This window comes from Macaca fascicularis, chromosome 5 (assembly GCF_037993035.2).
Source record: "Macaca fascicularis isolate 582-1 chromosome 5, T2T-MFA8v1.1".
NCBI lineage: Eukaryota > Metazoa > Chordata > Mammalia > Primates > Cercopithecidae > Macaca > Macaca fascicularis.
The window spans coordinates 65,639,855-65,761,750 of record NC_088379.1 but is presented as its reverse complement, the minus strand read 5'-3'; the positions used below and the strand labels follow the sequence as shown (position 1 = coordinate 65,761,750).

Here is a 121,896-nt window from a genome sequence, read left to right as displayed (position 1 = left end):
TAAAGATGAAACTGAAACTAGCTCTTTCTCACCGAATCATTGCCTCTTTTCCTTTCAACTTAAAAATGCCAAGAAAGGTTGCCTTTAATTTATGAGTATATAAAAGCATTTTTACATAGTTCAGAGCAGAATCCTGTACAAAGCAATCTTGACAGTTCTCTTGACAGGGATTTATTGATTGCTCCAAAATAAACATCAATGTAATTGTTTAAAGAGACTAAAATCTACATCATTGAGTGTAAATATAAATGTCAATCTTTTTCAAGTTTCTAAGGAAGTTAAATGCACTTCTGAGGGCAAAGGGGAATGGATTCACAGTAGTGCCATCTCTTAAGCCCTAGTTTCATGCCTAGTGTCCCTTCCATCATTTGTGTTAACAATGGTGAAAATTAATAACCTTGACTTATCTAGTTCAGCGAACCCACACATTCTTAATGAGGAATATTTGACAAGAGAGACTAAAGCTGTGGAGCCATCAGGTACGGGAGATATGCTGTTTCAGTGAAAAAGTAGAGCATGCTTAGCCAATTGGTACTTATCTGATTCAACTGCCGGCTCACTCTGAAAGGAATATTGTATGTCTTAGAAGAAGAAAAATGAACAAATCAGAGACACTTAGCAGCAATGGTAGATCTTTGTGTAGCTGAAATATCTTCTGTGCCCATGGGAGAAAAACACTTCAGATGATGTGAAGGAAAGCCTGCCTTCTCCGTGTTTAAGGGGAAAGTCATTAGATCACACTTTTTTGGATTTTGAACTCGAAGATAATACACATGGCGACACACACTAAACACAATTTTCTAGAGACCACACATGACATTTATAGTTTGGATTTGAGATGATGGTTGCATTAGATGTTAGTTTTAGATTTAATCCAGTCTCGATAATGAGTCACTTTGGTATAGAGTCCCGGCTTGTTTTCTTTTCCAGTCTATCCCCCAGCTTACTATTCCAACGAGGTACCAGGCGTTTCTATCACGTGCAATAACCAGAGGACCTCCAGAATCACGCTGGAAAAGAACAATATGATCAATTTGATAAATAAAGGGATGTCAGAAATGGGTTAATTGGCATCTGGATGTCTAATAAACTAACACCTTGGATCAAAATATGTAAAATCATTGTATTTTACTTACCATTAGTATTAATATGATAATTGAGCTTATTACTTACTCCCTGTTTATGCCTTCAGGTACAAGGTAATGTGAATAAAGCTAAGATTTCAGTTTTACCCTTGTACAATTTTTAGTTTTGCTGTCTAAAATTTTTAGTTTTAGTTTAGACAGAGCAAAACGAAATTCTATGACACTAGGCATGAGACTAGGAAGGCTTAACTAAGACACAGGACTGTGTTCTTCTATGTCTTACATAAATGATAACCTCAAGACTCAATAAACAAGTCACCTTGTCCATAAGCCTCTCCCAGGTTCATGCCTAGTGTCTCTTCCATCATTGTTTCTGTTAACTAGAAGGAGTCTCTGGCTGTGAATTTGAATCTCATCTTATTCCACTCACATTAACTGACAGGAAAATGTCCTGGATATCATATCACTATGTCTTAGTAGGTTTGAGAGGAGCAACATATGCAAGGGGCACTCCATGCAAATGTGCGCTATTTCTTGCTGAAAATATTCTGCTCCCAAACTAAGGTGGAATCCCTAGCTCTAGTGGACTGGTCTAAAGTTATGAGGACTTCCCTCTTATCTTTAAACCTTGGTATAGACAAATGATTTTAAATTGATCTTTTAACAATGTACCTATTCATTCAAAAGAACACTATGTGGAAGCCCATTATAGAGTTTTTAAACAAGAGGAAAAATCCTGTTTGAAGAAGACATGGGTTTCTAGAGTCTTGTGCTTTTAACTCCCTTCCCTTCCATTTTCTTCACATACTTCTTGACCTCCTTCAGAGTCTGTGGACAGAGTGTGAAAACCTTGGTCTACCAAAAGAACTCCTCCTTAGCTCCTTTTCCTTAGGCCCACATCCTAACTTAGGTCCTTGGTATTTCACTATGCTAGCAGTGAAAGGAAGCAAGGGTATATGAACCAGTGGAAAGAGAGATCTGCTTTTACATAGATTTATTTGGGTTTCTCTTTTAAGCCATGTGATCTAGTTATATCTCGGACCACCCACATTGCTTCTCCTTCCCCTCATGATGGAAAGTGAGTGGAGGGAGACCCTGTATTCTAGAATATGTAGCCAAGCCCTCGCCTTTCATTTATTTGAATTATTTGTGTGCTATATTTTTAGATTGTAAATTCATTGTGGATTCATTGTGATTTTAACAAATACTTATGCTTCCTTCAGTAACTGCTACAGTATCTCGCGGTTGACAAAAAATGGAATGAATAAGTGAATATGTTTATTACCATCACATGACAGACAGCCAATGGCAGATCAACAGCGGCACCTTTGCATATAAGAAAAGTGCACATATATATCAAATTCTCAAAGCCATTCTTAATTCTTCAAAAAATCATTAAACTGTTCCAGTTTCAAATGCTACAAATTCAAACTTTTATTATTTTATTTGCTTATTTTTATTCTTTTACATAGCCAGAATTTAAAACTTATATTCTCCTAAAATGTTTAATGATTATATTATTTATTGAATTGGTTTCTAAATGTGATCTGTGAGGTAACACTTTACCCTGAACAAATGTAGATAAATATGTACTTTTTTGTTTTGTTTCTAATAGCATAATTATGTCTATTAGAAGTATGGAAGTATGTTGTTTAAAGTCAATGGCTTAGGTACCTGTGGGACCTGTGGGATGCTACTTTACTAGCCATAGATGTAGATGCAGGTCCCATCTTGCAGTGCCTTGCAATTAGTGGGGATTAGATACCTAACTACTGGTTATGATTGTGGCTTGAAGCAATTATTGTATGGCTTACTGACTTGGTTTCTACTATCTGCTTTCAGTATGTTTCTCTAATGAGAGCGCTATTTGCAGCTGGTGACCACGTTTTAGGGATAGTTCTCCTCAATAGGGTGTTAAATGGGAATTACGTCTTATGATTATTCCACTCCCTCATTTTACACTCTCCTCCACAGGTTAATTTCATGCAGTCATGTGAAATGATATTGTTCTATGGTCAGTAAGGCCATTCCTACTAAACAGTCATTTTTGTGGATTTGGATCTATTCTTACCTTACAGGCATCTAGTTTTCCTGACAAGAATCCAGCATATATCATTCCTGATGATACAGCACCACCATACACATGAACTTGATTACATGTGTCATTACTTATGATCTCTACCTCAACTTCTCGCAGCATGTTGGGAAAGGGACCTGAAAGAAAGAAAAAATAAATAGATGAAGAACTTCTGCATTGCTGCCATGATAGTTAATTGTGTCTTACAAAGAATGGACCAGTGATAAAACCTTAATCTTGAAGTTGTAAGATTCTGGAGAATGACAGTGCTCAGAATCAAGTTACATTTATAGGGTGGCTTCTATTCACTAGGCGCCATATTTGGCTTGTTTACTCCTGCTACCTTATTTAATCCTTGCAGCAGCCACCAAACAAAGATATAAATATTCTCTTTTTCAGTTGAGGAGACCAAAGCTTACCTGGTTAGGAGTCTTGTCATGATCACACAGTTAAGGAATAATGTTAGAAGCTTTTTAATTGAGGTGATCTTTTTAAAACCAGAGTATTTCGTATCACCTGGGAGAATATGCTACAGCTTACCTTAACCTTACTCGGAAATCTTCTTCATTACTTTACAAAGGACATAGCTATTTTGGGAACTGTGAATCTTGAGGAAAAGCAGCACAGAACACTACTGTACTACCAGATTTAACTTTAATATGGATGGAATGCTATTGCTTCGTAGGAAAACCATGCTTACTCTGATAATAGCTTAACTTGCTATCCAAAACAAATACCAGAGTAAGTAACACATACCAAGAAAAGACACAGCTTATATTTTATTAACCACACACTTATTGATTGCATGTAATATTGTTTTAACTATTATATTCTTCTCATTTCTTTAAAATAGGAGCAACTTCTATTTTAAAGACTGTACTAATCTTTCATATAAAGATGGATGATTTGTTTACAACAGGGTCAAAGACAACTGAGAGGATGAGGGAGGGCAGTAGTATTGATTTGAACAATGAATTAGCATAATTATGTGCTTAAGGGCCTTGAACTTAGAAGGAGCAGATATAAGTTTGAGCACTATTTGCACAATTTACAAGCTATGTGACTTTGGGAAAGTTACTAAGCATCATTTAACTCACCTGTGAAAAGGAGAAAATAATGCCTTGCTCAGACGTTTATAAGTTAAAAAACAATGAATATAATCAGTTATGACAGTACCTTGCATCATATTCATTTAGTAATAAAAGGATGCTATTAGAGTGAATTGTAGAGATTAGGGTATATACTTAAGATCCTCAGGGTCTTAAAGCTGCACTTTAAGGTTTATGTTGGATGGAGAGAAAGTTAGCGCTTTTATAAGGAGAGATCTAGGTTTCTAGGGATTTGGCCATTTGCTGTCAAGAAAACTAATTGTTTTAAAATGAGTAAATTTACTCACCTAAGATTGCCAGTCTTGCTGAGAAACTAAGTCCAGATTCTCTACAGTCATTAAAGATTTTGTAGGGTCTTGTGAATCTCTCCACCTCAGTCATCATCTTTAAAAGGGTCATTGTATGGCCATTTTCTCTTCTAGCTCTCATTCTGCTTGAAATGTTCCCAGTGAGGCAGTCTGCTCACCAACTGCTCTTTATATAGACTTTATGCAATCTATTTATTTGTGTCAATGCCTTAGCAATATTCAATACTATCTATTTTGTTGTGTATAGTGTCATTAAAATGTTTAAGGTATTCTCAAGTTTTAATCAATTGTATTCTATTTGTAATTTCTGTGTGCGAATATTTATTTTAGCTAACTGGTCTAAAATGCTCAGTCTCAATTTTCAAATGCTTATAATCTTAATCTCAGCTTAAAAAATAAATTCAAGTGCTCGACAATATGACAAACTACTTTACATCACCAATTATTTAAAGAAGAAACTATCCAGAGAGTAGAATGTTTCTGTTTTGCAAGCTGTCTGGTAACAAGATTTCTTTTCTTTTAAAAAAATTATTTTAGATTCAGGGGTAAACTAGTGTCTTGGGGGTTTGTTGTATAGGTTATTTCATCACTCAAGTACTAAGGCTAGTACCCAATAGTTGTTTTTTTTGTTTGTTTGTTTGTTTGTTTGTTTTTTAATGCTCCTCTCCCTCCTCCCATTCTTCACCCTCAATTAGGCCCCAGTGTCTGTTGTTCCCTTCTTTGTGTTAATAAGATTTCTAATTAGATATGATTGGCTAAATCTTGGGAGGCAGGAGAAGAGAACCTGAGTAGGTCCTTATCTCCGTTTCAAAGTGCAGGAAAATAAAAATACACAATCAAATATCCATTAATTTGGTTTGATGCCTTACAAATCCATAATGTTATTGTGAAATGTATTCAACTTATGAGAGTAGATAGCTCATTGCACAGTAATCTGCACACTATTGGGCTTTGAATGATTCATGATGAAGTACCAGATCACTCCCAAACTCTGGGAGTAGGAGGTGTTAAGTTTAGTTAGATTATAGAAGTAAGCGTAATGGTGTTACTCAAGTAGTAGATGTTTTCCTTTTCTACTTTTATCAGGAAGTGGCTTTAAGTCTTAAAAGATTTAATTCCCCTTCATACTCATCACCATTTCCTAGAGAACAATGCAGATCACTCAGAGATTAGGAAAATTTGATTACATAGTCTGAGATTATAATGATAGTGTATCAACCTAGACTCAACATCAGAATTTTAGAGCGTATATCGGAGGGAAGCCGACTTCTATAAAAATTAACCGATTAGACTCACATGACTTCATAACAAGAGCCCGAAACAAAAATTAGAAATTTGAGAGCAGATTAAACCCTCATATGTAAAAGTCAAGCAGTAGACATAAAAATGGGAAAGTCATATCAGGATCTAAACATCTATGTTTGCAGTTTATTGTCAAATTTATAGTTTCAGGTTGAAGAACAGCTCCACAGATACATGGACCAGAGGGACCCATTTAATATTTAGGGCCAGGTAAAGAGTAGTCATTCAGTTTATTCACTTAAGGCTGTTTCTGTTTAGCTGCATGATGCATTGCAAAAGCTTATCATTACTAGTGCTTGCAAATTATATACTTTATGAATCAAGCAGTCATAGCAGAAACTACACATATGAAAGATAGCATTTGAAAGAAAAAAGGATGTAAAAATATGCTTTAATAAATTTGGAAAACAAAGCTCTAACCAGTTTCCAAACAGTCCATATAAAGACAATAAACATAGGTACTGTGTAATAGTAATGGTGCTAACATTTTTGAAATTCACCACATCTGTTTCTTATTTGTTTGTTTTTGCCATATTTATCATGGGACATCTGATTTCATCTCTTATTTATTTTGATTTTGTATTTTATTTCATATCCCTGTTCAAATGAAGGATAGGTTTATATTTTTTGCTTTGTTGTTTTACTGAGATACTCACCATCTAATTTAAGTGCACCCCATCCAGTGACAAACACTTTACTCTTAAGCAAGGCTTCAAAAGTAGCTTCTGGAAGACAGACTCTGTGCACCTCATTGGAAAATATGATGGGGGTGAAGAGCTTCACTACAGCGATATCATCATCGTGTTTATGGGCGGCATAGTTCTCATGAATAATAATTGACTCCATCTTTCTTCTCATTAGTGAGGGACTCAGGGTTATTCCAAAACTAGCCATCTACAGTTTGGAATTTTTCTCACCGATCACAGAGTAAAAGGAGTACAGTTGGTTCATTTCTAATTTAAATTTGCCCAGGACTCTGGATGGGCAGAGGATATAAATGTGGGAGAGGGGCAAATTTTTTAAGGCAATAATTGATTGGAACCATCTCACCTTCTTATCTGAGGCTTCTCTCCTACGACTGCTTTGCTTTCATCTACTTGATAACAAACCTCCATTCCAAGGCAGCTTAAATTACTCTCCTTGAAGGAAGCTTGTATTTGTATATTATTCTACATTATTCTATATTATTGCCATTTTTGATTATATAAATAACACAAATTAATTTAAGAAAATATAATTATTAAGTAGACATATACACACACAGATTCACGTATACACTCATATCAAGGCACGATCATATAAATGTATGTATAGTTATAAAGAGAAAGAGAGGTAAAATTGGAGTGATATTTTATATATTTATATTGTTTCCTCATGCTTTCTTTTTATTTAACATCTTACCCAGAATATTCTCCCATTTTATATAAATTTTACTAGGGCTACTGTATCTCTGTATTATTTCCAAGTGTTCTATATGTTAAATTGTCAAAAAACATACAAAGAATAAAAGCACATCACCAAAGATATTCATGTGGGATCATCAGCTATAACCTATAGTTCAGGAAACTATTAACAGAGTTTTTGTTTGTTTGTTTGTTTGTTTGTTTTATCTAAAATATCTCTCAGGAGAACAGGTGAGTGTGCATAATCTTTGACAGTGCTGGCTTGTTCCTAGTTAAAATTGAGATTGTTGGAGAGTATATTTTCAGTTGGAACTGAAGATATTCTCTCTAATTTTTTCTACTATTCTTCAGTTAACTGTCATTTATTCCTAAGCCTGCAGGACAATCATAAGTGGCACTGGGAGGTCTAAGATGTTTTCTTTTTTGGGTGTTTGTTTGTTTTTTGAGACGGAGTCTCACTCTGTCACTCAGGCTGAAATGCGCTGGTGTGATCTCAGCTCACGGCAACTCCTGCCTCCTGGGTTCAAGCGATTCTCCTGCCTCAGCCTCATGAGTAGGTGGGACTACAGGCACATGCCACCATGTCCAGCTAATTTTTGTATTTTTAGTAGAGACGGGTGTCACTATGCTGACCAGGCTGCAGCCTAAGATGTTTATAAAGGAAATGTAAAAGAGAGAACTATCGGATGTGAAGAGATGAAAAAGAGGCAAAGCTAGTGATCCCATGGGTATAGACTGGGAACCCACAAGTCAAAACAGTGAGCCGCGGTCAGGAGCCACTCTTCACTGATCAAAGATGCGCCACACAAATGGATCCCCTCCACCTGCAGGCTCGCTTGCCAGGGCCAATCACCTTTTCTTGTAATCCGACCATCAGCAATCCCTCCACGGATGGAAACTCCTTCCCTAAACCACAACCTGTAAGAAGGGAATAAGATAGCTAATTTCAGGTTATAAACATGTGTAGGTATGTTTGGCACATAGTTAAGAGTAGAAATATCTACAAATGTGTCTTACCTTAAAAAAACTTTTGAAGTTAATGTTAAATAAACAAATAGTAATATACATTGATAAAATATGATTATTCACACTTCAAGTAAGTATTAACATTTTAAAAATTATTTAACACTCTCTCTGGTGAATTTTAAAAACCATCATTTTAAAATGTGGCTTTTCACATTCTTCCGGGTCATGCTGTTAGGTGCAGCAGTGTACCCTAATAACATTTTTTGAGTGCCAAGTGTACACTATTTATTGCAGAAAATAACATACGTAGGTTTTTTAAAAATGCATGTCTAATATTACAACCAAAATACTACTATAGCATAAACATCAAAGTTTCTATATTAAAGTTTTCGGGTGTCATTTAACCACTAAGCAAAATTTGCTACTTTAACAAAGGAGGCCAAATAAAAATGAATACAATGAAATAAAAGAAAACTGTTAAAGAAGACATTAACAAAACTTTCTGTGAGGGAGAGCAAACCTTTTCAAGGAATACATATAGATATTCTCAATTATGACTAGTAATTTTTCCCTTGAGGAGAGTCAAATCGCATATCCATCTAGAGATATTATATAGTTTTGAGAAAGAGTAAACATGGAAAAAGAGAAATGCTAAACGTTTTGAGTTTTGTTCTTTGGTTTATAAACATCTCAGTGATATTCTTGAACTTACAGCTGTTAAGAATGTGCTCTGCTTGTGCTGCATTCATATCTGAAAAAAAAACCAGAAGATGCTTAGTGATTAAATTATTATAATTTAAAATACTATTCCTACATGATACGACTTTTTCTGGTTGAGAGGAACTGCATCAGTCAGGAAATTTGTAATTCAAAGGCAATAGAATAAAATCCTACGTAAAGGAGAAGGCTAGATGTAAATTGAACTCTTTTGACTGTATGTGGACTCCAGGAAAATCCTGGTTTATGGTTACAAGATCATTGGCACAAAGAAAGATACAGTTTGCCATAAAGGAAGGAGCCTTCTAGTTAATCAATGCCACACCATTTTTTCAAAATATAAGTTAAAACAGAAGAGTCCAGGAATAGTCTTCGCCGTTAATGCGTCTTGGAAGTCTGGTAATCTACGCTTGGTCCAGGGATGCTCCCTGTAGAATCAAAATTCACCAGTGTGCTGAGAAAACCTCAAAACATGCTATCTTGTTAGTCATTTTTTTCAAAATGTGAAATAAAGAAAACCATAATCTGTGACTGTCCTCCCAAATTATTTGAATTGTTCTGTATTCTAGTTTGTATAATGAGCAATCTAGACCCACATTTCGTAAAGATGAAAGCCAATGTGGAGTTTCGGTGAGCCTGAAAACCAATAAGTCTTTAATTTAGGTCAGACTCTAAAGCGGTACATTGAGTTCATCTGCAGGAAAGTATGCTTAAGTGTATTAGAGTAAATCCCTTAGAATTAAATTTTGCCACTAATGGCTTCTAGAATAAACCAAACTTCCTACCTGGCCCTACATGATATGGTCCTTATTTACGTCTCTGATGGCAAGTGGCTCTGCTGTTGCTTTTAGTCATGACTCAATGGCCACCTTGGCCTTCCTATTTTGTGCAAAGGTATTTCTGCCTGCAATCTTTGTTCTAGCTGTACCTTTTGCCAGGAATGCTTATTTCCCTTGGCCTTTTTATGGTTGGTTTCCCTTTGCCACTCAGATCTCAGCTTTAAAATCCTCTCCTCAGAGAGAACTTCCATTACAACCAAATCTAAAGTAGCTTTTTCCTCTCTCTGTTCTCTGCATGGAGTTTCAAATTATCTGATATTACTTTGTTTATTTTTTATCTAGTTATTATGTTCCTTACCACAATTAGAATATTAGTTCCATGAAGCAGAGACTTTAATTTTTGGCACAAATAGGTTCTCAATAAATACTTGCTGAGTGAATAAATAAATGGCAATCATAACTAACAGTTTACTAAGCCTTGTATATTAGGTTCTGTGACAAAATTTATTTGCTTATTATATCCTCACATAATATTATGAGGCAAATTTATTAAGAACATGATTTATTTTTATTTTTTTAGGGACAGGGTTTCACTCTGTTGCCCAGGGTGGAGTGCAGTGATACAATCATAGCTCACTGCAGCCTCAAACTCCTGGCCTCAAGCAATTCTCTCGCCTTGGCCTTCCAAAGTTCTGGGAATACAGGAGTGAGTTGCCATGCCCAGCTGGAACATGATTCAATAATTCGTGAGGCAAAAGCTTGTGTTGCATACATTTCACTGTAACATCAATTATAGTTTAGTGCCATTCTCTGTAGGTTATGGAGCAGTGGGAGAGGGGTAGAATTACAGTTAGTTCACAGCTAAGTTTAGCTCAATCCTAAACTCATCTCCATTTATGTAAAAACTATTGTTGAACTTCCATGATGGTGCTGTATATCAAATGTGAGCATTATGTAATACATGTGTTCCATCTGCAGGATAAAAGAGGTTTAATACCTCTAGTTCTAGAACAAGATTGTGTAGACTCACTTTTCCCTGCTCTTCTCTTGTAAAAACAACTAGGCAATCTAAAAATTATTCATCAAATAACAATAAAAGAACTCTGAAAGCTGGAAGGAAGAAGACAGAAAGGCTAGAGACTTCAGAATTTAAGGAAGGACAAGTGGTGCATGTTCCTGGATTTTCTTTTTATTTCACATATACGCTGGACTGGGGACCTAAGGCCTGCAATTTGTAATCATCAACAGGAATAGACAAAATGATCCCAATACAAGTCTGTTCTCTCTCTCCAAAGTACTGGGAAAGGGAGAGCACAACAGACAGCTAATGGGAAATTCAAACCTTCTGCTTCGCAGCCAAGTGCTGGCAGTCCATTCTGCCAGCAGCAGCGATAGCAGAAAGCCCTTGGCCATCCCAATCCACACTTCAAAACCAGGAACTACCTGGCAGACTGATATACCCACAAAGACAGTGGCAGAAGAGACCTGCAACTACTCAGAAACATAAGGAGACTCAGGCCCAGCACCCCTCCACAAAGGGTGGCCCACTGATTCAAGGCAGCCCAGGGAAGCATGTTCTACTCCCACAAAAGGCACGGGAAACAGTAATCAAAAGGAAGTGCAGAATAGTATTGCAAGGATATAAAAACTAAATTGTCACTGAAACAACAAAAGTAAGAAAGAATCTGTACTCTAAACCTAAACAGGTTGCCTATCTGTTAAAGTGGAAGAATTAAATCGAATCAGAAGTCTCCTAATGTAACTAAAATGTTCAAAATACAAAGAAAAATTGCTCATCATACCCCCAAACAGGAAAACTATAATTTAAATGAGAAAAAACAACCAATGCCAATCCTGAGATGAATAAGATGTTGGATGTGTCTGATGTGTATTTTAAAGACCTGCCATAAAAGTGATTTAGAAATAAGTACAAATTATCTTGAAACAAAAAAAAAACTAGAAAATCTCAGCAAATAAATAGAAATTATAAAAAAAGGACCAAATGAAAGATTATAGGACTGAATAATACAATAAGCAAAATAACAATAACAATAATAATGAACCAATCTGATGGATGGTGCTAATAGTAGAGTAGAAAAGATGGAGAATGAAGTTAGTAAACTTGAGAATAAGTCAATAGAATTCACTCAGTCTGAAGACAGAGTATAAATGGATTGAAGAAAATGAACAAAACCTCTGGGATCTGTGGGACAGTAGCAAAAGATCTAACATTGGTATCATTGGATTTTCAGAAGGAGAGGAAAATAAGTGTGAGGCTGAAAAATATTCAAATAATTAATTATTGAAAACTCCCCAAATTTGGCCAACGATAGAGACCAACAGACTCAAGAAGATGAGTAAATCCCAAAGAGTATGAATTGCAAGAATCCATACCAAGACCCATTATAACTAAACTACTAAAAATGAAAGAAAAAAATCTTAAAAGCATACAGAGAAAAACAATGCATTACCTGGAGCAGAACACCAATTCAGTAACAGTGGTTCTCATCTGAAACCATGAAGGCCAAATGAAAGTGGTACAGCATTTTTCAAGTTCTGAAAAACAAAAGAACTATCAACCCTGAATCCCATAACCTGTGAAACTCTTTGAGACATATAGAAGAAATAAGTATATTCTCAGATGAAGAGAAACAAAAAGAATTTATTTCTAACAAACCTTCCCTTAAATAATGACTAAACAACAGTATCCAAACAAAAAGCAAATGATTACAGGAGGCTAGAATGTGCAGAAAGAAAAGAAAACTATGGAATGGATAAAAATAAAAGTAAACAAAAGACTATCTTTCACTTAATGAGTTTCTTAAAGAAATATATTTTATGGTTGAAGGAAAAAAATATGACACCAACTGATGTTGTGCTGAATGTATGTTGAAGAAATATTTAAGATAAGTATACTTTAAAAGTAGGTAGGTTAAAGAGACCCAAACTGAAGTATATTCAAATGAAATGTTACCACTACATTTCACTTGAAGTGGTAAAATGTCAGCACCACTAGGCTGTGATTAGTTATGTATATAATGATAATACTCACAATAGCCTCTAAGATGACTGCACAAATTAATGAATTTTAAAAAGCCACAAATAAATCAAAATAAAATTATAAAAAGTATTCAAGTCACTCACAAACGGATAAGAAAAAAGGAACAGAGATATAAGACACATCAAACAGAAAACAAACTATAAAATGAAAGCCTTAAACCCTAACGTATCAATAATTAGTATGTAAATGGTTTAAACATAACAATTAAAAGACAAGGGTTGGCAGAATGGATTTTAAAAACATAACTCAACAATGTGGTTTATAAGAAACTCCGTGCTCACTTCAGCAGCACATATACTAAAATTGGAACAATACAGAGAAGATTAGCCTGGCCCCTACACAAGGACGACACAAAGATTTATGAAGCCTTCTATAATATTCCACTACAAACACATGGAAGCACACAGTCCAATGACACTAGGAAGCAGCACATAAACAAGTCTGCAGAATAACCAGCTAGCATCATGATGACAGGATCAAATTCATATATAATAATACTAACCTTAAATATAAATAGGCTAAATGCCCCCGTTAAAAGACACAGAATGGCCAGCTGAATAAAGAGTCAAGAGCCATCAGTATGCAGTCTTCAATGGACCCATCTCATGTGCAAAGACAGACATAGGCTCAAAATAAAGGGATGAAGGAAAATTTACCAAGCAAGTGGAAAACAGAAAAAAGCAGGGGTCGCAATCCTAGGTTCTGACACAACGGATTTTAAACAAATAAAGATAAAAACAGACAAAGAAGGGCATTACATAAAGGTAAAAGGTTCAATTCAACAAGAAGAGCTAACTATCCTAAATATATATGCACCCAATACAGAAGCAGATTCATAAAGCAAATTCTTAGAGATCTACAAAGAGACTTATATTCACACACAATAATAGTGAAAATACTTTATTATCTCACTAACAATGTTAGACAGATCATCGAGACAGAAAAATTAACGAAGATATTCAGGACCTGAACTCAGCTCTGGATCAAGCAGACCTCATATATTTCTACAGAAATCTCCAGCCAAAACAACAGAATATACATTCTTCACATCGCCACATGGCACTTACTCTAAAATTGATCACATAGTCGGAAGAACTGAAATTATAACAAGCAGTCTCTCAGACCACAGCGCAATAAAATTAGAACTCAAGATTAAGAAACTCACTCAAAACCACACAACTACATGGAAATTGAACAATCTGCTCCTGAATGACTCCTGGGTAAATAATGAAATTAAGGCAGAAATCAATAACTTCTTTGAAATTAATGAGAACAAAAAGACAATTTACCAGCGTCTCTGGCATTCAGCTAAAGTAGTGGTAAGAGGGAAATGTATAACACTAAATGCCCACATCAGAAAACTAGAAAGATCTCAAATCAACAACCTAACATTACAACTAAAAGAATTAGAGAATCAACAGCAAATAAACCCCAAAGCTAGCAGATGACAAGAAATAACTAAGATCAGAGTAGAACTGAAGGAGACAGAGACATGAAAAACCCTTTAAATAATCAACAAATCCAGCAGTTGTTTGCTTTTTAATTAATAAAATAGACTGTCAGCTAGACTAATAAAGAAGAAAAGAGAGAAGACTCAAATAGACACAATCAGAAATGATAAGGGGGATATCACCACTGACCCCACAGAAATATAAACAACCATCAGAGAGTACTGTAAACACATCTATGCATACACCAGAAAATCTAGAAGAAATGTATAAATTCCTGAACACATACGCCCAACCAAGACTGAAACAAAAAGAACTGAATCCCTGAACAGACTAGTAATGGGTTCTGAAGTTAAGGCAGTAATAAATAGCCTATCAATCAAAAAAAAAAAAAAAAAAAAGCCCAAGACCAGACAGATTCAAAACTGAATTCTGCCAGAGGTACAAAGAAGACCTTCAAACAATACTACAAGGCTACAGTAACCAAAACAACATGGTACCAGTACAAAAACAGACACATAGTCCAATGGAACCGAATAGATATCTCAGAAATAAGACCACACGTTAACAACCATCTGATCTTGGAAAAACCTGACAAAAACAAAAACAAGCAATTGGGAAAGGATTCCCTATTCAATAAATGGTGTTGGAAGAACTGGCTAGCCATATGCAGAAAGTTGAAACTTGACCCCTTCTTTACATCATATACAAAAATTAACATTTGGGAGGCCGAGGCAGGCAGATCATGAGGTCAAGTGATCGAGACCAGCCTGGCCAACATGGTGAAACCCTGTCTCTACTAAAAATACAAAAATTAGCTGGACATGGTGGCACATGCCTGTAGTCCCAGCTACTCGAGAGGCTGAGGCAGGAGAGTCGCTTGAACCGGGAGGTGGAGGTTGCAGTGAGCCGAGATCCCACCACTTCCCTCCAGCCTGGTGATAGAGCAAGACTCCATCTCAAAAATAAAATAAAATAAAATAAAATAAAATAAAATAAAATAAAATGACACAAGATGGATTAAAGACTTAAATGTAAAACCCACAACTATAAAAACCCTAGAAGAAAATTTAGGCAATACCATTCAAGACATAGAAATGGGCAAATATTTCATGACTAAAGTGCCAAAAACTATTTCAACAAAAGCAAAAATTGACAAATGGGATTTAATTAAACTAAAGAGCTTCTGCACAGCAAAAGAAACTATCATCAGGGTGAACAGAAACCTACAGAACGGGAGAAAATTTTTACAGCGTATCCATCTGACGAATGTCTACTATCCAGAGTCCACAAGGAACTTAAACAAATGTACAAGAAAAAAACAATTTCAGTAAAAAGTGGGCAAAGGACATGAACAGACACTTCTCAAAAGAAGACATATATGCAGCCAAGAAACATATGAAAAAGAGCTCAATATCACTGATCATCAGAGAAAAGCAAATCAAAACCACAATGAGACACCATCTCATACCAGTCAGAATGGCTACTATTAAAAAGTCAAAACAACAGAGGCTGGCAAGGTTGTGGAGGAAAAGGAATGCTTTTACACTGGTGGTGGGAATGTAAATTAGTTCAACCATTGTGGAACACAGTGTGGTGATTCCTGAAAGACTTAGAGGCAGAAATATCATTTGACCCAGCAATCCCATTACTGGGTATATACCCAAAGGAATAGAAACCATTCTATTACAAGGATACACACACGCGTACGTTCATTGCAATACTATTCACAATAGCAAAGACACAGAATCAACCCAAATGCCCATCAATAATAGCCTGGATAAAGAAAATGTGGTGCATATACACCATGGAATACTATGCAGCCATAAAAAGGATTGAAATAATGTCCTTTGTAGGGACATGGATGGAGTTGGAAGCCATTATCCTCAGCAAACTAACACAAGAACAGCAAACCAAACATCACATATTCTCATTTATAAGTGAGAACTGAATGATGAGAAAACATAGACACATGAAGGGGAACAACACATATTGGGGCCCGTTTGGAAAGCAGGTGGTGGGAGGAGGGAGAGCATCAGGAAGTATAGCTAATGGATGCTGGGCTTAATACCTAGGTGATGGGTTGATCTGTGTAGTAAACCACCATAGCACATGTTTACCTGTGTAACAAACCTGTACATCTTGCACATGTACCCCTCAACTTAAAAGTTGAAGAAAAAATTTTTTTAATGTTTTATTTTTTAATTGACAAAAAAAGAAACTCATTTCAAACATAGCTACATAGATAAACTGAAAGTAAAAGAATGGAAAAGATAAATCATAAAAACAATTTTAAAGAGGAGTATTGGTATCAGATCATGTAAATTTCAAAGCATGGAAAATTACTAGGCCCAAAGAGGCACATTATGTAATGATAAAGGATCAACCCATCAAGAACTATAGTAGCCAAAACAATTTTGGTAGAGGAGAATAAAGTGGGATAAATCATTTTTACCAGTTAAGGCTTAATATACTGCTGCAGTAATCAAGAAAGTATGATACCAGTGAAAGGATAGACCTAAATCAATGGAAAAGAATGGAGAACCCAAAAGTAGATTCATACAAGTATGTCCGATATACCTAATTAGTTTTTGATAAAGGAGCAAAAGTAACTCAATGGAAGATGAATAACGTTTTTACAAATGGTACTGGAATAATGGAACATCAATTTAAAAAATTTTAAAAGCCCTTACCTAAATGTCACGGCATAGAAAATTAACTCAAAATGGATTATAGACTTAAATGTAAAATGTAATGTAAAACTACGAAACTTCCAGAAAAAATGTAACATGTAGAAAAAGTATACGTTTAAAATGTAAAACTTGCAACACAGACACAAAGAACTGATCGATAAGTGTTCAGGATATGAAATTAAATAAAGTTTATTATAATTCTAAAACTACTAGCTGCCTCTCAGGATTAGCTTTGAAGTTGTCATGTTTTACCAGAACTTGTTTAACTTTTGCAATGAGATTATAAGGCTGATCGAAAATTACAAATTATCAGTAAATCTTCACTCAGTACCTTTTCCCAGAACTATTCTGGGAGGTTAGAAAACTTACAGAAAATAGCCTAGATATCTGAGAAAGTCCATCAAATAATACATTAAATTCACTTATTCTTTCTTAGTAATTTTGAAAGCATTTTTACACCTTCCTAAAGAGTAAGTTCTACATTTATTATTTTATTTTTGCAAAACAGGAACTGATCCAGTTTCAGCAACTTTTGCAAGGTTGACTACTGTCATTATTGCTAGAATACAGGTCTTCTAAGTCCTAGACTAGCATTCTCTCTACCATCATCTGCAGTCTCTCTGAATGCATTCCATGCATTTTTTCTTTATATTCTTTATATTTAAATAATGTTTCTTATCCTATAAAATTCAACTCTAGTTTTAAAATTGTGAAATATGCAACCTCTCACTTTTTTCCCCTATACAGTTCTAAAACTCTATGTGGAAAGAGAAATGATTTTAAGGTCTTCAGTTTTCTGTTGTATTATTACTTTTAAAAGTTCCCTCTTTTTTCCTGCCCACTTTCAAGAGATTGAGTTGTTTTATAGAGTTAAAGATAAAACATCTCACAAACACCATGTTCCTGTCCTGTGTTGAGTTCTATGCTAACGCTGGGGATGTGCTTGTGACTACAGCAGGCATATTTCCTGTGTTCAGAAAGTTATATCTTTTGGAGAGAAACATGAAATAAAAAATATACAAATCAAAGCAACTCCCAAGCACCCCTGTGAAGTACGTAAGTATAAGGAATTACCATTGCATGGAAGCCTTTGGTTGGGAATAAGGATCATCTCAACAATAACTTGCTTAGACAAGCAACTGAGTATCTGGTGATGGGTGATGCATCACCAGTGGATGCCTACACAAACCAATAATGAGACCTAAATCACCCCCTCCTCCCCACATCCAGCAACACTGTGAAAGGATCTAAGTTCCTCTAGCACCATAAAGCAGATACCGGGGTAAGAGTGAGGGATAGGTCCAGAAATAATGAGTTTAAGATTTTAACATTTGACTTAAACGTAAAGTTACACTTGACAGATACCTATACCTCCTCAACAAAACATTTCCTTCAGGAAGTGTTGTCTCTGCTATCTATAGTCCAGTGCTTTGAATTCAGAGTCTATTCTGTCCTGTCTGCATAACTAATGGAACTGAAGGTTGGGTATTACTCACAGAGACTACTCATTCTTATCTTCAAGCTATTTTTTCTTCTTTCTGACTTTGGTCAAATCTACAACATAATTTTATCTTCTGTTAACATACTATAATGTACATGCTCTAACCTCCCAGAATAGTTCTGGGAAAAGGTACTGAGTGAAGATTTACTGATAATTTGTAATTTTCGATCAGCCTTATAATCTCATTGCAAAAGTTAAACAAGTTCTGGTAAAACATGACAACTTCAAAGCTAATCCTGAGAGGCAGCTAGTAGTTTTAGAATTATAATAAACTTTATTTAATTTCATATCCTGAACACTTATCGATCAGTTCTTTGTGTCTGTGTTGCAAATAAGATGGTGTCTTCATGCCTCAGACAGATACTGTCTAAGTCCGATGTCTTTCTTGTCATTCTGCCCACTCCATGTCCCGGGCCAGTCCTATCCTGTGTGCTGTAGGGAGGGTATGAGAGTGTATCATACAATGCCAGGCCTCTTTCCTCCTTCCTCCCATATTTTGTTTGTGCCCTATATATTGTGACTCGTGCGTCCATACCACTTTCACATTCTGGATTCAGATTGGAAAGAGTATTTCAAGAGAGTCAGACACTATAGATACTACTGTATATCAACAGTAGAGTGTTGGTTTTTATCATATGTATGCTGCATGAACACAAACAATTCCACTGAGATCTTTTTTAAAAAGGAAGAAATGTTATTATATTTGGGTTATCATACAATTCTTATTTATAATTATTTCCATACTAGCCAAAAGAAGATAATCTTCCTTATCACAATCAAGAGATTTGTTCATTATCGAGTAAACAAGAGACTTAAAATGAAAAGTAGTTTTCTTTATGGTGAAATAAAGCTCTCTCTGTATATGAGAAGGTTATTAAAATGAGTAACTATAATATAAAAGAAAAATAGTATTTCCTGCCTCTAAGATAAGGTAATGAAGGTCTATCTTCAAGAAGCTTTCATTTGATTTCAACTTCTGATGCAAAATGTTATCAGCTTGCATTTTTATTGTGTTCTCATTGTTAGGAATAAACTGACATTTAAGCAATACATCTGCTTTCAGATTGTCATTACTGGGCCTGAAAAACAAAATAATCAGAATGAATAAGGCCACAGCCACAGTAATTATTATGTCATACTTTATTACTTAAATATTAGTTATATCTTCAAGAAAATACAACATATATATTTTACACATTTTATTGTCATAGATTTTCTCCCCTTGTGTCACACAGGTATTAATACCTAAATTATTCCCTGCTTGTAAAACTTGATCCTATTTAGGGAGGAGAGAGTATCTGACAGTTCTAGAATTATTTCTTCTAAAAAATAAATCTAAAGCACTTGTTACATCCACCAACATTGTATATATATAATCATAAACTATATATGTGAATATATATTCAATATATATTCCTGTGATTCAAAAATTCATAATAGCTGTTTGTTATTTTTTAAAGTCAGTAAAATTGAGAGCAGTAGTTAATAATTGAAAGAATCTTCCATAAGAAAAGCAAAAGACTTTAAAAGGACAACCCGTAGAATATATTTCATCACTACTGAAGAAACTCTCTCACTACAGGAACTCTATACAGGAGGAACAACAAATGTAATAACATTAAGCTATTTTCGCTCTTGATATATCTAAGAGCTTTAGACCTGTATACAAAGCAAATAACTGAAGAATAACTGTATAATACAAAGCTGCCTTTTATAATCATACAAATTAATTAACTGTGATTACCTAAAGTTGACAACATGACACTTGATGTAATGATGGTTTACATTGGATCTCTGAAATATCTTATCTATCTGAGAAAAGAAAAAATACAACAAAATAGAGCTTTGTTAAATACGAATTTCACACATTTCAATGTACCACAAAAATGCTTACATAAAGCCTGCCATGATGCAAATAACATTTACTTCAATGTTTATTTACTGTTAGCCCCCCCAAACCTCATTTGGGCATAATCCCACCATCATTAATATTATCTCTATAATCGGATGATGATACTTGAACAACTTGTCACATGGTCAAAGATGACTATCTAAAGGGTTGACTTAACGAGGCATTTCAACCTCTATTATAAAATATACATGGAGAAGGAGGCAGAGAGATTTGAAAGTTTGATATATATGGATGCATCACTCACTCATCGCTCAGTATCATTCCAGCTCAGTTATCATCCTCATGGATGTGATTGAAAGATCAGCTTTTTAGGCTCTAAATAAACTTTTTTGGCCAGATTTTGATGCTGTGGCAAATGGGAGAAAGGAGGAGGACATATATTATTGAACAGCTCTCTAGAAGCATCATACTTACCAATAAAAATGTCAGAAAGGATTACTTAGAATAAGATAAGACTGTAAATGCCACTGTGTGTCATTTTAGACTTCCTACATAGGATAATTTGTCTGTGGTATGAATACCTAGGTCGAATTATTTCTTAATAAAACCACAGCTTGTTACAAAATATGTGGTCTCATAAGCCTGATTATAGACTCATCAAGCTGGCTTGTCAGAAAAAAGACTGACTATATACTGAACCTTAAGTGAACCTGAGTCTGCACAGTGAGTTTCACAAACCAGAAGAGAAGAGCTGCTAAGCTGTGAAACCGGGTATATGTCAAAGAAGTGCTTTTCATTTATCTGACTTGATTTATGAAATTTTCTTTGGTGAAATGCCATGTAATATCATCTTGAATAGGCTGGTGAGCACAAGTTAATTAATAAACCAATAGTTACTCAAAACAAATGGTTATGTGTTTTTCTCCTAATTAACTATGAAGGGAAATTTGTTTTTGAAGAATGTATTTTTATATACACATGCACATTTATATGACAAAACTAATGCATATTTATTGTTAAAAAATTTTAAAGTAAACAATATAGAAAATATATTGGAAAGCATTAAAGTCATTTTTAAATCACTGTCTAGAGAACTTGTTATTTACATTTTGGTATATATACTTCCACATTTTATATTTACATGTTTATATATACATAAAATATATTCTCTCTATATGTACAAATATAGATGTTTATATAATATCTGTATGTTTTCTGCCTGCCTCCTTCCATTCTCTTTCCAATTTAATAATTTTTTTTCTGAGTAAATCTCAGCTTCATGAGTCACACATAAACAGTCCTGATTATTGAACTCCTCAGGAAAGTATAAAATTCATTTTAGGTACTGGTTTTAATCTTCTCTTTTAGGAATATGTTTGCTGTAACTGTAACTCAACTCTGCAAGAATTGGCAAACTATAGCCTATACACAAAATCGAACCTGCTACCTGCATTTATATTGCTCACGATCTAAGCACGGTCTTCATGTCTTTTTAATAGTTGAAAAAAAGAATGAGAAGGGTATTTTTGATATCCAAAAATTTTACAAAATTCAAGTTTCAGTGTTCATAATAAATTTTTATTGAAACATTGTCACACCTACTTGTTTATGTGTTGTCTGTGGCTGCTTTAACACTACAATAACAGCTGTGAGTAGTTGCACAGACACTGTGTGTCCTGTAAAGTTGAAAATATTTACTATCTTGCATTTTATAGAAAAAGTTTGCATTTACCTCTGGTCGAAATTACTGCATTGCCTTTCTTGATGTTATCTCCATTTATGCATTAAGGAACAGGACCAATATTAGTAAGTTGATCATTTATTTACTAGTCATCTCCTTGATGAGTATTTGTATGGGCCTACCATGTACAAACACTGTGAAAGGCACAGGAAATATAAGAAGAAATGGAGTTACCTCCAGCACAAATGAATTCGCAAGTTAAAAGGGGACATAGACATACAATGTTTTCATAACTTATGATCAGTGCTTTAGAAAAGGTATATAAAAAGTTCTGTGAGAGCACTGGAAACAGATGCTAACGTTTATTAGGATATTACCTTTCATGCTTTGTATTCACTACATTTGGTGATCCTTAAAATAACACTACGAGTTGAGTGAAATTATCGCCATTTTGTAGTGCAAATTTTTAGGGGTCAAGCAACTTTTTGAAAGTTATTAGGATGACAAAGGATAAAACTGGAATATCCTTTGTGGCATCTAGATGTCTATGACTTCGAAGTTTGGGCTGTCTCTAGTTCAATATCTTAACTCCTGTAACAAAATATTCTTTACACTGGCCTGCTTTTTTCCCCGTCAATGAAAATTTCCTTAAGATGTATTTTTGAAAAGGCATATCCACTCCACTCAGTAGCATTCTTCAAACCATTTCATCAGCTTCTGGTTTGAGTTGTGAAATGGCTGAAGAAATAAGTCTGAACGCATGGTAAGAGTGATCTGCCTTCTTTGATTGGTGAATGCTGGGCTCAGTAGTGGCTGCGAATACAACTGAAGTCTTCAGAGGAAGAGCTAGTCTGTGTGTTTCTGTGGTATATTTTCAAGAGCAGCCTAATGGAACATATATCAGGGTCATCCATAGAGTAGGTACTTAATAAATGGTATGTGGTAATGTTATTTGTGCCTGAATGATAGAGTTAAGATTTTAGATAACTCTAATAGTTGGTTTTGTATTTGCCTTTTAATTTTTCTGTTGGGGCCAGGTGCAGTGGCTCACACCTGTAATCCCAGCACTTTGGGAGCCCGAGGTGGGTGGATTACCTGAGGTCAGGAGTTCGAGACCAGCCTGGCCAACATAGTGAAACCCTGTCTCTACTAAAAATACAAAAATTAGCCAGGCGTGGTGGCAGGCACCTGTAATCCCAGCTACTCAGGAGGCTGAAGCAGGAGATTCGCTTGAACCTGGGAGGTGGAGGTTGCAGTGAGCCAAGATCACACCACTGCACTCCAGCCTGGGCAACAAAGGCAAGGCTTGGTCTCAAAAAAAAAAAAAAAAAAAAAAAAAAAAACCTGTTGGGCTTATGTTGTTCAGTCTCTGGTGCCATTATCGTTTGTCTAGTATATTTTTCTAGGTGTCCTGAGGTGATGTGGGTGATAGGTTTTAGCTGTGTCCCCACCCAAATCTCATCTTGAATTGTAGCTCCCACAATTCCCATGTGTCATGGGAAGAACCCAGTGGGAGGTAGTTGAATCATAGGGACAGGTATTTCCCGTGCTGTTCTCGTGATAGTGAATAAGTCTCAGGAGATCTGATGGCTTTATAAAAGGGAATTCACCTACACAAGCTCTCTTTTGTCTGCAGCCATGTAAGATACCCCTTGATCTTCCACCATGATTATGAGGCCTCTCCAGCTATGTGGAACTGTGAGTCACTTATCTTCCCTTTATAATCTTTAATAATCCTTAACAATCTTTCCTTTATAAATTACCCAGTCTCAGGTATGTCTTTATTACCAGTGTGAGAACAGACTAATACAGTGGTTACAGTTTCCAGAATTAGCAAATAAAAACACAGTTAAACTTGAATTTCAGATAAACAATGAATTATTTTTTAGTACAAGCATGTTTCAATACTGCATGAAGATATTTTCAGGACGATCTGAAATTAAAATTTAACTGGGCATTCTGTTTTTTTCAGGAAATTCTAATGTATATGCAAAAAGCAGCGCTTTCAACTCACCTTTTGCCTTAATTTTAACAATAGTATTGTCAGGAGAGGAATGATGCCAGCAAAGATTTAGCTTACCTCATTACTGACTTTTTGTTTCAGATCAGTGCTAAGTTTTGAGTGTTCTACTGAAAAATCAGGATTATATTCAATACTGGGCATCTGGAAGGAGGTCTGGTAATAGTAAAACTTCTGGCCTGAAAGGGAAGCAGACAGGGATGGTTTCTGTTTAGTAAATTTGAGTTGTATAATTGTGAGAAGTAGAGGGGTTGAAAACAAAAAATGATACAATTGGTGAACTCCCAAGAGTTAAAAATTCTATAGCAGTAGTCTATACCTCCCTCTAACTCTTTTTTAAGATCACACATTTTCATAGTCACCATGCTTGTCAGTTATGTCATAACACAATTATCACCTGTTAGTGATCATTCATAAATTTAAGCTGTAAATTAAGTAATAGTAGAATGTCACATATTTTCAGAGGTTAACCTCAAATTTAGAATTTCTACTAAAATAATTTACTCTTAGCATATTAACTAATATTATATCACAAAATTACATAGGATATATTTATTGCACTGTTCAAGAAATAATATTATATAAATCACATCAAAATTTAAACTCTAGACATAATTTTTATACATAAAAGATTATTTCCCCAACCGTATATAAATGTATTCAAACGGAAATTGCATTCTAAAATATTAGAAAACATTAAAGTTTTAAAATAAGTAAAGTGGGTTTTCAAATATTCAAAATAAAACAATGAATAGATACTTAGCATATGCCAAAAAATAAACAAGGAGACCAATCGGTATTACCAGAATCAACACAACAGCTATGACAATAAGGGCAATCATCCATGGTTTCAGTGAACTCACTCTTCTACCCAGTGTCAATGGCCTTTTGAGAAAGAATAGTATGTTAAAAATGAATAGAATTTTAAGACCAAATATTCCTTTTTCTGTAGAATTTTTTTTTCTGGAATTCATATTTAGCTCATATTGCACTTGGTAACACTTAAATATATTTTCCATGAAAATTTCTTAAATGCTATAAAAATATGATGGACATTTAACATTATATTTTCTTTTTTTAAAATCAGCAATATTTTGCCATTCACTACCTTTTCATATACTTCCTGGTCCATTATACTATATGTTCTAATTTTTTCTTTGTAAATGAACTAATAATATATATTTGATTCATGTGTTTCAAATCACAATGAACCTAAGAAAACAAGAGTATCTGGGTCACTCTTCTCATTCTAACATGAAGAGACAGAGGTTCAGAGATTACCAAAACCTCAAAGTTGGATATTAGGGGAGCCAGAAATAGGACTTGGGTTGTTTGGGCTCCTTTTACACCTCTATACCTAAAAAACCTACTACACCATTTACAGTTCATGCAACTCATAGTGCATATGAAGAGCATCTATAACAAGGTTGATTGAAAAAAATAAAATAGAAGAGAACTATAAGGAAAAAATAATTAGCCAAACAAGAAGAGATCATTCATATGATGAACAAGCAAATCAATTGTGGTAGCTCAGGACTTTAGACCCAGGAACTCTGTGTTGTGATAAATATCTATTTCATAGGGTCATAAGAAGTCAAACCTGTGATTTCAGTAGATGATATTGTTTATCATAAAGCCAAATTTATTTGAATAAATTAAAAATAAATTTTAAGAAAATATCAAGGCAATGATAGGGCCAGTATGCAAATAGGGCAAAAGCATAAAAGTGGTATGCAAATGACTGACATTTGGGAATCCCTAGTGCAAGCAGGAAAAGGTGACAAAGCTCTCTCCTCACCCCAGTGCTGGAGCCCACAGTCTAAAAACAAAACCTGAACAGTTACAGAGTTGAGACAGGCTAAGATAACACCAACATGGGTTGTTTAAAGAGATTTAATCCATAAGGAGACTGGACAAGAATATGATTCTGAGAAAGGTGCTAGTTCTTGTCCTGTCTGTTAAAATCACACATGGAAAGGAAAAAGAGGGAATTACCTTTCCTGAGATTGGTATCTGGTAAAGTGGATAGTAGGCCTCAGGTTATAACTGAAGACATCAGTTGAGTCTCCTCTTTGGGCATCACTGAACTGGAAGGAGTCAGCCTTCTCCTGACATTCCTGGGTCTGGGAAAGGAGTATATAGAGGCAATTTCTCCATCCCAGAATCATCAACCTGAGCTCTGTTAAGTATTCAAGTAGCATTAATTCTGAGTTCAGCTGGTATTCTAGAAGGATCTTACGTTACTCTGTCCTGTTGCTTTTAGGGGGGTAGCAAAAGAAAAACATTACAATCTGGAAATATCTGAAGTGTCTCTAGAATCACTGAGTTGGAGCTGGAACACAGGCAAGAGCTGATGAACATATCCATCACCTTCACTAATAGAAGACCATGGAGAATCACGAGCCCATTGTCAACATTCACTGAGTTTCTTCTGCGTGTCAGTGAGACGCTTCTAGAGATTCAAAATGATTAAGACATAGTCTCTTCTCTTAAAAGATGTGTAATCTAGAGACACATGAAGTAACTAGTATAATACAAGTCTCAAAATGCTATTAGAGATGAGTGGATACGAATGGTTTTGCCTTAGAGAAGCTGTTCTGAGAACTAGGTTCTAAAGGCTGAGAAGGAATTGGCAAGGGTCATGTGTGCATCAGGCAGAGAACACCATAAGCAAAGACAAGAAAACATGAGAACCAAGGACATACTTGAGAAAACCATACATTAATGAGAGTAGAGGTAAACTTTAATGTGTTTATGCATTAATTAACTCAGCAGGTATTTTATTTAGGATTACTATGTACAAAACAGGGGAATGTAAAGACTTTTCAACAGATCTTTCTTTTGAGGAACTTATAGTCTGATAAAGGAGGAACACAATGGACACAAATTGCTATCAGAATTGCAGAAAATTTAAATGAGAATTTCAAAGAAGGGCTAACGATTCCTCTTTGGAGGAAATAATGGCTGAAATAAGGATAGTTTTTTTTAAACTTAAAAAGGGTGGACATATCTTCTCACCATTTTCCTCTCTGAGCCAGATACAGAAAACAATTCATAAAGGGGAGTTTCTTTTGCAACAGAATTCTCATCTTCAAAAAATGTGGTTACCTGTTGAATTATGCTACTTCTAACACCAGAACCATTACTGTGACCGAATTAAAGTCTTATATGTCAAAGTGAGAAGTTGTTTCAGTTTTTTTCCTTCCAGACATTCCCTGAAATATTTATTCCTCAATGTTTAAAAAATAACATTTCTCTCTCTATTTCTTTAAGTACTAACCTAATTTTAGCTTAAACATTGAAGAATTTCCATGGTTATTCTAGACTGCTGGGGAGCTTGCTTCATGGAAGTACTTGGTAATAATTTGTCTACTGGATGAAATAATGTGTCATAAAGTAGTAGACAGCTCTAAACCATTTGCAAAACAAACAACTATTTTTAGCAAAATGTATTGCTATATGTGCATTGCTTTTTCCATGGCAGGAATGGAAATGAGATTGAGCATTTACCTGGAATCAAGATACAATTTAAAATTTTGTACAAAATTTGTACTTAATAATCACTAAAGGATAATTCTGTCTTCATCTTTCTTTCTTGGCTTCTCCCTATCCCTAACACTTCCAATTCAAGGAATTTAGCGTTAGTAAGACTATCCCAGAGAGACTACTAAACAAGTTCACTACTGTACAGGAAAATCCAGCTTTGGAGAAACCTCTGACCAGCAAACCAAATAAAAATGTAAGTGACTTCACCCTTGAGGAATACCTGAGGCAGTGTTGTTTTTAAAGAAAAAAAGGTTTGTTTGGCTCACTGTTCTGCAGGCTATATAAAAAACATGGTGCTGGAATCTGCTGGGCTTCTGATGAGGGCTAAAGGCTGCTTCCAGTCAGGGAAGAAGGCAAATTGGAGCCAGAGTTTGCACACAGCACACAACCAGAGAGGAGCAAGATGGGGTGCCAGGTTTTGCTTTGTTTTTTGTTGTTGTTGTTGTTGTTTAACAATTAGCTCTTGTGGGAACTAATAAAGTGAAAACTCACTCATCTTAGGAAGGGCATTAATCTATTCTTGAGGGATCTGCCCTGATGACCCAAACACCTCCCATGAGGCCCCACCTCCAACACTGGTGTCAAATTTCAGGATGAGGTTTGTTGGGTCAAATACCCAAACCCTAGCACCCATATTATGTGGGATCATAGCAATGCCTGAGTTAATATATATGTAAGAGTACTTCAAACAGTAGTTGAAACATGGTAAGGATTTAGGAGGTTGGGTTATTTTATTACTATTATTATCCAGGCCATACTAAAAATAACATCAAGTTTTTCAAAAGCAGCTAGGAAAGGATACCAAGGAGTCTGTGAATAGATGGAGTGGAGTGAGCTGGTAGATGGTGAATGTGCTGCTCATGAAAGAAACAGAGGTGGTGCCCAGGACTTCAGAATTCGAGTGACAACACTGGACACTAACTACTCACTGACTGGGGAGCAGCTGAGTAGCCTAGCAAATTGTGGTTTATCCCCCGAGAATGTTCCAGCAGGTAAGAGATTCTAAGCTTGGGGGACAGGGGGAGCCTACAGGAGAAGCCACAGGTTCAAAAGTAGGCAGTATATGGTGAGCACATTTTGAAGTGTCCACAGGGAAAGAATTACTGGACGAAGATAATGAATAGGGGAAATTTTAGAACAAGATGGGTGAATCATCAATTAGAATTTTACTTCATTTCCTAGGTAAAACACAGTAACTCTGGAATAAAGTTGTTGTCATTCAAATACCAGCAAGTGGTGGTGTTACTATTCATAATCATGATGGCTTAATAATAATGATGATGATCATTCTAATTGTCCCACCAGATGCAATGAGACTGTCATAAAATCGATAATGTGGACAGAAATACTGAAAGTTGTGTAAAAGGTTAAATAAGGTTTGTGCTTTCTTTTACATTTCATGTTCTGTCAAGCTGTGTGTCTTGTTTCCATCATCCCACATTACACAAATAAGAAAGACATAATGTTTCATAACTGGAAAGTTGATTGATATCATAATTAAAATTATTAAAATAACTGATGCTTTAGTAGATAAAAGTTCAACAGGGGATAATCAATGTCAAGAGTGCTACCCTTCAAAGTTCTGCTCATAAATGCAAATTTACATGGGGAAGTTCCATGAGAAATTATTCTTTGAAGGAATTGAGATAATTAAAACCTGGTAAGAATAAAAAAGAATGCATAGGCCATTGACATGTGCTATCGAAAACAATGTGACTGGCCAGAGCAGTACTTTCCAACCATTTTTGTCAATATTGCTTCAGATCTGGAGGGGGTACATTTTTTTTTCTGCTTTCTCACTAATGTCTTCAATTAAGCATCATTCATCCTTAGTCATCTCTCTTCCTACTGTCATTTGATAAAATTTTGACCTCCACCGGAAAGACCAGGTCTTGTTTTGAAAGTTGTAATGTGCACAAAGACATTACTTGCAAATCTTTGCTAATGAACAAGTCTTACTGTCACTGTATCTGACCATTGGGAAATAGTTTTTCTTTAAAAAATAAAAGATGAGGCTGGGCACGGTGGCACATGCCCAGCTACTTGGGAGGTTGAGGCAGGAGAATCACTTGAACCTGGGAGACAGAGGTTACAGTGAGCTGAGATCATGCCATTTTACTCTAACCTGGGCAACACAGTGAGACTCCAGCTCAGAAAAAAAAAAAAAAAAAGATGAAGTTTGAAAGAAAATCAACTAAGGTCTTCCTTGAGTCAGAAAGAACAATTTAAAGAACTATTTGAGAAGTCATGTAAGTCACAGCTAAAGTCACATAAGTGCTAAAGAGGGATAATGACAGAGTATGACTTTGGCACTTCAGTGAATAATAGCTGTGGGAGCTTCTATATTGAATGAAGACACTCTTTTGAGTTTCCAGAGCCTTTTGATCTCTTCTTTCCTGTCTTTATTTTTCTTTCCTTTCTTCCCTTTTATTTCTTTTTTCTTTTTCTAACAGCTTTATGGAGATATAATTCACATATCATACTGGTCACCAATTTAAAGTGTGCAACTCAATGCTTTTCAGTATATTCATAAAGTGCGATCATCCTATTTTCTAACGTTCTGTCATCCCAAATAGAACTCTCAAAATGAACAAATCAAAGAATAAGTTTTGGTTGTTAAACACATTAGAGAATGATTGCAGGTTGAGGTACAGTGGTGACAATGACTTAATTAAGTAGCAGGGATTTGTCACTGAAGAAAAGCTACTTGGGCTGAGAGGTGAATCACAAGGAAACAATTTCAAGATGTGGGGAGAGAGCAATGAGGTGGCAGCAAGTTCTAAGAACTGGAACAAGAGTGAACTTGTTGAGTCCCTGGAGGAACTGAGGCCTGGAGGAACTGAGGCATTGGATTGCGGTGAGTCCCAGGAAGGGTGGAAAAGGTTAGCCGGAGAGGCAGACAAGGATACATTATGGGGTCTCTGTAGGCCATGGTGAGGTGTCACTAAATCTAAGGGTTATAGGAATCCACTGGACAATTTTAAAAGTGTGAAAAACATGATATAATTTACTTTTTCTTCGTTGAGACAGTGTCTTGTTCTGTCACCCAGGCTGCAGTGCAGGGTCATGATCTCAGCTCACTGCAGCCTCAACCTCCCATGCTCAAGCCATCCTCCCACCTCAGCCTCTCCAGTAGCTGGGACTACCAGCCTGCACCACCACACCTGGCTAATTTTTGCAGTTTTTGTAGAAATGGAGTTTTGCCATGTTGCCCATGCTAGTCTGGAACTCCTGAGCTCGAGTGATCCACCTGCCTAGCCCTCCCAAAATGATGGGATTACAGGTGGGAGCCACTGTGCTTGGCTGATATGATATACGTTTATTAAAAAAAAATAGCCTTCCATATATTGAGTCAATCTTACTTTTGCACTCTGAAGGTATAGTACTTCTCTTCACATGTGCTGTTCTGTTCCTTACATTCACCCACTCCTTTGTTTTGCTAATAACACCTCCTTTACCTAAAACGTCCTCTCTATGTCCCTTTTCCTAGCCACTAGCATTTCCATTTCTGGAAATCTTTCAGTGTGCTGCTCCATACCTTTTCCCTCCTTTAAGGACAAGTTCCTTACACAGCTATCCTCCACTGAGTTAGCAGCTCTCTTGAAATTTCCTATCCAGTTTTGTTGCTAGCTACTTTATTGCACTGGCCATGTTCTATCTTCTGTTCTATCTCTTTGCACCAATAACCTTGCTCTTCTCCCTACTTTTGCTGCCCTCTCCCATAATTCATGCTCTATAGCTTGTCATTACCAATAGCTGCAGTTTCTTCGTAATCTAAATTTTGATATCCCAACTGTTTAACTGCTACCACCCGTTTTCCCAGCTCACTTCCTTGGTACCCTGACTTCCATCTCACTGGGCCCTATAACCTGCTGATCCTCCCACTTCCTCACTGACTCCCATCACCCTCAGCTTGCACTGCTCTCCTCACTTAGCCTACATCCCATGATCCCTCATCATATTCATTCCCTGGCATACACTTTCAGACCTATAACTCTACCTGACTTCGTCCTAATCATTTAGGAAAACCCAATCCCTGATTAAATACAACTTTTGGCCTATTTTGTGTTACACAAATGTGGCTGGGAAAAAAATAAAATCATTTTAAATCCAGGACCACTATCCTGAAGTTTGCCCTCAGTGACTCCTGACCATCATACTATTTAGTTACTCTTTCTCCTAATGTGAGAAATAGTCAATTATTTTATATCTTCTCTTTTCAAAGCTGCAATACCTTCTCTGTAATCATCATTCTCAGCTGATGACATTGATTTCATTGCATAGAGAAAATATAAATAACCAGAATAGAATACACACAAGCTCTCACTAACAAATCTGCTACAGTGCTATGCTCTACTTACATCTCATTTCTGGGCCAGTGTTCTCTCCGTTTCCTCTTATCACTACACTAATATTTAGCACAATGCTTGGCTCAAAGTGGGCAATACATTCTGTTTTCTCCAGAGACCATGCGATGTCAGTGGAGGGGATATGAGATAGGGAGTGAAAAGAGAGATAGGGACTGGGTTCTAGTTTTCTCCTCCTATCATTGGTCAGAATCACTTTGAAAAGGGGAAAACAAGAATTAAGCTAATTATCTAGATAATTAGTAGGAAAAACTCTCATGTTCTCTTAATATCCAAGATGGTTTTCTCGATATTCCACCGATCTGTACAATCTTGTCTGTATGTGACCTATCACATCTTTAGGTTACTGTTGGCTAATAAGCAAGAATGAGGCTGACAGTTATCTATTTACTAGTTTGCATCTTTTTTCCCTGAGTTTTATTAAGATATAATTGACAAATAAAAAAAAATGTTGGCTAGTAGTGGTGGCTCATGCCTGTAATCATAAGGAGGATCTCTTGAGTCCAGGAGTTTGAGACCAGCTGGGCAACACAAGGAGACCCCAACTCACAAAAAAATAAAATAAAAATAAAAAAATAATTCCCAGTCTGCAGGAACACATTTACATTTTTTAAAAAATAGCCTTTCATATATTGAATCCAACTTACTTTTGCACTCTGAAGATATAGTACTTCTCTTCACATGTGCTGTTCTATTCCTTACATTCACCCACTCCTTTGTTTTGCTAATAACACCTCCTCTACCTAAAACATCCTCTCTACCTCCCTTTTCCCACCACTAGCATTTCCATTTCTGGAAATCTTTCCGTGTGCTGCTCCATACCTTTTCCCTCCTTTAAGAACCAGTTCCTTTCACAGCTATCCTCCACCGAGTTTTTCTGTGTGCCTGTGATTCTAGCTACTTGGGAAGCTGAGCTACATCCTTTGAGCCTGGAAGTTTGAGGCTGCAGTGGGCCACGATCACCCAACTTCACTCGAGCCTGGGTGGCAGAACAAGACCTTGTCTCACAAAAAATGTATATATTTAAGGTGTTTAACATGATAATTGATATATGTATGCATTGTGAAATTACTACTACAACTAAACTAACATATCTATCACTTAACATATTTACCATTTTTCTGTGTGTACGGTGAGAACGTTTAATAGCTACATTCTTAGCAAATTTCAAATATACAATAAAGTAATATTAACTATAGTTACCATGCTGTACATTAGATTTACTGGGTTGCAGGATAGGTGAGGTGGTCCACCCCTATAATGCTAGCACTTTGGGATGCTGAGGCGTGTGGATCACCTGAGGTCAGGAGTTCGAGACAAGCCTGGCCAGCATGGTGAAACCCCAACTCTACTAAAATTACAAAAATTAGCTGGGCATGGTGGTGTGTGCCTGTAATCCCAACTACTCTGCAGGCTGAGGCAGGAGAATGACTTGAACCCAGGAGGCAGAAGTTGCAGTGAGCTGAGATTACGCCATTGCACTCCAGCCTGGGCAACAAGAGCAAAACTCTATCTCAAATAAATAAATAAATAAATAAAAATAATAGAAATAAAATATTTACTGGGTTGCATTTTCATGTGTACATTGAACACTACCATGAGTCAGGCATATAAGAAAGATGTTTGAAGACAATGCAGTGATATACTATTTTATGCATCAATAGGATTTGGGAACAAGAAATGCAGTTTTACATGTTATTTCACCTCTTCCAGCCAATTCTGCACATCTCACATTATTGAACAGAAAATAAACAATATTTCTCCCATATTTACCTTTTAAGGTTTGGTCACAGCACCCTCACCAACTCTCTGAATAGAGGTTGCATGTGAGGTAGAAAAAGCCTGGACTGTTTCAGACAGAATTCCTTGGCACTCACAAGTTATATGGCCTGGCATCACCTACTGGAGCCTGAGTTTATTAATCTGTAAAATAGAGATGATATCTACAGTGGTACTATGAGAAAGAAAAGTTTGGAAGTACTCATTCAATGTTAGCTCTTATCAAACTTGATTAAGGAAGTGGCTGTGAGTGATTGATCTGGCTGAACAAAACTACATGGTTTGGAAAGTGTAAGCAGTTGATAGCTGCTCTGACCAAAGCAGTTGAGCCACCACATAGAAGTCATGCTTATTGTGGAGGTTCCTGACAACACTGTAATGAAGGAATTTCTATCTAGATAGTTCTCATCTCCACTTTTCTTTTACAAATCCTCACATTTTAGTGACAAAATACCTGCCACAGGGTGGCTTCAGCTAAATATATGTATAAAAATATAAATAGAATTTGCATATGTCTGATAAGCTGTCTTAATTGTTGGAGTTCTTTCTGCCTGTGTTTGATACATGTGCATAGTGTAAGCAGTCTTAGGAGGGTGATGTTAGAAAGTTGTAGGGTCCCTGAAAATGTAGGGCATGGTCCTTTACTTATGGTTGCCCTACCTTATTCCAAACACATTTGGGAGAACAAAGTGTGAGGTATAAGGATGAAGTACATAACACTCTAATTATAATGATTATAGTAACTTTTATATATCACTTTATAGTTACAAAGATCTTTAACATATCCTGTAACAGTTGATCCACCCAACATCTATATAAAGTGTATATGGTAAATATAATTATGCCCACTTTTCAACTGAGGCAACTGAGGTTAAAACAATTTACCCCAAAACATAAAAGTAGTAATTAGTTCTGCCCACCTAAGTTTCTTGTCTTCTATAAAATAACATTTTCCTCTGTACGGTCATTATAGGTTCTAATACAGAATTCACATCACAATGACCAATGTGGCATGTGAGAAAAATACAAGCTTGAAAACAGAGAGCAGAAAATACTAAGAAATAATTTTATTATTTTCATCCAAGATCCAGGAATCTGAAAGAGCCCCAAAACTCATAAAAGTAGTGTGTAGCAGTGCAAATAGGAACTTCTAGTACTATGGGGAATAGCCATGGAGAAACGCCGCTTGCAGTGGAGTCACCCAGCAGACCACAAGGGAGAGACATGCCTGAGTTACATGACACATGTCTCAAGATAGTGAGGCCACCAAGTACCTGGGCTGTGACTCAAGGTGCAGACCAGAAAATAATTATTCCTCTTGGAGACACCTAAAACTCTTTGGAGAAAATAATCATTTGCTTACAAATAGGAGACAATAAACTATTCTATTGGATCTGTTCTCCGTTACCTGAATAGAAATTCAAGGAAAAAAAAGGACAGTAAACTCCTAAAAAGTAAATGGGCCATTTGTTCCACAGGTGCCTCTCACACAAGGGTTATGATCAAACCCTACATTGATATATGAAACTCTCTTTTCAATGGCACCTCCATTGGGTCCAATAGCAATGAAAACCTTTTATTGTTTTTTAGTTCTCATTGTATTTAACCTGGGTACTCATACAGAGATAGAAACAGGTTCACAGAAGTCTTGGATCTGGTCTAATGACACATAGCTATTGACTAGAGAAGTTTTGATTTAAAATCAGGTGTTCTGACCCCACACCCAGTGTGTTCTTCCATATTGTCTGCTCAAAAACTGCTATTTATTTCCTAATGGTAGCATTTCAATAATCAGGATTGTAATTTATTAGTTGTAATAAATCAGAATTCTAATTTGTTACTTTATCATCAAATAGAGAACCTGAATTACAAGAATTATAGTGGATTTCATTTGTATAAACTGGAAAGGGTTAACAAATTCAGGCAGCTACTCTCAAAGTAGTATTTAACTGTAATAATTATAAAAACAACATGACTTAAAAATCAAGTCATTCATATGATTTTTTCTGCCTTATCTGTAATATATTTTTATGCCTGCTAAGACATATAATATCTTCTATAACAAATTTCTAAAATGAGTATTTGTTTTAAAATGAAAACCTTATAATTTGCATTTTTCTTGAGGATGTCAATCTGGTACAAAACAAAATAAACAAAACACCTGTTATATTAATGAAAGTGGGCCCCTGACTTTAGATGTTGTTAGTCTGATAACCCATCAAAAATTGCCCCGCTGTACTTCCCTACTTATGAGAAACATACCTTTAAGACTGCACCAAGTGCTATATTTGAAGTGCTCATTTTCTGTCCTGTTTAGAATTAATTTCTCTTTCCTATTTCTTCATTTACTTATTTTTAAATTGATAGATAACATTGTATGGTTTTTATTGTTTACACACATGATGCTCTCCTTTGCATATATAGCCAATAGTGGAATTGATGGATCATATGGTAGGTCTATTTTTAAAAATTTTTTTGAGAAATCTTCATACTCTTTTCCATAATGGCTGTAGATACTTACATTCCCACCTTGTGTATCAGTTCCCTTTTGGTCAACCCGCTTTAAAAGAAAAAAAAATCTTTTTGACCTATTGGTTGTTTAGGAATGGCTGAAAAACCAGAGAAAATGAGGAGAAAATTAGAGGAGATAAGAAGAATAAGTGTGATACAATAACAAAGGATAAAGAGTAATATAAAAATGTAGAATACACACTGAATTAAGCAATAGAGAATCATCGGTGATCATGATAGGAAAAGGAACAGAGTAATGGGGTCATAAATCATCTATCTGTGGGTTGGAGAAAATATTGGAAGTGAGTAAATGGGACAAGTGAGTTTCAACAATTGTTTCATGAGTTTATGGATGGGGAGAGAGACAAATCATCAAGGTTTATGGAGTTGATAGAGGATTTTTGTTTTCTTGTGGATGCAACAGTTTTCAGTATACTTAAAATGGTGTAACTAAGCAGTAGATTGTCTGAGGTTGGGAGGGGAATTGGACTCACATAATATTTGAATAATCGTGGATCCTAAACTATTAGGTTCACCCACATGAAATTACCTTCCACACAGGGTCAAAAGTTGTCATATACTGACATTTTCATATGGTTCAATATAACAGACTGGGAAACTTGGACACACTATAGGCATCCACTTGAGAACATGAATGGGTGCAGGTAGGTTCGTTGGTTCAATATCAGAAAGTTGAAGGAAATATCATCTAATTCATCAATCACATGATCTCTTTGAAGTAGTAGAAAGATGAGATGGCAGGTGATGAGAACTGAAAATTTGAGGAAGCTGAATAAACTGGGTCAATGTGGAAAATAGTTTAAGGGAATGTAGTAGAAAATGGTGGGCAGAATTGAGAATTTAGATGAAGAGGCCCCTCCTCAACATTTGTGTAGCATATGCTACACAATGCTACACACATGTTACATTTCTGTAGCATTTCTCAGTGGTCTGAGCAGAGGTTAGCCATTTTTCGGATAGTTATATCTTCCCTATGTTTTAGCCAGTATGAACAATAAAAGAGATACAGGAAGAGAGAATTTAGTGGAGTTCAAGTCATAGTTAAAATTTTTGTTTAAATCATTAACCTAAGGATTGCAAGAAAAGCAAAGACGAGTGTGTGTGTCTGTGTGCGTGTGTGCACACACTGACAGTGGCTGCTGATGGATATAAAGAATTCAAAGATTAGAAGAGTGAATTAGTAAAAAAATAAAAATAAAAAACCTTGATGCACTGTAAGTAACTAAGATTGCTACAAAGGAAAGTTAGAAATAGTGATAAAGTCCAAAGTTGTGATTCAGATAGAGTAATTCCAAATCATCACAAAGTCCAGGATGTGCACTGAAGAGTATTATTGGAAGAGAAAATTATAGAGATAAGAAGTTCAAGGAAATAAACGACTAAGATGTTGAACACTGACCACAAAAGCACTGATGCTATCTAGGGTAAGTGTAGAAGTAGAAAAGGAAATAGAGAAGCAAGTGTCAGAGTCTCCAATAAATGGAAAGCATAACTTTGGGGTCCATAAGCACAGCAATGAGTAAAGAAAGAGGGTGGATAGGAGAATTGTATGAACCTCAACAAAACAAGGCAGTTTTACAAGGGTGTGAAGAGTAATGGTCCAAGATGGCATGGAGGAGAAACACTAAGTCTTCAATTCTGAGGTATCTGAAAGTATGGGAGAATGAGAAACCCTTAATCCAATTATCCAGGGGTATAGAGAATAGTCAGTGAAAAAATAAATTTAGAATACAGTTTATTAACCAGGAATGACAATTCAAGAATGGTAAAAGTATTTGTGCCGAAAAGAATTTATCCTAAGGGATCAATTTTGAATGTGCACAGAAATTAGCCAGAGGAATGGCCATTATTACAGATAATAATGTTTGCAGAACATTCATAAGTGCAATACTGACTTTTATGTGTGTCAATTTTACCAAGACGCAAAAATTTAAAAATAACATGTTTAAAGATTATCATAACATTTTCCTGTAAAAATACTTAACATTAGATTAATACAGACCAGTTTATGTCTTGTTAAGTCTTATTCAATAATATATATGAAGAAAAAAGAAAATCTAAATTATATATGTGTATATATGTACGTACAAATATGTTCTGATAAAACTTTCATTGCATTTTTAAACTTGGAATTGTGCTACTTCAGAGATACTAATTATTCTTATTCAGTTTTGGGACCATCTGTTTTTTCTCTCCTTTTTTTTTTTTTTTTTTTTTTTTTTTTTTTTTGACATATAGTCCTAGTCCTACACTAACAGTGCTAAACTTCTAGAGTTCAAAATACTATCACAGAAGATGAAGGTAGTCTCTCATTTAAATGACAAATCTGGTTGCTAAATTACAATCAGTAGACTCTGTTTTCTACATTTACATGTTTTCAATTGGCAGAGTTCTTTTATTCTCACTATCATGAAATCAAAACTTGACTTTAATAGTCAATGTGGGAAATAACCTAAAATTTATTGATAGATGTTACTACATGAAAAGGGACTCTAATGTATTTCTGTGTAAGGCAAAGAGAAATGTAAAATTACTCAGGACCCCATTGAAGAACTTAATCTGAGGAATCTATTCCATAATTACTCATTTGTAGAAAAAGGTAATGACTAAATACTATCTATTAACTGGAATATAAATAAGGACTAAAGATTAAACACTATAAATGTATTTACATATATATACATCACTATATTTAAATACAGAGTGACTTACCAGAAAAGTAAACAAAATATTTCTGTGTAAAAAAGAGTCTTTCAAGATGCTATTGAAATCCATTTGAGTCAAGTGGAGAAGACCCAAACAACCAGGAGCAGATAAGTTGTTGGTTGAAAATTAAATGATACCAAATAAATTTGAAGAACAATTAAATGCTTCAACTAATATATATGGGCCAAGCATTCTACTAAGTGCTGAAATGTACAACAAAGAATAAAATTGTCTTTTTCACATTACTTAGAGATGACAAAAACTAATAAATAAAGATGTTTGTGTATTCCAAATGAAGAAAACCTTCTGAGAGCTATTTACACTGAAGCATTGATTATCAATGGTAAGAGTAGAGATGGCTTTTCAACAAATGCTTCCTCCACCCATACCACCACTCTTACCCCTCACATTCCTCTGAGCCACAAAACCAAAGAAAACCAAACTCAGTGTTTCAAAAAAGATATAAAGTAGTCATACTGATTTATCTGAAAGGAGAACGGGAGTGTGGAGTTTTCAAAAAGATTTAGGACCAGGAGAAGATAACTTTAAAAATCTTGAAAGGTAACAGAAATGTAGAAGCTTAAATGGGTCCTTGGACTATTGACGAGCTGTAGATCTTTTGCTTTTCCCAGATTTTTATTTCACTCTACTTTTCCTGTCTCTATTTATGTAGTTTTCATTTGTTTCTTTACATTTCTGGTATGTCTCTTTTTCCTTTAACTAGCTATACTACAGAACTGATATTCACGTAACCCTCAAAGAACTGTACGCTTTTCACTCCTATGCTCCCCCACCCTGCCCATCACCACAGTGGCAAGAATGGTGCCTGGCACATAACTGAACTTGAATAAAGGCTTGCCTATTAAAGATATTAAAGAATTAAAAAGGACTAAATTATTTTATTGGTATGACATAATCAGCTTTTTCCTTACAGATTAGAGATCATTTTAAGTAAAAACAAAAATAATAATAAATAAAAATAATTGTTCCTATTACTGTCCATTTTAAAAGTAAATCTTAATGTGTCACATGTGGAAAGTGTGTTTTTTGGTTATTTGTTTTTAATAACCTAAATCTTAATTTGTGGCTTTAAGATGAGCAGGTGAAAAGAGGAACACTTTTAATGATAGTACAGAGTTAAATCTGTTAGGAGGACTGTGATCTAGAGATCCATACATTTAATTGAATTTTATATGTAGAAATATTATTAACAATGGGAAAAAAAGTGCAACTCTGGTTAAACACCACTAGAAAAGGTATCGGTAATTCCCTCATTATCTTAAGCAGTTTGTATTAATTAACCTCATATTTTTAGATGAAAAATTAACATTCAATAATGTGTAATCCAAACACTTTGGAAAGTCGAGGCAGGAGGATCTCTTGAGTCCAAGAGTTCTGGGCAAAATAGGGAGATGCCTACCTCTACAAAAAATTAAAAACTTAGCCTGGTGTGGTGGCGCATGCCCATAGTCCCAGTTACTTGGAGGCTGAGGTGATAGCATTGCTGGAGCCTGGGAGGTCAAGGCTGCAGTGAGCCACGATCATGCCACTACACTTCAGTGCTGCACTCTGGGAAGAGAGCAAGACCGTGCCTCAAATAAGTAAATACATAAATAAAAGATTTATTTTCTATAAACTTCCTTCCAAATCTATTAACATACAAAAAATATTAAGATCCTTTGTTTGCTTTTCACTCTTTATATTCTTATGTACTAATTATTCTTATATTGCTCTTATTTTTTTATTTTAAAGGCAAATAATTTCCTAGAGTATTAAAATTTATATTTTTTGAAGTTTTAGTTATATTTATCAATTGCAGAATGAGGGTTAAAATACAATACTTCCTATTCCTTGCTCCATTCTATTCCTATAATTGATACCAGTCACCTCAGGCTCTCTTTCCTCCCTCTCTTTGTGATCATCTCATCCTCACAATAAACTTTGCAACTAAAATCCAATATGTTACTTTTCAAATCCTATATATAAAAGTATTAGTCTGGTTTCTCAAAATAAAGAGTAACATAACTTTATGTTTTCCAACAAAAAGTAAAGAGGAAAAAAAAAAGATTAGATTCCCAATTTGAATAACTTCCAATTTGTATTGGGGAAGCCACAGATATGAAACAAATGTTTCAAATATGAAATAAAACTAAACTCACCAATTCATCATACAGTTTTGAGAACGCAAACTCTTCTACGTCATGCTACTTCATGATGTATGGTCAAATGAATAGCATCTCCGGCATTCTTTCTGACTTGTAAGCTGACTAAAGTAAGAATGCTTAAGGATTTAAAAGAAACTAGTTTAACAGGTTAGGATAAATAACCTTTAAACAACATTGAGGTGAAGAATCACTTGATTAAGTCTTTGCTGCAGGAAGTAGAATTTCCTCGTTCTAGCTAATTAAAATTAAGTGAGAAACAATATCGAAGTTTCAAACCTAAGTAACACCCTAGGGTACTTTGAGAAATTTTGTATTTGTCTTTCAAGAGGTGGCGCTCTTCATTCTGAGTCAGTACAAGTCTGGTCTCCGGCCCTGACATTCACCTCTTTCAGAGGCAAGCTTTTAACACACCAGAGGTTTTCATAAAACATTCTATGGCCCTTGATTCACTTTTCTTCAGGCAATGATACTTGTGCTTATGCTCTCTGACCCAGCAATTCATTTGTGTCTATTCTTAAGACGAGCTGACTTTAAGGTAGAAAAATTAAAATATATTTTGAACCAACTACTTTTTCAAAGGGCTTCGCCAGCTGATCATCGTCTGTCTGTATGCTTACAGTGTATTCGCCATTTTAATAGTGAAAACTGCGATTACTTTTGAAACAACCTAATGTATACACTATCATTGCATTCTTTGACTTACCCGAGTTTTTTGTTGTTGTTGTTCTCAATCTAGGCTTTTTCACCCCCACAGAGACTTTGTCCATTGTTCCTATAATGTTTTTTCCCTCCTCTGTATTACAATTTTCAATTTAAAATCCCCCTCACTACAAGGTTCAAGTCATTTAGTTAGAACCTGTCTACACAGGGTCCATGGACTCTGAAAGCCTACACTCAAAGGTTAATTCCTGCAGGATTATTTCCACTAATTTCCCCAGCTCCCACACTACCTGAACAATCCTTTACCCACACTTTCCCCTCACGTAGGCTTCTAGTTTTAGTTTTGCTTATTTTCGGATTTATAGACCCATTTCTCCTGTTTGGTATGAATGATTTGAGGTTCAGAACTGTGATGTCTTCATATGCACTTATCAGCACCTCTGCAAACACTGTGGCATTCAATATTCACTGAGGCTTTCTTTTCGTCAATGTGACAATTTTTGATATTCCATTTATTTTTCAGCCTCTCTTTGATTTTGAAAAAAAGTTTTTGGTAAAACAGAAACATATCTTAATTACAATTAATAAATGAGCATATAGAAAAATGTTCCAATGATTAAGTACATAATTCTAAACCTTTATCAATTTTCTTTACTATGTAACAAATTACCATAAACTTAACCACTTAAAAACAACTGCCTCTTATTTTCCATTTCTATTCTGTAGATCAGAAGTCCAGCCAAACTCAACTTCGTTCTCTGTTCAGGGTCAGAAATGATAAAGGTAAGATATGTGTCCAGCTATGTTTTAATCTGGAGGCTATGGTGAAGAATTTTACTTCCTAGCTCATTCAGGCTGTTGACAGAATTCAATTCCTTGCAAAATGGACTAAGGTCCCTTTTTGCTTGGTCACTGTGAGTCAGGACTGCTCTCAGCTTCTGGAGGCTGGCCACACTCTTTGACAAATGGCTCCTTCCATCTTCAAGTCAGCAATAGTGCATATTTTGAAACTCGGAATCTCTGACTTTTCTGCTACTAGGAAGAGGAAATTATCTACTTCTAATGGTTTTCATGCTAATGTATTAGATTAGGCTCATCTGGGTAATATTCTTTTTGATTAACTCAAGGTCAACTGATTAATAACTGCTGTAGTCTGATTGTTTGTCTTCCCCTGCTCCCAAATTCATGTTGGAAATCAAATAACAAAAGTGATGTTCCTGGGAGATGGGCTTTGGGAGCTGAATAGATCATGAGGGTGGAGCCCATCATAAAAGAGGCCTTAGAAATCTGTCTTACCACATCCACCATGTGCGGATACAGTAAGAAGGTGCTGACAATCCCATTACTGGGTATATACCTAGAGGAAGAGAAAGCATTCTACCATAAAGACACATGCACACGAATGTTCACTGCAGCACTGTTCACAATAACAAAGGCATAGAATTAACCTAAATTCCTATCGATGACAGACTGGATAAAGAAAATGTGTATAGGCACCATGGAATATTACACAGCCATAGAAAAGTGAGATCATGTTTTTTGTGGGAACATGGATGGAGCTAGAGGCCATTACCCTTAGCAAACTCATTCAGGAACAGATAACCAAATACCACATGTTCTCACTTATAAGTGGGAGGTAAATGACAAGAACTTATGAACACAAAGAAGGAAACAACAGACACTGTTGAAGACTACTTGAAGGGAGCAGGTGGGAGGAGGGAGAGGAGCAGAAAAGATAACTATGGGTACTGACCTTAATACATGGGTGATGTAATAGTGTGTACATCAAACCCCTGTGACACATGTTTATCTGCCGGGTCTGACCCGCAGACTCTGGCAGAGTGACGGATGATAAAATGTACACAGACACAGGTTTTTTGCCTGGGTCTGCAGCTAGGGAACCAGGCCACTCACAGACACCGAGAAGGGTGCTGTAAAGAGTCACAGAAGCCGCAGCCCCGACAAGCCGGCGCTGCGGGCATGTATTTAGTACAGATTTAATGACAAAGGCTTTGAGTTAACACAACTTATGGATAATTAACATGGTCGCCCCCCCCCCAACCCCGGAGAGAGCAGTCCTGCACACGGATTATTAAAGGCCAGGTTCCAAGGCCTAAGTAAACTAACTTATCTAGATCAATTCCTTACACTTTCTTGTTATCTACCCTGAGAGAATTCAGCTGCCTTTAGCCAAATCCTCTTTTGAAACTTTTGCAAAACCTACCAGCCTTCCAAGAAGGTTTGCATCTTCTTCCCATAATTTCTCCCCCCACCACCCTGACCACCTCACCACCATGACCATCCTATGTCTATCTATGTAATAAACCTTCACATGTACCTCCAAACCTAAAATAAAAATTGTTTTAAATGAGAGTGCTGCCTATGTCTATTCACCAGACATTGAATCTGTCTGGCATCTTGATCTTGAACTCTTCAGCCTCTAAAACTGTAAGAAATAAATGTTGTATATAAGCTATCCAGTTTACGGTAGGTGTTTTTATTATAGCAGCCAGAACAGACTAAGACAGTGACTTTAATCACATCTACACAATCTCTTTTGCTATGGAACATAACATAATTGTGGGCATGGTATCTCATCATATTAGGACAGAAGACTTTGGGGGACCATTTCAGAATTCTGTCTACCATAATGCCAAACAAAATATTATTTTTTATGCTTTAAACTATACATTTAAAGCATGCACACATGCTTACACACACACACACACACACACACACACACACACCCCCCTATAATTGAAAGACACCGCAAATTTCTGTTAAAAGTTAATGGAAATAAAGATAAAATTTTTCTATCTAAATTTTGCGGCTCTAGATTAGTAACTTTGCTTTAGGAGGTGAGAAAATGAAATGAATTTGAAAAGAGGTGCAAGAGAATGAACTAGAGTGGATCAACAATGCAAGAATGCAGAAGGAAGATCAATTTAATGTTCTTCCAACATGAGATGGTAGGAATCCGAACAGAGTACAAGCCAGCAGGAATAGAAAGAAAAGATTCAAATAGAAGATAATGACAGAAAATACTGATAGAGGTGAGAAATAGGACAGAATCAAAGCTAATTTCTAGGTTCTTAGTGCTGTGGGTCAAGGGCACAGGTTCTGAAAATGGTTAGTCCATCTTTCCTACATTCCTTCTTTTCTTACTTCTTTTTCTTTCTTGATAGAAGAATGTAGAAAATGTTTATAGCTTAACTGGAAGGAAACGACAGAAAGAGTGACAGAAAAAGAGAGATGGAGACAGAGAAGGAGAGAGAGAGAGACATTTAAATACTAGAGAGAGGGTAAGTGATGAACCAACATCTGGGGCAGAACAGGAGGCAGTAATAACAGAACACAGTTTCTGGTCTTTCACTGAGAGGAAAACACTTTGGTAAGACAGAACAAAAGGAGGCAAACAATAATACAAACACTAGTGTGAAAGTGAGTTATTGAGTTGCAGAATTTTGGATAATCTCTTCTGTTCTTAGCATGGTTAGCACCAAAGTGAGTGGAGAGAGCGTGGGCTAAGTACCAGTGCTGGGGTGAGTGTTGTCTTGTTGGAACAACATGTCAGAAAAATGTTTTTAAAAGAAAAAGAATTGGCCAGGCACGGTGGCTCACACCTGTAATCCCAGCACTTTGGGAGGCCGAGGCGGGCAGATCACCTGAGGTCAGGAGTTCAAGACCAGCCTGACCAACATGATGAAACCCCATCTCTACTAAAAATACAAAAATTACCTGGGCGTGGTGGCACATGCCTGTAATGCCAGCTACTCAGGAGGCTGAGGCAGGAGAATCGCTTGAATCTGGGAGGTGGAGGTTGCCGTGAGCTGAGATTGCACCACTGCACTGCAGCCAGGGTGACAGAGCAAGAACCTATCTCAAAAAAAAAAGGAAAAAAAAAAGAAAAAGAAAAAGAGTTATTTGGTGTCATCAATAGTAAAACTGAAACGAGATAGCCCCAATTACTAATGGTGTTAATACATATGGTTGGATTAATTTTCTCTAACTTTGCTCATTTCCACCAGGCACAGAAGAAGAGCCACTGAATTTTAAGATTGACTTAGGGCTGACAGTTTGTTGGATTGGTAGCCTGCAAGCTAAGGACTAGGAAACTGACCATTATAGTGATAGAAAACTAGTTTATGACATCTAAAATGAAGTTCCACAGGCTTGTATGAAAGTGTGGTTTTTAAGAATTAGACATACTATGATACTACGGAGACTCTGAGACATTTAATAAATCAGAACATCAGATACCTAAAGTGAAAAAGAAGTTGAAGTCATTTGAATTTATGAGCTCAAAGAATTAAGGATAGGTGTGGGTCATCTGCCTGGATTTTGAAATTGACCACAAGGAAGAGATGAGTTGGGTGGAGAGGTTTGTGTTGAGTCAGGTGCCTAGTCCCTCAGTAAATGCGGGGAGTGAGCAAGAGGCTGACCGTAATTAGGAGTGGCAATGTGTGGTATAGCTAGAGGCATGAATATCAGAGAAATACATTTTTATACTAGTGTGCAGCAAAAATTATTGGAAGACTACACAAGTATTTGAAAGCTTGTAGTTGGGAGTTGGAAGAATTCTGACTTAGTATTAAAGCCAGGGAGAAGAGACAATCACTTGAGATGGCTAAAACAAAGTGATGTTTTAGATAGTGACATCCAGACTTTAGTAAGATGATGTGGAAGGTTTCTGTGGAGAGGCTGAAGGTATAGGAGCATTTTAATGAAAGGGAGCAAGGAGGACTCAGGGAAACCAGCTGGGAAAGAGGGTGCTAAAGAGATGTTAAACCAGTGGAGGAGGGAGTGGTACAGGGTAAAGGGGGAAGAACCACACACATTATTGGCAAGGAACAAAACAGGGGAAATGACAAGTGGTCACAGGGTGTTTATTGGTGCATAGAGTGGGGAAGGGCAGGATGCCATACTTATGATTCCTGATCCTGGTATTAAATTTAACTGACAACAGACTAGCCTAATGCTCTGGGCTAGGTCTCTGTGGCTTAACTATTTGATGTATCATAGACATCAAAACTGATGATTATATAAAAATATGGTCATAAAATATATAATTTAAGGTGGAGAAATACATAATTTTATAATTCTATTATGTCAATTTGTGAAATATATGCATTCATATATACAAGAATTAGAAAATAAAAAGTAAAAATAGTTAAGTTTGTACAATTGTATGCTCTCCCCCATCAGTATGTGTCATAATGTTCCTTTAATTTTTTTCAAAAGTGGTGAACAATCCATTTTTTCTTTACTTCTTAAAAAGTAACCTTTGTTCTGAATTCCAGTTATTTTTTCTTCTATGAACCTTTTCATCAAGTAGCTGTGGTTTAGTATTTGTCTTTCCAATAGTTTCTTCTTTATTCTTAGATTCTGTTTATTTTTCCTATCCACTTTCAAATTCACCCTTTTCTCACAGTGAATTCTAGCCTGTTCGTTTAACCTTTGAATCCACTTTTCCTAAAGATTATCAATGTAGGACAAACACTAATGGGTTTAAAAATTATCCCAAGAATTTAGGAGTCACCACATGGATCTAAATAGAAAGATACATTTTTGAGGTTCAGCAGAAGGTATTTGCTTTGAATACAGACCAAGGGTAGTAATTAAAACCACTAAGATGGCAATCTTATGTGTATATGAAATTTCTCCTTCTGGAAATAATTAAAAGAGGGGCATATGAGCATCTTTTGTGGAGAGTACCGAAGTTTGGGAGTCAAAAGAGAAGGCAGATCAAATAAGATGATCTCCTTATCTCCAACGCTACGTTTTAAAATAACAGTTAGGGACATAGGTTCTGACAGAGGAAGAAAATATATAAAAATATAACTCCACAGGAATTATGTGACCTAAAGAAAGTTTAATAATTCAGAATACAGACTGCTATGGCTCAGATTTTTTATCCCCACCAAAACTCATGTGGAAATTTGATCCCCAATGAAGCAATGTTGGGAGATTGGTCCTAGTGGGAGATATTTGGGTCATGGAGGCTGATTCCTCAGGAGTGGCTTGGTGGTGTTCTCTCAGTAACGAAGGAGTTCTCACTCTCGAGAAACTAGATTAGCTCTTGCAGGAATGGACTAGTTCCCAGGAGAGCAGGTTGTTAGAATGTGAGGTTCCTCCTCCTGTCTGGTATCTCTCTGTACATGTCAGCTTCCCCTTTGACTATCTACCATGTTTTGACTGAGGACAAAAACCCTCACCAGAAGTGAAGCAGATGCTGAAGTCATGCCCTTAAACGTTTCAGCATGCAGAATTGTGAGCTAAATAACCTATCTTCTTTGTAGATTACCCACTCTCAAGTATTCTGTTAAAGCAACATAAAATGGACTAGGATATAGACTAAAATATTACTTTGTAAAATGCTGACCCTAAGTAGCAATTTTTTTTTTGTATTTTCCATTGTCAGCTACATAATAGCATTAAAAATGTTCCAAGTAGATTGATGTAGAGTTCTCAGGCATGCTATACTAAAATATTAGTTAAATAAAATAAAGTTGGATTATATCTATTCTTAAAGCTATCAAGTGAACAATAATTAATTTGATTCAGCTAGTTATTTCTTTTTCCAATAAATATTAAATGCACAAGTTGTATGGTATGTTTCTCATCAGAAAATGCTAAATATAATTTAAAGGAACAGCAGTATTTGCCAAATAACAAAACAACACTATAGATAAAAATGTTAACATTATGTAAAAACTTCTTTACAATCTTAACAAATGTGTGGCATTGTCTGTGCTGAAATCAGTTTACAATAATATGCTTTATACTTTTTTTTTTTTTTTTTGAGATGGAGTCTCGCTGTGTCACCCAGGCTGGAATGTACTGGCGCGATCTCAGCTCACTGCAACCTCCGCCTTCTGGGTTCAAGTGATTCTCCTGCCTCAGTCTCCTGAGTAGCTGGGCCTACAGGTGCACACCACCATGCCTGGCTAATTTTTCTATTTTTGCAGAGACGGGGTTTTGCCCTGTTGGCCAGGCTGATCTCGAACTCCTGACCTCAAACGATACACCCACCTCAGCCTCCCAAAGTGTTAGGATTATAGGCCATCTTCCTCATTTCTCATTAGTCATAGTTAAAACATTAAGGCAAAGAATATATTGAAACCTGTAAAAGAATGTTAACTGTAAGCATTTACAAAAGTGACTTAATCAAAACTTGTTTATTTTTTGCATTTTAGTGGGCTTCTATAGCTTTTTTTTTAATAAAACAGAATATTCTAAAAAAGTAAAGAGTAAAACAGATATCTGTTGTTTTAATAAGGCTTGAAATCTTTTGCTGCCTTATTTTAAAATATGGTATGGATATCTTATTTATATCATATTAAGGCTTTAAATTACTTCAAAATTTTAAAAATTATAACTGTGTGGAGAGTGAGAAAAGGATGGAATTAGGTATGAATTTGGGGGGAAACTTCTCACAAAGTATTACGATCTTCCTATTTAACTAGCTTAGTAGCTTTGCCTAATTCATCTTCTGTTTCCTTAGGTATGGTTGAATATAGTTGTAAGTGGCTTGTTGTCTTAATCATAAAACTGGTTTGGTCCAGCAATATACTTTGGAGAACACCATGTAAGTTTAGCTTACTTCACTTTTTTTGTGTGTCCAATTGATGTGAGATAAGATCTTGCAATTCTTATTATTGAATTACAGAAATTAAGTATAATTTACTTACTTAGGGCTTTGAGGATTCTTGGTCTGATTTAACCTAGGTTTCTAGTTTAATATTTAAAATATTGGTGAGATTGGCAGGAATAGGGCTGAAGTAATAATGAATGGTGGTAGGAGGAGGATTTGTTTTATGTTTTAAAATTGCAATTTTAATGTTAGTTGTTAGGAACATCATTAGTGATGTAGAATAAATTAGATGTATATAAAAGTACAGGTTGAGTAATCCCAGCACTTTGGGAGGCCGAGACGGGCGGATCACGAGGTCAGAAGATCGAGACCATCCTGGCTAACATGGTGAAACCCCGTCTCTACTAAAAAAATACAAAAAAATAGCCGAGCGCGGTGGCAGGCGCCTGTAGTTCCAGCTACTCGGGAGGCTGAGACAGGAGAATGGCGTAAACCCGGGAGGCGGAGCTTGCAGTGAGCTGAGATCCGGCCACTGCACTCCAGCCTGGGCCCCAGAGCGAGACTCTGTCTCAAAAAAAAAAAAAAAAAAAAAAAGTACAGGTTGAGAAGAGCTATGAAAGCCATGAATGTAGGTATAATGAGGCTATTATTTTTTGTTATTTCTTGAATGATAGCTCATTTGGGTAAAAATCCTGTTAGCAGGGGCAGTTCTCCTAGGGATAGTAGAGTAACAAGGATTATAGACGTTACTAATGGTCATTTATTTCACATATAGGATAGTGATAATGTTGTGTTACTTATATTTGCATTGAATAATATAAATAGGTTACTGTTGATATTAGGTAAATTAGTAGAATTGAGAATGACGGTGGGGATGTAAGTTAAAATTGCGATTACTCAACCTATGTGGGTAACTGATGAATAGGCTAGAATTTTTTATTGTGTTTGAGTCCTCTTGAACCTCCTAGTAGAATGAATAGTACTGCGATTGCTAACAGTATATTTTGGTCTAGTGAGGAAAAGATTTAGAACATAATAGAAATTGGGGCTAGTTTTTGTCACATAAAAAGAATCATAGCTGATGTTGGGGAAATCCCTTGTGTTACTTCTGGAATTCAGAAGTGAAAGGGGGAATTCCCAGTTTCATTGCTAAAGTTACAATAATTATTGGAGATGCTGTTTGGTTTAGCATATTTATAACTACTAGGAGAAATTAGTTTGGCAGTAGTCATTTAACTTTAGTGACTTGTAGGTCTGCAATGATCCTGCCTACTGAACCTGCATAACTCAAGTTAGAATAGAGGAGAAAAGACTGGACTGGATACTAGAGCTCCTAGATTCTCTTCCTCCACTGTCTAAAATCCACTGTATAACCTTGCAGAAATTCTCTTGGCCTTGACTTCACATCAGTCAAAAGAGGAGGCTGATGTAGATAATCTCTTAGGTCTCTCCCAGCTCTAATAGCTATGATTCTAGCTTTCAAGTTTGTTTTTCATTTTCATGATTGCATGAAGAGATTCCTTGCATACCTCCTTTGTCTGTCAAATAAATACATTAACAAAGAAATAAGTTTATTCAGTGGAAAGAGTAGATTCCTATTAAAATATTTTTGTTCTCCATATTGTTGAATCATATAGATTTCACTGAGAGATGGTTAGCTATTGGCAACAATTTTGGTCTAATATTGTTCTAGCATTATAAACTAACTAGAGTTCTCATGCCACCCAAAATTCCATCAGGACTGCACGGAGATTATGAGCTGCCTTATTTATTGTCAGCTTAATGAATCTGACCTGTATTTTAAAAAGAGTCAGACAAATTATAAGTTTTTTTCTATGAAAAGATATGAATATTACTATAGGATCACCACATAGGAGGCAAAGTCTGTTTTTCTTTATGTTTTAGGGTGTTTTTTTTTTTTGGACCACAAATATATTTTCAAAGCTCACAGAGCATAAAAATGCCAATACTGTAGAAAAATCCAAACTTCTTTACAATCTTAATGAATTTTCAGCATCATCGGAAATGATATCAGTTTATAATGATATACTTTGCACGTCTGAGCAAGTTTTGAACATTCATAGAATTTTCAACTTTATTATTCATCTCAAAAGTCTCACAATGCCAGAAGGTAGACAGCTTAAGGTCCCATTTGGAAGATGGAAAACATGAGGTAAAAAACATTACATGATTTCTACAAAACCATTCAATAAGTCAGACACCTAACTAGAAATAGGGCATATAAATTCTGTTTAAAAAAATCCACTTTTCCATTCTTAGATTTTCTTATAACCTTGTGTATTTATTTCTCTCATTTGTGCTTAAATATCATTGAACTCGATTGAATCAAGTACAGAAATATTTAAATCAGTATACACAGTTTCACAGATACTTACACACAAAAAGGTATCACAGTCTTGTTAAATATAAATAAGATTACACAAAACACATATTCATTGTTATAGAAATTACACAGAGGAAAGTGATTTTTTGGTAGACAGATTTGCTGTCCCATATCTACTAAAGGAAGTGTTTAAATTTAATATAAAATATGTTCATCATCAATCAAGCCTATCTTTAATATGCTAAACATTCTTAAAAACTTCAAATGTTTCTGTGCTATATACAAACTGTAGAAGTTTAAGTGAAGGACGTGTAAGAATTTAAATTTTTACTCTGCTTTCTCTGGTGGTATTTAGTTACACCTAGTCATTGACTCAGAAATTCGATGACATTTCGTTTTTAAAGAGGAAATGTGTATAATAAGCTTTTTGTGTTCATATCTTATTGACATGTGAATAATAGCTGGGAGATATTTTAGTTGTATTTCTCTCATTTACATGTATTACATATAAACACATGTACATGTAAACTAACAAAATTTTCTAACACTAGGGAAATTAATAGTCTAGATTTTTCTCTAATAATTCAGGGCAACAAATCTAATCTCACATTTGAGGTCTATAGATGAATACAGATGCATCTCTGTAGTCAGAACCATGGTGACAAATGATTGTCACATCCTATGACTACTTGCCTATAAGCAGACATAGTTCAAAGTATATTAATGAGGCATAAAAGTGATTTTGAAAAAATTCTAGTAGTTCACCGAATTTGTTTTACAATGCAATTCAAAGTACTTTGAAATCAATTACATGGCTTTAAAGAAGCAAAGATCAATTTTTTAAAAGTATAGTAAGTTTTATTGAGGAGTCTAAAACACATTATTAACGATAAATAGAAGCTAATTCATATTGAGAGACTACTGTGTGCAGACACTATTGCAAGTGTTGTACTTGTTTTAATTCATTTAATTCTCAAAACAACTATATGAGGTAGTACTACTTTTATTCCCGTTGTAGAGGTGAAAGAGTCAATGAAGAGAGATATTAAGGAACTTGAGCAAGGACACACAGCTCCTATGAGGCAGAGACAATGTTTCAGCTTGAGGAGGCTGGTTCAAAGTCGGTACTATCACTATTGCCATCCTTAGGATTTGGGCCGTATGTAACACTTACTTGAAAAATTGAGTTCATTTATCTTAAAGCTTGCCAAGGCATTCAATTCCATATAACAAAGATTTATTTAGTTCATAGTATATGCCAGGCACTGTCGAAGTGCTTTACACAAAGCTTTACACAAATCAGCTCTGATATTCTGATAGACATCTGACCTGATACTCTGATGGACATCTGACTTATCAGAGAGCTGAAGACTTACAAAAGTACCAGTTGCCATATACTGATATAAATATTTCTAAGTAAATAATTGGATAGCTCATTCCATCAAAAATTAGCGTGCTTGTCCTGTTACTAATTATTTGAAACCAACTCTCCTAGGCTTCATCTGCTTCTTTTTATCCTCTTGTGCTCATGGAAAAACAAGAGTCTTCATTTTGTTTTGTTTTGTTTTTTCCTTTCTGGGCCAACTACAAGTAACATATAGATGGCAAGATGCTGTTAAAGAATAAATCAGAAATGCTTCTTAACAACGCAACATGCTTCCTGAAGCTAGTGCTTGAGTGTGTAACACTGTGTTAACAGCAAGTTCAGATACATTTAAAAACTTTTAAAATGTCAACTGTTGAGGTTAGTGATAGTGCTCTGTATTATTAGATATAAGCCCAGGTTAAGAGTTCAAGTCATATTGCAAATCCCGTGCTTCTCCATTCTTGCACACTGAAGGTCCACTTATCAGTTCTAAAATGTTGAAGCCCTGAGTCTTCAGGGAAGACTGCTCTTTTTCACTAGAAGAATCTCAGGTGCTCCCGGTATTATATGAGGTAAGATTTTGGCATTACTGGCAGCTCTTCATATCTTGTGGAAAACGATGTTCCTGTCTTCAATTGAGGGAAACCACTTATTTATCTTATTAGGAAGTATCCCAAGCAGTTTCCCTTGTGAGTAAGGAATAGGTGCTATCTGTCATTTGCTGTGTCTTCTTCCCTCATGGTAGAGAAGTTTTGATCTTACGTACATAAAGACCACCTCACGATATTAGATTTGTCTGGGTCTGAAGGGTTTCTTGACATCTAGCAAAAGCACTAATCCAAACTACATTAATTTAAACAATAGAAAATATTCAGGAGTATCAGCTCCGTGTGCCATGTGTATAACTCACGGACAATCCACACTACATACCAGTCTTTGAGGCAATCCAATCTCGATACTTAGTTACTCTGGTGTAGACCCCAGGTTTTTTGGGAAGAGCACATGATTGTCCCCAACTTACTATACCTACGATGTACCAGATGTCATGATTATCATAAACCAGAGGTCCACCAGAATCACCCTGAAATAAAAACATATTTTAAGTTGTTAACTCTACTTTAATTCAGTGGGAAGGTATTGTAATCTGATGTTCACAGAAAAAAAAAGGACATTGGTACACAGACTATAGACTATGTAATGGGTCACTCAACTGAATAAAAATTTTTGCTAGACTTTAAACGGCATTGTTTTTCGTAGGAAGGCTAACACTCATTCACAGGAAATGGTTACATTATTTCTGTTTCAGTATCCTTAGGTGTTTTTTTTTTTTTTTTTCCTAGTTTGACCAGACCTGTTTAGCATGGTTTAGTAACTACGTATATAAAATGTTAAATGTGAGATTAGCATTTGTAAGCCTAGGTATACAATTTCAAGGATCTCTTCCAAATGCTGTATTTTATGGACCTATTCTTGGTCCTGATTGTATTTTTTGGACTTATTCTTGGTCTCCTTTTCTTTAACTCATCTACTTCTAATTAGTTTTCTTGCTAAATTTTTATAAGCTCCTTTAAATCTCTTTTGAAAAACAAAAAGAAGAACAAAGAAGATTAAGTACATAAACAAATAAGTAAATAAATATGTGGTCGTTAAAAGTGTAGTCTCAGCAGCTGAACTGCCGGTTTCAGGTCCAGCTCTATTAATTACTGGCTGTATGACCCTAGGTAAGATACTTAAGCTTTCTGTGCCTCTTCTTCACTTATTTATTTATCTGTTTCTTTAATTAACTATTTATTGAGTTCCTACTCTATCTCTGAGGCAATCTGATGTCTATTAGGGATAAAATAATGACCAAAAATGACAGGCCCCTGTGCTCATAGAGTTTGAAGTTTAGTTTAAAAAATATATATATATATAAAATAAGCCTAAAAACAAACACGAAATTACTATTATGATAATTACTATGATAACATACAACAGGGAAATTTGACTGATAAGGAAAAACAGAAAAGTTTCCCCTGATGAGTATAATTGAGCTGATATCTGAAGGAAGAAGAGCTAACCACAAGGGAATTGGGGGTTGGGTGTGTTATAGGCAGAGGGAACAGTGTGGCAAATGCTCTGTGGCATGAAGGAGCCTGGCAAATGCAAGGGTCTAAAAAGGAAGTGGGTGGAGAAAGGAGTGTAAGAGGGGCAAATAGTGTTTGATGAATCTGGAAGGTAAGGAAAGACAAGTCCTTGTAGAGCCTTGTAGGTCTTCTTTAGAAGTTTTTGTTTGTATCTTAAGACTAAAGGTAAGCCACTGAAGTGTTCTCAGAGAGAGAGCTGACGTGATTAGCATTTCTTTAGAAATGGTTCTGGCTCTTATGCGACTAACACTTGAGAGGAGCATAAGAGTAAAAATGAGGAAATTAGCAAGACAGCTAGTGTAGTTGTCTGGTCACGGGAGGAAGGAAAGGAGCATGAAAGACAGGCAAGGAAAGGCAATAGAGAAATGGTGATGCAGAAATATTTAAGAAGGTAAAACACCCTATTAAGACCGAATCATGAAGAAGTGGAAAACCTGAAGAAATGGAAAACCTGAACAGACCAATAATAAGTAAGAATATGGAATCAGTAATTAAAAAGTCTCCCACCAAAGTCAAGTCTAGGACCAGATGGCTTCACAGTTCAATTCTACCAAACATCTAAAGAAGAACTAATACCAAGCCTTCTTAAACTCTTCCAAAAAACTTAAGATGGAATACTCCCAAATTCACTTGACAAGGTGAGGATTACCTCGATACTAAAGCCAGATTAGGACACTACAAGAAAAGAAAATTATGGGTCAATATTCCTGATAAACATAGGATGTAAAAATCCCCAACAAAATACTCCTGAACCAAATTCAACTAGATTAAAAGAATCATTCACTATTATCAAGTGGGATTTATCCCTCAGATGCATGAAAGGTTCAATATATTTGAATCAATAAGTGTGATTCATTACATTAACAAAATGAAGGCTAAAAACCGTGATCAATTCAACAGATGCAGGAAAACCTTTTGACAAAAGTCAACACACTTTTGTAAGAAAAGCTATCAACATAATAGGTATATGTCAAACACAATAAAAGCCACATATTGGCTTTTATTATTAAAACCATAGTAAAATGTTTAAAGTGTTTCCTGTAAGACCAGGGACATCAAAAGGATGTCTACTTTGATTTCTTTTCAACGCAGTTCTGGAAGTTGTCACTAGAGAAATTAGGCAAGAGAAAGAAATAGAAGACACTCTAATAGAAAAGGAAAAGATGAAATTGTCTTTGTGTGTTGACAACATGGTAGAAAACCCTAAAACCAACAAAAAGCTGTTAGAAGAGAGAAACAAATTCAGTAAGTTTGCAGAATACAAAATCAATATACCAAACTCACTAGTGTTTCCATATACTAACAGTGAGCTATCTGAAAAAGAAATTAAGAAAACAATCCATTTACAATAGCAACAAAATATAAAACACTTGGGTGTAAATTTAACTGAGGAGGTGAACACTTTGTATACTGAAAACCATAAAATATTGAAGAAAGAAGTGGAAGAAAACACACAAAAATGAAAAGATATTCCATGTTTATGGATTGGAAGAATTATCACTCTTAATGTTCATTAAAATGTTAAAATTATCATTGTTAAAATGCAATCCCTACCAAAATTCCAATGCCATTTTTTCACAAAGAGAGAAAACAATCCTTAAATCCATATAGAAGCAAAAGAGAACCTTGAATAGTCAAAATAATTTTGAGCAAAAAGAACAGAGCTAGAGACATTAGACTACCTGGTTTCAAAATGTCTTATAAAGCAATTGTAATCAACATAGCATGTTACTGGCATAATAAAAGACTCATCAACTAATGGCATAGAATAGAAAGCCAGGAAAAAAAAAAAAAAAAAAAAAAAGCCCAAATTGATTTTTTGACAAAGATGCCAAGAATACACACTGAGGAAAAGATAGTCTATACAATAAAAGGTGCTGGGAAAATTGGTTATCTATATCAGAATAATAAAATTAGACTGGGCGTGGTGGCTCAGGCCTGTAATCCCAGCACTTTGGGAGGCTGAGGCAGGTGGATCACTTAAGGTCAGGAGTTCAAGACCAGCCTAGTCAACATGGTGAAACCTCGTCTTTACTGAAAATATAAAAGTTAGCCAGGTGTGGTGGGGCGTGCCTGCAGTCCCAGCTACTCAGGAAGCTGAGACAGGAGAATAGCTTGAACCAGGAAGGCAGAGGTTGCAGTGATTCGAGATCGAGATCGTACCACTGCACTCCAGCCTGGGTGACAAAGTGAGACTCTGTCTCAAAAAAAAAAACAAAAAAAAAACTTGAAATGGATTAAAAACCTAAACTTAAGACCTGAAACTATAAAACTACTAGAAGAAAACAGAAGAAACACTCCATGACATTGGTTTGGGCAAGGATTTTTGAATATTACCTCAAAAACTCAGGCAACAAAAGCAAAAATAGGCAAATGAGATTTCATCAAACTGAAAAGCTTTTCCACAGCAAACAAACAAAACAAAACAAAAAACAATAAAGTGAAGAGACAACTCACAGAATGGGAAAACATGTTTGCAAACCATATATTTTATATTTATACATCTAAAATATATAAAGAAGTTAATAACACAATAGCAAAAAATAAAACAAAACAAAACCTAATTTTAAAAAATTGGCAAAAGACTTAGATACCTCTCAAAAGAAGACATACAAATGGCCATCACATTCATGAAAAAAAAGCTCAGCATTACAAATCATTAGGGAAATGAATTTAAACCACAAGGAGATACATCTTTACTCCTGCTAGAATGGTTTTTACAAAAAAGATGAAAGTCAAGTATTGATGAGGATGAAGAGAAAAGGGAACCCTTATACACTCTTGGTGGAAATGTAAATTAGTACAGATATTATTGAAAACACTATGGAGGCTCCTTATAAAACTAAAACAGAACTATCATATGATCTAACAACCCCACCTCTGGGAATATATTCAAAAAATTAAAATCAGTATGTCAAAGGAATATCTGTGCTCCCATGTTCACTGCAGCATTATTCACAATAGCCAAGATTTGGGATCAACCTAAGTGTTCATCAGTGTGTGAAGAGATAAAGAAAATATGGTATATTTACAAAATAAATATTACGCAGCCATAAAAAGAACAGATTCTGTCCATTTGGGACAACATAAATGAATCTAGAGGACATTATGCTAAGTGAAATAGGCCAGGCACAGAAAGACATATACATCATTTCACCTATATGTGCAATCTAAAAAAGTTGGATTCATAAAAGTAGAGAGTAGACTGATGATTATCAGAGTCTGGGTGGGCCTAGCGGGGTGGAGGGTGAGGGAAGGGGCAGTTGCTAGTCAAAGGGTGCAAAGTTTCTGCCAGGAGGAAAAAGTTTTGAGATCTACTGCAAAGCAGGGTGACTATAATCAATAATACTCTATTACAGACTTCAAAATAACTAACAGAGTAAAATTTAGATGTCTATCACAAAAAAAGTTAAGTGAGGTGATGAATATGTTAATTAGTTTTACTTAACCATTCCACATTGTATACATGTATCAAATGTCACATCGTACCCCATAGATGTAATACAATTATTATTTATCAATAAAAAATAATAGTGAAATCTGAGCTGGAAAAGTAGAAGATGGAAGAAAGGAAAGGATTAATGAACTGTGAGAAAACAGAGGAATCAATGGATAGTAGGTGTCTATGAAGTTGAAAAAAGACTGTTTTTCATTCAGTCAGTCAACACATGTTTTCACCAGTCTATTTCAGGTGCAGTAAATAAAATAGATTAAAATATGTCTTCCTTTATGAAGCTTACATTTTAGTTAGTGGAGAAATAGGCAATAAGCTAGATAAACAAAAAAACTGCATACTGCATGGTGACAAAGCCTAAGGAGAAAAATAGAACAAAGAAAGGACACAAGCAATGTCCGTGTAGGTTGTGCATGTTGGAAATGAGAGTTGGTAGACTAGGGTATAACATAGTAAGCATATCTAGGGAAGCAGTAGTTAAAAAGCAAGGGGGGAACACTGGGGGATAGGAGTCAAAAGGAAAGATGTAAATAAGCATTTTTGGAGATGGAACAGTTTTTGATAACAAGGGCCGTAGTGTAACTCTAAGACGAAGGTCTGAGTTGGCTGAAGAGTATAGAAGATCACTGGAGAAGAGGAGGTCTAGGAACTAAAAGTCCAGCATTTAAACAGGTCAGTGTTGCTAATGCAAGGCTACTGCAGGCCTTTGCAGTAGATCTCAAGGTCTACTGTAAAGAAAACCTGTTTCAGGTGTCGCTGTCATTAAAAAATGCAATGGGCGAAGGGAAATGACTGGGAGGCTGGGAGATGAATAAGGATAATTATGATACTGCTTTTATCTCATTACATTAAATGAAATAATGTATAAAAAGTGCTTAATTTTTGGCTTAGCATATATTAAACACTCAATACAATTATTATTATTGTCATGATTATTAAATAAACTCAGTTCTTGGTGTAAGAGATGCCATTTTTTCTTCTCCTGGGTAAAATATATGCCAAACTCAGAAATAGCTAATGGGAACTTTCCCCACAAACTTTTGGCTTTACTTTAAACTTACCTTACATGCATCTATTTTTCCTTCCATGAATCCAGCACATAACATTCCTGGAGTTATCAGGCCATCATACACATCCTTTCTGTTACATACATCAGTGCTTATGGTTTCCACTCTGGCTTGCCGAAGTTTATTTTGTATAGGTCCTATTGCACAAATGGACAAACAAACAAATAAACGATATTCCTCAAATACAATTGTATCTAAGACATAAAAGACACATAAATTGTACATTTTATATTCTCAGTAGCAAAAACCAAAGATTATTTTATTAACATTAGGTATCATCTTATTTTCTGTGCCATAAATGTCTACATGCAAGGAGCCATAAATATACATGTCCCAGTATTACATCACATTTGTAGATCTCTCAGGGCTATTTGGAGCCTTAAAACTACATGCGAAATACTACATATGCATGCATTCTTTTTCATGAGGAAAGGGTCTGTAGTCCTCATTAGATTCTCATAGAGGTTCATAACATTGGTCTTGTCCAACTGCCACATTTTCCGTATAAGGAAACCACGGCCCCTGGAAGTTCACTGATATTCCTAAAGCTATTCACGTAGAAACCAGGACACAGCTGCACAGATCTCTTCACCCTACTCTACTCTGTCATGTATTATTTAGGGTATCTCACAGCATGGGAAGCAAAATTAATGCCCAATATGTGCTAGTGATCTGATGACAACACAGAACGGGGCTGGATGTTAGGAGCGGATACTGCCTAGTTGAATACAGAAAATAAGTAGTTTAGGGCTCCGGGTTGAAGCTATTGGTGAATACCCCTGTGCTAGCTGTAAGAGACTTTTAAGAACCTCTCACAAAGCCAAGTTGGATATGCATGGAGCATTTGGAAAACTTTTCATATAATAAAATTCTGTCAAAAAAAAAAAAAAAGCTGGATTAAGATACATTAGCACTAGATGACTGGGCGCGGTGGCCCATGCCTGTAATCCCAGCACTTTGGGAGGCTGAGGCGGGCAGATCACGAGGTCAGGAGATCGAGACCATCCTGGCTAACACGGTGAAACCCTGTCTCTACTAAAAACACACACATAAAAAACATTAGCCGGGCGTGGTGGCGGGCGCCTGTAGTCCCAGCTACTCAGGAGGCTGAGGCAGGAGAATGGCATGAACCTGGGAGGTGGAGCTTGCAGTGAGCCTAGATCACGCCACTGCACTCCAGCCTGGGCGACAGCGAGACTCCATCTCAAAAAAAAAAAAAAAAAAATATATATATATATATATATAAGCACTAGTTTTTGTTTGTTTGTTTGTTTTTTTCAGGATATCCTTGAAAGAAACTTAAGTGTCTCTCTCTCTCTTTTTTTTTTTCCAGGTTCTAACTTTTACTAGTTTATTTGAAAAAAATCCTGGAAAAAGCTCTTGGATGTAACAATAAAAGGTGAATTTTTCCTTTTAATGCAGCCCTGTAACACACATTCTCAAACCTCAAGTCATCCAATATAGCTTTTGTGTTTTTTCTTATAATTCATGTGTATGAATGCATAGAGCTGCCATTTTTTAAACGAAAAAATATAGAATATCACGGTCTTTTTGGATTTCTTTTAAGGCCTTTCGGTATAGCCAAGCTGAAGTAATGCCTATGCATTGTTTTGTTATTATGGTAATAACAAGTTCTAGTTTATAGTAATATATAGCACTTAGTTGGGACTAGGAGCAATGATATACTGCTTTTTAGTAACTGATAAATAGTATGTTTTTATATATTTTAACTAGAAGTGAGGAGAAAAAAGAAACTATTTTTAATGTATATAAAACATACTCTAATAAAGTATATGCATAAAATGATATATTAGATAAGAAGAAAAATTAAAAAGAAAACAGCTTATAATATTCCTGATTAATTAGAGTTCCTAAATATAAAAACAAATGAAAGTACCTTGTCATTTAAAAAATTAGCACATTATACAACTTTTACATATCTCGGAGGAAATAAAGATCTTGTGACACTGTTCTGAGGAATCGTTACCTTTATAAAAATCGAAGGTTTAATTTTGCAAATACAACTTTCAAGCTGTATGAGCAAATTTACTTACATGAAAGGCACAAGATAACATCACATTGAAGAACTTTATCTGTAAATTTCTTAAAGTCTAGTCACAAGTTACTGGAAACTTCATAAGGAATCAGAACTGTTTTTAACATGATATTCTGATTCATACTGAGAACTGCATACTCTTTATATCACAAATATAAATTGAAGTAAGAGTGAAGATTTAGAGAGAGAACAGTTTCTTATTTTGGATGCTACCTGCTTTATGCAGTGCTGGTTACTCAGAGCAGAAAATTAAAATTGAATTATTTTTCATTTTCTACAGCTTATCTGCTGTATTTTCAGTTTGTAAAAAAAAACGTATTCTGACATTACTGCAATTTTTGAAGAGTCCATCACTGAAAGAAATTTTAAAGTAAAGTCCTGCTCTACTAGCTTCCTACATTGGAATACAAGAATACAGGAAGTGCGTTCAACAGGAAGTTACACAGTTCTACAGTACAACCTGTCTAAAAGACTTGCAAGGGACCAACACAGTGACTTTATCTCTTCAGATCAGGCAAAAGCAGAGGCAAATGAAAAATGATCCTTAAAAAAAATAACATATTGAAAACATTCCTGTATGAAAATGAATACTTGTTTGCACTTAGATTTAGTGCTATGGAGAGGAACTGAGGCACAATGAAACTAAGTGCACAAAGGGAACATGTCTGAAATAAAACAATTTTCAATGTGACTGAAACTCTTCACCATTAGATATGACTTATGATAGGGTTGGAGAACTACTTTTTCATATTAAAGAACATTACAAACACCAGGGACTGGCCAAGCTATGTTTTATAAATAATATGTAGGGTGATATTAAAATTATATTGCAACTAAAATTCTAATTTTTAAAATCACTTATAATTTTGATTTTTCATAAAATTACTGGCTCTTTTACCAAATTAAAATTAACTTCAAATCAATAACACCTTATTAAATTTCTGGAGGACTATTAGTTTAGCAATGATAATGTACATTTCTCAGTTTCCCAAACAAGCTCTACCAGATACACATATTTTCTTCATTTATGTCAGTATGAGATGTTCTTTCCATAGAATTTAAAGCATTTTTCAAAAAGGTTGAATATGATTCTTCAAAGAATAGCTCTTCTAATAGCGACTTGGTAGAAACAATAATGTTGTAATTGGAAATATGTTGCCTTGGATGGTAACTGTTTGCTTATTCTATTCATAATGACTCTAGCAACGCATGCCATCTATGTACTTGCTGTCCTTTTGACTCTTTCATTTCAGTCCAGTGATTGAGTTCTTCTTCTCCAGAGCTGTTGAGACCTAAAGAAATCCAGCCTATCATCTCTTTACTTCTCATGCTGCGTTTGTTATATACAGACAGTATGAGTGTCACATCAGAAAGCTGAAATAGGGCCCCTTGAAAAACAAAAGTTTCCTTGTACACTGGATTTGGCTGCCCTCTGCAGATGGGTATCTTGCATTTGGACATCTCTTGATCCATGGATTTCAGCAGAGTTAACTTAATATATGTATTGGGTGGTCTATTTGCTGCCAAATTTTTGAAGTGGCTGCCTTTTATCACTTCTGCTGATAGTCTTCCAGTTGTGGCATTACAAAGCAGGCTAATGAGAATTTCTGGAACTGAGCCGTGTTCAAGAGACTGACATGAGGATGTACTTTCACTACACAACATTTCTGACATTCTCATTTGGGAGTCACGGCCAAATTTTATCTTGTGAATTGTTCCTTGTACTCTATTCTGAACCAAGGTCTGGAAGCCCTCCAACATTTTCAAAACAGAACTGCTTATTAATATAGAGAAAAAGAAGCAGCATCAAGATAATACCCCAACAGCTGACAAAAATCCAACTGCCTCTGGAGATACTTTTCTAAAACAGATAAGTTCATGAACTCTACATGTTCTCTCTCCACCTTCAATTGCCATGATGTGCTTGCCATGGAACGCACCAACTGATGGCGAAATTTAAGTATTTCTTATTTCTCCTTAAAACATTCAGTTAATCTCTCTCTTTCCTTCCTTCCTTCCTTCCTCCCTCCCTCCCTCCCTTCCTTCCTTCCTTCTTTGTTTTGTTTTGAGACGGAGTCTTGCTCTGTCACCAGGCTGGAGTGCAATGGCACAGTCTCAGCTTACTGCAACCTCCACCTCCCAGGTTCAAGCAATTTTCCTGCCTCAGCCTCCCAAGTAGCTGGGACTACAGGCATCCACCACCATGCCTGGCTAATTTTTTTTTGTATTTTTAGTAGAGAAGGAGTTTCACCATGTTGGTCAGGACGGTCTTGATCTCTTGACCTCGTGATCCCCAACTCAGCCTCCCAAAGTGTTGGTATTACAGGCGTGAGCTATCACATCTGGCCTAATCTTTCTCCTTAAAGTAGAGTGAACTAGTACCTAGAAATCTTAAGTTCTGGTATTTAATTTATACAATTACTAGACTTGATGTCTTTTAACACCCCTAGCAGGTTGGATACAGGAAAATGACACAGATTTTATTAACTAACCAAAAAAAGAGCTCAAAAGATTTACAACCCATTTTAATGTTTATGACCATCATAAATTATCATATAATGAGAAAGAATTAAAATAAAGGAAAAAGCTATCATTACATTTGTGATTTAAAGTACATGCTGATTAAAATAAAATATATGTGACTTAAAGTATATGTAACATATTCATATCCAGGAAAGACAAAATTTGTGATTACTTACTGCCTTGAACTCCCGTAGTGTTCTGTCCCTTCTTATATCACCTGATTTAGTTGTTTTTTTTCCTTTTATATTAGTCTCTTTCCCTGACTTTTTTTTTTCCACTGCTCCAATTGTGGAGATTTCTTTCTTCTTTTTTTTGGAGACGGAGTTTAGCTCTGTCACCCAGGTAGGAGTGCAGTGGTCCGATCTTGGCTCATTGCAACCTCCGCCTCCCAGGCTCAAGCAATTCTCCTAACTCAGCCTCCCAAGTAGCTGGGATTACAGGTACACACCACCATGCCCAGCTAATTTTTTGTGTGTTTTAGTAGAGATGTGGTTTTCACCATGTTGGCCAGGCGTATCTGGAACTCCAGACCTCAGGTGATCCACCTGCCTCGGCCTCCCAAAGTGCTGGCATTACAGGTGTGAGCCACCACACCCGGCCACCACTGCTCCAACTGTAAACTCAAAGACAGGACCTGATTTTTACTTTTTAACCCCTAGTCCCCTGTTCTGCCCAAGCCCACACACATTGAAAAGACCATTACTTTTATTAAAAGCTTAAGAAGGATTCCTTTAGATAGCTCGTTTGATCTTAAGACATTTTTGTGCTAAGAAAATTAGGTTGAAACTACTCACCATCATCTACAATGGATCCAAATCCTGTGACGAACACACTTGTTTTAGGTGGCAACTTTATAGACGAATCTGGGAGGCAAACTCTCTGGATTGTATTTGAAAACTCAACTCCAGTAGTGAGCTGAGCCAAAGCAATGTCATTTTCATTTGTTTCTCTATGGTAATTCTCATGAAGAATAATTTTCCTCAAATTTCGTTTCACTGCGGGTGGTGTTATAGTTGTACCAAAAGTAGCAATCCATTGAGTTGGGTCTTTATTTCTGCAAAATATGAAAAAGTAATACTTGTGATGCTTGACTTAATTCTGTAAAAAAGAATGAGACTGTATTTCTTCCCAACTATCAGTTTTATGCTCCTGAAACATCCTTTTGGTGAGAAAATTTGTAGTTGATAACATAATAGGAAAACAATAGTTCTTAAAATTATTACAATTAATTATGTACAAATAATTAATAAGCATGATTAATTTCCAATTTTTAAAGTTCTTACTAGGAACTCTTCAGATTCTCTTTTTTCCCTAATTTCAACAAACTGTGTAGAAATTAATTTTGATTTATTTGAATAATAAACATACTAAGAGGTATTTTCTCTCCATGTCACATCTTCCACCCATTCTTATTTTATGACTCACTTGTTGGTTCTTATTTTACTGGGTTTTTCTGTGATCTTTGAAGTGAAGTGTAATTTGTCTGCTTTGCAAACCTTCACGTATATACAGGGTTTTTTCTCCACCCTATGCCCATATTCCTCCCTGATATACAAGGACTAAGTAATCCTAACTCAAATTCAGCTCCCATCACCCATGGATCTGGCCTGGTCAGTCCCTCTTACTAGACTTTGAGTTCTCCTTTCAAATAGATGCTTTTCTCTCCCACAAGGTTTATATCACCAGCAAATTCTACCTAATACTATCATCTCTTTACCTCCTTGTGGTCCTCCAAAGCCCAGTTCCTTCTTTTTAAAGTTATCCTCATCCTGAGTGACTGGAAATATATAGTAACTTGAAATTCTCTGGGTGAAGAAGAATTACTATGTTGGTGAATCATCAACCTTTAAATGTAATTTAAAAAACCTGAAAGATCAGTGTTTTCCTAAGTGCTGCACTTCTCTAAAAATGAGCAGGCAGAGGCCAGGTGCAGTGGCTCGCGCATGTAATCCCAGCACTTTGGGAGGCTGAGGCGGGTGGATCATGAGGTCTGGAGTTCAAGACCAGCCTGACCAATACGGTGAAATCCCATCTCTACTAAAAATACAAAAATTAGCCAGGCGTGATGGCATGCACCTGTAGTACTGGCTACTCAGGAGGCTGAGGCAGGAGAATTGCTTGTTGAACCCTGGAGGTGGAGGTTGCAGTGAGCCAAGATCATGCCACTGCACCCCAGCCTGGGTGACAGAGCGAGACTCTGTCTCAAAAAAAAAAAAAGGCAGGCAGATCCCAGGGAGATGGGAGGGGTTCTACTCTCATCTATTTTACTTCTTTACAGATTAAGATAAGATTTTATTCAAACCAGAAATCTTAGGACTGACTAAAAACTAGGCACTAGATACTAGAATTCTCAGAGATACAAAGACATAATATGACTTCAGGTCTTAAGGATTTCACAAATCAATCAGATGGAGAATAAAAATTATCCCATCCCTTTATGTACTGCCAATGAGAGAGGAAGCCTCACATGATGGGCCAATTCAACACGTTTTATGAATAAGAAAATCAAGGCCCAGAAGTTCAGTGACTTGTGCAGGTGAGTGACACTCTGCTGGTTAGTGCCAAAAGGAGATGATCCAGGTCTCTTTCCATCTTTTCAAGAGTGTCTTCCCCACCCACACTGTTACACAAAGACTGGAATCATTTTTCATAGACATAAGGGTGCTAAGATTTGTCTTAAATATGATTTTGAAAATACGTTATTTCTGCAGAAAAAATAAATTTATAAAAATTTAAAGATGTGAATAATGCAATATTGTCTTCAAAGTACCACATAGTTTTCCTTCACAACAGTATACCACATTGTGCGATTACATGAAATTATTAATATATCACTTCTAGATTGCACTCTTTTTTCTCTAGGATCATCACTTTACCCAACTCTTTTGGATTATTATTATCAGCATAAAATATGCTATTATGTGTCTCCCATATTTTAAAAAATCTTTCCTTTAACTTCACAACTGCCATCAACTGTCAAATTTGGTCTGATCCCTTTCATTTAAAAACTTCTTAAAAGTGGTTTTAAAACTTACTGCATCTAATCCTCCTTCCGTTCTCTATTGAATCCATTTCCATCCCTATCACACTAGAAAATCTTTTATCAAGGTCACCAGTAATCTCTACTTCATCAAGCTCAATGGCCAATTCCCATGTAGGTCTGTGAGTACCCAGAGCCTGCACTGGACTTGCTGAAACAAGTATTTCAATTGCCACAGCTTATATTCTTCACTAAATATTAAGTTGGAATTCTGGATTTGTTTATTTTTAATTTACATAAGGAGAGATCAATTATAAACTAAAATGGAAGACACTCTCACCAAAACAGAAGTGCAAAGATTGGAGGACTGTGTGAATATGAAAAAATTAGAAAATCTTCACAAGTGAGTGGGACTCAAATTTACCCATAAGTCATAATGTCAGTTATTTCGGGAGCTGTAAATGCACATATATAAGTGAGTCCCTTTCTCTTCTCTTGGGTGAGGAAGCAACAGATAATCAACTTAGTATCTTGGAACCATCTGGGATGTTACCCTTAGAAGGATGATAAAGCGCCTCCCAGAATCACCAAGGATAGGCTCCTTTAATAAGGTGTAGTGTGCAAAAGTAGTGCCACTGGCCAGGCAAAGGGTCTCTATTTAGAGTTTTGTCTTTGAGAGTTTAAAAGGAAAAGTTTTCTGTACCATAACGGTAAAACCTCAGGGAAGAAAGGCGGTGTGTTCCTGACCTCCTTGGGCACTAGAGTGCTGTGTATGTCTGTGTACATGAAATGACACAGCTGAGTTTTAAGAGGTACAACCATGAAAAGTCCAGAGAGATTTCGCTGGGCTGTACATAACCAGTCTTGAATACTGTGAGGGGAGCAAGACAAGGTAGCAGGTCTCTCCCACCTTCCACACACCTTTCTCGACCATACAGGCCTGCAGGGTTCCTAGAGAATGCAATGAGAAGAGAGAACTTCAAGAGGGATACCTATGATTCTTTTCTTATTTGTAAAGTGATGGCAATGCTGACAGTGGGAAGTTAGAGGGATTAATTAGGAAAAAAAACAAAAAACAAAAGTAGCTGACTTTCTTCTTGAGTATGTAAGACATTAAACTTGTTACATGTGTAATAGTCTTTACACTACGATAATCTACTTATTATTTTATGTAATACATGGTAGGAAAGACAGCACTAGGGTCATGAGAGAGGAAAATATATAAGAACTATAAATGACAAAACCCAAGCATCATAGATAGGGCATAGGGGAAGCTTAATCCATTTAGGGGATAGCAGGGTCTACGCTGAATGGAGCAAAGGATACACTAGCAAGACTGGACTCTTCTCATGCACTAAATCAATGGCAGATGAGGACTGTGGAAAGAAGGTTCACAGCAGCCTTGGTTAACTTACCTCCGAAAGCAGTGAGCAGCTGTGAGCAGCCATGTGTTACTGATGAGGCTGGCTCCACACTGATGGCCTGACCCTATCAGCTGGAGGCTGGCCTGCCACGGCCATTCCCCTTCCATAGCTGTTTCCCTTCCTTGGACAATTCTTTGAGTAGAAGAGGATGCTGGTAATGGCATGTTTGAAGATGTCATCCTTATTCCACAGCCTGCCACAGAAATACATGATCGTTCGTATTCATAAAAAGGAGGAAAAAAGTATATTCTGATTTGCTTTGGTTGTAGATAATCCTTTGTCCCTGCTACCTTGTGAACCATTCATAGCACTCAGCCTTTGGGCTTATTAGATACAGGTCTTGCTGATCCTATTGAGATTCAGAAGAAATGTTCACTAACATTTCAAGGCATTCAGACCAGGAATTAACTTCTGTCTCTCCTTATAAAGCATATATAGATAATTCATCTAGCACCAAAAATGTATAGATCCTCTGCTATGTGTTTTAGATGTGTTTATAGCAACATACCTTTTAGATGAGAAAATTAAGTCTTGAAGAGGGAACACTGCTGGCGGTCACCCAGCTGGTAAGTGACAGAGTGGGATACAAAATTAGGAGGACCCACACCAAAACTAGTAGCAGTATCCTTATTACTGAGAGAGAGCCCAATACTAAATGTGGGTCATGATTTTCCCTTAACTAATGACTAAGGCGAATCAATTTATTGTGTTTGCAAAGCCCTGTATTTTAACAGATTCAAACAATATTGACCTTTTGGGTCTTTTAAAACTTGAAAGACTAGTTTAAAAAAAAAATTCTTCTTCCCTGGTATCAAACCTTCAATTGACTAGATTTCAAGTCAATCTTAAAAGAGACCTTAAAGTGTTACAACATTTTTAATGGGCACGTTTGTCCACAATAGACCTTAATTGTGTACCAATGCTGGAATGTGGGGTGCAGGGCAGGAAGAGGAAGAGAATTTACATAACAGATATTTCAATAAAAATGCAAGAAAATTAAAAAAAATTAAAGCCTAAATGTTACCAGTTTAAAACACTCTCTTGAATTGTCAGATAATATTAAAAGAGCTATTTATAATGAATATTAATATAATATCTAGAATATTATGTAAGGTGTTTTTAACCACATCTCATAGGTCATATGAACTTAAAATTGTATTTGGTATAAATTTATAAATTTAAATACTAAAAATAATAAAAAGACTTACAAAAATATAAAATGAGTCTTAAAAAGCTTGGTAAATCTTACCGCTAACTTTTCTATAACTTTTTTTCATGATCTTTCACTGTGAAATAAACAGTTAATTGTGGGTTTTGGAACTTACGACTGTTGAGAAGATTCCTCATCTTTCTGCTGTCAATCGCTGGAATAAGCAAAATATGAATTAGCTGGCAGAATAATATATTCCCATTTTCATGTTACCTTGTTCAATTGGTCATTAATAGAAATGTGAAATATGTATGCTTATCCAAAGCATACATATTTCAAGAGAGCATGAGATTTTTCATAATCAAGTAATATATAAATAACTCTTTACTCTGATTTTATTTTTGGTCCAAATTGTATAATTTACTTTAAAATTAAACCAGAGGGCATTTTATTTCCTGATTTTGCTCAGGAAAAAGAAATAGAAACTAGGAAATTAGGAAATAATAAATAAGGATAAATGTCTCTGACTGCTTTCTTTGGGGGCTTCAGTATAATCTGAGGGAGCAACCTCCAATTCCCAACACAATTGGTGTTTACCAGCCTATGTGGTTTAGGCATATTCCTAATGGCCAGTCTGAAATGGTAGCTCTATGGAGCTAAACGCATCACAGATCCCTGAGGGCCCAATTTCAAGGCCCTGATCTAACAGAGTAGGAATTTAGTCAGTGCAGGTTGATAACCTTGTCTCCCTGAGGATTCTCTCTTGTGAATGGCTTGGATGGTTGTGGCTCAGGCAGCAGGCACTAGAAGCATGAAGTTCTTTCACATACAACCAGTCCAGAGTCCCCAGTCACACCCAAACTTTCACTTCATTTTATGTTTCCCTTCCGTGACATCTTTTTTCCCTTCAAATTTATTCATTCATGTTCACTTAACTCAGATACATTAGATGTTTGTTGGGTGATTGGTTTTCTGTTTGTCAGTGAGAAAATGGAGAATTACAGTGATTTTATCAGGAACATTGACTTCTCCCCAGAAAGGGATGCAAGCCCCAATTCCTACTAGAGGTTTCATGGATATGTCTCTTTATTTAACAGAATACATGTGTGTGGCAGAAGAAAACATATACAGTTCATTACTGAGCATGGTCAGAGAATTTAGTTATTTTGGTATTAAAACAACTTGTATCATAAAAAATCATTGTATATAACCAACAATGACAAAATTTTTAAATAAATTGTACAATAAGAAATTCTACAACAGTAACAACTCAGTAAACATAACATAATGTCACTTTTATAATGGATATTTTACTTTAGGATATATGATTGTGGCTTAGGGACATTTATATCATCAGGAATTGAGATTTCCATGTATAGAATGCTGGAAAATACTTATACTTTGGAATATAATTGATTAACAATCAAGGTGGATACTATACTCTCCATTATTTCTAATTACTTTATGAGAACATAACAATATTTGTGGGGATTCTATCGCAAAATATATTTAAAGAACTTTCCTGATTTCTAACAACAAAAGAATTAACTTTAGATAACTTGCTTCCTAAATAAATACATGGCTATTGGGAAGGGAGAAGTCTTTTGGGTCCAAAATACAAGCCCCTCTCCCATCTTTTTTGTATTAAATTAGAAGTAACTAAACTTGGAAATACATAACAAGAAGCAATGAATAGAGCTGGAACACCTATCACATGTGAGATATATGCTAGTGTTTGAGGGAGGGGTAAGAAAATAAAAAGACACAGTTCCTGCCCTTGACATTTAAAATTTTATTTAAAACACGTTATTTTACTACCTTCAATTACATATTGGCATAGAAATGAGCTCAGATTCCAATTAGCTGTAAGGTAGTTTGAATTTCAGTTTCCTAATTTGAACTTCCTTTTCTTCCACTTTGGGAGGAAAACAAAACAAGAACTTTCCCATTTCGTTTCATGAGGAATAAATAAGGAACGGATGAAAAATAGTTTTAAGTTGGAAACAAGCTAGAGAACCTCTTTACAGTTCATGTCACTGGCTCTTCCTACAGGGGTAAACCTTCATAAATGTGTCTTTCTTTGATACTACAAAAAATAACCCCCAGAACTGAACTGTAAAGACCTCTGTGAGTCACAATACCTGTGTCTAATTCTAGCCCCAAGGTTTGCTAATCTCATGTCTCACATCTTCTTTAAGTCTCAGCTTCTTTACCTGTAAAATGGTGAAAGTAATACTTACCCTTTGGAACTTTTGTAAGGACCCAACTATATATGATATGGAAAAAAGTTTAGAAACCTTATTAAAAGCCCTAGTAAAATATGAAATAAAACATGTTTTAATACTAAATTTTGCCTCACAGTGGAAATTTATTTTAGTTTTATTCCGTGCTGATATTTTATATACATATATATATATTTTATTACAAAAAATTACATATGGGTATATATGTTAATGGGTATATTTTACAAAAAATATATATGTATGTTGCTTATAAAAATTAAAGAGTATTATAAGAGGAGAGAACCACAAAAGTTGCAAATAAAAGTAAAAGACTTACGTGTGAGTCTAAATGATGATTTGTTTATGGTCAAAGACAACTGTTTGGTCTTCAAACTTTGATATAAAGCCTTTTCAATTTTTTTCTTGATTTGTTCAGCACTATCAGTAGATGGGTATCGAAACATGAGCACTGTAAGAATGTCCACACCTTGTTCATCTGGACTGAAGAACAAAAAAGCAGATAAAAAATGCCATTTATCTAATCATTAATGACTTTAACCTATTAGGACTCACATTAAACTTTAAAAACATAATGCATGATACATGTGCATACCAGATTTTTAAATTATCTCTAGATACAGAGATTAAAAATGAGTGTATAATAACCAGGAAGTGTTGGAAGCACTGTAGAAGAACTAAAGACAACATGCTAGAAATACTGGATAAAATACATACCTGAAAACAGTTGTTCACTGTCTTTACTCAGCTCATAGTTTAGAGGGGCTTGTGGGAGAAGATGTTTGTGAAATCATGCTTTATACATACTTAAATGGCTTGTTTTTTAAGGCAATTTTAGCAAAAGCTGTAACTAATGTCATTATTCTTTAGAAATGGTGTGGCAAGGAGGATCCTTTTGTTTACCAAACTCAGTTTCCTTTGTCTCCTGAGCACAGAGGTAGATTCCATTTCCTGGACATTCCTGAGGTTTATTGAAACTTTCTAATGAATCTGGTCAATGAGATATGGAAAGAAATAATGTCCCCCACTTCCAGGTCTGGCTTCTAATAAACCTCTCATAGCATTTTCCTGCTCTCACTCTTCCCTTGTCTGCCACCAGATGCAGAAGATCCAGTGGGCAGTTTCATTTCATAATCTTAATTGGCACCCACACCCTTGCCCCAACTTCTGATTCTTTGGACTGTACCTTAAAAATGAAATAAACCTTTACTATATTAAAGCACTGACCTGTTGGGCTCTTGTGGTCTGTTAATAGATAAATGATTAAAGAAAGCAGTTATAAAAGAGAATCATTTGATAAACAGTTCAAATATATAAATTTATATTGTGATGTGCAGGGTTAGAAAGCCTCAAGAAATCTTTTGAGAATGAATTTAATTTGAGAGATAAAAGAAAAGAAGAAAGGAAGAAGAGGAGAAGGGGAAAGAAGGAGAGAAAAGTGGAAAGGAGAAAGGAAAAAAGGTAAGAAGGTATGAAAGAAAGAAGTGCAAGAGAAAAAGGAAAGACATGGGTTCCTTAATCATTTAACCATATTTATATTTACTTTATCACCAAGAAGTGAAGCAAACAAATATTACAAATATATATACACACATGTTATAAATATATATACATATATAAATATATATAAAATACATATGTTACAAATATATACATATATACAAATGTATATATACATATACACATTTTATATACATATATACATATATATGAAGAGGCATATATCACTATGGAATCTAAGCTTTTTAGACAACATGTAAAAACATTCAGGATGGATTCTGTAATTTTAGTCTCTGATAATAGCTTCATGATTCATTTTTGTATATTAGTTTTCACCAAAGCATCAAAATGAAAAGCCATTTTAAACTAACAATAAGCACTGTCATGAAAGAAAAACTTTACTGAGGAGAAAGTCATTGTCTGATGGTGGGGTAGGCTTAAAATGAGGAAAATGAAAAAGACGTTAAGTTCTACTTAGCCCCTAACTTAAGAGGCCGGGGGAAGAGGGAATGTCAGCTGTGTCATTCCCCTGTTTCTTATATTTTTTTCCTCTTTTTCTATCCAACAGCTGAGATTTTCTTGTCACAAAGCACCTTACGACTTTCTATTGTGATTGAGGAATAGGTAGGAAACCTTGGGCTGCTCAAGATTTGTGAAATCTGTGTGTTGCTGTAAAGACTTGCTCAGGGCAGCTAAGCAATTAGGTTCATCAAATACCTCATCTTAACAGTATTAACTTGAAATTACAAACCAAGTTTACATACCTTAATTTGATAACATGAGATTTGATAAATCGACCGTCTACAGAAGAATGTCGAAATATCCTAGACATCTGATTTTTAAAAAATAAGTATTAGTCTTCAGAACTTAAAAGTAAAATAAAAAAATAATAATAATTTTAAAAAAGAAGTATTAGTCTTAAGAAAAGGGTTATTCCTTGTCTTAGCCAGAGACTTGGGCAAAAAAAAAAAAAGGTTTTCACCTTATTCCCAGTCATGTTAATGGGTATATTGACAGTTGTAAGACTAAACCTGGGGCCTAATGTTTGTGGAACCAAATAACCACAACGAAATTGTTCAACTTTGCTAAGCCTCTGTAAAATGGGATAACAACAATATCTGCCTTATACAGTTGATTTGAGAATTAGGTGAAATTACGTCACACATTTTACACCTTGTCTGGTATCTATTAAGCTATTGATGATAGTTTTAAATACTATCAAGTAAATTAAAAGTACATGCTATTTTTTTAAGACAGCATCCTCATTTCTAAAAAAGCCTACCTTGTTTGCTGCACTCATCCCAAATATGTTATCTCATCAGTACTGATAGAATTTGTTGATTTCTTAAATGATTATGTCATCACTAGACCCTTTGACATGACTTGAAATGATTTCTGCCATGTGACTCTGACACCCTCACTTATTAGTCATCTCTGTGAGAGACAGGATTTCAAAACTGGTACTCTGCTTGGGAGTAAGTTTCACCACACTCTTATATCATCAGCATTTCATTACTTAGCTTTTCCAGTCTAAGCCATTGGAAGTTTTTCAATATTCAGGAAACTGATTTCCTAAAGGGTTCTGATTCCAGCTGGCTATTGAGACACTGCCTTTTTGTCAAAAAAGCACTGGGCTAGTTGGGTGTGGTGGCTCACGCCTGTAATCCAAGCACTTTGGGAGGCCAAGGTGGAGAGATTGCTTTAACCCAGGAGTTCCAGATGAGCCTGGGCAACATGGCAAAACTCCATCTCTACTAAAAATACAAAAATTAGCCAGCATCATAATCTGTTCTCAAAATAAATAATAAATAGATTAAAAAAATTTAAAAAGCACTGGGCTGAGAGTTATAAGTCAGAATAACAAGTCGATGTAAGTTTACATAAGATCTATTTCCATGGTAAATTTTGCCCCCAATTTCTACATCATCTCAGGAGAAGGAAAGTCTCCCTCCCCACAAGATTCCTTCCTCTCCCTGACTCTTCTAATGTGGTAATAATGCCCAGTAGACTTTACCTCCTAAATGTTAAATCCACTTCCCTTGATTCAATCCCATTGCTATGGTCTCAAATCAGCTCCTTAGAAACTTGTATCTGGGCCTTTGCAGCAGCCTCCTCATGGCATGTTGATGTGGTTCTACCCTATCTTCTGTCCCCTCAGTTGTTCCCTCCGAATGCTGCAACCAGGATGATATCTTTAAAATGCAAACCTGAGTATATTAGACCCCTGCCTCAAGCTCAATATTTCCCTCAACACAATCTTACCCCTTCATTGGCCCCTACTTTGCCCCATCCCTACCTTCAAAGTCTTCTCTCTCTCTCTCTTCTCTCTTCTCTCTCTCACTCTCTCTCTCTCTCTCTCTCTCTCTCTCTTTTTAAGGTATTTATTTTGTAAAAGCTTATATGGTAATATCCTAGATAGGACTTGAACAGGTACTTAATATATATTCAGTGGCAAGACTAAGTACATTAAGAGAAATAAAAGAAAACTAGGTCACCAATAACAGTTTATAGGACAATAACCACTTTCCTGGAAGAAGAAAGATATTCAACCTAAGAAAGAATAGGCCGGGCGTGGTGGCTCACTCCTGTAATCCCAGCACTTTGGGAGGCCGAGGTGGGCGGATCACAACATCAGGAGGTCGAGATCATCCTGGCTAACAAGGTGAAACCAGGTCTGTACTAAAAATACAAAAATTAGCCAGGCATGCTGGCGGGCGCCTGTAGTCCCAGCTACTTGGGAGGCTGAGACAGGAGAATGGCATGAACCTGGGAGGTGGAGCTTGTAATGAGCCGAGCTTGCACCACTGCAATCCAGTGTGGGCAACAGAGTGAGACTCCATCTCAGAAAAAAAAAAGAAAAGAATAGAAAAAAGAAAGAACAAGGAACACTTACAGAAGGAAATATCAAATTTACATACTTAGAAATCATGATACAGTTAACAGAGAAAATTTTGCTTAAAGTTATACCTCGTTTCTTGATTTGCATTAGGGTAACACAGTTTCTCAGAATAACCATGGAGACCTCAATTTTCCACCCAGAGTCGAGAGTAAAACCACTGTCCAAATAACATGGTCGCCTTCCATGTTTAATATAAGGCATATAATTATCATTTCTAGCTGAAGGCTGGTGATAATTTTTCTACTTTAACTACAGTCATTGAAAACTGTTACTAAAATTCCTGCTACAAGGATAGCAATAGCAACAGCTAAAGTCATTCCACAATAAAAATCAACTGTCTTCCCTGGGATGCAAGGCTGGTTCAACATTCGCAAATCAATAAACATAATCCAGCATATAAACAGAACCAAAGACAAGAACCACATGATTATCTCAATTGATGCAGAAAAGGCTTTTCACAAAATTCAACAGCCCTTCATGCTAAAAATGCTCAATAAATTCGGTATTGATGGAACGTACCTCAAAATAATAACAGCTATTTATGACAAACCCACAGCCAATATCATACTGAATGGGCAAAAACTGGAAAAATTCCCTTTGAAAACTGGCACAAGACAGGGATGCCCTCTCTCACCACTCCTATTCAACATAGTGTTGGAAGTTCTGGCTAGGGCAATTAGGCAAGAGAAAGAAATCAAGGGTATTCAGTTAGGAAAAGAAGAAGTCAAATTGTCCCTGTTTGCAGATGACATGATTGTATATTTAGAAAACCCCATTGTCTCAGCCCAAAATCTCCTTAAGCTGATAAGCAACTTCAGCAAAGTCTCAGGATACAAAGTCTCAGGATTTAATGTGCAAAAATCACAAGCATTCTTATACACCAGTAACAGACAAACAGAGCCAAATCATGAATGAACTTCCATTCACAATTGCTTCAAAGAGAATAAAATACCTAGGAATCCGACTTACAAGGGATGTAAAGGACCTCTTCAAGGAGAACTACAAACCACTGCTCAGTGAAATAAAAGAGGACACAAACAAATGGAAGAACATACCATGCTCATGGATAGGAAGAATCAATATCGTGAAAATGGCCATACTGCCCAAGGTAATTTATAGATTCAATGCCATCCCCATCAAGCTACCAATGAGTTTCTTCACAGAATTGGAAAAAACTGCTTTAAAGTTCATATGGAACCAAAAAAGAGCCCGCATCTCCAAGACAATCCTAAGTCAAAAGAACAAAGCTGGAGGCATCATGCTACCTGACTTCAAACTATACTACAAGGCTACAGTAACCAAAACAGCATGGTACTGGTACCAAAACAGAGATATAGACCAATGGAACAGAACAGAGTCCTCAGAAATAATACCACACATCTACAGCCATCTGATCTTTGACAAACCTGAGAGAAACAAGAAATGGGGAAAGGATTCCCTATTTAATAAATGGTGCTGGGAAAATTGGCTAGCCATAAGTAGAAAGCTGAAACTGGATCCTTTCCTTACTCCTTATACGAAAATTAATTCAAGATGGATTAGAGACTTAAATGTTAGACCTAATACCATAAAAATCCTAGAGGAAAACCTAGGTAGTACCATTCAGGACATAGGCATGGGCAAAGATTTCATGTCTAAAACACCAAAAGCAACTGCAGCAAAAGCCAAAATTGACAAATGGGATCTAATTAAACTAAAGAGCTTCTGCACAGCAAAAGAAACTACCATCAGAGTGAACAGGCAACCTACAGAATGGGAGAAAATTTTTGTAATCTACTCATCTGACAAAGGGCTAATATCCAGAACCTACAAAGAACTCAAACAAATTTACAAGAAAAAAACAAACAACCCCATCAAAAAGTGGGCAAAGGATATGAACAGACATTTCTCAAAAGAAGACATTCATACAGCCAACAGACACATGAAAAAATGCTCATCATCACTGGCCATCAGAGAAATGCAAATCAAAACCACAATGAGATACCATCTCACACCATTTAGAATGGTGATCATTAAAAAGTCAGGAAACAACAGGTGCTGGAGAGGATGTGGAGAAACAGGAACACTTTTACACTGTTGGTGGGATTGTCAACTAGTTTAACCGTTATGGAAAACAGTATGGCGATTCCTCAAGGATCTAGAACTAGATGTACCATATGACCCAGCCATCCCATTACTGGGTATATACCCAAAGGATTATAAATTATGCTGCTATAAAGACACATGCACACGTATGTTTATTGCGGCACTATTCACAATAGCAAAGACTTGGAATCAACCCAAATGTCCATCAGTGACAGATTGGATTAAGAAAATGTGGCACATATACACCATGGAATACTATGCAGCCATCAAAAAGGATGAGTTTGTGTCCTTTGTAGGGACATGGATGCAGCTGGAAACCATCATTCTTAGCAAACTATCACAAGAACAGAAAACCAAACACAGCATGTTCTCACTCATAGGTGGGAACTGAACAATGAGATCACTTGGACTCAGGAAGGGGAACATCACACACCGGGGCCTATCATGGGGAGGGGGGAGGGGGGAGGGATTGCATTGGGAGTTATACCTGATGTAAATGACGAGTTGATGGGTGCTGACGAGTTGATGGGTGCAGCACACCAAATGGCACAAGTATACATATGTAACAAACCTGCACGTTATGCACATTTACCCTAGAACTTAAAGTATAATAATAATAAATAAATTTAAAAAAAAAAGAGACACAGATGCACAGAGAAATGATTAAGTAAACAAGCAACAAGAAGGAAGAAATCTGCAAGCCAAAAAGAAAAGCCTCAGGAGATATCAACATTGCCAGCACCTTGATCTTGGAAATCCAGCTTCTAGTGCTATGAAAAAAAGTAGTTTTTTAATTGTTTAAGCTACCCAGTCTGTTATTTTGTTATGGAAGTCCTAGCAAGCTAATATGCCAATGAATATACAAACCCCATTCAAGTATTTTAAGTTATCCAATAATAAAATGTAGAGTGAAATATCCAAAAAAAAAAAAAAAAAATCAACTGTCTTGTCAAAACATCCCCAACAGAGGGCACTGCATATGAGGAGTTTTCTTCCATCAGTTGTATGGTCTGGTGCTCTGGTCTGATGATATCAGGCAAAATCGCTCCATCCGTTACTTCTTTTTCTGGGATAGGTAGCTCTGTTGGGGTAGCTATGGTCTCTCTGCACCCTTTTAAACTTGCTCAAACTTGTGCCTGCTCTGCAACTCTATTCTAGTTTATTCTCAAAATGTATGCTAAATAGAAGAGGTTTTGAAAGACACGCTCAATCCAGACCAGAATCCTATTATCCCGTTTAGCAGCAAACATCAGAGATACTCCCATGGGAAAACAAAAAAGGTTTTCCCATAACCAATGGCAGTCAAGATAGCACCAATCTTCCATTTTCCTGCGCCTCTCACGACTCTACCAAAGGTACCTGTAAGTGCATCAAGTAGATGAAGAGGAGCAAAAACAGGCATCATTTGGCTCATATCTGTCAATGGTAAATACATAGGCAACCACACTCTTCAAAACTACAAGTAAAAACAGTTGCTGCAAGTGTACACACACTGGCACACAGGAGAACAGTAAAGTGGGAACACCAAGCCTGCTCATGATTCCTTGTTGCCACAGCATTGCCCACTCGTACACCGGCTGCCATGCCAAAGCCAGGGGGCAACCATCTTGACTACAAAGGCCAGTTCACAGATGATGCCCTGAGCGTCCAGCTCTGTCACATTAATCAGTCCTGCAAGAAGGGTTCCAATCTCAAGTCTGTCACTCAGTATACACCATGAGCATAATTGGATAGCCGGCTGGATGTAGGAGCCCCACTCCTGGGAAAAGTCCCTAGTCCAACCTCCCCAAGTATTGATAGTTTTTTTTCCCACATGTAGAGGAAAAGAAGTGCAGACAGGAAGAACCAGGAAGTGGTGTTGGCCCAGGCAGATTCTAACCCTCTAACGTCCACAGTCTACAAGCAAGAGTACATTAAGGCCCACACAGACCGCATTCCCTGTGATTCCAATGATAACTTAAGGCAAGATGATGCCCTGACTTTTGTAAATATCTCCTCTGCAGCCAGAACAGAAATGCTGCTAGAAGAGCAAGAATGAAAATCATCACATAAATTTGGGCCATCCTGGTGACGTCAGGATCCCCTTAAGAGCAGGAAGATGCTGTCAGTATTGAGAAAGATGGCCCAGCAAGGAAAACAGCACAGCATCAAGATAAGGATTCCTCTTTGAAGTATGCTCCCCACACATTTCAGGTTCTTGCCTACAAAGGATTGAGACATTAGCTTGTCGCAAGAGGAGGCTAATCCAGTTTTAACTGAAATCCCAGTATCATTCACAAGTGTAACACTACCCAGCTTGACTGCCCAGATGTCCACAGAATGTGAGACAGATGATGCAAATAAGAAAGACCATCAACTGTGCAAGGAACACCAGGCTTTGAGCAAGCCCTGCCAGCTCCAGCAGCCTAGCACCTTAGGTAGTGGGCGGTTCGCCGGCAGGCTTCACACCATCCTAGATGTTAGCCAGGGCTTAATGTCATTGAGGGGAGAGGGTTCTGTGGCAGCCAGGATGAGCGCATTGGGAAATGGAAGATGGAAGCAGAGACAGGAGGCTGGGCTGCCCTGCCCTGTCCTGGCCACTAACAAACCCAACGGAGGCACAGCCCTCCCGGGAAGCGGTGGATGGCCCCCTGGCCTCTGGCAACCCCCATCCCACCCTTACTCCCACCCGCTTACCTCTTTTGTACCCCCCTCCCCTCCCCTGAGCCTGGTCCAGCTGGAGAGGGCCCAAAACCTCTTATCTACTGATTTAATTTCTCTTTCCTAATCACAGTAGGCTGGTTCACACCTCTGTGACTGTGCACATTCATTTTCCTCTTCCTACAACGTTTTTTTTTCCCCCTGGCAAATTTCAATTACAACTTTACCTTACTTGAGAAACTCCAATGACAATTAAGTTAGCTCTAACAAGCCCTCCTCAAAGTTGAACAATCCTTTATTTGGGCCACCTTGTCATCTTGAATATGATTTTATTATATTAATAGCAATTATCACACTGGTTTACAGTAGTGTCTCTCACTCTAGACTGTGAACTGTGTAAGGCAGGGGGTGTGATTTATGTTTGTATCTCCAATGCTCCACCCATTGTCTGGCCCATGGTGAACACACAAGCCATGTTTGATAAATAAATGAGTGCATGAATAAATGAATTAATGAATTAAGAATCAACAAGATGGTAAAGGGAAGAAGATGGTAACACATTGTTTTATCTGCAAATCGTGTTGCCAAGTGAAAGTAGAAATCTGTGGTCATCTGTAGAAAGGTGGGACCCAGGAGACCCCAGTGGTGACCTCACATGTTTGGGTCATTCCTCAGGTTTGGATCAGTTCTGAGTCATGACGCTTACAATTTCACTAAGTTTCTCTGAGTTCATTTTGTTTTCATCATTGAGGAAACAGGGAGAAAAGATGACTTTTATGTCGCTAGCACTTCTGATAAACGTCCTCTGAAATTCTGAACTTTGTATCTATGACACTTTGGGGAAGGATTAGGAGTCTTATTATATTAGAGTATAAGAAAATATCAAGATTCAATTCAAACTAAAATGTGATATTAACAAACTATGGTCCCCCAACACATCAACCTCTATTTTAAAAATGGCATATGCTGGTATAGTACAATACTGGTGTGACCTTTACTAAAAGCTTACAAGTATTAATTCCATACTACATGGCAGGCATTGGACTGATTCTTTTGTTTAAAATTCAAACCACCTTAGGAGGAAAAGTATCATTCTCATCAGCTCCATTTGATAGATGAAGAAACTGAGACTCAGGATATATAATCTTGTCTGAGGTGGCAAAGGAAATGGTGGCTCTGTAATATGAACCCAGGGAAGCCATCTTTAGATCTTGTGTTAAGCGCATTAAGTGACTTTGACAACCTTGAATTAATTACATATTTGAAGACAGATGTTAAAGTTGGTGTTAAAGCAGGTAGAAAGGTCATGGTGAAAGAAACCCTTAAAGAAGACCTCAAAGTCATCCTTTATTCCCTGAATATAAATCTCCTAAGAGATAATCTCTTCAGAGGTTGTTTCCTGCTTCTAAGTTTAACAGGGGTAGGGGAACTATTCCTCCTCAGATACCTAATCATTGTTATAACTAGTTTCTGGAAAGTTTACATTTTTCTGTTGGTAACTCAGTACTATGATGCTTGTAATATGATCCAAACTACAAAAACTAATTGTATCCTGTCCCTTTTTATAGTTCAAATCTAAGAATAGATCATTTTACTAGAGATGATTCTGTTTGAAACAAGATAGTGTGCTCGTGGTAAAATGGGGGAAAAAAACTTCACCTTAAAATCAGATACCAATTGTAGTCTTTGGTTTGAACTCCAGTATTCAAAAACAAAATAACATATTTGAAATGATACCTATGGCTCTGACTAATTAGCTTCATACTCATCCAGGTACTGTTTTTGACAAGTTTGAGCTTGCATCTTTCCTTTGGTTATGAACTAAATGTAAATTAAGTCCTCAAGGAAGATCAGCAGTTACTGCATGCCAGGTAGGGAATCCCTTTTGAGGTCCACCCATGAAAATATTCAAGCAGGTTATGCAAATTTCCTGCTACTGTCAAGGGAATATGTGCCAGCAGAGCGCAAAAACACCAACAAAACTGATTCTTTTCCTCTTTCCTCTCCAGGAAAGCTTCCTGCTGACTCAAAGGGATTTTTCTTCTTCTGAATTCCTATTATGGGAATGGATGAAATCACTTACAGAGCCACAGAAGGAAATGAAGCAAAGCCAGGATCATGAGTTGGATTATCTGGAGGCCTAGGTCAATGGGGAGTTATTGCTTGCAGTCACTTATCAAGCAAATAAACTTTTTCTTCTTTCTTATGAAATTTATTTAAGAAGCTGAAATTACTTAAATGATAATGAGTTGTGAGAAAAGAATTGTAGCAGATTTGTTCTCTATTCAAATTGCACTGAGTGGGGAGGTGTACCCATACCCCCGCTTCAAGAATTGACTGATAACAGTTCACACCTGCACTTCTGCAGAGGATTGTCCTTGTCTGACCTGAGCACCTTGTTTAGTAACATCTGGTAGGCTATGCTCCACCTTCCCTGGGCAGCTCTACTGGTGTAAGACAAACAACCCAACCCTCTATTTCTGGGAAGAATCACCTCCGTGATTAATCTAGGCTCCAGATCTCCCAGAGAAATCATGCTGAGGCTACATTTTTGAAACTACATCTTTATCTAGCTTCTTCCTTTGCCCTTTCCTGCTGTCCTCACTTCCTTATGAATTTTTTTCTGAAAGATCTTGATTAATAAATTATCTAATTAAAATTTAAACAAATTTTATAATTTAAATAAAATCAAAATAAATTAGTTATAAAATAAATTATTAATGATTTATTAATAAATTAATAAATATTTTATTAATAATAAATTAATGAATTAATAAATTATTTAATCAAGATCACCAGTCATAAGTTCTGTGTTTTGGAATATAACCTATGTAAAAATAAACTAATCAGTACTAGATAATGCTCTGCTATGCATCTATTTCAATGTCTCTATTCTTTGGAAGTTCTGTCATCACATATCCCCAATTTTTAGATAAGGATTTTAGCTTACAGCCAGGAAAAGATTCAATAAACTTAAATGAAAAAGTGTTTTTAAAGGTAATATTTTTTGTCTCTAAAGAAGTTTTTGTATTGCAAATGTTAATCTCTTAAAATAGAAGGAACAAAGAATGAAAAAAGAAATCTCTTTAAGACGTCCTTTTAAGAGATAATCCCTCAAGCTAGTTGTTGTAGTTTTAGAATATAAGGAGCCCAATAAAGATGGTTTCAGTGAGAAGCTATTATTAAGAAATGAAATCAGAAAGTGATGGAGTCAACATCTGTAGCCTTTGGATACTGAAAATTCTGCATAGTGGATGGGAGTTGTGAGAATTTTCCAGTCTTTATTTTGGAAATCATTTACCTATCCAACTATAATATACTATAATTATAATACTATAATTTTATTTATAGTATTATCTTTGTGGATTGTCCTGAACATTCAGTTCCAAGGTGAAGTCAATGTATCATAGAGCATATGGAAAAATTCCAGAACTCATGTTTATATTTATTTTTATCTATTTTTATCTTTACAGCATTGGCTTTGAGGTGTGGAATCCTAGCGTAAGCACATTAATTACTGGATGCTCCCAAGGGGAAAATGGAAACCAGTCTGTTAGAATGATTCCTTGTCCTAGGATACGTACTTGATAAATCATTCCTGCATTCCATTTAGTTAAGTAGTGATACTTCACACGTTAATTTTAAGTAATCAATATTAATTTAATCATACTAGCAATTCTCAGTGTGTAAACAATTAGTATCTTGTTTTAATTACCAGACTAGTCATTTTTTTAACTTTGGCAAAAACGATGGAGTACTGTCAAAATATAAATTCAGTTTTTAAACAAAACAGTTCCATGCAAACTCTACACATGCATGGCTTTCATATGGCTTTTGGGCATAGAAAGATGATAGAGACAGACAATCTTCAACATTTTTGCTGAAGAACTATGATTTAAAGTAAAAATTTATCATTAAAGTGGATATGTTTCACTCACTTCCTCTCTTTGCCACCAGTGAAAAATAACTGAGAACTTGTTGGGGGAGTGGAAAGATGGTTGTCCAGATACAGCCAGAAAAGAACTTTCCCACTGAGAGAGACCAAAATATGGAGTAAGCCAACACATATCAAACAGATTTCTGGGAGAGAAAACACTCAGAGTTGATAGAGAGGCAATGCAGACACAGAGGCTGAAGAGGAGGAAGCTGGCAACTCTATGTGGTCTTGCTGGATGTTAGGACTAGCTCCTGGCCCTGTATAGCTCCTAGAGAAGGGGTGAATGAAGTGACCGCGGGGCAATTCACTCTTGCTGGGGATCTCTAGGATCATACCTACAAGAGATCCCACGACCCCCACAGATACTTGAATTGGCAGGGGGATCTGCCTCGAGAGTAGGCAGAGAGCTCCTGCCTGCATGGAGCCCAGAGGGTTTTGCATGTGGGGCAGCTGCAGCAAAACACAGCCATAGGAACCCATCCTCCAAGGCTCTCTCCCTTCCTCCAAATAGCTCTGACGTCTGCTGACTGCAGGGCCAGGAGAGAGCAGGGCTGCCTTTCTCATGAGACTAGGGTGTGTCTCTTCTGCACAGGCTGCTCTCCGCTGGCCCCTCCCAAGGATGCTACCCGGTTGCTCCCACAAGAACACACACACAGCAGAGCCTCCACTGCCCAGTACGAGTGCTTTACTGGTTTGCCTTACTGGTCTGCTCCCCCAGCAGAGCCAGTCTCCAACCCAAGAGGCCAGAAGACAAAGCTGCAGGCTCAATCTCAACCCCGTCAGGTTAGAGCACATACTTCAGGAGTGCCAAGCCGAGATCTATGGCTGGTGCTTGAGCAGGGGAAGAGCCCCCACTCTCAGAACACTGAGAAGACTGAGACATGGATTCATGGGCTGGTGCAGAAGCTGGTGTGCCTCCCTCTACAGGGATAATCCAGAAAGAGTATGCCCTGTCTGACAGTCACTGCCTCTGACCAAAGAAGCACCATAGCCCCGGACACCTAGCAGCCCAGTGATCTGGATACAGAAGGCTTGGGACAAAACCAGCTGGTTGGGCCAAATACTCAGGCAGCAAACAGAAGGTGACTTAGTTGAGGGAGAACAAGCTGGGCAGGCCCCACAGCTGTCTGCTGGGCAAAAAAACTGTGAGCCACAAGCCCTACATAAGCTGCATACCCATGACAACACCACCCTGCCCAGAGATCCCTCACCCTTGACCAGTAGGCCAAGGCATCAACAGACCACCTTCAGATATACCGCACAACCTGCTTTGACTCCACCAAGCAGAGAGGACCAGTGAGCTTCCACAACATTGCAGGTCTCTTGGCAACCTAATCTTTGGCTTGGACTGTCACTAGTGCAGGCAGAAACACAGCCGGCCAGGGCACCTCTTGAGGCTAAGGAAATGAGGGCGTGGTGCCAGTGACTAAAGGGAGCCCCCTAGGGCACAGGGATGGACCTGGTAAGAGCATCATTTCTCTTCAGTCCCACAACCACAGAGCACTGTTGCAAACACGCTGAAATACACAAGAGCAGGGCAGCTAAGAGCCTATCTGCCAGCCATTACTCTTAAGCACCATCTACTGGATCACAGTCTGAATTATAACACCAACAAAATTCTCCCAGAACACATGCCTATGAAACCCATGCAAGAATCTAGCCACAAATAAAGACCCAGTATGGAACTCTGACCCTCTGAAAGCACAAAGAAATGAAGACAACAGACTATACTCAATTTATACAACAGCCAAAATCTCAAGGGAAATAAAGAATGGAAAAAAAAAAAAAAAAAAAAAAAAAAAAAGCCCCATTCAAATGGCAGCAAATTCAAAAAGATAAAGGAACATGAGACCTCTCATATGAAAAAGAATAGGTGCAAGAACTCTGGCAATTCAAAAAGTCAGACTGTCTCCTTGCCTGCAAACAATCACTTTACCTCCCCCACAATGTTTCTGAACCAGATTGAAATGACTAAAACTACAGATATAGAATTTAGAATCTGGATAGCAAGGATACTCATTGAGATTCAGGAGAAAGTTGAAATCCAATCCCACAAGCCCAGTAATATGATCCAAGAGGTGAAAGATGACATAGCCACTTGCCGAGAAAGGACCAAACTAAATTCCTAGAATTGAAAAATTTACTACAGGAATTTTATAATACAGTTGGAAGCATTAACAACAGAATAGATCAAGCTAAGGAAAGAATCTCAGAGCTCGAAGACCAGTTCTTTAAATCAACTTAAGCAAAAGTAAAGAAAAAAGAATTTTTTAAAAAGAACAAAACCTCTAAGAAATATGAGATTATGTAAAGAGACTAAAGCTATGATCCACTGTCATTCTAGAGAGACAAGAAGAGACAGGAATAACTTGGAAAACATATTTAAGCATACGATCCACAACTTCCCCAATCTCACTAGAGAAGTTGGCATGCAAATTCAAGAAATTCAAAGAACCCCTACAAGAGGCAATATAAGACAACTATCCTCAAGGTATACAGTCATCAGATTCACCAAGGTCACTGCAAAAGAAAAAAAAATGTAAAGGTAGCTACAGACACAGGTCAGGTCACTTACAAATGGAACCTCATCAGGCTATCTCAGCAGAAACTTTATAAGCCAGAAGAGACTGGGGACCTATTTTCAGCATGCTTAAAGAAAAGAAATTCTAACCAAGAACTTCATTCCCCGCCAAATTAAGCTTCATAAGTAAAGGAGAAATAAAATCATTTTCAGATAAACAAAAGCTAAGGGATTTCGTTGCCATTACCAGTCTTACAAGAGGTCCTTAAGAGTATGTTAAATGTCAAAATGAAGGAACAATACCAGCTACCACAGAAACACATTTAAGTACATAGCCCACAGACACCATAAAGCCACTATACAATTATCTACAAAACAATCAGCTAACAACATGACAGGAACAAAATATCATATATCAATAGTAACTTAAATGTCAATGGTCTCAATGTCCCACTTAAAAGGCATAGAGTGGCAAGGTGGATAAAAACACAAGAGTCTACAATCTGTTGCCTTCAAAAGAACCATCTCACATGTAGTGACACCCATAGGCTCAAAGTAAAGGGATGGAGAAAGATCTGTCATGCAAACAGAAAACAAAAAGGAGCAAGAATGGTAAAGAAGGAAAAAGAAGGCCATTACATAATGATAAAAGGATCAATTCAACAAAAAGACTCAGCCATCCAAAATATATATGTACCCAACATTGGAGCACTCGGATTCATAAAACAAGTTCTTCTAGACTTACGAAGACTTGGATAGCTACACAATTAGGGTGGGAAACACCAACAGTCCCACTGATAGCATTACACAGATCATTGAGGCAGAAAACTAACAAAGAAATTGTGGACATAAACTTGACACTTGACCAACTTGACCTAACAAACATCTACAGAATAATACACCTAACAACCACAGAATACATACTCGTCTTATCTGCATGTGGAATATACTACAAGACAAATCAAATATTTGCCCACAAAGCAAGCCTCAATAAATTTTAAAAAATCACAGCAAGCACACTCTCATACCACAGCGCAATAAGAATAGAAATCATTACCAAGAAGATATCTCAAAACAACACAACTACATGGAAATTAAACAACTTGCTCCTGAATTACTTTTGGGTAAACAACAAATTTAAGGCAAAAATCAAACATTTCTTTGAACTTAGGGACAGTAAAGGCACAAGACATCAATATCTTTAGGATGCAGCCAAAGCAGTGTTAAGAGGAATGTCTAGAGCACTAAACACCTACATCAATAAGTTAGAAAGATCTAAAATTAGCAATCTAACAATGCACATAGAGAAACTAGAAAAACAACAACAAACCAACACTGAAGCTAGCAAAATAAAAGACAATTAAAACCAGAGCAGAATGAAACTAAATGGAGATACAAAAGTCTGTAAAAAAAAAGATGAACAAAACCAAATTTTTGGTTTATTGAAAGAATAAACAAGACTGATAGCTATCTAAATTAGAAAAAAAGAGAGACAATCCGTATAAGTACAATCGGAAATGACAAAGTTGACATTACAACCAAACCCACAGAAATACAAAAGATAGTCTATTATGAACACTTATGCATGTAAATTAGAAAATCTACAGGAAATAGATAAATTATTGGTAACATATAACCTCCCTGACTGAACCAAGTAGAAACTGAAAACCTGAGCAGACCAATAACGAGTTCTGAAACTAAATCAGTAATAAAAAACCTACAAACCAACAAAATCCCTGGACCAGATGAATTCACAGCCAAATTCTACCAGACATACACAGAATAATGGGTACCAGCCCTACTAAAACTATTCCCAAAAAATCAGGAAGAAAGGAGTCCTCCCTAACTCATTCTACAAAGCTAGCATCATCCTGATGCCAAAATTTGACAAAGACACATGAAAAAAAGAAAATATCAGGTCAATACTCCTTATAATCATAGACGTAAAAATCCTCAACCAAATACCAGCAAACCAAATCTAACTGCACAAAAAGTTAAATTGTCACAATCAAGTAGCCTTTATTCCTGGGATGCAAGTGGCTCAACATACTCAAATCAATAAATGTGATTCGCCATATTAACAGAATTAAAAACAGAATGATCATCCCAATAGATGCAGAAAAAGCTTTTGATAAAATCCAATATCCTTTCATGATAAAAACCCTCAACAAACTAGGCATTGAAGGAACATATGTCAAAATAATAAGATCCATCTATGACAAACCCACAGCCAATATCACACCGAATGGGCAAAAGCTGGAACCATTCCCCTTGAGAACTGGAACACAACAAGGATGCCCACCCTCTCCACTTCTATTCAACATAGTACTAGAAGTCCTACACAGAGTAATGAGGCAACAGAAAAGAGTAAAAGGCGTCCAAATAGAAAAAGAAGTAGATAAACAATCTCTCTTCACAAATGATATGATTCTATGTATAGAAAACAAAGTCTTCACAAAAAAAGCTCCCAGAATTGATAAACTTCATTAAAGTTTCAGGATACAAAAAATCAACATAAAACAATTACTAGCATTGGAAAACACCAATAATGTTCAAGCTGACAGCAAAATCAAGATGCAATCCCATCTACAATAGCCACAAAAAGAATAAAATACCTCGGAATACGTCTAATTGAAGAGGTAAATGATCTCTACAAGGAGAAATACAAAACACTACTGAAAGAAATCAGAGACAAAAGAAACGTTGTCTCATAGACATGATCATGGATTGGAAGAATCAATCCCATTAAAATGACCATACTGCCAAAAGCAATTTAGAGATTTAACACTATTTCTATCAAAGTACCAAGATCACTTTTTACAGAATTAGAAAAAAAAATTCTGAAACTTATAGAGAACCAAAAAGGGCCCAAATCACCAAAGCAATCATAAGCAAAAAGAAAAAAGGCAAAGGCATCACATTGCATGCACTTTTAGGGAAATTATTTTCAACTTAAAGTTGTGCATCCAAACTTTCAACTGAGTGAAATATAGAATACAGGATTTTTTTCAGCATAAAATAATTCATAAATTTTACATCCCATGAACTTTTTCTTAGAAAAGGTACTTGAGGACATATCTTACTATATCAATGAAAACATGGGATGCAAGAAGCAATGGATCTCACAAAAGGGTGCAGTCCTGTCCTGGTTAGGTTTACCTTTGTAAAGTGCACCTACAGCACAACTAGTTGAAACTGAGGAGGAAACATAAGGTTTTAGAAAAGAAGATTTAAAGAAATACCAAGACCTTGGAAATGTCAGATAATACAGTAAAATGGCAGAGGGATTACACACACGAGAGAGAAAATATATTCATACTTAATTCTGGGAACATTATTTGAACGGCATAAGAACTGTGGTAATAATTGTAAAAAATAAAATACTATTTAAAAAGCTATGGAAAGGGAAATGTTCTTATTGCTTTTCAACATTTAGAATCAACTTATGTAAATAACAGGATAAATTGTAAATATTTTCTCACATTGTGAATAATACAGAGAGAGGATAGTATAGTGAGGGAAGAATGGGAATGTCAAAGTTCTCATCTTTTACTAAAGGAGATTAGTGTCTAAAGCTAATCATAAAGAATCATATTAACATAGTGCTCTTCCTATTTGGCCATTAATTCTTGGTTCTAGAGTAACTCTTATAAGTTGAAAAGACTACAATCCAAGCTAATAAACTGAATTTTTCTAAACAAATCTATGATCTCCATAACCATGCTTTTCATGGGACAAAAAATGGAAGACTATTCTCTTTGACTTTCTGCTACGACAGTTAAGGAGATGGCTCACCCAATATACTTAAAAAGTTAGAAATAACTTGATAAATACATAAGCTATAATAAAACAAAATATGTGAGTCATAACCAGATTTAAGATTAATATCAAAAATTATAGACATACCATATGCTTTTATATAATTTTCAAGTGCTTTCAAAATAAACAAATTGGTAAGCTGATTGTGGCAACTCTATATTCTTATGTTAAAAAAGAATAAAGAAAATGAATCGAAAAATATAAAATCAAGAATTAAAAATAGGGAAACATTTGTTTCAACCAACAATTTCTCAGGAGTCAATTAGTTGCCTACTCTAATCTACTATATACATTTGATGGTGCACACAGTATACTGAATATTTTACACATATTAAGTAATTTAATCTTTACAACTACATGACTTACATACTATATTATCTCCATTTTACAAAAGAAGAAATTGGGACTAAGTTCCTATATAACACCCACATTCAAAGTGATGCAAAAGACACATTAGAAAACATTTAAAATTTCTATTGAGCTTACCATCCTTTCAATCTGATGACTCCTTTCTATAAACTCTCTTGAAGATCTCATGCCATAATTTTCTTTGTATTTGATATTTGTGACTTTAAAAGAGGCAAGGTAATAGAAAGACTTATCATCTAAAAGGTAAAACAAGCAAAAGTCTCATGGTTAAAGGTAGTAAGTTGTTTTGTCCCCTATGGCTTGCCCACATCTAATAGATAGGCTACTATAATGCATATTATTTCTACTTAGTGCAAAAATTCTTGCAGACACTTCTCAAATATTTTGTAATTTCACAACTGCCGTCGGTTAAAATGAAAAATTCTGATCCCAAAGTACTCATATAGAACACTCCATTTATAGATATTTATGCATATCAAAACATTCATAAAATTGGACATGCAACATACAGTGGAAAGATAATAGCGAAAGCAATTGCTGAAAGTCATGTAAATGTCATCAGTTCCCTCAAGGAATTGCCAACAGGTATATCAGACATAAGCTGTATTATGAAGATACACTGAACAAGCTGTCAAATTTTTTTATGCTACTGCTAAGCTTACTTAAGTAGAAGTCCATATTTATTGTTTTCACCTTCTTTTTTTCCCATTCACTCCCTAATTCTCTGCAATCTGTTCCTACCACACCACTAAAGCTGTCTTTGTCAAGGACAACCGTTGTAATGTCTTTCATGGTTTCGTTTGTTTGTTTTACTCCTTGATTTCCTTGTAGCCTTCATCAGGTTCCCTGAAAACCTATCTTTGGTTTCATGAAGCCATCTTCTAGTTTTCTTCTTTCCTCCCTGGCCATACATCTCAGTTATCTTGGTGAGCTCTTTATTTCCACCCTTCTCGTTGGCATTCAAAGATTCTATCTTTGACCTGGTCATATTAAGTACTTTTTGGTAATCTTAACTGGGATGGCCTTACCCACTAACTAATTATTGATGACTCAAATTCTTTATCTTCGGACCAAATCTTTGTCATGAGTTTCAATTCTCTATCAACTGACTTTAGGAGACTGTTTATTGCACATTAAATAGGCACCTCTAATATATTTCCAAAGTGAAATAATCATTTACTTCCTTATTTACTTAAACCTCCTCTACTTCCTATATTTTATATCTTTGTGAACAGCTCTAACATCCATATGGTTACCCATGGCTTGGTTTCATCCTGATTTCCAATATCCAATTAATTTTTCAGTCTTTAAATCCTGTAACTATAACCCATTTAATCTCTAATCTCTCTCTCTCTCTCTCTCTCTCTCTCTCTCTCTCTCTCTCTCTCTCTCTTTTGGAGATGGAGTCTCACTCTGTTGCCCAGGCTGGAGTGCAGTGGCACAATTCCAGCTCACTGCAACCTCCATCTCCCTGCAACCTCCATCTCCTAGGTTCAAGTGATTCTCTTGCCTCAGCTTCCTGAGTAGCTGGGATTACAGGGGCATGCCACCACGCCCAGCTAATCTTTGTATTTTTAGTAGAGAATGAGTTCACCATGTTGGCCAGGCTGGTCTCGAACTCCTGACCTCAAGTGATCCACCAGCCTCAGCCTTCCAAAGTGCTGGGAATACAGGTGTGAGCCACCATACCCGGCCAAATCTCCAATTTCTTACCGCATTTTAAACATTCATTTTAAAACATATTTTAAATGTTTAAAACATTTAAATATTCATTTAAATTTTTTTAAATGTCAAAAACAAATATTCATTTAAAAACATTTTTTAGATCATAAATGCTATATCAGAAAATCTGGAATGACCAGAAAATTATATACAAGAGAATAAAAATCTGTAACTGTAATATCTAGAAGTAATTGATGTTATAATTTCGGTTTTTATTTATTCTGTTAAAATAATTGTTTTACTTGACTGAGACAGCTTATCACCACAATTTTGTATCTTTTTTGTTCCACTTACAAAATTTATTCTAAGCATTATCTTCTTTAAAAAAGTACATTTTGTTCATTCGAAATGAGATGTCAAGAAATATGAATAAGGTGACATTTTACCACAACAGTTTACAATCTATTTTGCTATTTTGCTGACAATTTTTACTTCTTTTTTTTTTTACTGATGGATGAGTGGATGAATTAATCAATATTTACCAAGTTCCTAACATACACTAAACTCTGTCTAATCGGCTCTCACATAGATAATCTTATTAAATTTAATGAATTCAAGCTACCTCTCAAGGCACTTCTTGAAAAGATTTCACAATTAAAGTTTTATTACAAAAAAAGATTAAAATGAAGATTGATCTCAGAGTGACAGAGCTATTTTACTCATTATCATACACATATCCCTATATTGTCTTTAAGAATTTCCCTGTTAAGCAAAAGCATATTCTGGAATCACGTAGAAGTAAAAGTGATTTTAATATATACTTTAAGTGCTTTTAAAAGTGCTAAAAATATGTTATATGTGAAGCATAACTATATTAGTCACTATACTATAGCAATTATGTTAATGTTGAACTTTTGTATTAATAAATAATAATATCTTTCCTTTACTGAACTGTCATTATATGCAGAGAACATGATATTTGCCATTTATTGAATATTACTTGCTCAGCTCATTTCACCAGTGAAGAAATTCAACATTAAATAAGTTTTTATAAAAGATCAATTAGGAAGCCATTGTAGAAATCCAATTTAATAATGGCAAATATTTGTAAGAAATTACTATATACCATGCAGTGTGTGACAACACAAAGCTAGTTTAATCATCACAACAATTTTCTGAATTAAAAATAATAGTAAACCGCTTTACATAACAGTACTGAAGCTTAGCGAAGTAGAAAAGAAGTTTGCTAAAGATCACCTAACTAATTTATGGTGAACCTGAGATTAAAACCAAGGTATGCTTGGCTCTTGGGATTTCATGGGAGAATAACATTTTATGGGAAAACAAAATCCCTACATTCCTGGAAGTGGATACACTTCTACAGAACAGGAAGACAAGTGATGCTATCTCAATGCAAATTTTACTCTTTAGGTTTTCAAGAAACCAAACTTAAAAAACAGCTTTAGATAATTCGGTTTCTGGATTTTGTTAAAACATAATTCTAAATGCTAAAATCTTTAAAATATTTCATGCAAGTCTATAAAGCATATTTGCTTTTACCCCATAACAAGTGGTATAATTGATTCTAAAAAATCCTGAAAAAAATGTATCTGGGACATGAAAATGCTTGTTGAAAATATAATTTACTATATAATTCCAGTAACTAAACAACAAAATAACAACAAACACAGAAAATCCTGAGACAACTGGCAAATTCAGTGTTTGAATTTTTTAAGTTAGGGTCATATTTCATGTGAATGGTAGTGAATATTATTTTCTTCATTAATCTCAAAAGAGCTTTACACAGTTATGAAGGCAGTATTATATACATACATCTTTATAAGACATAAAAATATATGTATATAATATGTGTAACACATAATATGTAATCTATATAAGATTTGTGTGTATATATGTGTGTGTATAATTTTTTCACTAGCAAAGGATATTTCTAATACATACAACTGACAATGAATATATATATCCAGAGAGAGCTATTTGAAATCAAAAAGAAAAAACAGATGACTCAATACAAAATGGGAAAACGACTTAAAAAGGCACTTCACAATAGCAGAAAATCCAAATGACCGACTGAGACATGGACAGATCCTCAACATCATTGTAGAACAGACAAATGGAAATTAAGATTACGATGATAACGCTATAACCTACACCAAATTAGCAAATATAAAAAGTTATGGCAACAGTAAATGTTGGTGAGGATATGGAGCAATGGGAACTGAGATGCAGTGCTGGTAGAAAACTGTTTGTTATTATCCATGATGATAAAAAAGCACTTGCCCTGGCCAGGAGCGGTGGCTCACTCCTGTAATCCCAGCAATTTGGGAGGCCAAGGCGGGCAGATCACGAGGTCAGGAGTTCGAGACCAGCCTCACCAACATGGTGAAACCCTGTCTGTACTAAAAACACAAAAATTATCTGGGCGTAGTGGAGGGTGCCTGTAATCCCAGCTACTCAAGAGACTGAGGCAGAAGAATTGCTTGAACCTGGGAGGCAGAGGTTGCAGTGAGCCAAGACTGCACCATTGCAGGACAGCCTGGGTGACAGAGCACGATTCCATTTCAAAAAAAAAAAAGTGTATGTCCAATGACCCAGTGATTCTGTATCTGCATAGTTCCTAGACAAACTCTTGGATGTGTGTAACAAGATCTACGTATAAAAAGATTTACAGCAGTATTGCTTTAATGACTAAAACCTGGAACAACCCAAATGTCTAAGTATTTGAATGACAAGTAAATTATGGAATATTTAAGATAATGAATATCAGTCAGTAATTAAAAAAAAAAAAACAGACTAAAGCTACCTTCAACAAGGCAGATGATGCTTGCAACAATGTTGAAGAGATGCAAGTCTCAAAAAAATATGTAAAATGCTGTTATATTAATTCAACATTCAAATAGGATTTCATTTTAAGACATTTTCTTTCCCTGAGGAAATAATCAATAAGAATCCAAATGGAAATCCTGAGGATAATAAGCACACATTAATCTAAAAGTCTTTTCATCATGTCAAGTAATAGAGACATGAATTCTATCAAGCATTTAATAGTCAATTAATAACACAGTAATTTTTTAAAAAATGATACTCAAGTAGCATAGAAAAATTTTATGGAGTTGTAAATATAAAACCTGAGAAGGAAAAGGTAGTTCCTAATATCCATGAGCTAAGTTTTGGTATTTCCATTGAACATCAACATCAGACAAAGCCATAATGTGACCATAATCAATGAATACCAAAAAAAAAAAAAAAAAATACCATTCCATATTATGTCTGAACTCAGACAAAGACAAGAACACTATCTAAAACAATAAAACAAAACAAAAATGGATCATCTCCCTATTTTAGCCAATAGGAGTGATAGGAGTGACTACTGTTTCTCTACCAAATTACAGCTTTAGCCTCACTTCACTGTTAACCTTCTAAATAGGATTTAGTAAGATACTCGATCATAGCATTATTCCAGGTTTCTGACAGCAATCACATAAAATCCAGTTCAGAGAAAAGATCCAGTTCCTTCAACCCTCCCCCTGAATCACCTAAGATAAGCCAAAATCTTATAGTGCATTTGTTTAAACAATCTTTTACTATGCAGTCTGTGGTTCTCCATGGCCTATGTTCTTTTTCACCTGTATATATCTGAAGATGTATTCCTATGATCTCTGGCTGAAAGGCACTGATAAATCAACCATATTCAAAAGTCACTGATTTCATTAATTCTTATTTTAAAATTGCGCATTTTAAAAAACAGTGGATAATTGGTCAGAATTATAATACACTGAAAGCCGATCATTCGTAACTACTGAGATCTTTAGAATAAAAATAACTCCATCAAATACACTTCCATCCTGGTGATGTGACTTTTACCACTATGTCTGCTAAAATCCTTATTTCTATTGTGATTATTTCACAATTATTGATAATTTTTACTCCACCGTCTTTCAGATCTATTCATGTACAATCTGTAAAAGTAGTATTTTAGAAATAATTTGTCTCCCGTTGTTACCCTGGTTACTAGAATGTAATTTCCTTCACTGAATTCCTTCTGTTATAAAAATAGGTATGTTCGTTTTAAAAACCGCATCATCTTATGTACCTCTATATCCCATTCTACTTGTTTAACTTTTGTCATGGTCTGCCTTCTCCCCTCTTTTCCTAAATGTCCATCTGCAGTCAGGCAACTTTTCAATTATCTGCAGTCAGGAAAGTCTTGGAGATAGAACACTCAAATCCTTGGGTGTTAGCCTCTGTATTAGTTGTCTACTGCTGCTATAACAAATTACTGTAGGTTTGGTGACTTAAAACAACACAAAATTATACTCTTACAGTTCTGGAGGTCATATATTATATGTGAGTTTTACAAAGCTAAAATCAAAAAGTTGGCAGAGCTGGTTCCTTCTAGAGGTTGTAAGGGGAGAATTTATTTTTTGCCTTTTTTTAGAGTCTACCCTCATTCCTTTGCTGATGGTCCCATTTTACATCGTCCCATCCTCCTCTTGCTTTTGTTGTTCCTCCTCCTTTGACCTTCTTTCCTCCCTTTTATTAGGACCCTTGCGGTTATATTTAGGACCTATCCAAAATAACCAGGATAATATCCCATCTCAATATTATTAGTTTAATGACATCTGGAAAGGCCTTTTTGCTACATAAGGTAACATTCACAGATTCTAACAATTAGGACATAGACATCTTTCCATGGGAATGGGGCATTATTCAGTCTATGACAACCTCTAAGATTTTTTTAATGGCTAAATGCTTTTTTCGTGATTATTTTTACTATCCCTTCATTTTATTCTTTTTTAAGCATTGGGAGTGAAAGGCATTTTAAAAACAAAACTATTTCATTACCTCCTAATCCAAAGAAAATACTAACAAAAGATAAAACTATATAGGGTAACTTGGCTTATGCTTTCATCTTATGAGAGTCTAAGGGATGGATATTATCAATCCCCCAATAATGAGGGTAGGAAGATAAACTGGGCATGTTGGACAATATTTCATTTCTTCTTCGGATCATTCAAATATAGTTTTATTGCCATGACTGATATGAGTGCCTAAAATTTTAAGTCTCAATCACCTGTGATTAAAAATGCAGAAATTGACCGGGCATGGTAGCTGATGCTTGTAATCCCAGTACTTTGGGAGACCGAGTCGAGCAGATCACCTGAGGTTGCAAGTTCGAGACCAGCCTGGACAACATGGTGAGACCCCAACTCTACTAAAAATACAAAAATTAACTGAGTGTGGTGGCAGGTGCCTATAACCTCAGCTACTCAGGAGGCTGAGGCACGAGAATTTCTTGAACCTGGGAAGTGGATGTTGCAGTGAGCTGGGATCTTGGGACTGTACTCCAGCCTGAGTGATAAGGCAAGAATCTGTCTCCAAAAAAAAAAAAAAAAAAAAGAGGAAACTACAGAAACCAAAGAGGAAGATAAATGAATCTTAGTTGATTGTCATTTGGCTCAACTATGATACTGACTCTCCATTTTTGCATATATAATTGGGAATTAATTCTGAGCTTTTCCTTCTTCCCATAGTCATAAAAAAAGTTTTTTTTTTTCAAAAATGATGCTTGATCTTTAGCCCTTTAAAAGTATTTTTCAGATAACTCTTCTTATATTCTGAGTTTTTCTTGAGGCGACTCATTAATATACTGATTCTGAGAAGAGTATACTAAACTCTCAGCATATTATGTAATTTGTCTTTATGCTAAAGATGATCTTTTCATTCTTCTTTCTCTTTTTTATGTGTTTCTTTTAGATATGTCTATCAATGCAATGCTTATTACAAAGTTAACTGGGTGGAAATATGTAACACAGAGCTCAATACAGAGGCAAACTATAATTTAACATCAGTGAAAGACTGGTAATTAAAATGTTAATATCATGCAAATGTCACTTTTTATATAACAGAAAATTTCAAGATATGAAGTCATGGAGTACTTAGGCAATGGAACTATGACCTGGATACTTACCCTCAACAACAAAATGAGTAACAATACCAATTGCAATTCCTATGATTGCTACAATTGCCAATGTGAAAAGAGCTAGCCGTACTGAGTCCCAAAATTGCTGTTTTCTTTGATATTCAAGTCGTGAGAATTCAGCTTCTGAAAATTCAACAGGTCTGTGATAATAGAAAGAAAATAGAGACAATAAAAATTCATTATAGTTCAACTGTGTTTACTTACTATGTTCCTCTATGAAAATTGTTTATACTCCTAAATAACAGTGAGCAACTTAGACTTTGAAAAGAACAGTAGGTTTTACTTTGCATATCCCCCCTAAAACCCCAATCACAGAATGAGTTTTAGATAAAGTGCTGCTGATGTTGACATTCAAGTGAGGATATCTTCCCACTGTATTTTATCCGGCTTATTGGCAATTTAAAACTTTGGTAGTGAAACACAAAGACTGGCTTTTAGATTTTAATATAACTACTTTTTAAGTAAACTTAACAATTTCTTAATGGCACGTTGTAAAAGTAGCAACATTACTTTTGAAGACCTGATCATGGCTCTTTTCATTTACTAGCACCTCCCAATGAAATCAAAAATGGTGAATTGCACTTAGTAAGATTCCACCACCCACGAGCATCCTTCACTTACATTTGACTCACATGACCCCACTGTGCTTTACCTCCATTACTCAAAAATATCTTACACCATTTATCTTTATCCAACTTGAAAGTTGCTGTTTATTTACTTTACTGTCTGAATTCTTAAATAAGATTCAATATTATGATATCTTTCAAGTGAAATTTTTCTGTAAATGTCTTTATGCTTTTAACTTTACTTAATATTTATTGTGAACTTATTTTGTTAAATGAGATCATGAAAAAGTCCTTAGAATAGTAGCTACCACATTAAAATAATGTTCAGAAACTGTTCTAGATCCCTAAATGTATACAGATTTTAAGATAAACTATTTGTCTTTGGGATGCCCACATTTTAAAAGGGGAGATAGACATGGAAACAAGTAGTTATTATATAGTGTGAACTGCGCCAAAATAAATTTGTACAAGATGAGGGAACACTAAACTTTTTGAAGGGTTGTGTCAGGAGATTTTATTAATAAAGTGACATGATTACAATTTTGAGGAAAAAAAGCTCACGAGTTAAAAAAAAAAAAAAAGACAGAGAAAATAGCATGTGGGTGGTGGGGGAAGGTAGAAATGTGAAACAGCATTCATTACTAATAGGGGATAAAAATATAAATAAAACATGACATTTGTCTTCTAAGAATTTATTGTCTCAATATATGTTTGAGATTGCAAGTCTTTCACAAGACTGCAATTCTGGGAAGAGGATATGGTAGAGCTGGTGGGCTGGGAGTCTCATAATCCAAAGTAAACACCTGGAAATTTACTTTGGAGGAGGTGGAAAGTCAATAAAAAATTTTAATTAGATTGAAGAGTTCTGAAGATTTGGAAAAGTCACACAGATGTGAATGAGGATGGGGATTAGGGCAAGAGTGCAGACAGATAGACCAGTTTAGAGGTCATATTGAAGGTCCGGGAAGGAGATTGTGAGGACCTGAACTGAGGCTATGGAATGGGGTGGAGAGGAAGAGATGGATTTAGCTGTAGTTCTTGAACTTCATTGAATGATTGATCATCTGTGGGACAAGAAAAGGATTAATGGCCCACTTGTTTGGATGTCCAGGTAAATGACTGTGACTCCAGGCAAGATGAGGAATATTAAAGGAGAACAGTGTTTCCAATAAAGACATCAATATAGTTAATAAAGAGCAATTTGCTGTCCTTAGACTTGGGTCTGGGTCTGAATCAAATGAAAAGTATCTGTTTTACGGTCTTTCTCTTTGACTCATTTTATTTTAGTTATATCACTAATATCTGTTTATATGATTCTAATAAAGCAAATGTTAAGGTTAGAATTATATAACCTAGAGAAAAAATGAAAAAGTTACTGTGTACTCATGTGAAATACCATTCTTCTCACTCATAATCGAAGCCTGCACTTCCAAAATCTATGGCAATAGATAGTTTGAGTATGTAGCTTGTGAATATTATGGCTGCTGTAATTATTTTATTATTCCCATTCCTTTTCCCCCCTTAGTTTTGTGGGTTTCATTACTGTACTCTGTTCCCTTCAAGAAGCACGAAATACCAAGAATCAAATTTAATAAAATGTAAGGGGTTGATAGCCAAATATCACATCATGGTAGCACTGCATCGTTTTAAAAGGACTTTTTAAAAAATCATAGTCACATTTGATTTTAAAATAAGCTTCTTCTGCCTAGTGATTAGCTATTTTCAGTCTGACGTAACTGGAATGTTGCCTTCTGTCTAATGTGGAAGTTGAAATAAGTTTTACCAAATGCCATTTATGTGTTTTGAAGTGTAGCTGGCAGGTACAGTACGCAGACACCAGCCAAGTGCAAAGGAAGTGATGTTTACCCTAATTGTGGAAAATAAGGTCATAATAAAATAACAAAGTGTTCAGAAAATTGTTAAGAAATATGTTGGTTAGGCTGTTGTGAAAAGCTTGTAATAAGCATAATAAATAAAACAAAATATATTCAGGGCATTCTCAATTATGCAAGAAACTTTGAGCTTTTGACTATAGTTTAGATACGTTAGATGTATAAATGGTTTAAGCTTTGAAAAAGATTATTTAGATGACATTTAAATTCTCTAATGCCTTTAAAATTCCTGTATGTTTCTCCTGATTTGTACATGACAATTTTTTGTTCATTTAAATCTGAATGAGTTGGATGCTAAATGAAACCTTTCAACAGCATTTTTTCAGAAAAATAAATTTTATTGTGTATATTTAAAGTATATAACATGATGTTAAGGGATACATAAAGATAGTAAAAAGGTTATTATAGTGAAACAAATTCACTTATCCTTTATCTCACCTAGTAACCGTTTTTTGTTTGTTTGTTTTTGTGGCAACAACAATTAAAATCTACTCATTTAGCATGAGTCCTACATAGAATACAATTTTATTACCTATAGTCCTCATGTTGTACATTAGATCTCCAGACTTTCCATCCTACATATCTGCTACTTTGTATCCTCTGGCTGACATCTCCCCATTTAATTGCCCCTATAACCACCATTTTGTTTGCATCTCTGTATTTTGTATTTTTAAAACAATATTACACATCTGAGAGAAAATGCAATATTTTTCTCTCTGTTTCTGGCTTATGTCACTTAGCTAATATCCTCCAGGCTCATCCATGCATGGCAAATGGCAGGATCTTGTTTTTTTTCTGGGCTCAGGAAAATTCCATTGTACGTATTTACCACAGCTTCCTTATCCATCCGTCTGTCAATGTGCACTTAGGTTGTTTCCCTACCTCAGCTATTGTGAATAATGCAGCAATGGACATGGGAGTGCAGATATCTTTACCAGATGAAGATTTCATTTCCTTTGGGTATAAGCCCAGAAGAGAGATTGCTGGGTCGTATGGTAGCTGTATTTTTAATTTCTTTAGAAATCTCCATACTGTTTTTTATAATGTCTATACCAATCCACATTCTCAGCAACACTGTCCTAGGTTCCCTTTTCTCCATACCGTGGTCAACATTTGTTACCTTTCGTCTTTTTGGTAATGGCCATCCTAAGGAGTGTGAGGTGGTATCTCATGTTAGTTTTAATTTACATTTTTTGATGATTCATGATGTTGAGAACCTTTTCATATACTGTTGACCATTTTTATGTCTTCTTTAGAGAAATGTCTATTCCGGTCTTTTGAAAATTTTTTATCAGGTTATTTTTCCCCACTGTTGGGTTGTATGAGTTGTTTATAAGCCGTAGATATTAACCCTTTATCAGATATACGGCTGCAAATATTTTTCCCAATCTGTGGGCTGTCTTTTCATTTTATCAATTGTTTCCTTTGCTGTGTAGAAGTTTTTAAGTTTAATGCTGTTCTGTTTATTTATTTTTGCTTTTGTGGGTTGAGCTTTTGGTGTGATACCCAAAAAAATCATTGCCAAGGCCAATGTCCAGGAGCTTTTACCCTATGTTCTCTTCTGAAAGTTTTGTAGTTTCTGGTCTTCTATTTAGGTCTTTTATCCAATTTTGGGTTGATTTTTTTTTTTTGTAAGGTGTAAAATAAGGTTTTAATTGCATTCTTTTGCATGTGGAAATCTTGTTTAATTTACCATACCAGTACCATTTATTGGTACCGGCACCACTTATTCAGAGACTATCCTTTCCTTATTGTGTCCTTGTGATGCCGTTGTCAAAAATTAGTTGACTACGGTCAGGCACAGTGGCTCATGCCTACAATCCCAACAGTTTGAAAGGCCAAGGTGGGTGGATCACTTGAGTCCAGGAGTTTCAGGCCAGCCTGGGCAACATGGCAAAACTCTCTCTACAAAAAAAATATATTTAAAAAAATAGTCAGGTGTGGTGGCACATGCCTGTAGTCCCAGCTACTCAAGAGGCTGAGGTGGGAGGATTACCTGAGCCCGGGAGGTCAAAGGAACAGTGAGCTGTGATCACACCACTGCACTTCAGCTTGGGTGACAGAGTGAGACCCTGTTTCAAAACAAAAACATTAGTTGATCATATGTGTCTGGATTAATTTCTAAGCTCTCTACTATGTTTCACTGGCCTAAGTGTTTGTCTTTATGCCAGCAGTGGTGCTGTTTTGATTAACATAGCTTTGTAATATAATTTTAAAACAGAAAGTGTGATGTCTCAAACTTTTTCTTTCTCAGAATTATTTTGGCTATTCAAGGTCTTTTATGGCTCCATACAAACTTTGGGAGATTTTTTTTCTATTTCTATGAAGAATGCCATTGAGATTTTGATAGGGATTGTGTTAGATCTATATATTTCTTTGGCTAGTATGGACATTTTAACAATAGTAATTCTTCTGATTCAGAACATAGGATATCTTTCCATTTATTGGTATTGTCTTTATTTCTTTCATATTTTCTAGTTTTGGCATACAAATCTTTCACTTCCTTGGTTAAATTTATCCTAGGTATATTACTTTTTAAATTTTTGACTACTGGAAATAGAGTTGTTTTCTTCATTTATTTTTCAATTAGGTTGTTATTTGTGTATTGAAATAATACTGATTTTGTATGTTGATTTTGTATCCTGCAACTTTATAAAATTCACTTATTAGTTCTAATAGTGTTTTGTGGCATCTTTGGGATTTATACATTTAAGATCATGTCAAAATAATTTTACTTCTTCCTTTCTGATTCAGACACCATTTATTTCTTTTCCTTATCTGACTGCTCTTGCTAGTAGTTCCAGTACTATGGTGAACAGAAGTGGCAAGAGTGGGAATTCTTGCTTTTTACAGACGTTGGTGGAAATGCATTCAGTTTTTCCCCACCGATTACAATATTGGTTGTAGGTTTTTCATAAATGGCATTTATTGAGTTGAAGAATTTCCTTTCTGATGTGGTTTGGCTGTGTCCCCATTCAAATCTCATCTTGAATTGTAGTTGTTATTATCCCTACATGTCATGGGAGGGACCTGGTGGGAGGTAACTGAATCATGGGGGTGGTTACCCCGTGCTGTTCTCATGAAAGTGAGTGAGTTCTTACAAGATCTAATGGTTTTATAAGGGGCTTTTCCCTGCCTTCACGCTGCACTTCCCCTTGTCATTGCCATGCGAAGAAGGACGTGTTTGCTTCACCTTCCGCCATGATTGTAAGTTTCCTGAAGGCTCCTCAGCCCTGCAGAACTGTGAGTCAATTATACCTCTTTCCTTTATAAATTACTCAGTCTCAGGTATTTCTTCATATCAGTGTGAGAATGGACTAATACACCTTCTATTCCTGTTGAAAATTTTTATCAAGAAATAATGTTGAACTTTGTCAGAGATATTTTCTATTAAGATAATCATGAGGCTTTTATCTATCATTCTACTAATGTGATGCATCACATTGATTGATGTATGTATGTTAAACCAGTCTTGCATGCCAAAGTTAAATCCCACTTGATCATGATGTATAATATTTTTGATGTGTTGCTGTATTCAATATATTTTATTGAGCATTTTTGCATCAATGTTTATCTAAGAAAGTTGCCTGTAGCTTTTTTTTTTTTTCTTGTGATGTCTTTGTCTTCTTAGGTATCAAGGTGATGCTGGTCTTGTAAAATGTGTTGGAAATCATCCCCTCTAGGTCTTTTTTTTTTTCTTCTTCTTCAAGAGATTGGCAAGTACTGGTATCAATTCTTCTTTAAATATTTGGCAGAATTCAGCTGTGAAGCCATCTGGTCCTGGGCTTTTCTTTGTTGGAAATTAACAACTTTTATCATACTTTGTATTACATCTATCATAAAAGATAAAATTATGTTTGTTCTTTAGTTCTTTTGAAGGTGGAAATGTTTGTTTTGCTGTATTTTCTTTCTTCATGTTAAAGTAAGATGGGAATAAAAATGAGAAATACACAACTCAAACCTAATCTTCCATGTAAGTAAATTTTTTAAAAGTTAAACAGAAAATGTCTGCATATCCTCTAAACTAGTGATGGGTTTTTATGACTGAAATAAATACAAGTTGACTGGGTTTAATTCTGGCTCTGCTACTATCAGCAAGCTAGTTAAATTCTGTACTTCAATCTCCTCATCTGTAAAATGAAGAATCAAAGTCTTTCATGGCTTTGTCAGAATCCAAAATAATACAAATAATAAATACGAGTAAATAATTGGTGGATAGTCCTGTTTCTTTCAATCCCTAAAGCAAAGGGCCTTGTTTTGTTCTGTTTTTGGTCTTTTCTTTAAATATAATTCTTCAGATGACCTGACAGTTTATAGTTAGGAACGTTTCTGCATTTTCTCCACAGCAATCTGTATAATTACTGTTAAAGTTACTCATTAATATCATTTTTCTTTAAAATTTATAAAAATAAATGTTTCTGAATTTCTTGCAAAGTGAACAAAATGATGTCTAGAAGCATAAACATAAAGAATATAAACCTGTCAATATTTACTGCCACAATTCTCTATTTTAACTGCTTTAAGGTATTAACCACTCAGCAGAATTAAAATAAAATCTACAGACTGAAGGTAACAAACACAGAATATTTAAAATAAAACTGATACACCTGTTAAAAAAAACTTGTGGGATAATGCTTTATCCATTAATAATTCAATGTGGACACCAAATAAAATGACATTGTTGTGACATCACATTAATGTTGTAATGAGACATAAAATAACTAGCGTATTTGTCCATATCATTTAAAAAATCTATTCAAATAAACAGAACACAGTAACTAAAGCCTTTTGGTAATTTAAATAGAAATAAAACTTGAACAGTCACAGGAATGGAGTACACGTCAATAGAGTCCAATTTAGTTCTGTGGATGGCAGTGGGATTCCCTTTGGGAGATCTGTTTCTGTGGTAGGTCTATTGGCAATACTGGAAAGCATGAGTCAGAAACACTGGCAACGGGAGACAGATAGTAAAAAGGAGGAGCTAATTATGTTGTTGCAGCACTTAAAATGATACAGCCATCTAAGTCGTCATGACACTGGTATTTTCATGATGAGGCAAAATTTGCTTTGGACTCAATAAAAATTCCAAAGATAAGAAACACTAATCAGAGGACTGCAAAAAAATGTCCTTGGTTTTCTCAAAAGACATACGAGGGCATATTCTATAAATGTCATTATGATAAGTGACTTAAGAAGCATCAAGAACTGGCAAAGTGGGGGGAAACTGGGGTGATGGGGTGGTTACAACTATGAGTTAGTTATCAAAATTAGCTTCCTATCAGCTAGAAATGACTGGTTTGACAAAAGAGTCAATGAAGAAGAATGAAATTGTGGAGTGTGGGCAGTAATTGCATAGCACCCTGCTCCTTTATTGGAATGTGTAATAGCTCTGTACATGGGGGAAAATATTAAATATTATTTACATAATGGAATATAATGTAAAACATATAAGACATTTAAAGAAACTGGTTATAATAATTTCATGAGTTTTCTGAAACTTTCTTTGAAAACATTTTTTAGACCTTTGAGTTCTAGATTCAGTAAAAGATCTCTCTCTCTTTATAGCTGAGTTTCAAAATCATTATTACCATCTTGGAAGCACTACTCTCATGCTACAGTATCAGCAAGGTCAACTATACTTCTGATAGCAGCTACACAAGTAACAATACTTAGTCACTTAATTTCATTCATACAAATACAAGGAGAATTTATGCAGTTTTCTTATATTAGAATGGTCACATTTTCTACCTCAAGAAGACTTTATAGTTTAACTGCCAAGTATAGTATTAATAAAAATAAATTTCATTCATTCATTTAGCTCATGTTCGATTAGTACATGTTCATTGGACATTTACTATGTTCCAGACACTAATTTAGTTATATGGTTATGGCCGTACTAAGGATATAGACTGCCTTTGTGTGTCCCAATGGAAAAGACAGTTTGTGCAATAACAAATCTATACACAAATGTCAGGTATCAAGTAAGAGGATAGAGAATAACGAGGGTACAGTGAGGGAGGTGGTAGGATTAATGTGATCAGGGGAGATTACTCTGCAAAGGTGATATCTAACTGGAGACATTAACAAGGTGAAAGACGGAGCCATGCAACTATCTAAGGGGAAAATGATACAGCAAAAGAAATAGTCATTACAAGGGCCCTGATGTAGGAGCAGAGTTGGTGAATTTGCAGAAGAGCAGAAAGTCAGTGTGGCTAGTAGGCAGTGTGCAAGTGGAAGAGGAAAGATGATGGAATCAGAGATCATTATAGACCACATCATAACCCAGCAGGCCACAATAACAACCATTTTGTTCCCAGCACTTTAAAAGGCCCTGGTGGGCGGATCATGAGGTCAAGAGATCGAGACCATCCTGGCCAACATGGTGAAACCCCATCTCTACTAAAAATACAAAAATTAGCTGGGTGTGGTAGCACTTGCCTGTAGTCCCAGCTACTCAGGAGGCTGAGGCAGAAGAATTGCTTTAACCTGAGAGGCAGAGGCTGCAGTGAACTGAGATTGTCCCACTGCACTCCAGTCTGGAGACAAAGTGAGACTCCGTCTCAAAGAAAAAAAAAAGAATGATTTTGGAGTTTTGATCCCTGTGGATGGGACTGATCTTTTTAAAAGGATGACCCTGTGGAGAATACACTGGGTGGAAGGCAGCAATGAAGGTGTGAAAAGTGGAAGCAGAGAAACTGATTAGGGAACCCTTGAAATAGTTCTGGTCTGAGATGATGGCTGCTTGGAGTAGGATGCTAGCAACAAGGAAATCAGAACATATAACTGGATTCAGAATACATTGTGAAGTTATAGCTGACAGAATTTGCTGACGAATTGGTTGTAGAACGTGAGAGAAAGAGAAGAGTTAAGGAGGATGTCAAGGTCTATAATCTGTGCAGAGAAAAATGATAATCCAGTGGATATGAAACATTTGAAAGTAGTGACATTGTTCTCAAATTAATGCGTATATGGAACTCTAGTGTATAACACAGACTTACAGCAAAGATGTTCTGGGATGGAGAAGGTGTACAGAAGTCTGCCAGTATGTAATCTCCCCACAGGAAGGGACCCCTGAGACACATTTGCAAGAATTAATTGCTGAATTTCACACTGACTACAATTGCTTCAGCAAAATCCTGAAGATCCTCCACGATGGAGCCCTGGGCAGCACGATCTGTCACCCAGTCCCTACTGATGTCTCTTGCATTCCGTTCTCCAGCCTTTACCCGCCATATACCCAATGAGCACACCTTCATTTTTCTAATGTCACCTCCATAAAATCTTTCCAACATATAAAACTCCTGGGTAGGCTTTGACTTGTAAATAAGGAACCAGCATGCCTTTCATTTCCTCTCTGTCCTCAGAAGAGATTATTGCTTCAGAAGAGGTAGAAAAGGCTGTGATCTAGAGAAGTTAGTCTTTGATAAAGGGACCTGCTTCCTCTGAGACTAGCTGTAGTACAAATGTATTTGTAAGTATGGCGGTAGGGATTTGAAGGATTTCTTTTTTTATTTTACCCAGGACCTGACAGAATCACAGAATTTACAGTTAACTTAGAATTGTTCCACTTCATTCATCAATACTAACATCCACTTTATCAGAACCCTACCATAATGTTGTCTAGCCTATTCTTAAAACCTTTCCTTCTAACTTCCTGAGAAAGCTCCCCTCACCTTTACTTAGTCTGATGATGCTTTTTAGGCATGCATTCCCAAAGTTTGCATCTCCTACACTAACTGTATTTTCCTAAGAACATTCAAAATGGATATAATCCGTATGTCATATCTAATTCAGTCAACAAGTTCTAATTGAGCACCTACTATGTAACCTAACACTATTCTAGGCTCTGGGTATTCTCTAGTGAACAAAAGAAGGTCCGGTACTCCAGTAACAGAAATAAAATCACTTACACATTTACAGTTCTTCCTACTGATTGGCCAAACCAGAGGGTTAAATCCCCTTATTGCCTTGGTGAAAAATTAGGGTCATGCTGAGAAAGCATTTGCCACATATCTTTTATAAATTAAGAAATATGAATAGGAATTATATACCAGGTGGATATAATGATGAAGGTACAGCTCCCTAAAAATTTTACAAGTCTGCTTTTTTTGTTCAGACTTTAATGTTTAGCTTTGTTTTAAATCAACCACCTAAATAATGTGTCTCGAAATTTGAAACAAAGAGCCAATAGTTTATGTTGAATAAGTTTATATATTCAACTTAGTAACACAAAGAAAAGAAGGATGAGTTGGCCAAGGGTTTAAGTGCAAAAGAGAATTTATTTGTGAGGACTGTATAAACATCCTTTAATAACATATGACTACTATTATTCAAAAGTTTATGATCGTCCTACATGACCCTCCATTGGGTTTATTTCTGTGTTTGTTTTTAACATCATTAAAACAAGAAAACACTGGGCAATTAATTTGAAGTTGGTGAAGTGAATCCATAAGATAACTGATGACATCAAGATGAGGATTTAAATATTCTATTATACTTGCTACTAAAGAAATGTAAACAACAAAACTTTAAATTAAATGCAGTACACTCTTCTATGTGCAGCATAAATATTTATGTGCTGATCAAGTATTCTCACAGCAGTAGCCTTGGGGGGAAATTCTTTTTATGTCTTACACATGTCTTAACATATTTGTATTCAACCTGAAGCATAGATACACATTAGATATTCTGTTTGGGCACAGTCCTCTCTACTTCTTGCCAAAAAGCCTTCATTTCTGGGAATACTTGTGGTTAATAACATCTCCTTAATGACATGGGTTAACTAAGGTTAATGACCTTCCTTACTACACATACATACACACAGATACACAGAATGAGACTCACATGTCAGTGGTGAGAAGCAGCAATAGAGAACAAATACAATATTTATTTTAAATGCTATTTTTAGATGCATGAAGGAAACTGTGAACCTCAGCAAAATCCACAGACTCAGACCTCTTCCTCCCCAGCGTTTAGCCATGGATATGTGGCAGAGTAAAATTAAATCACCAAAACTGGACTGCCTTTAATTATGGTCTGCTCTGTGGGCAGTTAAAAGGTATAAAGTTTGTTTTGAGAGATTTAAGTTGAGAGAGAGTATAACATACTAGTTAGAAGCACAGAGTCTGGAGTCCAGCTGTTCTATTTTAAGTTCCAACTCTGACATTTATGAGCTGTATGATTTTAGGCAAGATACTGAACCTTTTTGTATCTCAGTTTTTTTCATCTGCAAAATGGGTATAATGGTATCTACTTGATACACTCCTTGTGAAAATAAAATGAGATAATATATTTAACATGTCAAAAGTGCTATAAATATTATTGCTATTATTAAAATGCTATCTGCTCACTGATTTTTATTTTAAAACACTAAATGCGTAGGAATAATCAAATCCAAATGTCTTTGTTCTTCTTCAGTATGACCACTTTATTTCTGTTCTCACTTTAGTGAAATGTTTTTCTGCTTTCTTGACTTTCCAGTCTTTAAAAATAAAATTCCAAGGATGGGAATGGACAGTACAACTCTTTAACCATTCTTCAAAACCGTGGTACTAAGTCCTTTCAAAATAAACAAGGCCATGATAAATTTCAATCTCATTTTCTTCCATGCCTTATTTGGACTGAAGTCCACCAATTAGAGACTGTTTTTATACAAATTCCATATAGCATTAAGCATGATGATGTAACATAACTAAATCTCAGTATTGTTCCCTTTTCTATGTGACTTGTCTAGTCTACTCTTCCCAGTTGGACCTTATGCATCTACTTTCACAATCTTCACCCATCTCAGTTTTATATTTCCAAAATGATTCTTTCTCATGCACTGAATCTCTTAATAAACAGTCCTTCCAAAACTTTTGACTACTCCTATGACAACTCAGACATCTTTGCCTACTGTATTTAAAAAAAAAAAAAAAAAAAAAAGCCATGAAACAGATGCCCCAATACTTGTAGACAGCAGCTGATTCTACCACTTACTAACTGTATATGCTCTTTATATCCTTCAGTTTCTTCACCTGAAAAATGGTGATAATGGCCTTAAATTTCTGGACTGTAGTGAGGTTTAGGGATAATAAATTAAGTGCTTAGCACAACGTCTGACAGGTAATAGGCTATGAAAGGAAACTATTACAATTATTATTATTCGTCAACTTGAAACTATAATTATTTCAATGAAACTCCCCAAATGCCATCTTGAGGGGGAAACGAAATTTGTGTTATTTCAATATTTTTCTGCCAGCATGGTGGTGGGCAGTTGATACATTTTATCTCAAATTTACCCAATTCTTTTTAGTAGTTATTTAATAGCCTCATTTAATGATTAGTTAAGTAAGGCCTAGAGAGACTAATTTAGGCAAGGTAAATTTGGCAAGTAATGGAACCAAGATTTTGACTTAGTACTATGATTCCCAATTCTCAATTATTTCTGTACTCTATAAATCTTCCTTTGATATTTAACCCATAGATAACTAAAACCAACGATTTGGCTAAGTTCTATCTCATTATGTACTTACTTAATTATCACAATGGAGTCTTAGCCCTTCTTCCTATTTCCACATTTCTCTGCAGCAATCCATCAGATGCTCTGTGATTTCAAATATTTTGGAAAGCCTTTGATACTGTCTCTTCTGCTCAAATGTCTTCTTCTACCTACTGTCTACTGAATCAAGCCCACACTCCATAGCATGAACTCATACCTTTTCAATCAAGCATTTATTATTTTCACTGGCGTTTCAAGTTCAGTGAGTCCAGCTTCCCTACTGAACTTTCTTGAGCCTTTGAACATGCCCCCACACTTAACTGATCCTGCTCAAGCTGTGCTCCCCCCCCCCATCGGCACTGTTTTTTTCCTACCTCCCTACACTCAAATCCTATTCACCCTTCAAGATCCAGCTTAACTGTTACATCTCCATGGACCCTTTCTGAATCCCTACTTAAAAGTGATGTCATTTTACTAATGCCAAACCTATTTGGGGCTAATATTTTTCTGTTATTTGTTGTGCTCTCTCTGTTAAGCTTATGTTCCTATAGTGCCCAATACTTTTCCAACCTTAAATTAATAATAAAAATATAATTTGATTGAACCCAAGAATTACAGTACAGCCTATGTAGTGAGACTCCTGCCTCTAAAAAATACTACTAATAATACATCAATAAATAATCAAATATTATTTGTATTGATTCTAATATCATTTTTACCCAGCTAGTCAGTAAACTCCATAGAGTATGAATAGTACCTATTTTGCTTGTTGCTGTAACTCCAGTGTCTAGCAGAGTACCTGAGCCTTAGTGGTGTTTAATAAACATTGTTGAGTTAGTAATATAGACATTGCAATCTACAATATTCTTTTATGTTAATAATTATACCTTCTCTTAGTTTACAGTTTCCTAAAGGGCAGAATATATAGCATTCTCCTCTATATCTTTTCCAGAGTTCCTAAATATGTGATTAAAAATATTAATAAATCTTCCCTCTGCAAAATTTGCTCCATAGAAAGTAAAATTCTAAAATATTTATTTTTCTAATATTATACAAATATTGACCTAGGTGACTTTTATAGAACACTCCACCCAACAACAATATAATATGCATTCGCTTATACTGCATATGCAAAATTCATCAAAAAAGGGCATAATCTGGTTCATAAACATGCCTCAACAAATTAAAACAAATTAAATCTTACAAAGTATGTTATTTGATTATAGAAAAATTAAATCGTCCCACAAAGGGTGATTCTGGTGATGTCTCAGACAGAAATAAGAAACATGTTATTGGACAATGGAGAAAAGGCTATTCTTGTAATAAAGTGGCAAAGAATTTGGCTGAATTGCTTTTGTGTCCTAGTGTTTTGTGGAAGGTAGAACCTGAGTGATGAAATTGGATATTGGCCAAGAAAATATCTATGTGAATTACTGAAGATATGGCTTGGCTTTTCTTGACTGCCTACTGTAAAATGAAAAATGTAAAGAAAACAAAATGCAATACCCGTGAAGTGCAGTAAAGTGAATCACAACAAAAAGAAGTATGTCTGTTTTAATATCACATAAAATCAACTTTAAATCAAGGGTTTTGCCAAGAACTAAAGAAAGATGATAATTATATAAAGGGGTCAATTCATCAACATAACAAATGTTAAAACAATCCGTAAATGTGTATGCGACTAACCACAGAGCTGCAAAGTACTTGAAGCAAATACTGTTATAATGAAGAGGAAAAGTACACAAATCCACATTACAGTTTAAGACATCAACGCTCTTCTCTCACTATCTGATAAAGTAGACAAAAATTGATAAGGAAATGTATCTATTAGCAACATTATCAATCAGCTTGACCTAGTTGATATTTATAGAACACTCCACCCAACAACAACATAATACACATTATCTCCCACTGCATATACAAAATTAATTAAAAAAAAGAGCACAATTTGGTTCATAAACACACCTCAACAAATTTTAAAAAATAAATCTTTTAAAGTGTGTTCTTCGATTTTAAAAGAATTGAACCACAAGTTGATAACAGAAAGATATCTGGAAAATCCCCAAATATTATGAAATTAAACAACAAGCTTCTAAATGACCTAGGAATTAAAAAGAAGTACAAAAAACTTAAAAATATTTTGTTTTAAATGAAAACATAAAAAAATTGGTGAGATGCACATAAGGCAATAATTGGGGGAAATTTATAGATTAAAATTCTTAATTAGAAAATAAGAAAACGGCCGGGCACGGTGGCTCACGCCTGTAATCCCAGCACTTTGAGAGGCCGAGGCGGGCGAATCACGAGGTCAGAAGATCGAGACCATCCTGGCTAACACGGTGAAACCCCGTCTGTACTAAAAAAAATACAAAAAATTAGCCGGGCATGGTGGCGGGCGCCTGTAGTCCCAGCTACTCGGGAGGCTGAGGCAGGAGAACGGCGGGAACCCGGGAGGTGGAGCTTGCAGTGACCCGAGATGGCGCCACTGCACTCTAGCCTGGGCGACAGAGTGAGACTCCGTCTCAAAAAAAAAAAAAAAAAAAAAGAAAAAGAAAAAAAAGAAAAGAAAAAGAAAATAAGAAAACAATAATCAGCCCTACCTTAAGACACTGGGAAAAAGCTGAGCAAAGTAAACCAAATAAAAGCAGAAAAAAGGAAATAATAAAGAAACTAATGAAATTGAAAACAGTAGAGAAGTCAATAGAAACAAGTCAGTTCATTATAAAGATATATAAAAATTGGTAAGCCCTATAGAATTATTCAGAAAAAAGAAGGCACAAATTTGTAACACTAGGAATGAGAAGGAAGATATTACCACAGACCTATTAAACATAAAAGAATGATAAATAAATGCTATGAGTAACATGCCAATAAATTTGCTCATGTAGTAAAATGGATAAATCTTTTTGAAATACAAAAACTTTCAAAGCTCATTCAGGAAGATACAAATGTCTGAAAAGTACATATCTAAAAATAATAACATCAATTTAAACAGATTTTGCCAGAAAATAACAGATTCTGCCAGAAAATAGAAAAAAAAGAAATGCTTCCAAATTTTTATAATGAATCCAGCATATCCTGATAACAAAACCAAAGACCTTATTTTTAAAAATCAGACAAGTTAGAATTTCCTAAAGGGAACTGGAAAAAAAAATCAGACGAAAACCCCTCAAAACAAGAAGTAAAAATCTTTAAAAAATGGAATTCAAGAGTACCTAAAACTGATATTATATAAAAACAAGTGAGGTTTATCTTAGAACTACAAAGTTAGCTCAAAATTTGGAAACCAATCAGTATAACTCATAGTATTTACAGACCAAAAAACAAAACAGAAACAAAAACACTCCTATAGGATCATCTCAATGTATTCAGAGAAAGCATCTGAAAAAAACTTAACCTTAATTCATTATTAAAAGAAGAAGAAGAAAGAAGAAGAAGAAGAAAGAAGAAGAGGAAGAGGAAGAAGAAAAAGAAGGAGAAGGAGAAGGAGAAGAAGAGAGCTTTCAACAAGCTAGGGATAGAAGAAAAGTTTCCCAAGTATATAAAGCTCTTCTAAGGAAATCCTATAGCTAATGTATACAGTGGCGAGACTGAATGCTTTCTTTTAAAGCTCGGAACAGAGCAAGGATGTCTGCTCTTATTACTCCTATTTGTATTGGAAGTCCTAGCCACTGCAATAAAGCAAAAAATTGCTTTTATTAACATACTATAAAGAAAATCCTTGAGAATCTGCCATAAAGAGACTAATATGTATGTTTGCAAAAATTACAGAGTGAAGGTCATACATAAAAATCAAACTATTTCCATATATAAGCATTGAACAAATAGGTACTGAAATTGTAAAAGCAGTAACATATACAATAGCACTGAAAACTATGAAATAATTATCTGTGAATCTAACAAAATTTGTAAAATATTTAAATGGAAAAAATTTAAAGCATTTATGAAAAATCAAATAAAACCTTAAAAATTGATAAAGATATATTATGCTTAATTAGAAAAGTTAATCTTGTTAATTTGACAATTCTTTATAAGTTTAACTATATATTCTCAGCAAGAATCAACTATCAATCACAAAATGTGAGTCCTTCAGCTTTTTATTCTCAAAATTATTTTGGCTTTTCTAGGTCATTTGTTCTTAAATAACAACTTTAGAATTGTTTGTTTCTTTCTCAAAAAAAAAAAAAATCCTACAGTTATAAAACTTAGAAAATAGAGAAGAAAATATTTTTGTCCTTGAAGTAGAAAATATTTTGTAGATAGGAAATACACACCTATTAGAATGGCTAAAGTTTTTGTTTTTTTCCTAAGGGAAAATAACTAGAATATTCATATGTTGGTGTTGGGAAGGCAAAATGGTACCTCCACTTTAGAAACTGGTTTGGGAGAAATGAAGTTAAACATTAAAAAATGCACAGATAAATGGAAGGACATTCCATGTTCATAGATTGAAAAAACGAGTATTGTTAAAATGCCCATACTACCCAAAGCAATCTACAGATTCAATGCAATCCCGTGAAAATCTCAATGGCGTTTTTCATAGAAAAGAAAAAAAAAAGTCCTAAAATTCATCTGGACTCACAAAAGACCCCAAATAGGCAATGCAATTTTGAACAAGAATAACAATGCTAGAGGTACCACACTCCCTGATTTCACAGTATACTACAAAGCTATAGTAATCAAAACAATATGGTATTGGCATAAAATCAGACATATAGACCAACGCAACAGAAGAAGGAACCCAGAAATAAACTGATGCATCTATGCCAACTGATATTTTCCAAGGGTACCAAGAATACACAGTGGATAAAAGATAGTGTCCTCAATAAAGAGTATTAGGGAAACTAAACATCCACATGTAGAAAAATAAAATTGGGCCCTATTTCACTCCATTCATAAAAATAAACTTGAAATGGATTGAAAACTTAAATATAAAACTGAAACATTAAAATTCTTAGAAGAAAATATAGGGACCAAGCTTCTAAATATTAGACATGGCAATGATTTATTGGATATGACACGACAACAAAAGCAAAGGCAGCAAAAGCAAAAACAGACAAGGGGATTACATTAAACTAAAAAGCTTCTGCACAGTCAAGGAATCAATTAAAAAATTAAAAGGTGGTCTACGAAATGGGAGAAAATATTTGCAAACCACGTACCTGATAAAAAGTTAATATCCAAAGTTTATAAGGAACTCCAAAAACTCAATAGCAAAAGACCAAGTAATCTAGTTTAAAAATGGTCAAATGACCTGAATAGACATTCCATCAAAGAAGACATACAAATGGACAACAGGTTTATGAGAAGGTGAACAACATTCCTAATCATCAGGAAAATTCAAGTCAAAACAACAATGAAATATCACCTCACATCTGTTAGGATGGTTGTTAGGTTGAATAGAAAGTTGGGTGTCTCCACTGAGAAACCCTTTGGGCCAGGGTTGGCTCCAAGTTCTCAACTGTCAGCTCACTGAATTATAAAAATAACTATTAATTACCACTGATTCTTCGGCAAAATCCCCTTAAAACACATTCCTACATATATTTCACACCCAGGTAGTTAGTCTCAATCATGATAATTCCATCTCTGTGGCTAAGGGCTGTTCAAAAATGGACATGCAATTCAACTCTAGCCAGTGATATGTGAGGGACAGTTGGGAAATTGTTGAGAAAGACTTCTTTTCTTCTAAAATAAGACAAACTGAGAGATAACTCCTTATTGTTTTCTCTGAATATTGTTGTGTCCTGATGTGACACCTGAGACTGCTATAACTATATGAGAAGCAAGCGATAAGAGAAACTAACCTGAGGAGAATGTGGACTCACAAAGAATACCAAAGTAGAAAGACAGAAATAACCAGGGTCTCATATCACACATTTGAGGGGTTGGATCAAATATCACTGAGAACAGCCCAGCTTTTGGTATTACTAGTATATTAAATAATAATTTTTCCTATTGTTAACACCAACCAGCGTGGGGCTGAAGTTTTAATTAATTGCAATTGAAAACACCCAAATGAATACACATACTTAAACATTAATTCCCATAGCTTCAAGAATCTTCCAAAAATATGGAAGGCTTTTTATCTGAAACTTCAAGAAAGGTTTTAATTCAAACTCTATTATAACACAAGTTTTGATAGTTCAAACAAGGACTTTTCTATTACATGTATACAAAAACATTTTTTAAAAAATACTATAACCCACCAAAGAGAGACACTTCCTGTATATTTTATGCAATTTAAAGCACCTATTACATATGCTTGGTATACTAATTACAATATATTTCTAGCAATTCTTTGAAAACAAGTCTTTAGTCATATGCTTGGTAAGTAATTCTGAGATTTCTTAATTCATTCAAAAAATACTTACTGAAATTTTTTGCTGGCTGAAGGTGAAATGGTTAATCATAGATACTCAAGGAGTTTATAGGCTGGGGGAAATACAAATATTAAAAAATGTATATGTAAACCATTAACATAATAAAAAATGGTAACAGAAATGAAAGGTGCTCTTATATGTCTATAACAAGGAAATCTTATCTAGAGTAAGGGGTCAGGGAAGGTTTTTCTGAGAACATTTAAATGAATACCTGAAGGATCATCTAATTAGGGTGAAAGTAAAAGGATGAGTTGCACATCTCACACTTTAAATCAAAAGCTAGAAATAATTAAGCTTAATGAAAAAGTCACGTTGAAAGGTAAGACAGGCTGAAAGCTAGGCCTCTTGTACCAAACAGCCAAGTTATGCAAAGAAACAGTTTTGAGTAAATTAAAAGTGTTATTTCAGTGAATAAACAAATGTTAAGAAAGTAGAACAGACTTATTACTGCTACGGAGTAAGTTTTGTGGGCTAGATAGAAGATCAAACCAGCCACACATAACATGTGTTAAGGTCAAAGTCTAATCCAAAGCAAGGCCCTAACTCTAATTCTTTCATTCTATAAAGGCTGAGAGAGGTGAGGAAGCTGCAGACAAAAATTCTGAAGCAAGCAGAAGTTAGTTCATGAGACTTAAGGAAAGAAACCATTTTCATAACATAAGAGTGCAAGGCAAAGCAGTAAGTGTTGATGTAGAATCTTCAGCAAGTTATCCAGAAGGTTACTTAAGATACCTGATAAAGGTGGGTGAACTAAATAATAGACTTTCAATGTAGGCAACTTTCATAGCTAGAGGGGAAAAGTCAATGCCTAGCTTCAAATACAGGCTGACTCTCTTGTTAGGAGCTAATACAGCTGGTGACTTGAAGTTGAAGCCGACACTCATTTCCATTCCAAAAATTCTAGGGCCCTTAAAAATTATGCTAAATCCACTTTGCCTGTGCTCTATAGATGGAAGAACAAAGCCTGATGACAGAACATCTGTTTACAGCATGGTTTACCAAATATTTTAAGCCCACTGTTGCTCCAAAAAAAGAGAGATTCCTTTCAAAATATTACTGATCATAGACGATGCATATCTGGTCATCCCAGAGCTCTGAAGATCAATGTTGTTTTCATGCCTGCTAACAGCAGTCTATTCTGCAGCCCATGGATCAAGGGGAATTATGACTTTCAAGTATTGTTATTTAAGAAATACATTGATAAGACTATAGCTCTCATAGTAGTAACTGAAAGCCTTCTGGGAAGGATTTACTATTCTAGATGCCACTAAGAACATCTGTGATTCATGGAGGGAAGGTGAAAATATCAAAATTAACAGGAATTTGGAAGAAATTGATTCCAACCCTCATGGATAATTTTGAGGGGTTCAAAACTTTAGTGGAGGAAGTAACTGCAGATGTAATGGATAAAGCAAGATAACTAGATTTAGAAGTGGAACCTGAAGACATGACTCAAACGCTGCAATCTCATGATAAAACTTGAACAGATGAAGAGTTGCTTCTTATGGATGAACAAAGAAAGTGGTTTTTTGAGATAGAAACTATTCCTGGTGAAATGTTGTGAACACTGTTGATATGAAAAGAAAGGATTTAGAATAATATGTATGCTTAGTTGATAAAGCAGTGGCAGAATTTCAGAGGACTGACTCCAGCTTAGAAAAAAAGTTCTACTCTGAGCAAAATGCTATCAAACAGCATCACATGCTACAGAGAAATCTTTACTGAAAGAAAGAGTCAATTGATGAAACAAGTTTCATTGTCTTATTTTAGGAAATTGTCACAGCATTATCAACTTTCAGCAATCACCACCATGACTAGTTAGCAGCCATGAATACTAAGGCAAGATCCTCACCTGCATAATAAAGATTACAACTCACTGAAGGCTCCAATGATTGTTAGCATTTCTTTCATCAATAAAGTATTTTTCATTAAGGTATGTGCTTCTTTTAGATATAATGTTTTTGCACATTTAATAGACCACAGTATAGTATAAACATAACTTTTACATGCATTGGGATATGTAAAAAATTTGTAGCACTCACTATTGTGATATTTATTGCAGTGGTCTGGAACAGAAACTGCAATATCTTCAGGGTGTGCGTGTATTAAGTCTCACCTCCCCTTCTATATACTCCACACCAGTTGGCTGGATCCATACTTCTTAGGTCTATTCTTTTTTTTTGCTCTATGAGATATCTCAATGGCCTCTCAATTAATTGTGTTTTTTAAAACTCAATTTCAATTGTTTCAACCAAAATAATTTTACCCACCCACATCTAAGAGCCCGTAAAATGTTTCTTGAGGAATCAAATTCTGTTACTTGTGACTGAGTATGGGAAAACATCTAAGGAGACAAAAGCAGAATTAAAATTGTGGCTGAAAAAGAACGGGTGGATCACGAGGTCAGGAGATCAAGACTATCCTGGCTAACATGGTGAAACCCCGTCTCTACTAAAAATACAAAAAAAAAAAAATTAGCTGGGTTTGGTGGTGGGCACCTGTAGTCCCAGCTACACGGGAGACTGAGGCGGGAGAATGGCGTGAACCCGGGAGGCGGAGTTTGCAGTGAGCCGAGATCACGCCACTGCACTCCAGCCTGGGTGACAGAGCCAGACTCCGTCTCAAAAAAATAAAATAACATAAAAAATTTAAAAAAAAAGAATTCATAAATTGTCCAGTACACTCTCTTCTGAAAAATATGTTATATTACTTGTTGATGTTGAATATTTTTGGTATGCTATTCCTAGAAATAATTCAATATTTTGTTTCCTATTCAAAGTTATATTAATGATAATACATTTCAATTTATAATAAACACCAGTTTTATTTTATCTTATATATATATATACCATGGAGGCTAAACATAATGTGCTATGGCTATGCAGTTTCTGGCAAAATAAGTAACTAAATACATAAAAATAAATTTTAAAACACAGTTGTTTTCAATAAGCAGCCAGTGTTCTTCACTTAGCTTCCTGTATGATTGATTTAAATATTTGTATTTCAGTGGTATTTTGCAATCCAGTTCAGGGGGAGGAGCTATGATTAAGATATAATT

The 121,896-nt window shown here is 35.7% G+C and overlaps 3 protein-coding genes and 1 non-coding gene across 4 annotated transcripts; 1 reads left to right on the top strand and 3 right to left on the bottom strand.

The window, feature by feature from the left end:
- Nucleotides 1–536: 536 nt before the first annotated feature.
- LOC102115373 (transmembrane protease serine 11G-like) lies at nt 537–43,739 on the bottom strand. The gene is given in 13 exon segments (XM_074039138.1): nt 537–929; nt 931–1,010; nt 3,157–3,299; nt 6,538–6,793; nt 8,028–8,167; nt 8,170–8,202; nt 8,963–9,001; nt 19,369–19,389; nt 19,392–19,528; nt 20,194–20,261; nt 24,063–24,176; nt 24,749–24,887; nt 43,672–43,739. Coding segments are annotated over 13 exon segments (1,317 nt in total). The 3' UTR covers nt 537–850.
- On the top strand, nt 13,081–13,187 carry LOC123573698 (U6 spliceosomal RNA). The gene has a single exon (XR_006698441.2). It is a non-coding gene; the product is annotated as a U6 spliceosomal RNA (small nuclear RNA).
- A 7,824-nt stretch (nt 43,740–51,563) lies between the features above and the next one.
- TMPRSS11F (transmembrane serine protease 11F) lies at nt 51,564–109,231 on the bottom strand. The gene is made up of 10 exons (XM_045391922.2): nt 109,091–109,231; nt 99,506–99,707; nt 91,969–92,087; nt 74,346–74,413; nt 72,401–72,564; nt 70,017–70,055; nt 68,683–68,884; nt 65,082–65,341; nt 59,703–59,845; nt 51,564–54,142 (listed from the first exon to the last, which is right to left on the bottom strand). The coding sequence occupies exons 1-10, from the start codon at nt 109,229–109,231 to the stop codon at nt 53,984–53,986; spliced, it is 1,497 nt and encodes a 498-aa protein (XP_045247857.2). The 3' UTR covers nt 51,564–53,983.
- LOC135970843 (putative synaptotagmin-14-like protein) lies at nt 62,953–63,525 on the bottom strand. The gene has a single exon (XM_065544608.1). The coding sequence runs from the start codon at nt 63,523–63,525 to the stop codon at nt 62,953–62,955; it is 573 nt and encodes a 190-aa protein (XP_065400680.1).
- Nucleotides 109,232–121,896: the final 12,665 nt, after the last annotated feature.

What these genes read in the sequence shown, in the direction of transcription:
- TMPRSS11F (XM_045391922.2), bottom strand. Translation starts at nt 109,231, where the DNA reads ATGAAGGTGTGCTCATTGGGTATATGGCGGGTAAAGGCTGGAGAACGG. An exon ending in ATTTTGCTGAAGCAATTGTA is followed by an intron (nt 99,708 to 109,090) that starts GTCAGTGTGAAA and finishes AAGTAAACACAG; the next exon opens with TTGAACTATAATGAATTTTT. An exon ending in GTCATCAGATTGAAAGGATG is followed by an intron (nt 74,414 to 91,968) that starts GTAAGCTCAATA and finishes TTTAAAAATCAG; the next exon opens with ATGTCTAGGATATTTCGACA.
- LOC135970843 (XM_065544608.1), bottom strand. Translation starts at nt 63,525, where the DNA reads ATGTTGGAGGGCTTCCAGACCTTGGTTCAGAATAGAGTACAAGGAACA.